This window comes from Mustela nivalis (assembly GCF_964662115.1).
Source record: "Mustela nivalis genome assembly, chromosome: 1".
NCBI lineage: Eukaryota > Metazoa > Chordata > Mammalia > Carnivora > Mustelidae > Mustela > Mustela nivalis.
In genome coordinates, this window is record NC_139020.1 from 20,547,322 (window position 1) to 20,691,500 (window position 144,179).

Sequence of the window (144,179 nt, forward strand, 5' to 3'; positions counted from 1 at the left end):
AGAAAACATGAAGTCTAAATCAACTGCATCACTTATCACTATTATTCTTGGTCAATGGTCAACAAATAAGTTTCTTGGAGCATTAGTCCTACAGTTTGTCCTTATCTTTTGGTAATCCACTAAATTTCCATTTCCCTGATAGAGCTTATTCTTCTTCATTCCTACACTCCTCTAACACTGTTGCTCTGATGTCAAAATCTTCAACTGTGCTCTTAACTTTTTTGTCCAAAAGTTTTCTTTAACTTTATTTCTTAACCAAGCAAACTGCTTCCTTTTCAGTCCACTCAAATAGAGGCCCTTTATTTTCTCATGTTCCATAAACCTCACGTTGGGATATAGGATCACTTTGTCTCTTATTCTTAAACTATTTCTTCATCCTTTTGCAAAATTCACTGTTCTTTGATCATTGTGCCATCTTGATATACTTCTTTTTATAGTTCTCCTGGTTTTATTTTATGGATATTATTTTTTTATATTTTATATTTATATTTTATATTTTATATTTATATTTTATATTTTATATTTATTATATTATTTTTTAAAAGATTTTATTTATTTATTTGATAGAGGTCACAGGTAGGCAGAGAAGCAGGCAGAGAGAGACAGAGGAGGAAGCAGGCTCCCTGCTGAGCAGAGAGCCCTATGTGGGGCTCCATCCCAGGACCCTGAGATCATGATCTGAGCCAAAGGCAGAGGCTTTAACCTACTGAGCCACCCAGGCGCCCCTATGGATATTATTTTTATGCATCTACCAGTTTCATACTTGATCTACAGAATCCCACTCTAATCCATCAGAATGTTTTCATATACTTGATAAAAATTATCATCTTCTAGAAATAACTTTCTCTCCTACATTTTTTGTCATTCATCCTATAGTCACATGCTGGATCATGTGGAACTAAAACATCCTTGATGTTAGTGTTTAAATATCTTAATCTCTAACCATGGCCTTTTATCATCACATGCTAAGCCTTTCTTTATGTACAAGTGAAACTCATGAACCATTTCTTTTTCATTATTTTAATTTCCTTGCCCTTCTTTCATTTTTAACTTTCCAAGAAATACCAATTTACATTTAAAATAACTCTACTTAACTTCTCTAAACCTGTCATTGTACAATCAAATGCTAATGGAAAAAGCCAAATAGGTAGTACTATACTATACATTCGTAAACACTAATAACAACTAGCTCTTAATCACTTTTTTATGATCCTCAAGATACTTTTATTTTGTCTACTGTTCATAACGACTTCAAGTCATGTCAAACTAGATCCTTTTTCTTTCCTTTCCTCCCTATAAATTTGTGTACTTCATATGTAAAAGAACCAATAAAATGAATAATAAAGGAATTCCCCAAAGTTCTCATACTCTTATTGATAACTTCAGTTCTCCTCCCTTCCCTCTGCAACAAGGAAGTGTTTATCCCTTTGATTAAAGCACAGTACTTGTACCTGCACTATGATTTATTCTACCCATCACCTTTTAAGAACCTGCCATTGGTCCCTGCTTTCCTATAACACAAAATCTTTTATTTCTACTATACTCAAAACAAATTATTTTAAAAAGCCCTTCTGATTTTCAAATTCAATAGCATAGTGGGATACAAAATAGGGTATCCTCGGGGCACCTGGGTGGCTCAGTGGATTAAGCCTCTGCCTTCGGCTCAGGTCATGATCTTGGAGTCCTGGATCAGGGCAAGCACTGGGCTCTCTGCTCTGCGGGGAGCCTGCTTCCCCCTCTCTCTCTGCCTGTCTACTTGTGATCACTCTCTGTCAAATAAATAAACAAAATCTTAAAAGAAAAAAAGTAGGGTAACCTCCAGTGTTACATTTAATTAAAAAACTATACACACACACGCATATATATACACACAGTTTTATGTATATTTATGTATTTTATTTACATATATATTATATACTTCATACACATATGTGTATATATATGAATTCCTAAATCATAAATCTCATAAATAATTGCAAAATAATACATACATGAATATACTGCCAGTTTTCCATTATTCTGCAGCTATTTTTAAAGTTTATTGAGAGTCTACTATATACCAGTAACTCTGAAAATTGATGATAATTCAAAGATAAGAAAATTGACAAAAGCATGGAGTCATTTGGGGCAGAAATTTTTATTTTTATCTCCATACCAGCATTCTCCCTAAAATTCATGATATTTCTTTATGGATCCTACTTTCTTCTCTCTTCTAGGGTCAGACACCACCTACTTTATCATTTTAAAGACAATCTCCTCTATGCAATTCCCTTTGCCGTTGCTAGTCCATACAGTACATTCATTACCTGAAAATGTCATTAATTTATTAATGAACAATATATTAGTTGCAAATTTCTGCATAATGAATTACCACAAATTTCATGGTTTAAATAAACACACATTTTGGTACTCTGCTTTTGTATCTCTGATGTCTATAATCAAGGTATCAGCCAGAGCTGGGAGCTCCCTTAAGGCTAGTCTAAAGAAAGATCAGCTTCCAACCTAACATGGTGAACTGGCAGGATTCAGTTGTTTGAAGTCTTTAGGAGTGCAAGACTCATTATTTTGCTAGCTATCAGCAGGACCTTCTCCCCACTTCTTAGCTGGCTGTTGGGCAGAGGTAGCTTCAATTCCTTATCACATGGACCTCTCAACCATGGCCATTTGCATTCTAAAAACATGAAAAACAAAAAAGATAATAAAGCAAGTCACTAGCAAGTTGCAAATTATGTAATACAATGTTGAAGGAAATATGACAACACCTTTGTCATTGTCTACTGGTTAGACTAAGCAACAGGTGCTGCCAGTACTCAGAGAGAGGAAATGCAACAAGGTCATGGATAGTAGAATTTGGGGTAACTGGAGAGGAAAACCTTTTACAGACTGGCACACATACTACTATGCATTCATTTATTCTTTTATAAAAATAATGTTGGTTAAAAAACTTGGATGCAAGTTATTGGAGGGCATATATGTTTTGTATGTCTTATAATATTTTTGAAAATCCACTTGAAATTGGATGACTTAATATATACCATTGTAGATTAGTAGTATTTTAATTTAGCTTATATAGTGCAGAAAAATGGCTGAAACAATGCTCTATAGATCTTTCACAGGATCTTTAATGTGCTGATTTTCTAAAATTAATAAATAATAAGCCAGGCCAGTTTAGTGGAACCTTGAGAGCGGTTTAAGAATAAAAATACCAGACCAAGAATCCTATTTTAAAAGAATATATTACATGTAATTTACCCACAACTCCCTCTCATTTTATGTGACATTTAAGCCTTTTGGGTTTTTTGGCTATCAAAGTTAATCGTTTTACTTATTCCAGATTCAGGGCATCTGCTATGCCACTGAGTTCTGTTGATTGTAATATAACATTCTCAGCCTGAGTTATCTAAGTAGTTGTATAAGAGAGTAAGGAAGAAGATAATTAATAGAATATGAGAACTAGACAGCTAACCCTCTTAATATTATTTGTGGAAGCTCTGGACAGACTGCTGTTTGACCTTCTTAAATGAGCAGCTTGCTTTCAACACCCACAACTGATGTACATACATGATCACTTGGCTGTCAATACCCATAACCATCTGTTGTGATGGCAACAGTCCTGCTCTCAAAATGGTGTTCCAGTTTAGACAGCAGGTGCCAACTAAGTATATTGGCAGCCTGAAATTCTGAAAATGCTTCCTCTTGTTCTACAGAAAGCAATACCACATTAACACCCACATGGCTTCTTACCTCCACACCACCTGTTCATTATTTTTAGGCCAAAAATATCCATGAGAAAGGCCAATAGTGAACAGTTGACGAAACAACTGTGGGCACCAATGGGATATTACAAAGCACAGCATGCTGTTCTGTTTTTACAAGAGACAGTATGTATGGAAAAAGCACAGAAACATGGGCATGAAAAGTTGCAGCACCTAGTGATCATTTTAAGAATAAAAAAAAAAAAAAGAATAATGAATCCAAGAGTATAAGATATTCAATATAACATTATCCTTATTATTGCTTCTATTGGTGAGCAATAACTGTCAGCAAAAATCACTAGTCTTATGGAAATTCTCTTCCTTATATGCAGTGGTCCTACTGTGTATGTGGGGGGGGGGTGGATGGGTGCGCACGCATGCACGCACACACACATAGCGCCCAAGTGCACTTTTTTTGCAACAAAGTTACAAAGGAAGTGAAAAAAAAGGTAAAATAAGATAAAAACAATTACAATGAAGTTCACTAATTCTGCTATTACTTGGTTTTGCAAAGGAAAGTACATATCTAAAGTTGTTCCCAATATTCTCTTCTATTCTCTTCTCTTTATTCACAATTTTCAAGGCCATAACAATTGTGGGCAGCTGTTATTGTCTGAAATGTAAAAGTCTCCCATTTAGTACAGCTAAAGGGAGGGGAAAAAAAAAACTACTCTTTGCAGTTATTTCATAATTTCTTTACAAAAATTGCCAAACTTGCTTTGTCGTGACCTTGCCTCACATTTGTACAGTAAAAGCCATTCATCAAACAGTCCTCACTACTTAATCCATTACCAAGTCTACAAATTTGCCTTAATTACCCACTTCTTTTCTCCTATTATACAAGATAAAACCCTCCATTTGTGTTCTTTCCACCATTTTATGAATGACTTTCATTAATTATTCACCCCTGCTCTTGTACCTTCAACCTTCCTTTCTATGGGGTCAGTCTATCAGCTTTGTAAATGCGCAATGATATACCTCCTTGTAAAGCAAGCTAAAACTGTCCTGACCCAATATCTGGTTCCTGACCATCAGTTTACTCTCCCAGCACAGAAACTGTCTGAAAGAGTGTTGTCCACAATATCTCTACTTCACCCCCTTGCTTCTAACACTCAGTCTATCCCAATCATAATTTGGCATATATCATTGAAAAAAGCTGTTCTCACTAACATTTTCTAACATTCCAAGTTCCTAAGTCTAATGTGTGTTTTTCTCTCCTCATTTCACAACCTTCTACAGAGTTGATTACTCCTACTTTTTTAAAATGCATTTTTCTTTTTTTCCCCCATTCAATTTATTACTACAGACCATGCCTCAGAAATTCCTTCCCTAATGGCTTTATGGGCACCTTTATTTTTCCCCATAAATCTCTTAAGTTTCAGATAAGTATGTTTATTTGTAGTTGTCATTTCCAAGTGAATGCCCATTTTTCCTGGGAGAAGAGTGGTGCTCTTCATGACCGAGTAGTTAATTCTTCTGTAGATGTACATTTGGAGAAAGTCACCACCTGGAATGTATTTGTCTCCACTCTTCACCTGATTAGTTCATACTCATTTTTCAGGTCTCAGCTTTCTGTTCTTCCATTCAAAAGTATAATTTGGTCATTTGCTTTTATTCTAATTTTCTGTGTGTTTCCTTCATGAAATATATCATCAAGAGTGTTCTGTGAGATTTGCTCTTTTCTCTATGTCTGAACCCAGTGAATGCCATGGTATATATTAGAATCTCAATAAGTAAAGTTTTTCTTTCTTTCTTTTTTTTTTTTTTTAGATTTTGTACTTATTTATTTGATCAGAGAGCAGAAACACAGAGAGAAACAGGAAGAACAGGCAGAGCAGGTAGAGGGAGAAGCAGGCTCCCTGCTGAGCAAGGACCCTGATATGGGTCTCTATCCCAGGACCCTGGGATCATAATCTGAGCCAAAGGCAGATATTTAATTGACTGACCCACCCAGGCATCCCACAATAAGTAAAGTTGAAAATAAATATAAATTGTTTAAATAGTTTAAAATATGGTTAATATATTTTACTTCAAACTCAGTTCTGGTGCCCAGATGAAGGAAGAACAGAAGAAAATTTAGCCATACAAGAAAAAGAGAATCAGTGAGGAGAAAATGCCTTACCCTTCTTAATAAGGTATTACAAACTACAAGCTCAAAATCTTTTTCTCCACTATTTCAGTGTTATTTATTTGATATCTAGTAGTTAGTATGATTTTAATATGTTCTTTTGCACATTGTCATATTTAGAATTTCCTCTTTCTCTTTATTATTTTCAGTCTTAACATATTTTAAAATATTTGTCAGGATATATTCTGATTTTAAGATATGAATAAATTTTTGAAATCAAGTTTAATTTACACAAAATTGTCTTTTCCTTGGCTGTAATTCTGATAGAAGAACTAAGTGAATATATCTTATTATTAATTTAAAAAGAATAAACTTTGGCAAAAAAGCAATTATTTGATACATTTTTAAAACATGTAACAAGGGATCCTTGAGTGGATCAATTGGTTTAGTGTCTGCCTCCATCTAAGGTCATGACCCCAGGGTGCTGGGATCCAGTCCCCCATTGAGTTCCTTGCTCAGTTCCTTGCTTGATTCTCCTTCTGTGTGCCACTTCCCCTGCTTGTGCTCTCACTCTCTCACTCTGACAAAGAAATAAATAAAATATTTCGTAAAATGTAACAATAGGCCGTTGTGGTGTGCCTGATTTAAAATATGGGACCATTTTCAGGACAATACATCAGTGGCTATTCTCATAGCATCAATGAAGAAAACGTGTGTGTTAATCATGACTAGCACCAAATATCATCCAAATTGATAGAATCAAATGGTTATGGTTAATAAATAATAAACAAACAATTTCAGTCTATATTTAATATGTAAGTTTGGTAGATGAAGAAATTTTCTTAAAAATATAGAGTGGAGAAGAGAACATTTTACTCTGCTTCCTAAATATTCAGAATAATATAGGGAGAAATTATGACTGTAATTTTCATGATATTACTTTATCATTGTTTGTGACCTATAAAATGTAATCAAGATGAGGAACGCTAGGTCAAGGAGTTAGAAGAATGAGCTACTGAGATTGACTTTGATTCTGACCAATCATAGATTCCAAACCAAATCCCTTAAACATTTGTAATCTTAATAGCCTCATTTGTAAAATAAACCTGATGATGAAACTAATGATTACTGACACAATTGATGGCTAAAATCCCTTATGAGGTGAAAATCATAAACCTACAGATTCACAAGCTAAACAAATGCTAACACAGATAAAACTAATCTAGACTGACAAAAAACAGATACTAAATAAATGTTAAAACAGCCCCAGGCAAGGCATGGTTATGCTTTTGGTTATGACATTGACTACAAATAGAGCAGGAGGGAATTTTCAAGTCTATGGAAATATTCTGAAACCTATAAGAATACTAATCTTTCTTTCTTTCTCTCTCTTTTTTTTTTAAGATTTATTTATTTATTTACTTGACAGACAGCCATCACAAGCAGGCAGAGAGAGAAAGGAGGAAGCAGGCTCCCTGCTGAGCAGAAAGCCCGATGCCGATGCCGGGCTAGATCCCAGGACCCTGAGATCATGACCTGAGCTGAAGGCAGAGGCTTTAACCCACTGAGACACTCAGGCGCCCCAGAATACTAATCTTTCAAGTGAGTATTTTTGTCAAAACTTACTCCCCACTTAATATAGATATTGTATTATATATGTATTATATCCTGATAAAGCAGAAGTTAAAGAGGGCTGTCTATGTGAGTGAATCATTTAAGTAGTAAGTGTACAGGATACCAAGAATTTCCTTAATAGGAATTTTATGTAGTTCAGGCTTGGTAATTTTATATATTTCCTTAAATTCTCAAATTGTACCCATAGTTTACGAATAACTGAACTCAGCTTTTAATCCAGAATTACTACCGATACTGTCATTCTCTCATAAATCTAAATTGTGCAATGGTCAATTTTCAAATGCCAAACAATTGTAATTGACAACTAGTGAGTGTTTTGCCCAGCAAGGAATTTTTCCCTATATTGGCTAGCACTTTTTTTTTTTCAAAATTAACAAATTCCTCTAAACCATAATATTCCTTTATAATCAAATGGAATCAAATGGATGCTTAAAATATTTAGTGTAAGGCCTATGGTGTAGAATTATAAAGAAAACATACATGGGAAAGTTGACAAAATAACATATTGGTTAAGTAAAAACAGCCTTTTAGGAATACTGGATGCCGAATGTGGCTATATGAGTGTGAATTCAATACAACTGCTCTAAGATGTAATTTCTTCAAGACCTACACACCTGAGAGCAAAATCTAAATCTTTCTGAACTCAGTGTGTTTGCTATGATCAGATATAAACCAGCGTGTTTGTGATCTAGTATAAATGAAGGCAAGATCTTAGCTATTACTGGGAAAAGATAAGACAGGTATGATCTTAAATCAGACTTTTGAAGAAAACATTGAGGAACTGTGCATTTAATGATCTGTCTTCAAAGACATAGCATTCTATTGGATATATGTAAAATAGAGTTTAAAAACACAAGGAAAAATGAGTAAACACCACATATAATTGAGTATTGCTACTAGATTTTATAATTAATGATCAACTTGTACAGAAAATAAATTTTATTAAAATCAAAATAGATGTTTTTTGCCTAAGACTGCATCCACAGTTGGCATTCAATCTGACATGATTTGACTTGTACTTTATGTGTACTACTGTTTGAGGTTCAAAGTATAAACTGGATACTGTGTCATGTTCTCTTTAGATCATATATTCTGAGGATCTTTAATTTTCCTTGTGCATTACACTATATTGTGATGACATGTTTATCACAGTGCCTAGGTACAACAGAGATCTCTTCTATAAAAATACAGACATAGATTAACTTGCCAGGGTCACAAAGCAGCTTTGTGACAGAACAAGGATTAAAATTTCCAGAGTTCTTGTCCAGTTACAGCAATCTCATTGTAACATTTTTGTAACTTTGTAGCCCAAATGTATAAGGTAATTTATATTTGAGCTCAGAAGCTCATAATCCGTGTGACCCAAGGTCATTTTAAACCTGACAAGAAAAGACATTTTTCCTTTCTGTGAAGAATGCAACTTATTTTTTATTTAAATTTAATTAGCCAACAGATAGTATATCATTAGTTTTTGATGCAGTGTTCAATGATTCATCAGTTGTGTATAACATCCATTTCCCATCACCACACATGCCCTTCTTAATGCCCATCACCCAGTTCCCCCACTCCCCCAGCACACCTCCCTTTCCACAACCCTGTTTGTTTCCCAGGGTCAAGAATATCTCATGGTTTGTCTCCTTCTCTGATTTCTACCCATTCAGTTTTCCCTCGTGTGCCCTGTGATCTCTGGGCTATTCTTTATATTCCATATATGAGTGAAACTGTATGATAATTGTCTTTCTCTGATTGATTGATTTCATTTAGTATAGTACCCTCCATTTAAAAACCTCAGATGTGATGTGATGTGATGTTTTTAAGTGAGTAAAATCCACTAAAATATCAAATTATGAAGGAAAACTAATTTTAGAAATTTTAATTTAACCTTTATAATGTGCCATATGAAAACTTGACAATTTGCCTAATTATAAGAAAGTGTGAAATGTTTTCTTAGTTTGTTCAGGCTGCTATGACAGAATGCCATGCAATGGGTGGCTTATAAACAATAGAAATGTATTTCTCACATTTGTGGAGTCTAGAGGAAATTTGAGATCAAGGCACCAGCAGATTTAGTGTCTAAAGGGCCTGCTTCCCGATTTATAGATGTTTGTCTTCTTGCTGTGTCTTCCCATGGTGAAAGGAATGACAAAAATCTCTGGGGTCTCTTTTATGAGGGCACTAATCCTTTCTATGAAGGCTCCACCTTCATGACCTTATCAATTCCCAAAACTTCCATCTTCAAATACCATCACAATGCAGATTATGTTGTAATACTCGAAGACATGCAGTTTGGGGAGAAATGAATAGTTAGTGCATAACCTATGAGAAAAGCAATATTTACTTTAAATAAATAAATAGTTTTACATGGTTTAGATTCTAAAAATGTGAAAAGTAAAAGGAACATGCATTTGTAAGCTATTGAGGAATATATTTCACATATAGGAAGTAGCAATTTGGCCTGATAGTGAAAGGATTGTTTTAGAAATGTAGGCTGTATTCCATAGGCAATAGAGATTTCAAATATGCAAGTGGGCTAATTGGATTTTGCCAGCGGTATTAAAAATGAACTAGCAAGGCTAATTTTCAAGGCTGTAGAGGAAGAGTTAGGACATTAGCAATTATCCAAGTGAAGAATACTGAAGAGATATATAGAATGTGCAACATTTGCAATAAAGGCAGTAAGGAGCTTGAAATTAAGTGTGACACTTCAGAGACAGAATAAGATATCACTGTGATTGAGAAAATAAGAATATGGAAGAGGAGGGTGACTGAAAAATGATAACAAGCTTTTTGGCTTGAACACTTTGAAAAATGATGACATGATGAACCATTGAATTGCTTATTGGAAAATGAAAGACATTAAAAAATGAAAGAAAACATTTATTTAGAAAAGAAGGCAATTCATTTAGTTTTTAACAGGTTGAATTATAGTCTAGCAGGATAAATACACTTATTATTGGCAAGCAGTTTCAGACATGCATTTGCATGTTCAGAATTTTTGGGGGTAAAGTAGGAGTCATCCATGTAGAGATTTTAAGCAAATGTAATAGAATAAATTATGTAACAAAAATTGTACATTATAAAAATTGTTTTGAGAGAGGGACATATGTAGAGCAAGCAGAAAACTGAATCATGAAGAAAACTAGATTTAAAAAATATATATATCCTAAATAATTAATGAAGAGAGTTATTATTGACATGTTTGTTTGGATATGGATAGCATATATATATGATGGTTGGCAAAACTTGTAACTTTGCTTTTTTCCAAAAGTGCAGAATATAGCATATTTTTCCTAATAATATCCCCAGTTAGTTGAATACTGAATGCATACTGCAGTAAAGGCAAGAAGTAGTGAAAATTAGGAGAAATAAGTGTTCACTATTTACAGTGATTCCTTCTTTGGGAAAAGCCCTCCATTAGCAAAAAGCTTCTATTTTCTTTCCATCCCTCATTTATCCCTTCCATAGTAAGATGTAGTGCTCAATCTAATTAATACATTTCTTTTCTTTTTTATCATATACTGTACTATTTGCTTCAGGGGTGCAGATCTGTGAATCATCAGTCTTACACAATTCACAGTGCTTACCATAGCACACACTCTCCCCAGTGTCCATCACCCAGCCACCCCATTTCTCCCACCCATCTCCACTCCAATAACCCTCAGTTTGTTTCCTGAGATTTAGAATCTCTTATAGTTTGTCTCCCTCTCTGGTCCCATCTTGTTTCATTTTTCCCTCCCTTCCCCTATGATCTTCTGCCTTGTTTCTCAAATTCCACATGTCAGTGAGATCATGTGATAATTGCCTTTCTCTGATTGATTTCTCTTAGCATAACACCCTCTAGTTACATCCACATCGTTGCACATAACAAGATACCTCTTTTTGATGTCTGCATAATATTCATATATATATATATATATATATATATATATAGTCTCACGTCTTCTTTATCCATTCATCTGTTGATGGACATCTAGGCTCTTTCTATAGTTTGGCTACTGTGGACATTGCTGCTATAAACATCTGGTTGCACGTGCCCCTTTGGATCCCTACATTTGTATCTTAGGGCTTGGTATCCAGTAGTGGAATTGCTGGGTCATAGGGTAGCTCTATTTTCAAGTTTTTAAGGAACCTCCATGCTGTTTTCCAGAGTGGCTGCACCAACTTGCATTCTCACCAAGAGTGTAGGAGGGCTCCCCTTTCTCCACATCCTCACCAACATCTGTCATTTCCTTACTTGTTAATTTTAGCAACCCTGACTGGTGTGTGGTAATACCTCACTGAGGTTTGGATTTGTATTTCCCTGATGCCAAGTGATGTTGAGCACTTTTTCATGTGTCTGTTGGCCCTTTGGATGCTTTGCAGAAATGTCTGTTCATGTCCTCTGCCCATTTCTTGATTAGATTATTAGTGCTTTGGGTGTTGAGTTTAATTAAGTTCTGTATAAAATTTGGATACTAGCCCTTTATCTGATATGTTATTTGAAAATATCTTCTCCCATTCTGTCAGCTGTCTTTTGGTTTTGTCAACTGTTTCCTTTGCTGTGCAAAAGTTTTTGATCTTGATGAAGTCCCAATAGTTCTTTTTTCCCCTTGCTTCCCTTGCCTTTGGTGATATGTCTAGGAAGAACTTGCTTTGACTGAGATTGGCGAGGTTGCTGCCTGTGTTCTCCCCAGGATTTTGATAGATTCCTGTCTCACATTGAAGTCTTTCATCCATTTTGAGTCTATTTTTTTTGTGTGGTGTAAGGAAATGGTCCAGTTTCATTCTTCTGCATGTGGCTGTCCAATTTTCCCAACACTATTTGTTCAAGAGCCAGTCTTTTTGTCCATTGGACATTCTTTCCTGCTTTGTCAAAGATTGATTGACTATAAAGTTGAGGGTCCATTTCTGCACTCTCTATTCTGTTCTTTCGTCTGTTCTTGTGCCAGTACCATACTTCCTTGATGATTGCAGCTTTGTCACAGATCTTGAAGCCCAGAATTGTGATGCTGCCATCTTTGCTTTTCTTTTTCAACATTCTTCTGGCTATTCAGTGTCTTTTCTGGTTCCATACAAATTTTAGGATTATTTGTTCCATTTCTGTGAAACAAGTTGATTGTATTTTCATAGGGATTGCATTAAATGTCTAGATAGCTCTAGACATTGCTCATGGATATTTTCACAATATTGTTCTTCCAATCTATGAGCATGAAATATTTTTCCGTTTCTTTGTGTCTTCCTCAATTACTTTCATGAGTATTCTATGGTTTTCTGAATACAGATTATTTGCCTCTTTGGTTAGATTTGTTCCTAGGTATCATATGGTTTTGGGTGCAATTGCAAATGGGATTGACTCCTTAATTTCTCTTTCTTCTGTCTTATTGTTTGTGTATAGAAATGTAACTGATTTATGTGCATTGATTTTATATTGTGAAACTTTACAGAATTCCTGTATGAGTTCTAGAAGTTTTGGGGTGGAGTCTTTTGGATTTTCCACATAAGGTATCATATAATCTGCGAAGAGTGAGAGTTTGACTTCTTCTTTGCCAATTCAGATGCCTTTATTTATTTTTGTTGTCTGATTGCTGAGACTAGGACTTCTAGTATAATGTTGAATAACAGTGGTGATAGTGGATATCCCTGTGTTCCTGACCTTAGAGGAAAAGCTCTCAGTATTTCCCCATTGAGAATGATATTTGCAGTGTTTTTTTTATAGATGGCTTTGATGATATAGAGGTATGTACCCTCTATTCCTACACTTTGCAGAGTTTTGATCAGGAAAGGATGCTGTACTTTGTCAAATGCTTTTTCAGCATCTATTCAGAGTATCATATGGTTCTTGTTCTTTCTTTATTAATGTATTGTATCACATTGGTTTGCAGATGCTGAACCAACCTTGCAGCCCTGGAATAAATCCCACTTGGTGGTGGTGAATAATCCTTTTAATGTACTGTTGGATCCTAGTATTTTGGTGAGAATTTTTGCATCCATGTTCATCAGGGATATTGGTCTACAATTCTTATTTTTGATAGGATCTTTTTCTGGTTTCGGGGTCCAGGTAATGCTGGCCTCATAAAATTGGTTTGGAAGTTTTCCTTCCATTTCTATTTTTTGGAGAAGTTTCAGAAGTTAAGGTACTAATTCTTTAAATGTTTGATAAAATTTCCCTGGGAAGCAATCTGGCTCTGAGCTCTTGTTTGTTGGGAGAATTTTGAATACTTCTTCATTTTCTTTGGTGGTTATGGGTCTGTTCATGTTTTCTATTTCTTCCTGGTTCAGTTTTGGTAGTTTATTCATATCTAGGAATGCATCAGTTTCGTCCAATTTGTCTAATTTGCAGGAGAAAAGTTGCTCATAATATGTTCTTATAATTGTTTGCATTTCTTTGGTATTAGTTTTGATCTCTCCTCTTTCCCCTATGATTTTATTTATTTGGGTCCTTTCTCTTTTCTTTTTGATAAGTCTGGCCAGGGTTTTTATCAATCATTAATTCTTTCAAAGTACTGGCTCCTAGTTTCATTGATCTGCCCTACTGTTCTTTTGGTTTTTATTTTGTTGATTTCTGCTCTGATCTTTACTGTTTCTCTTCTCCTGCTGGGTTTAGACTTTCTTTGTTGCTCTTTCTCCAATTCCTTTAGCTGTAGGGTTAGGTTGTATACTTGAGATCTTTCATGTTTCTTGAGAAAGTCTTGTATTGCTCTGTACTTTCCTCTCAGGACTGTCTTTGCTACATCTCAAAGATTTTGAACAGTTATGTTTACATTTTCATTTGTTTCCATAATTTTTTTCAATTCTTCTTTAATTTCCTGGTTGACATTCATTCTTTAGTAGGATGCTTTTAGCCTCCATGTATTTGGGTTCTTTCCAAATTTCCTCTTGTGATTGAGTTCTAGTTTCAAAGCACTGTGGTTTAGAAAGTATGCAGGGAATGATCCCAATCTTTCGGTACCAGTTGAAGGCTGATTTGTGACCTAGGATGTGATCTATTCTGGAGAATGTTCCATGTGCACTAGAGAAGAATGTGTATTCTGTTGCTTTGGGATGGAATGTTCTGAATATATCTGTAGTACTCATCTGGTCCAGTGTGTTATTTAAAACCTTTATTTCCTTGTGGACTTTTGCTTGGATGATTTCTCCATTTCAGCAAGAAGGAAGTTAAAGTCCCCTACTATTATTGCATTACTATCAATGTGTTTCTTTGACTTTGTTTTTGATTGGCTTATATAGTTGGCTGGTCCCATGTTAGGAGCTTAAGTATTTAAAATTGTTAGATCTTGTTGTTGGATAGACCCTTTAAGTATAATATAGTGTCCTTCATCCTGTCTTTGGTTTAAAATCTAATTTGTCTGATATAAGAATTGCCACCCCAGCTTTCTTTTAATGTTGATTAGCAGGGTAAGTAGATTTTGACCCCCTCACTTTAAATCTAGAGGTTTCTAAAATCTGGAGGTGTCTGGAGACTGAAAAGAGTCTCTTGTTGACAGCATATGGATAGGACATTTTTTTTTAACTAATCTGATACACTGTGTCTTTTGATTGTGGCATTTAGCCCATTTACATTCACAGTAACTATTGAAAGATATAAATTTAGTGTCATTGTATTGCCTGTAAGGTGACACTTATTGTATATTGCTCTGTTCTCTTTCTGGTCTAGGTTACTTTTAGGCTCACTCTTTACTTAGAGGACCCTTTCAATATTTCTTGTGGGGCTGGTTTGGTGATCACAAATTCTTTTAGTTTTTATTCATCCTGGAAGCTTTTTTATCTCCCCTTCTATTTTCAATGACAGCCTAGCTGGGTATACTATTCTTAGCTATATATTTTTCTTATTTAGTTCTCTGAATATATCATGTCAGACCTGACCTGGCAGGTCTCTGTGGATTGGTCTGGTGCCAATATAATGTTTCTACCATTGTAGGTTACAAACTTCTTGCTCCAAGCTATTTCAGGATTTTCTCTTTGTCTCTGAGTTTTGTGAGTTTTACCATTAGCTGCCAGGGTATTGACCAAATTTAATTGATTTTGAGGGGGGGTTCTCTGGGCCTCCTGGATTGTGATGGCTGTTTACTTCCCCAAATTAGGGAAATTCTCAACTATAATTATCTCCAACATACCTTCTGCCCCTCTCTCTTTCTTCTTCTTCTGGGATCCCAATTATTCTAATATTGGTTCACCTTATGGTATCACTTATCTCTCAAATTCTCCCCTTATGATCCAGTAGTTATCTATCTCTCTTTTCTCAGCTTCTTTATTCTCTATCATTTGGTCTTCTATATCACTAATTCTCTTCTGCCTCACTTATTCTAGCAGCTAGAGCCTTCATTTTTTATTGCATCTCATTAAAAGCCTTTTGACTTTGAGTTGGTTAGATTTTATTTCTCCAGAAAAGGATTCTTTAGGATCTTATATGCTTTTTTCAAACCCAACTAGTATCTTTTTTTTTAAAGATTGTATTTATTTATTTAACAGAAAGAGATCACAAGTAGGCAGAGAGGCAGGCAGAGAGAGAGAGGAGGAAGAAGGCTCCCTGCTGAGCAGAGAGCCTGATGTGGGGCTTGATCCCAGGACCCTGGGATCATGACCCAAGCCGAAGGCAGAGGCTTTAATCCACTGAGCCACCTAGGCGCCCCTCAACTAGTATCTTTTTAATTATCATTTTGTACTCTAGTTGTGACATCTTACTATTGTCCATATGGACTAGGCTCCTGGCAGCTGGCACTATCATTTGCTTTTTTTTTTTTTTTTTTTGAGGTGAGTTTTTTCTGTCTTGTCATTTTTTTCTAGAGAAGGAGAGATGAATGAAAGGACAAAATGCTAAAAGTGTAACAACAATCCCAGAGAAATATACACTAATCAGAAGAGACCTGAAACCAGTAGGAAAAGAAAAAAAAAAGAAAAGAAAAGAATATAATCAGACTGCTGAATAGAACAGAGCCACACACTAGATTTTGGGTGTATTTTGGTGTGTTAGAAGAAACTGCTTCCCCAAATTTTAGGGAAAGAAAAACATAAATATACCAAAATAAGGGTAACTATGATGAAAGGATGGAATATGACTCTAAAAATGAAAATTAAAAAAAGATTTTCAAAAAAGAATTGATAAGAAGTTGGTTTAAAAAAGAAAGAAGAGGGGTACCTGGGTGGCTCAGTGGGTTAAGCCTCTGCCTTTGGCTCAGGTCATGATCCCAGGGTCCTGGGATTGAGCCCCACATCAGGCTCTCTGCTCTGCGGGGAGCCTGCTTCCTCCTCTCTCTCTCTGCCTGCCTCTCTGCTTACTTGTGATCTCTGTCTGCCAAATAAATAAATGAAATCTTAAAAAAAAAAAGAAAGAAGAAAAATTAAGAGAGGGAGAGAGAGAGAGAGTGTGTGTGGTCAGATGGGAGAATAGAACAAAGCTATACACTGTTATAAGAAACTGTATCTCAAAATTTTAAAGAAAGAAAGAAGGAAAGGTACATACCTTTCTATTCATATCTATTTTATATATATATATAAAATAGATAGATATAGGTAGATATATATATATATATAAAATAGATAGAAATAGGTAGATATATATATATAAAATAGATAGATATAGGTAGATACAGATATAGATGTAGATGATATAGATAAATACAATGAAGGGATAGAATATGACTGTAAAGATGAAAATTAAAAAAATATATTTTAAAAAATGAATTGATAAGATGTTGGTTGAAAAAGGAAAGAAGAATGGATATTCTTAGTGATCTTCTTGGGAAGGGGCCTATTGCAGTGATTCTCAAATGTCTTTGCCTGAGGAAGAATTGTACCACCCTTGCCAGGGTCCAGACTAAGCAATCTGCTTTGGTTTGCTCTCTGTAACTTTTGTTTCCTGAAGGCTTTCCATACAGCTTTAGAGGATGAGAATGAAATTGGTGGCCTCCTAATCTCTGGCCCTGGAAGATAAGAGACCCCAAGGCCCCACTCCCCTCATGTAAAGCAGTCCATCACTCCTGTTTCCCTGGTCTCTGGCCGCATTCTGTTCTCACTCGGCCTGTGAGATAGCATTTCTATCTCTGGCATAGGCCCTGTTTGGAGTTTCTAAATTCAGCAGATTCCTGCAGTGTGCTACCATGCCACCCCTCCCAAGGGAGAAAGAACAGTGTCCCCGTATCTGTCACTTTCTTGGTCTCTGCTTAAAGAGTAGTGGCCTGACTGTCCCCAGGATCATGGTTTATGGTAACCACAAGCTGAGAGCCAACTCCTTGGTTCAGTCTTTGCAACCAGCTTCCCTACTTCAAAACCTGGGAGCTCTGTCACACTCAGGAATCCCCAGTCTTTCTGTGACCCCGAGGGTCACAGAGGGTCACTGGGACCACAGTGTTCCAGTGAAGGTTCCTCCCCCTGCTTAGCCACTGGAGCGACATCTCTCAGCAGAGCCGACTTCTAAAAGTTCTGATTTTGTGCTCCCTGGCTCTATCACTTCCTCATAGCTGGCTGATGGAGGCTCTCTGCCCCTGTGGTCTATGTTCCTAAATTTCACCTTGGATTCACTTCTCTGCATGCCCCACCTTCCAGAAAGTGGGTGCTTTTCTGTTCATAGAGTTGCCGCTATTTTTTTCTTAACTGCCTGTTGAGTTCATATGTGTTCAGAATGGTTTGATAATTTTCCTTTGCTATCCTCTCTCCATCTCAACCCCACTCACATGCATGTGGGGTCTTTCTTGATCTCAATCTCTCTCTAAAAGAAAGAAGGAAGGAAGGAAGGGAGGAAAGAAGGAGAACATTGGTAACTGATGCTTGGGAAAAATCAAGAGTTCCATGGAAAATAAATGTAATTAAAATAGTATTCCTTATTTATCATATAATAATATTTAAATAGTCATGACAGGTCTCTAATTGAAATATAATTTTATCACAGATGATAGCAACATATTAAAAGAACTTTGAGGGAAAATTGAGGGTGAATGAATGGAAATGTAAGTATAAATAGTCAATATATTTCATAGAAAATTAATAGATAGTAATAGTAAGTAAAATAAAAAATACATTGAAAGCATGCTACAAAGAAAGTAGAGGGAAATACAACTAAAATGTTGAAAAGTGGGCTCAACAGAGTAGTAAGTGTGTAAAGAAATTATGTGCAGGAGATAGCAAATTTTTGTTTTAATTCTAGGGTTTGCAGATCATATTATTTTATATCATGTGCAATTATCATTTTGATAAAGGAATTTTTAGAGAACCCAACCTTTTCAGTTAATAGATTACATGTAGTTTTCAACATTCTGAGTTATTTGAATGAAGAATATCCCAACCAGCTGCAATTGGTACAAAAAATAGTAAAATAAAGATAATTAGCTACAAATAAATGAAAGAGACAGCTACATATAAATTCTGAGAGTAAGGTACATTCATGATAAATTTTCTTCTTTGTCAAGGGAAGAAATATTTGAGCCAGAGGAGGAGAAATGTTAAAAGTAGAGAAGAGAAGCAAAGTAGTTTCTTGAATAATTGCTATGAAACCTAGACTACACCTGAAAGTGAATATATGTAATCAAATTTTTTATAGGCCAAAGATGACCATTAATGTGAAAAGTTGTGCTTGAGTGATATTAACTTCATAGATCAGGCTGAAGATCAAGGGAAGGAAGAGGGAATGAGGACAGGCATTGTTTAGTGCCAGTGAGAAGAAGAAGGATGTTTTATGTACCTACTGTAGAATGGAAGATAATTTCTGCCACAGAACAAAGAACATTTATCTGGATATATTTAATAATCAGTAGATTTCAGAAAGTAAAATCAGTTCATCTTAAAATAGAACTTTCTTAGCAGTAAAGATCTTTCAGTGCCAAAAATCACTTATTCATTCAATCTTGGTCCGAGATCAGATGCTCTAATATTATAGGCTTTTAAGATAAACCAGTGGTTGTAGTGGGAAAATAATTTGGAAGCTCAAGTAAACTAGAACACTTATTTATTTTTTTAATTTAATTTCTGCATGTTTATGCTCCTCCCTCGGCCCTCTCTCAAACATGGCAGCCCAGGGTACTATGTATAGAGCACAATAATACCCAGTCTTCTTGAATGATAGGTCCCTTGTCACCACTACTATGTTATATTGGCCAAAGCAGCACTGATTCAATGTGGTGGAGGGTTAGACTTCACCTCTTGGTAGGCAGTATGGCACTTTTAGAAAGAAGAGAAGAATTTATAGAGGATCATCTTTTTAGATAAATCAATGTTGCCTTGTTGAACTTCTTTTTTTTTTTTTTTTAAGAGCTGTTTTAAATTACTAATAATATTACAAATAATTGATTTAAAATTCATATTTTCTAATGAACTTTGAAAATTTCATGAGTGGTGATTAAGAATAGTCTGCAAACTATAATATGGTTCAAATTATAGAAATTTTTTATAAAATAATTTTAAAAAGGACATACAGAGAGAGATATTTGAACAGGGACATTACAAGTAGAAAAATGGCCAAAACTAAAGTGAGACTATTTTTGATCAGTTCCTAAAATAGAAAGTGAGAAAATAACCCAAAGGTGAAAATGTAAATAAATGTGTAAAAACTGGCTGCCTGGGGAAGAAAACTAGCATCTTGATTTGTAGAATTCACATATTTCTATGTGTATGTATCATAGTCCACCCATGACAGACTTCAAGCTAGTAACTAATTTATGAAATTTTGCAAAAATTGAGTTATGAGATTTCACAAGGTGTCATGAGCTAGCACTAGCATATAGCTATAGTGACACCCACAGTCGGTATTAAGCTTGTGGTATAAATGGTTGACCTGTAATAAAATAACTTCTATTAATATCTATAAGCATATAAATATGTTTCATCTTTCAGTACATTATATTTCAATACATATAGTCATCAAAAAAAAAATATCTACACCTTTCATGAGTACCTAGGAGAATATTCTAAGAAATTTTATATGGAGTGCTATGGATTGTGTACAATACAATAAAAATAATGCTCATCTGACCAGTAAGTTTACACTTAACATAGGCAGTTTTAAACATTTGCAATAATTCACATGGATCAATTTGTTTTAAATATTAAGAGAAATTTGTTAAGTTGTTAGTTATTCAGAAATGTGTTAAGTTGTTAGTTATTCAATATGTTATTGCATTGCTTTGTGGAACATTCTTTCATGTAACTGAAAAAAATGCAAAATCCATGGAAAGCATTGACTAATTAATTGAAATTCAAATATATGCAATCATATGTATTTGAGTGACATAATATTTAATTGGTGAGAAAAGGCTAAATGCCAAGTCCTGCAGTTTTCCAGAGTACAGAAATTACTTTGATTAATCCAAAGTACTACTTTTGAAGACCTTACAACAAGGGGAAAATTTCATTAACCCCTAGTGGCTAATATACAATTAATATCTATTATATCATTTAAAGTATTTTTTTCCCTAAACACCTATAACATAAATATTTATGTTAAGGAGCTGTATGTCCACCTTGAATACAACACAATTAACACTGGCAAAATAATATATGTTCATATATCTCTCCATGTAATACCTTTCAAACATTTGGTAACTTCTTCAAATTGCCTTTTGAATTTTAGTGGTACCTCTTTCAATTGACAAACTATGCCCTTTTTAATCCAGATATTTTTAATCATATGTGTCCCTGATGTTCGGGTTATCCAGAGCAATTCTAATTTTTTTTAATATAATTTTTTATTTTTTTTAATTTTTATTTATTTATTTATTTATTTATTTATTTATGAATATTGAATATTTTTCTTTTTTTTAATTAATTTTTTTATTTTTTATAAACATATATTTTTATCCCCAGGGGTACAGGTCTGTGAATCACCAGGTTTACACACTTCACAGCACTCACCAAAGCACATACCCTCCCCAATGTCCATAATCCCACCCCCTTCTCCCAAACCCCCTCCCCCAAGCAACCCTCAGTTTGTTTTGTGAGATTAAGAGTCACTTATGGTTTGTCTCCCTCCCAATCCCATCTTGTTTCATTTATTCTTCTCCTACCCCCTTAACCCCCCATATTGCATCTCCACTTCCTCATATCAGATTGGATTTCATCAAGATCAAAAGCTTTTGCACAGCAAAGGAAACAGTTAACAAAATCAAAAGACAACTGACAGAATGGGAGAAGATATTTGCAAACGACATATCAGATAAAGGACTAGTGTCCAGAATCTATAAAGAACATAGCAAACTCAACACCCAAAGAACAAATAATCCAATCAAGAAATGGGCAGAGGACATGAACAGACATTTCTGCAATTCTAATTTTTTTAAAGGTTATATTTATTTGACACAGTGAAAGAGAGTACAAGCAGGGGGGAGCTGCAGGGAGAGGGAGAAGCAGACTCCAGCTGAGCAGAGAGAGCCCAATGCGGGGGCCGGGGGGGGGGTTCATCCCAGGACTCTGGGATCATGACCTGAACTGAAAACAGATACTTAACCGACTGAGGCACCCAAGCATCCCCAGAGAAATTCTTTCTTCTTCTCCATTTTCTTCATCTATCTATCTATCTATCTATCTATCTATATTTTTTTTTAAGTGGCAGTTTGTTGGGGAGAACATCTTAAGCAGGCTTCATGTCCATCACAGAGCCTCATGTCCAGCACAGAGGGCTCAATTGTACAACCCTGAATGACCTGAGCTGAAATCAAGAGTCAGATGTTTAACCAATGGAGATACCCAGGCATCCCTATCCAGAGCAATTCTTAGATAAAACTGAAGAGTAATGTCTTTATCCCAGGCTGAGGAAATGGACATAAATAAAATGTGATAAAGTTTTGTTATAACTAAGGTAAAATAGTGTACTAAAAATTTTGTATTTGGTTGTTACAATAGGGCAAATTTGCATAAAACTACAATGGAATTGCTTGTGCAATTAAAAATTGTCAGAGACATTATTTCTTATTTACTCATTTCAAACTGAAAAGCCTGTATAAAAGGAATCACACTTGGTTCCCTCTTCTCTGTTATAATAAGCCTTTTGGAAAAATTAAGAAGTTCCCAGTTCTAATAAATGTTTTCAATGTGTGTGTGAATGTAAATCTTATAGTCTGCTTGTGTGTCCCAGGATATGAAAACAAAGTTACCATGTACAAGGAATAAGAAAGAGAAGTCATTTATGCATATAGTTATCATTCATTGACAGGTATAATGATATTGCTCTTTGTTCTTTCATCCTTCAAACCACTCTTTTATGAACATCCATTGATATAATACCCAGTAGAATTGCAGTAGTTTTCAAAAAATAGATGCCATTTTATTGGAAAAAGGATCATTGCATTTAGAGCCTTTGAAAGCTAAGCCTGCCTTAAGTATAGCTATTAACATACCTAGGGCAGAGCCTACAGATTATTAAATGTATGATTATGAAAGAAAGAGTCTTTTCGTAGATCAAGTATGAATATTGCGTTGCAATAAAAATGTAAATCAAGTACAAGGGAGAATTCAACATAGACTTATTTTAGACTTAATATTTCCATTCAGTGAACCAAGATTCTATTAATGAACTGTTTTGCTGACTATATCTCTGAGACAGTAAACAAAAACAGTTTAAAATATTCATGCTTCCACTAAATAATCCACCCACTCACCAACCTTTCATAAATATTATTAATGAATATTTATTTAGACCCAATAATTGCAAAAATATGTCATGAAGCCAGGGGATCACACAGATAAAAAATGCCAATTTTGAGAGATGGCAGGTAGTTATACAATGGGATTTTTTAATATAAGGATCCTACATCAGTGGGTTTGCAATCTAATAATAGTTCTTGACAAATTCAAAAATTGAATTCATTAGATAGTTCTGAGGCACTCCAAAAGACATTCTATATTTTATTAATATAATAGTTGTTTTCCTAGGAATATATTTGATATCAACTTAAAGAGCCAGCCTCCTTCAACTCATAGCATAAACCTTTGCTAATTCAGTGGTATAAGTGTGATTAGACTGCACATAAAATAAATCCCCCTATTAGCTTTAAAAAGTGAGCTTTATGATTTCACAGAATAAAAGTTCAGAGAGGCAGCTGCTGATATTTGTTTCAAGACTCTGTAATACTAAGGCAAACAATTTTGTAATTCTGTCAGCTTTTTCGCTTCATGGTTCTTGTCTTATTGTGGCACCATGGCTCTCAAATATTCAAGCATTATGTTCAAGTTCCAGGTGTGAGGGGTTTTATTCTGGTACAGAAACTTCTACTGCAGAAACTCTTAATTGACATTCCTGAGTTGCCAGCAGGCCTGAGAAGTACATTTTCTCCCCAAGGTAAGTGAGAAGAAAGTGACTAAGAATAGATAATAAATAAAGCAACCAACAGACTCAGCCATGTCAGGCATTCATGTGTGTACAGTCACCTCCAGCTTAATGCCAGTAACATGTTGGTTGAAACTGGACGTATTATGGAGAAGCAATTTCACAATTTTTATAAATTCATTGTAATTCATGAACTATTTACTCATCCTCCTCCACTGTGTGTGGATAGATTGATACCTAGATAGGCATTTACTATGTACTATGTACTATTTACTATTTTTAGTATCATGTTAGGATACAAAATGCTGGAAATATTGTGCACTCATATTTGCACACTATTCAGTAACATAATCTCACTTAGTACCAGTAATAACCCATATACACATCCCCTTTGTAGAAGATTAGCCCTTTAAAATGATTCTGATGTTCTCCCAATTGCATTAGAGTTTGTTTTCTCTCTTATTTTTTTAAGATTTCATTTATGTATTTGAGACAGAGAGAGAGAGAGAATAGGTGGTGGGGAGGGGCATAGGGAGAGAGAGAGAAGCAGAATCTCTGCTGAGCAGGAAGCTCCACGTGGGGCCCATGCAGGGCTCAATCCCAGGACCTGGAGATCATGACCTGAGCTAAAGGCCCACGCCTAACGAACTAAGCCACCCAGGTGCCCCATATTATTTTCTCTTATACATCATTTGATTAAAATGTTTAAAACTAAAAAGTTTAATATGTGAATATTTCTGCAATAAAAATTTAGCAAAAACTAAAGTTTTCAGCAACATATATAGATCTTATCTATATCCATATCTATACTTACCGTATAATTTATATGTAGTGTATATACTTAGATGTATCTGATATGTATTTATAAATAAAGAATTCTACTAAGAAAACATTCATCTGTGAGAGTTTGCTAGTATTCTTTAAAATATATTTATAAAAATATCTAATTGAGGGCACCTGGGTGGCTCAGTGGGTTAAGCTGCTGCCTTCGGCTCAGGTCATGATATCAGGGTCCTGGGATCGAGTCCCGCATCGGGCTCTCTGCTCAGCAGGGAGCCTGCTTCCTCCTCTCTCTCTCTCTGCCTGCCTCTCTGCCTACTTGTGATCTCTCTCTGTCAAATAAATAAATAAAATCTTTTAAAAAAAATCTAATTGATAAACCAATACAAACAATATAGCCTCAATTGTTATAAAATAATTATAAATAATTACTAATAATTATGTTAACTGGCTTGAATTACTAAAATTGAATAAGACATTAGCATAAAATTCCCAAAATACATAAAACTCAGAACATTTTTAAAATTAAAATATCCCAAGGAAGTAGAATATAGGAAATTATACTCATCTTAACACCCTACATCTTTCAGCTAGTTAGTGTGTTATGGTTGTAGATGGTTTTCAGCATTTGGACTCATGTAGACCCTGAAATCAGTCTGGAGTCTTCTGGAAAGGAAGACTCAAAGAAAGAGCAAAGACATACTTTAAAGAACAGGTGTATTAAGCATTCAAGTAAAAATGATGTTTGCCACAATAAGAATAGCAGTAACCCTGATATTTATCAAAACTTATTACTTATGACACTGAGTCAAATTGAAATATTTATCAACATAGCAAAATAAATTTACCTAAATTTTTGTATCCATTATTTAAAATTCAGTGAAATAGAAATTAAATGACATTTATGTTAAGATATAGTGCTCTTAAGAAAAATAAATGATAATAATTTTCAACATTTCCTACACTTCTATAGAATCAAACTTTAATTTTACTCCTATACTAGGCAGAAATACAATTTTCTTTGACATGAGACTTTTTCTTGTTATGATGATATTCCAAAATGAGATTTCTTTGCATAAACAAATTTTAATTCCTCAGAAGACTAACTGTGACATTATTGGCAAGTGGAAGATAGACATATGACCCACATAAATATAATCAGACACATTTTATCACATTTTCTCTTCCTTAAAATTAATTGGTGTCATGTTTATTCTATTTTTATGAAATATTTATAATAATTCTATAAAATATGTCTTAAATTGGGATATATAATATTAAATGAAAATGTAGGTGAGAAACCATTAAAGGGAAAGCTTCAGAAATCCACAAAATGCAAAAATATTCACTTGGTGAATGAACTACTAAAACTCTATTTTTGTTCCAACACAACAAGAAGATAGAAGCTCTGGGAACCAGGAACTGAGGATATATTTATTAATATGTGTGAAGCCTCATCATTTGAAAAAAACAGATTTTCCATTTATATATATATTTTTTTCTCATATCTTCTTTATCCATTCATCAGTCTTTCTACAATTTAGCTACTGTTGATAGTGCTGGTATAAACATTGGGGATCATGGGCCCCTTTGAATCATATTTTTGTAGGCTTTGGATAAATACCTAGTAGAGCAGTATTACTCAGTCATCAAGAGGAATGAAATATTGCCATTTGCAATGATGTAGATGAAGTTAGAGTGTATTATGCTAAGAAAAATAAGTTAAAGACAAATACTATGTGATCTCACTCATATGTGGAATTTAAGGGAAAAAAAAAAGTGAGTTGGGGGAAATTGGAGAGGGAGACAAACCATGAGAGACTGTGGACTCTTACAAACAAACGGGATTTTGGAGGGGAGGGGAGTAGGAGGTTGGGTGAGTCTGGTGGTGGGTATTATGGAGGGCATCTATTGCATGGAGCACTGGGTGTGATGCATAAACAATAAATTCTGGAATACTGAAAAGAAATTAAAGGAAAAGAAAAAAGGGAAAAAAATGAACATGGGGGAAAGAAAGAGATGGAAACAAGCCATAAGAGACTCTCAACTATAGAGAACAAACTGAGGATTGCTGGAGAGGAGGTGTGTGGGGAGATGGGCTAAATGGGTGATGGTTATTAAGGAGAGCACTTGTGATTAGCATTGGGTGTTGTATGAAAGTGATGGTTCACTAAATTGTACACTTGAAACCAATATTACACTATATGTTAACTAACTGGAATTTAAATAAGAACAGAACAAAACAAATAAACAAGTAAATAAGTAAACATTTATAATAGAAAGAAGATAGATTTAAAATAATGACAAATGTTAAGAGAGCAGATGACCTCCTAAAACACTGGTAAAATCTACTACACTTTAAGGACTGTATTAGGATGGAGCATCTGATATAAAAATTCTGGGAACTTCTCTTTTGGATAATATTCAGAGACCTTGATTCTCATCAACATTGTTTTTTTTTATTATTATTTTATTTATTTATTTGAGAGAGAGACAGTGAAAGAGAGCATGAGCGAGGATAAGGTCAGAGGGAGAAGCAGACTCCCCATGGAGGTGGGAGCCCGATGCGGGACTTGATCACGGGACTCCGGGATCATGACCTGAGTCGAAGGCAGTCATCCCACCAACTGAGCAATCCAGGTGTCCCTCATCAACATTTTTTAAAAATTGTCTTTGATTTGGGTCACTTCTCTATTTTTAAGCACTGCACTTTCTATCAGTTCATCATGAAGTAAGTATCAACATTTGGAGCTGGGCAGTTGACATTAAGTATATCCTTGATGAGAAACGGGGTAAATATTTCTGACATTTTTATCTTTGGCATATTTTTTTCCTAAGATAATTTTCCAGCTCAAGGAATATTGACTTTTCTAAGGTTCATTTTTGACATTTTATTCTCTGATTAAAAATCAATGCATATCAATTTTAGAAACTTTGGGAAATTTCAGAAAACTAATATTACCTGTAAATTCAGCAAACACTAATCTCATGATTATCTGTGGTATTTTAATACTTCTGGTTGATTAAGCAATCTCTTACAATACAAAATTTAAAAAATATAAATTTTACTCTTTTTTGACTAAACAAATAAGCCACAAGAAATTTTGCAAGAGAAACATTACATTAAAGATGAAAGTTGTTTCTGTTTCCATACCAAAATGAATAGAAAAGTCAAGTGTCCAGATTCCTAAAGAAGGTAGAAATTTCCAAAGCAAGAGGAGAGAAAACAGAAAGAGAAATAAGACAGAAAGTATAATTGATGAACAAAAGTGAAAGATTTAGGCGGGTAGAGAAATGTGAAGCTTCCTGTAACTATGGCATGTGAACAATGGGAACAGTAAGTTTTTTGAATAAGTCAGTGCATCTAGTTTATTTGAAAATCGTTTACAATTTTTGAAAAATACAAACATTAACTTTCCAATGTGCTCTGTGCCTCATTAAATTAGATACTTTTGTCTCTCAATTGCATGGGGACACAAGACTGGAAAGACGGTAGTAGCGATTTTAATGAGGGTTATTTTTAGTGGAGAGATTAGTGTTCTTTATTTTTAAACATTTCTAATTTCCAAATCTCTAAGTTATCTGTTGAGTTTTTAAAGTTTGCTTAAAAATATAAACATATTTGGAAATTCATAAATTCCGTGGGGAGTTTTATACCATAAAGGCACATTTGTAATAATCATGATTGTACAGAGGAGGCCTTTGATTTAAAAAAGATACATGCATGCCTAACATGCATACTTCCCATCAGATTCTACAAAACTCCTCTAAGTCTGATCTTAAATATACTTATGGAATGAAAGAATTTGGCAAGCTTGTGATTTTGTGCATATCATTTTTTTTCTTTCTCTCTCACTGTTTCCGTCTCTCTCATCTATATCTACTTTTATATCTATATCTATCTATATTTATGTAGTGAAAAAGTGGTGCACATTATTTCAAACAGGTTGGGTCTCATTTACCATTATCTCTGTGATACTTAAAGGACATTACACATTAAAAGTAAACAAAGTAATTTTTGCTATGCTGAAAGCTTTTAGAGAAAATAAAGCATGAAAACAATGAATTCTTTCTGATGCAGTAATTCTTAATTTTTAATAAGAAACTACACAGCAAATAAGCATCTATTTCTGGGCATAATTAGCATTAATCTGACTGTTAAGCAGTGTGACAAATTTTACTTTAATTGACATTGATAGTGGAGTTTTATTGGAAGTTCTGGCAAGCTCATTCCAAATAACCTTCAGTATAAAGGAGAGGTTCTGGAAATATGATGAGAATTTATTATAGTCTTCAACATTTACTCAGAGAGATATACTGAACAATGAAACAAAAAGAAATAAGACCATCCATCACCTCCCCACAAAAGGACCTAAGCTCCTATGTCCATTAATACTGTTATGTTCTGTCACCAGTCAATGAGAAGACATTAGAGAAAAATTCTTGCAAAAGTGTTAAATTATAAATATGTCCATAGCAAAGCCACTTCTTGGGTTCTGGTTGAACTTAGTTCAATACTATTCTATGTTTTACTGAAGAAATTCAACTTAAGTATTAATGATTATTGCTGTCTGGTCATTTAACTGTATTCTACTGTAAGATGAAAAAGGAATTAATGACCTATTTTTACACACTTAATGAAGTGGAGATTCTTTGACTCTTAATTTTGAGAATCTGAAATAACAATTCCAAGTGTCTTCCCATATCATGTTGAAGGAAGAAGAGATTGTTTGAAACGAGTGATATCTGTGACATAATGAAAAGCACATTTCCCAGGAAATACTGTATTCTCATGGCATTATCAGTGCTTTTTATAAATGTTTGCATGAATAAACACTGCCTTATACAAATCAAACTTTGTCCTTTTAGCCTTATGGAAAGCCACAGAACATATCAAAAACACCCAAATCTAATAGAAGCATAATTAAAATCAGAAAATGTCCCTATCTTTTTGATATCTTAGCCAGTACCCAGAGTAATAGCTGCAGGAACTACTCATTCATCCAGTTCCTAAATCAGGTGGATGGCTACCCATGACAATCCAGAATTTTAATTGGTATTGTTTATACTGATAAGTAATATCCAATGTATCCCTGAGCTGTGTAGTTTCAGAAACACTTACAGGTTTAGACAAAGGCTGAACAATAACAGAACTATCAGAAGATCTAGATTCAGGATGAAAATTTACTGGCGACGCAACCACTAGATTTGATGTTGGGTTGGTGTAGTGTTTTCTTGTAGGCTTGAATGCAGCAGTAATACCTGCATTTAAAATTATACAATACATTAAATATATTTTCATATAACTAATGATGTCATACTTCACTTTAAAAGTAAAAAAGTAAAGTAATACTGTACCTCGAAAAAAAAACCAAACACCCAAATCTCTGGACTGTTTTCTACCATATTCTTTAAAGTTATAGTAGAGTGAGTCTGAATTCTAAGTACAGACTGTTGAATAATTAAAACAAAAAAAAAAAGTTTTGGTTCCATATGACAAGATTCTAATTTTCTCCTCTGGAAATGGAAGGAGGCAGCGTCCAGTCCATGTTCTTGAACCCCCTTTAACACAGCTAATTCTCTATTTTAAGGTTTATCACTTGCAAAATCCTCTTTTATCAAAATCTGTATTACTTTTTTCTCTTTGCGTTGCAAACAATGTACACGTAACTCAAACTGCAAAGCAAATTAGATAAATCTTTAATAAATTTACATTTGTAAATGCAAGAAAAAATGCCATGTATCTGCCCCTTTGCCTCACCCCCCAGAGCCATGGAATATAAGTAGGCCTCTTTCTCATCATTGGTCTCTTAATGTTAACTCTGCCATCCCTTGCCTCACTTTACCTTGTATTCCACTACTATCCAATGCTGATGTGTGAACAAAGCTAGTACTGGATTTTGTGCATATCATATTCTTATGTAGCACTATCAGAGAAAAGGGGATTTTATTTTTGGTAGATTCAGGGGAGAGACTAATGAAGATTCTGATTTTCTAACAGTTCCCATAAAGGATTTATTTGTCCAAATTTTGGAACCGAAGAAACTAGCTTCACCCAGGGCATATGAAATGGTGTGATATTTGGGTTTGTAGTATCTCTTTACATATTTGTGCCCATTTATATAAATTATGGGCATTGTGGGATACTTTAAAATTCATAATTTTTCTCATATCACGAAGACTACAGTGTGGTTGCACCAAACCCATTTCCTGGGTTCTGGTTGAACTTAGTTCAATACTATTCTATGTTTTACTGAAGATATTCAACTTTTCAGAAACAGGGGCCACCTTCTCTCCTTACCACTGTAAGACAAAAAGCAGGAGGATCACCTCAGGCTTTCCAAGTAGAAAAATAATCATAGTTTAAATATAAATAATTATTATTTTATAAGGTAAAACATGTTTACTTTCTTAAGTAATCTCTACACCCAGTGTGGGACTTGAATTCATGATCTGAGATCAAGAGGCACATGCTCTTCTGCATGAGCCAGCTAGGATCCCTTAGAATAGGTAGAAATTTTAACTGAAATTGGTTTTCTTATTTTTTTTCCTAAATGCCTGCTTAAGGTAAGACCATTGCCAGGGAAGAACCAGCTAGCTTAATTATGTAAAGCTTTAGTTATCTAAAGCATACTGAATTATTTTTATTGATCATACCTCTAGCGGAAAAAAAAAGAAATCATAATCATTATTGCAACTTCCATGTAAATAAAGATAAGAAGAAATTCTGCTGAAATTTAAAAATTTTGCTAAATGACAATATATAACTACATCCATCATAAGAAAAGGCATCTATACTTGTGTCTGTGCTTTCATAAATTATTTGGCCTAGTTTTCGATTTAATTCAGCATTTCAGTATATACTCAGCACTTTATATTTGCCTTTATTTTATTAAAAAAAACTGATTTTAGAAGGAATAAAATAAATGGAGCTTCAGACCAGTGTGTTCTAATATGTTTTCTCTATATGTCAAAACGTTAAAGTGCATTCAGATCAATGAAAAATAGATTGGGATGTATATACTTCTAAAGAAACACTGAGTAAATCCTGGCTCAAAGTAGCTTAAACGAGATAAACCAAGCTCAAAACTATTTGTAAGTTTGGTGAATATCTTTCATGGTATAAAGACATACTGAGGTTAAAATGACTAATTTTTTCACCCACTCTGGAATTTTGAGAATTTCAGGTGACACTATATTCAGGTAAGAATGGTTTTAGAGGTATGATCATTTAAACAGTAGGTTTCAGCTGAAAAAGTTTATTACATACCAAAGGGTAATAGGACACAGCATTGAGGTTACAGTTAATGGCATTTGACAAGATGTTTTTCTCACTCAGGTTATTAATGTGAGAGGAGAAACCATTGCATTACCAGACATTATATTTAAAGACAGGTCATTGCCTCTTGGAAAGGATATATATTTTGTCTCAAGCCATGGGCTAAAGGAGAAAACAGTGATATGTATGATGGGTGGTTGTAATAAATAAAACACATTTCTGTAGGAGATTTTGATTGTTGGCCTGCTGGGACTGTTGGTGTGGACAAATCAAATATGTAGGACAATGGGACAAAAGATGAGACTAGTCATGTACTTAGACTATCATTCCTTTTATATTATTCTAAATACGAAAATACTTAATATTTAAAATATTAATAAAAGTTAATAAAAAGTAGGATCACATTTTAAGACTATAATATGAATAGTTTAATTTTTAAATTTTAATTCCTATATAGTTGGCATATAGTGTTGTATTAGTATTAGCTTTACACTATAGTCACTCAACAATTCCATGCATCCTCCAGTGCTCATCATGTAAGTATATTCTTAATCTACATCACTTATTTCATCCATCTCTCCACTCACCTGCTCTCTGGCAACTGTCAATGTGTTCTCTGTAGTTAAGAGTGTATTTTTCAACTTGTCTCTTTTTTTGTTTGTTCATTTCTTTTGTTTCTTAAATTCCACACAGGAGCAAAATCACATGATATTTGTCTTTCTCTGACCTACTTAGATCCCTCTATGTTGTGGCAAATGCTAAGCTTTCATTCTTTTTATGGCTGAATAATATTCCATATATCTATATCCCAGTTCTTACTTATCCATTCATCTATCAGTGGACATGGGCTGCTTCCATTGTTTGGTTATTGTAAATAGTACTGCCATAAACATAAGGATGCATATATCTTTTTGATTTAGTGTTTTTAGAGTCTTTGGGTAAATACTTAGTATTTAGCATTCACCATAGCACATACCCTCCCCAATGTCCATAACCCAGCCACCCTATCCCTCCCCCTCACCACCCAGCAACTCTCAGGTTGTTTTCTGAGATTAAGAGTCTATTATGGTTTATCTCCCTCCCCAGTCCCATCTTGTTTTATTTTTCCCTCCCTTCCCTCCACAACCCCCCACGCCGCCTCTCAAATTCCTCATATCAGAGAGATCATATGATAATTGTCTTTCTCTGATTGACTTATTTAGCTTAGCATAAACCCTCTAGTTCCATCAATGTCATTGCAAATAGCAAGATTTTGTTTTTTGATGGCTGTATAGTATTCCATTGCATGCATATATATATGCATGCAATGGAATACTATATATATATATATACTATATATAGTATATATATATATATACACACACACACACACATCTCACATCTTCTTTATCCATTCATCTATTGATGGACATTTAAGTTCTTTCCATAGTTTGGCTATTGTGGACATTGCTGCTATAAACATTTCGGTGCATGTGCCCCTTCAGACCACTACATTTGTATCTTTATGGTAAATACCCAGTAGTGCAATTGCTGGGTAATAGGACAGCTCTATTTTTAACATTATGAGGAACCTCCATGCTGTTTTCCAGAGTGGCTGCACCAGCTTGCATTCCCACCAACAGTGTAGGAGGGTTCCCCTTTCTCCGCACCCTCGCCAGCATCTATCATTTCTTGACTTGTTAATTTTAGCCATTCTGACTGGTGTGAGGTGGTATCTCACTGTGGTTTTGATTTGTATTTCCCTGATGGCAAGTAATGTTAATCACTTTTTCATATGTCTGTTGGCCGTTTGGATGTCTTCTTTGTAGAAATCTGTTCATATCTTCTGCCCATTTCTTGATTGGAGTATTTGTTCTGTGGGTGTTGAGTATGATATCTATAAAGAACTTACCAAACAGAAATCTCTCTATCTCTCTCTCTCTCTTTTTTTTTTTTTTTTTTTAGTTTTTCCCTCCTTCCACTCCTCTGTCTTTCTTTCCCTCTAAGCTCACACACACACACACATACATATTAAAAAGCAAAATGTTGGGACACCTGGGTGGTTCAGTGGCTTAAAGCCTCTGCCTTTGGCTCAGGGCATGATCTCAAGATCCTGGGATTGAGCCTTGCATCGGGCTCTCTGCTCAATGGGGAGGCTGCTTCTTCCTCTCTCTCTGCCTGCCTCTCTGCCTACTTGTGATCTCTGTCTGTCAAATAAATAAATAAATAACTCTTTAAAAAACAAAAATGTCTAATCTAGAGAGGTATATTATTTTTTTTAATTTTTATAAACATATAATATATTTTTATCCCCAGGGGTACAGGTCTGTGAATCGCAGGTTTACACACTTCACAGCACTCACCATAGCACATACCCTCCCCAATGTCCATAACCCCACTCCCCTTCTCCCAACCCCCCTCCCCCCAGCAACCCTCAGTTTGTTTTGTGAGATTAAGAGTCACTTATGGTTTGTCTCCCTCCCAATCCCATCTTGTTTTATTTATTCTTCTCCTACCCCCTTGACCCCCCATGTTGCATCTCTACTTCCTTATATCAGGGAGATTGTATGATAGTTGTCTTTCTCCTATAGACTTATTTCACTAAGCATGATAGGAATATTCTTACAATTATTGTGTTATATATGAGATAACAGTTACTTTTTTTTTTTTTTTTAAGTAGACTCCCCAATGTGGAACCCAACACAGGGCATGAATTCAGAGCCATGAGACCAAGACTAAAACTTAGATCAAGAGTCAGCTGCTGGGGCGCCTGGGTGGCTCAGTGGATTAAGCCGCTGCCTTCGGCTCAGGTCATGATCTCGGTGTTCTGGGATCGAGCCCCGCATCGGGCTCTTTGCTCAGCAAGAGCCTGCTTCTCTCTCTCTCTCTCTCTGCCTGACTCTCTGCCTACTTGTGATTTCTTTCTCTGTCAAATAAATAAATAAAATCTTTAAAAAAAAAAAAAAAAAAAAAGAGTCAGCTGCTTAAACCTCCCAGGCACCACTAACTGAGTTACATTTGATAAAGGGAATATCCAATTTAAATTGAGATAAATGCTGAGGCTTAGTGTCAAACACTGATATATTTAAAAAAAAAAAAAAAACTTCCTTTTCAGATGCCCTTGACACATTGGCACTTTATTGTCTCTCAGTCCTTCATTATACCAGAGTCCCTTCTAATTTTCTTTGTTTTATTTATGGTGTTCTTGTGTATGAACTACTGCAATTGCCCATCAGCAAGCATAATTCCTTGGTTTGTTTAAATTTTTATTTTTTTTATCATTTTAAAGATTTTATTTATTTATTTGAGAGAGAGAGAGATAACAAGAAAGAACATGAATGGGGGAAAGGGGAGCGGGAAAGGGAAAAGATGACTCCCTGTTAAACAGGAAACCTGATGCCTGTGGGGCTCTGCCCCAGGATCCTGGGATCATGACCTGAAACAAAGGCAACATTTCACCAGATGAGGCACCCAGGTGCCCCTAATTTTTTTTTATTTCAATAAAAGTAATATAATCTAACCTGCTGTATATTTATAAAAATAAAATAAATTTGTGAGGTCAAAATATGAATCAAATATCCGATGTTTAGAAGACATCTAAAATGTGAAACTGCAAGGTGCCATGATCCCAGGGTCCTGGATGGAACCCCACATTAGGCTTCCTGCTCAGAAGGGGGAGCCCACTTCTCCCTCTCCCTCTGCATGCAGCCCTCCTTGCCTGTGCTCTCTCACTCTCTATCAAGTAAATAAAATCTTTAAAAATATATGTTAAACTGTATTTTAAAAATTATTATGTTTATTTACCAATCTCTTATTTGTTAGAAAGCATAGTACTAGTTTCAGAAAAGGACATCCATCACTTGATTCTATTTTTTTTTTTAATTTGAAGTATCACATGAAAATAATATAAATCTTTTTATTTGTGAAAATAAGAGCAGCTTAAAATTTAGTGGCTAAATCCTAGATGAGCCTGATGAAAGTAAATAAAAAGATGAAGAACTTGTCTTACCAAATATTAGCATGCATTGTAAAGCTCTTGATACAGTACAATATTGGCACAGGATAGACAAACTGACCAATTAAACAGAATGGAGTGTTTAAAAATAGATCTAAATAGACATGACCACATGATTTGTGAAAATGATAAAGAAGTCCCATGGAAAAGTGTTGTCTTTGCAATGATAGGTGGTGGGTCAATTGGAAATCCATGAGGAAAAAAAGTTCAACAGCTTCACTTAACTGCACACAGCTGTGCACGTGCATACACTTGTGTATACACAAACACACAAACTCATGATTTCAGAAAAATTATATATCTAAATGTTTAAAGTAAAACAATAAATCTTTTAGTGAGAACTGTAGAACAACTTCTTGACTTTAGTCAAACATTTCTTATAAGAAGTAAGAATTATCAGTCATAAAAAGACAGTAATTAATTAATTGTATTAAAAATCATAGCTTGCATGCATTGAAGCATAAGAACGAGAGAGTAAAAGATAATTGAAAGATTGGAGAAGACATATAGCTGTAGATAGATGATAGCTCATGATGATAGATGATAGATACATAGATACAGTTAAAATTTTTGTAAGTATCATATCATAAAACAAATTCATATCCTTTATAGGGAATGCCAACCAATCAATTAGAAAATGACACATATATGGGCACAAATCTTGAATAGTTTCTCACCAAGAAAAAAAATGTACTCTAATTACCAATTAGTAATTAAAATTTTAAAACATTGGTCATCAGCAATTTAATCAAATGAAGGAGATGCTGAAATAAGCATACACTCTTTCTGGTTTTGTTTAAGTCATAAGATCCTTACTTGAGTAAAATTATGAAAAGGTAACATAAAATATATTATGGCAGGGAAGCAAACGTGGTTTAAGGTATGTCTGCAATAGTTTCTAGGAAAAATCTAAACAGAAGTTTTAGTATAGAAGACAGATTACGCTAGAGACAAAGGGCAAGTTAAAAATTTTGATGGAGTTGAAATTGGTCTGTGTGTTTGAAAATTTCCATGCTTGAGTAGTTCTTCCTACCTAATGTGATTATAGCAAAGTAGATAATAATGCATATAAATGAATCCCTAGGTCCTTTTATTTTTCAATGTATTGACCTCTCAGCCTAGAAGCTACATTTATCATAGACACATATGTACAGGGAAAATATACTATACATAATGTTCTTCAATACTATCTGTGGTTTCAGGCATTCACTGGGGGTCTTGGAACATATCCCATTTGAAAAAGTCAAACTACTATATACTAATAACCTCAATATTACCAGTTAGAAAGATCCTTATATTCTATGGCAGCTAGAAAAATATTGTTAGAAATCAAACCCCGAAATTAATTGTTACAATGGCAAAAGCAAACAGGAGACTTAATTTATAACTGTAAGACATCTCCTATTATGAAGCATCTCCTAGTCTAGAGTCAATACACTGATGTGGAAAGAATGGAAACCAAATGGAATGCAAAATCTGTATGGATGCCTTAAACGATCTTATAGTCCCCAACTCTGAAACTTCTGGCCCAGCAAAAACAGTTCTGTCCTTCTTATAAGATGAAGTAGCCTCTACTTACCCAGAGACAAGACAGAACCTCCCTGGGATGGGTGCCTGTAGATAACGGTTGCACTTCTCAAGATCTTCCTCAGCTTATTTTCATTGTATCTAGACCAATAACTATGGTCAGGTCTCAGTATGAGAGAAGTATATTCTGCTCCAGGAGAAAATAACTTACACCTGAAATATTGGTAGACCAAGTAAAATATGTACTGATAAGAACAATGAAAAGTATGTCAGAATGTATATTAAGTATGCTGAGGCAGAGGGAACAGACTCTAAAGCTACACAAGGAAAAACTGAACTGGCATGTGGTCATGGAGCTATTTCCTTATGTTTCAGGATTTAATTTTTCATCAGTGGTACATACAACCAGTTTTCAGATACATTTTTGGGACACTCCCTTGAAAGTTTCACTATATAATGACAAAATGTCACAAAATGGATATAAAAGAACTTGTTCATATAAGGATTCAGGAGGCTCAGAGAATCGTGCATGTTACGTTTACCAGAAAAACACAGAGGTTACACATTTCACCACAACAATTAAAAAAAAAAAAAAAAAAAAAGAACCTGCACCATTGGGCAAGCACATGGTGAGTGTCCTCTTTATGTCAGGTTTGATGGTGAGCGATATCTCCATAGACTAGGCTCTGTAGAGTGGAGTGATAATATGATGTAATTTTTGAACAGCAGAAATTCAGTGTTGATCCATAACCATTAGAGGCACTGTACATAAACATCAGAATGGGCAGCAAAGCTACTGTAGTAACTCAGAAACAAGTCCATGGCATTGGTTAATAAAATGTGTATTTTTTTTTCTTTCCAAATGGGGTTTTAAACATGATTTATTAAATACAACTTGTAAGAAAAGTTGAAAAAAATGTGTATATATATCTATATGTAGATATACACACACAAAAACACACACACATATGCATCACAGAATAGGTACACATTCCAATCCCTGTAATTACAAGGTAGTCAATGTGTTTTTCAAGTGGCTTCATTGATACATATTATAAGATGCATTCTTTTGGGGCACCTGGGTGGCTCAGCCAGTTAAGTGCCTGACTTTTTGATTTTGGCTCAGGTCATGGCCTCATGGATGATGAGATGGAGTCCCATGTTGGGCTCTGAGCTCAGCAGGGAGTCTGCTCAGGAATCTCTCCCTCTGCTCCTCCCCCACATGACCTCTCTCTTTCCCAAATAAATAAATCTTCAATTTTTTAAAATGCATTGATACACAAAGTTACATTAGTTTGAAGTGTACAGCACTGTGATTCAATGCTTTTTTTTTCATTTATTTATTTTCAGCATAACAGTATCATTATTTTTTCACCACACCCAGTGCTCCATGCAATCCGTGCCCTCTATAATACCCATCACCTGGTACCCCGACCTCCCACCCCCCCTCCACTTCAGACCCCTCAGATTGTTTTTCAGAGTCCATAGTCTCTCATGATTCACCTCCCCTTCCAATTTACCCCAACCCCCTTCTCTCTAACTCCCCATGTCTTCCATGCTTTTTGTTATGCTCCACAAATAAGTGAAACCATATGATAATTGACTCTCTCTGCTTGACTTATTTCACTCAGCATAATCTCTTCCAGTCCCGTCCATGTTGCTACAAAAGTTGGGTATTCAATGCTTTTGCACAGTGAAGGAAACTATGAACAAAACAAAAGGCAATCAGCTAAATGGGAGAAGATATTCGCAAATGATATATCCAACAATGGGTTAATATCCATAGTATATAAAGAAGTTCTACAACTCAACACCAAGGGGAAGGGGAGAGAAAAATAAGCCGGAGGACCTGAATAGACATTATTCCAAAGAAGACACAAATGGCTAACAGAAACCTGAAAAAATATGCTCAGCATCACTCATCATCAGGGAAATACAAATCAAAAGTACAATAAGATATCACATCACACCTGTCAGAATGGCTACCCTCAAAAAGACAAGAAAAAAATAAGTGAGGATATAGAGAAAAGGGAATCCTGTACACCATTGTTGTGAATGTAAATTGGTGCAGAAAACAATGTAGAGGTTTCTCAAAAAATAAAAAAAAAAAAAATAGAAATAGCATATGATCTGGAAATTACACTGATGGATATTTAGCCAAAGAAAATAAAAATACTAATTTGAAAAGATATGAGCACTCCTAACCATGAGATATTAACCATGAAAAATGAGTGGGCAACTAGGCAATGGTCTTACTTTTATAAACCAAAATAGAAGAGTTGGTGAGAAACAGACCGACTTTAGATACGACAATGGGAAATTATAAGTCCCCGCTCATTTCCAGGTCTGAGCCTATCTTAAGGTCTAGAGCCCATAAAATGAAAGCAAGATATAGTCTCCTTGTAAAAACACCCAGAAGTCCTACTATGCCACTATTCTATAAATATTCTCCCACTCTTTTCTCAAAGATATCTGCAACCAGTTATCTGAGCAACTGTATACTGGAGAAAAATGAATACTTAAGGCATTTGACGGCTATTAGTCCTGATAGAAAGGAACCTGAAAGTTGTCATCCATGGTCTTATGGATGCAAAACACGAATGTAATCCTAGCCCGAGTCTCTTACGGTTTATCCAATATTTCTGAATATCTAAGTGCTGTTCATTTTCTCAGGTCTTAAATGGTCAATTGATGCAGTTATATTGAGCCACAAATAGAACCTTCATATGTATTTCCTGATGTGAGGAAGTATCACCAGGAAAATAAACCATAATTCATCATATCCTAGGGTCACTCTCAATGACAGAAAGGGTGGAGGGATGGTGACCCCAACAAACCTCAATCAAAACCAGGTAGATGAAGCTGAAAGATATGGACTACCCTAAATGCAACAAATAGTTAGGCCTCAAACTCCATTTTCTCCCAGTTGTGAGGTTTTTATGAGCACTAACCAACAGAGCAGCTGGCACTCAATGTGCTACAACTGGTCTGGCGATTTTTTTTTTTTTTTTCTGTACTTATCAGTAAAAAGGATCAAACACATGAAAGAAAAGCAGGACACTTTACTCTCTTCCCCAGGGCTATGCTCATTTTCCTTCTGTCTGTTACTATATAGTCCACTGGGACTCTTCTCATCCAGACCAGGGGTTGGTTCAGGAGCCAAATCTAGCCTGCATTTTTATGTTTATGAGCTAAGAATGGCTTTTGTTTTTTGTTTGTTTGTTTGTTTGTTTGTTTGTTTTTGTTTTATTTGTTTGTTACATTTTAAAGAAACATAAAAAAAGACAAAGTAAACAAAATATGACAGAGATATTTGTGACCTGCAAAACCTAAATATGTACTGTCTGGTCCTTAAGACAAAGTTTGTCAAATTCCAACCTGGAAGCTCATATAACATCTTTCTTTGCTGCTTTATTTACTAATAAACATACATACAGTTTTCTCTGTATTAGTCGGTGGTGCCTTTTAAAAAAATCTCTAAAAATTTAACCCAATTCCCACAACAATCTATGAAGATGAGTCCTGTTAATATCTTTATTTTACAGATGATAGAATTGATAAGTCTCAGAAGGATTATATGACTTGCCAACTCATATAGCTAGTAAGGGCTGGAGTCAGGATTAAAACCTAGGTTTATGGCTTCAAATTTTCATTCTCTAATGCTCATTCCATAATTGAAAACATGTATTAGGTTCTTAACATTCTTATGATCAAGTTGATAATTTGAGAGCAAATAAAATTTAAAAAAAAAACTTAATGAAAAATAATTCAAACAAGTAAATGGATACATGATGCTTTCAAGTGAGGCAGCATCATAGTGAACTTCTGTCAGATTAGTATTTCTAATATGAAAATAAGCATTAGAATTCATGAAACATAGTATTGGAATAGATGAGAGGATGGAATTCTTATTACTCACCCAGCATTACCATAATCTATTGTTTTATTTGGTGAGATGAATTGAATGATGAATTGGGTTAATCTCTGTAGTGACATTTCTCTTTGTTACTTATCTGTAGATGAAGAACATACAGGGGCACCTGACTGGCTCAGTTGGTGAAGCGTGAGACTCTTGGTCTCGGGATTGTCAATTCAAGCCACATGTTGGATGAAGAGAACACTTAAAAATAAAAACTTTAGAACAAAAAAAGAAGTCTGATGTCCAGATCATATGTACATTAATATTACTCTATTTTGGTAATGGGGAAAAGGAGGATTTTAGCAAAAGAAGTTTGGACTTCTTGGGTTCACAGGTATAATCTGTATTGGAAAGTCAACAATTTATTAAAATATCTAATAGCATTGCTAACTGGAAATTTCTGTCATCTCATAAGTGGGAAAATAATGTCTAGGGCTCTCTTATTTCTCAATTTGCCACAATTTTTAAAATTATATATATATTTTTTCTATTAGAAACTATCAAATGGCAAAATCCCCATTCAAAGTAACATAGAGTGTCTTCCCTTTGCTTCTTATAACCAATTTGTCCTCTTGAGGAGAGAATGTTCTATTCAATAGAACTATTGATATAAACTGCCTTATTTAGAGTTGTCTAATAAACATGTAACTTCGGGCAGCAGTGCTGAAACCTGACAAACACTTGTTCATTAAAATCATGATGGTGCTTTATTGGAGGTTAAGGCATCTCCATTTTGTGCTGGTGCCATGAAAGCAAATCAGCTTGTTTGTTGCCCCTCAATTCCTCAATCTCTTTCATATAAGGGTTTTTACCCATCTCATGGTAGTCAGAGTACATATATGGCAAAATAATTCTTAAAATATGACACTGAGTCTATTTTATTATTTTTCTTAAAGTAGGTCTTTTCCTAAAGATTTTATTTATTTAATTTAATTTATAAATTAATTTTTTAAGATTTTATTAATTTAATTTAATTTATTTATTTTATTTATAAATCACAAAAAGGCAGAGAGGCAGGCAGAGAGAGAGGAGAGAGCAGGCTCCTCGACGAACAGAGAGCCTGATACAGGGCTCAGTCCCAGGACCCTGAGATCATGACCTGAGCCAAACGCAAAGGCTTAACCCACTGACCCACTGGCCCAGCCAGGTGCCCCAAAGTAGTTATTTCTCTAACCCCCCAAAGATGTTTTAAGATACAGTATTGTTCTTCACATTATAATTTTTTAAAGATTTTATTTATTTATTTGAGAGAGAGAGAACATGGGGGGTAGGGTCAGAGGAAGAGAGAAAAGCAGATTCCCTGCTGAGCAGGGAGCCCTACATGTAGCTCGATGTCAGGCCCTGAGATCATGATCTGAGTCAAAGGCAGACACTTAAATGACTGAACCACCTAGGCACTCAAAGTCCTATCATTTTCAAGACAGAAAGACTCAGTATCATTAAGATGTAACTTGTTCCCAAACTGACCAACAGATTCAATACGATTCCAGTAAAAACAAAAACAAAAAAACTAAAAAGGGCTTTTGTGAGCCTTGAAAAATTTACACTAAAATTTATTTTTTTAAATTTTTAAATATATTTTATTTAAGCCAATGTAGCTAAGTATTATCATCCATCATGTAACCAAAATAAATATATTGAGATATTTTACATTATTTTTTTCTCTTTTATTACCTTCAATGAGCCATCTTACAGTACATCATTAGTTTCTGATGTAGTGTGTAACTATTAGTTGCATATAACACCTAGTGCTCATCACCACATGTGCCTCCTTAATACCCATCACCTGGTTATCCCATCCCCCCACTTCTTCCTTCTGTAACCTTCAGTTTGGTTCCTGAAGTCCAGAGTATTTCATAGTGTATCTCCCTCTCTGATTCCTTCCCATTTTGTTTTCCCTCCCTTCTCCATGCTATTCCTTATGTTTCACATTTGAGTGAAACCATACAATAATTATCTTCTGCTTGACTTGTTTCACTTAGCATATTCCCCTCCAGTTCCACTCATGTTGATGCAATTGATGTGTTTTCATTCTTTCTGATGGCTGAGTAATATTCTATTTTATATACGAACCACATCTTCTTTATCCATGCATCCATTGAAGGGCATCTCATCTCCTTTCACAGTTGGGCTACTGTAGGCACTGCTGCTATAAACATTGGAGTGCATGTTCCTCTTCTCTTCACTATATCTGTATCTTTGGGATAAATACCAAGTAGTGCAATTGCTGGATCATAAGGTAGCTCTCTTTTTAGTGCCTTTAGGAACCTCTATACTACTTTCCAGAAAGAGAAATTAAGGAATTGATTCCAGTTCCAATAGCACCAAAAGTCATAAGATACATGGGCATAAACCTAACCCAAGAGGTAAAGGATCTATACTCTAGAAACTATAGAGCATTTATGAAAGAAATTGAGGAAGACACAAGAGATGGAAAAACATTCCGTGCTCACGGACTGGTAGAATAAAGATTATGAAAATGTCTATGCTGCCCAGAGCAATCTACACTTTCAATGCAATCCTTATCAAAATGCCATCGACATTTTCACATTATCATTTTTATTTGTATTTGCCTTAGAAAATACTTTTCCTCGACTATCTTTTACAACAGCTTAGACTCATCAGAGAGTTTATTCTAAAACATAATTAAGAAAAGCCAATAAAATATGATTATAGTTGGGGGGAAATTTTTTTCATGAGCCATTGAGGAGAATTCTAATGGGTCTTTCCAATTCCAACGAAACACTATTTTCTTTAAAGGTAAGAATGTTCAAGAAAAGAAAAAAAAAAGTGCCTTAGGGAAGAGCAAGATTGACTAGGTAGGTGCCCAGCCCTAGAAAGCTTTCTCTTTTGCAAGTGTGAAATTATGAGAAGACTCAACAAATTTCAAACCAAGAGTTATTAAAAAAAAAAAAAAAGTGATTAACAGACTATTGAGATGACAGAAAACCAGTGAGTTTTCACACATTAGAAAATCTTGAGACATGCTCCTAATTCTAGAATGGGAAAGTAGAAACTCAGAGTCAAATGTTATCTAACCTAGATTAATCAAATAAAACTAACTCAAAAGAATTAGGTTGCATGCTTATTGGGCTATGCTTATTTTACTTTATCAACAAATGAATGCCTATTTTTCACCTAAAATTTCTCTATACAATTGGTTGGTGTCAGTGTTCTGTCTCTCTCTGGTGTCTGAAATACACCTGCACAATTAAACAATGTGTCTAGCATTCAACATATTTGTAGCTATTATTATTAAATTATTTTTGCATTAAATGTTTCTGTGAACAGTTCAGAATTTAAAACAAAACAAAACAAAAGCATGAAATTGGTTGTGCTTTTCCTGTAGACTTACAGTTGCATAAACTTGGAAACATCTTATTAAAAGCAGGCCAATAAGTGAGAATTACTGATCTACATTTTTCTGGCATTGCAGAAAACAGGACCAGGTACTAATAATGTAGCAACTTAAGTGCTATGTGCCAATTATAATATAAATCTTCAGTTGTTACTTTTTATTTTATTGAAAATCCATTGTGTGTGATAATCATGCAAAATTTTGTTCATAAGGAAACAATTTAGTTCTCATCTTCTATTTTTTTCTCGTGTTTTTTCTCTTCTTGTTATTGCAGCTCTTATGCTCAACTGTTTTGAATTTGTTTTCCTTCCTGCCTGAAATCCTGAAGCCAATTCACTGACCTACAAACCTTGTTAAATTGCATATATCTTTTCATCATAAACCTAACAATTTTGCTGACACACTATCTTCTCAAGGGCATAAATTATTCCTAGATGGCTTAAAAAAATAGCTTTCACTAAAGTGTTTGCTTTTGTATTTTTTTAATGCAAAACATAGATAGCTGATAAATGTCACAACAGAACCCAGCATCATCAACATAAGCTTTTAATGCTCTTTTTCAAAAAAAGCCAAAGGAGAGAGCAAGGAGAAATATCCTAGTTCTACTTCTCTTCTGCTGTTAAATTACTTATGTTCAAATAAGCAACTTCTGTTGTTTTAAGTATTTGACACCTGCCATTATAAACATTGGAGATATCATCCAAATTCTAATATTAAACTCTCTTCTGGGAGTTTAGAGGAGTTTCAAATGATTTCTTGGGGATTCACATTAAGGTAGTGTCACCCAAAGATGAAAATTGAGTAGTCCAATTTTTGAAATGCCAAAACCCTGCAGCATGGTAAAGTGACAGTGATTTCTCACTCTAAGGTTGGTGCCAACACACAGCGTCTGCTGTTGTTTGAACTTCTGATTTAACTAAACAGTGTTCAACCTCATTTCTCATTATGGTCTCATATCTGTTTTTCTAGCATATGCATGACATCTAAGTGTACATGAAGTTGATTGTTCAAGGAGTGAATAAGCATTCTATAAACTATTCCTGCCCTTTCTCATTTTTCATTGCTCACCTTGTTGTGGGGGGGGGGGGAGAAAGAATAAAGAAAACAACAACAAAACATTGTTGTATCCATTAGCAGATGAGTAGGAATTTAAGGGAGAAGGTTACTAGGTAGATTTTCCTTATATAATAGTTCTGACAGGAGATTTGGAGGCTCAAAACACTGACTAAAATGAACTGAGTAGGCTTTACTTCCATATGTGCTAGGGGTATTGAACACTATCACAAGCTATGCTAACTCTGAAAGTTTACAGAAGTGGGATTAAATATTTATGTGCTGACTGTATTACATTAGGGGCATTAATTCTAAGCTGTTAAATATTTAAGTACCTGGAGTCTTTAGCATGAGGACACTTAATTATGTTTTTCATTACGTTTTAGTAATACAGATATTCTTTGAAAAATTGAGAAAGCTTTGAGAAAATTCCATGTGAGTGTACAAAGTACTTTACACATATAAATATAGTGTTAATCTCTTTTTTCTACATATTATGATATTTGAATTATGAAAAACTTGGTGTACTTATACCATGTACAACATTTCTAAATTGGGGTAAAACTACCACTTCTAGGCCCTAGAAAGAAGTACAATATGCCTACCTAGCCCAGTGCTCACTTACCCACACCCCACATGTACACATATACCATTTGTGTGGAGTGCCTCTTTGAGTCCTATTCTAGAACAGTTTCAGTATATTTCTTGATATGTCCATGGACTTACATCCAGGAAATCAGGTTGTTATGTTAACCAGGACTCTTTCTTCCCCAGTCTTTGAATCACATTGGAAAAGAACTGCTTTGGTGTTATCTAGGTTTCTTTTTTAATCCTTCTCTGTCATATTTGGGAAAATTTCCTGAACTATTCTGATTCTTAGTTCTGTTATCTGAAAATTACAATAACAATGGCACTCTCAAAATTAGAGTTAAACATCCTCATCTGTAGATCCACTGCTGGCTCTGGTGACAAACAAATACCAGTTCCCACTTCTGTCTTTAAAACCAGTTACCAGAGGTAAAGTGGGTAGGGAATAGGGGAAACAAGTGATGGAGATTAGGGAGTGCACCTGTTATGATGAGCACCAGGTATTGTATGGAATTGTGGAATCACTATATTCTACACCTGAAACTAATATTACACTGCATGTTAACTAACTGGAATTTAAATAAAAACTTTTTAGAGTTAAAAGTAATATATCTGATAAATTAAGGACAGGAGAAAAATGTGTTTCCCAATATATTTCTCAATACTTTAATACTGTTTTATGTATAATAATGATGTGAGATTAAATGCAGAGTGTTTTTGTCCTACCCTGACTGCTTCTTAAAACACTGACACCAGCCCTGCCAACCACACAGCAACTAGAAAGGTTTGGTTAAACAGACTAACTGATGAAATCTTATTAGTTAAAACCTGTCCAGAAACTTTAATATTCAATGGGGGTCATTCTTCTCGATATATACTTTAAGGAATATCCAAGACTATCAGTGTGGTCCTGCTCATTTACTCTCAGGATGGCACCCTCTTTTAATGCAACTGTTTTGTATTATTTTCATGAATACTGTTATAGTCATGGTAGCTTCTCTATGGATACATTAAAAGTGTGAGCACTTTAGTATTTTGGGTTTTTTTTCTTAATTATTAAAAAGTTGAATTGTAATGAGCAATGCTACCTCTTCCTACTAACAAATGTTGACAGCTCTGCTAATATCATATCAAATTTTGTTCAAGTAAGAGTAGAAAAAAATAGGAAGAAATTAAATCTAATTACATCTTTACCTTATAAATGTAACTGAATAATGCTTATTTTATTTAAAAGTGATAATATGATGCTACAAAATGGAAATGTAGAAAACAGAAATATACTTATGAATGAAACATATTCTGAAAAAATAAATATGCCAATTAATGTATACATTTTATATTAAAATTAAATAGGGAGGCCATAAATACATTCAGTGATTTAAACTACTTTAGAGGACCTAAGATGGCAATGGAGTAGGAGGACCCTAAACTCCTCTCATTCCACAAACACAAGTAGATAACTATCAAATCATTCTAAATACCCCAGAAATCAATGTGAAGACTGACAGAACAAACTTCACAAGTAAAGATAGAGAAGAAAGCACACTGAAGAAGGTAGGAAGTACAGAGACATGGTTTGGGAAGAAGCTAATCACATCACTTGTGCTGCTGAACGGAGGGAGACCTGGTCACAGAGAAAATAAAACAGCATGTGCACAAGCACCAGAGAGAGCAGCCCACAGAGAAATGCACAAGGCAAACACTTCCCCAAAGCGATTAGTTGGGAAAATGAGAGAGACTAATATTTGAGAGTCCTTGCAATCGGCAGAGCTTAAAGCTAGGAGTTTTGAACATCAGCAGTCCTAGCTGGGATAGAGCCATGGGGACACTGCCCCACCTGGATATAAAAGGCAGAGAAACAACTTGGAGACAGACAGCATGGAAACAGTGATATGAAAAATGCTTGGGACCCACAAGTCAGATTAGTTGCTCTCCTTGGAGTGCTTCCAGGGAGGTGGTGTGCGTGTGTGGAGGGGTCCTTTCTGGGACAAAGGAGCTGGATGAGCCATTTCCCTACCGTGCCTCTCAACATAAATGTAGTCACCTGTGGTAAGCCACACACTGCTAACACTGAATGAGTAACTTTTAAAAACCAGTCCCATAACCCTGTGCTCTGACAGGACTGCTCTTCTTGGTCAACCTGGTCTCAGTCTTAGCATGGTGGGCCCCTTCCCCAGAAGACCAGCAGAAACCCTTGTGGAGGCCAAGAAAAACAGGGCTGTACCCACCTCGTGTCTAGCCCTGACATAAGTACAGCCATCTTGGCAAAGCAAAAGCTGGCACTTTGCACCCCCTCTCGACCTGCTCCTCTCCCCTCGGTAGTATGTATGACATTCCTCAGGCACCTCTAACTGCCCTAAAAGGAAAACAAATAGTTAACTTGCAGAGATCACAATCCTGCAAAACAGGAGTCTCTCTAGGTTTACAAATGTCCTAGAGATCTACAAACAAAGAAGCTATCTAACAATAGCACAGTTTCCAGAGGCAAATAACTCAGCTCCTCAGGCCCTAAATAAAGTTAAATTTCTTCTAAATCCAAATCTCACTTAACAAGGACGCTTGATAACAAGAATGTGATATTCCACCAGGAAACTCCCAATTGTCTTCATGCTAGTGCTTCATTAAAGGGAAAACCAGCCTTGGCTTGATAGTAACCAGGCCTTCAATATCCTGACAGTCTTCTTTACCCTGATATCCCTTCTGAACACCTCCTTTGTCCTCACCCACCGCCGAGTCCACCCCTACTCTGCCCTTAAAACTCTGACTATAATCTGGCTCAGGGTCCAAGTCCCTACTCCGCTGTGTCGGGTATACTTGGGCCCAAGCTTAAGCTTGTCAAATAAACCCTCATGTGATTGCATCAGTGCTTGGCTCCTTGGTGGTCTCTCGGACACGAAAACTCGGGCACAACACCCTTGCCCACACCACATCTCCTGACCAGAGATTTCTGCAGGGGTTCAATTGTCATGGTAGTATCTGGCTCCAATTAACAAGTAGACCAGAGCACATCTAGTTAAAAGTTGCTACATTCTGGGGGCACCTGGGTGGCTCAGTGGGTTAAAGCCTGCTTTCTACTCAGGTCATGATCCAAGGGCCCTGGGATCGAGCCCTGCATTGGGCTCTTTGCTTAGCAGGTAGCCTGCTTCCCTTCCTCTCTCTCTCTGCCCGCCTCTCTGTCTACTTGTGATCTCTGTCTGTCAAATAAATAAATAAATAAATACTTGCTACATTCTGGCCAAGGATCAAATACTGCCCACTGTAGGCAAGGAGAGCCTCTACAGATGACTGGCCTGATGATAGAGCAACCTAAACCCAATAGTAGAGTACACATGGGGCACACCAGAGACAATGTATAATCTCTTCTTCATAAAGCTATTACTCTCAGGAGTAAGACACATAATGGTCTTTTCTCCCTCTGCAGAGAAGAAGGCAGAGACTTGGACAGAATTCCAAAAGGGAGGAATTCATCCCAAATGAAAGAACAATATAAGGTCCTGGCTAGAGATCTAAGCGCAGCAGATACAAGTAACATTCATGATAGAGAATTTAAAGCAACAATCATAAGAATACTCACTAGGCTTGAAGAAAGAATGGAATACTTCAGAGATAAAAGAGTTAAAAAGCAATTAGAAATGAAAAATACAATAACAGATTCAAAACAGATTTGTGTAATGAGTACAAGGATGGAAGAAGTAGAGGAATGAATAAGGGATATAGGAAATAAAATAATGGAAAATAATGAAGCTGAACAAAAGAGAGAATTATGGAACATGAGAATAGATTTAGGGAATTCAGTGACTCCACCAAACATAGTAACATCGGTATTATAGGAGTCCCAGAAGAAGAAGAGAGAGAAAAGGCAGCAGAAAATTTACCTAAGGAAATGATAGCTGAGAACTTCCCTCATCTGGGAAAGAAATCAGACATCCAAATCCAGGAGGCACGAAGAACTTCCATCAAAATCAATAAAAGCAAGCCAACACCAAGACACAGAAATAAAGAAATCCTAAAACCAGCAAGACAAGGAAGTCCCTAACTTACAAGAGATCCATAACGATAGCTGCAAACCTCGCAACGGAAACTTGGCAAGCCAGAAGAGATTGACATGATATATTCAAAATGCTGAAAGGGAAAAATCTGCAGCCAGGAATACTCTATCCAGCAAGGCTAGCATTCAGAATAAAAGGGAAGCTAAAGCATTTCCCAGACAAACAAAAACTAAAGGGGAGTTCATGACCACTAAACCATCCCTGTAGGAAATATAAAAGGAACTCTGAGTGGAAAGGAAAGACCAAAAGTGACATAGATAAGAAGGGGACAGAGAAAACCTCCAAAAACACTTAGCTTAATATCCTCTAGGTCCATTCATGTTGTTTCAGATAGCAAGATTCTATTTTTCTACGGCTGAGTAATATATATGAAATATACACCACATTGTTTTTATCCTTTCATTTGTGAATGGACAAGGATTTCACTTATATGTAGAATTCAAGATATGAAACAAACAAAAATAAAGAAGAGGCACGAAAACACACTCAAATAACAGAGAACAAACTGGTGGTTGCCAGAGGAGAGCTGCTTGGGAGGGATGGATGAAGTAGACAAAGGTGATTTGTTGGAGGCCATTGCACAGTTGGAGTTGAGGACCAAACCAGGCCCCGACTTGTGTCTCCTTCAAAGTCCGGACACCTTGACAAGGTTAAGGATGGGAAAGTTGAGTGCACTGAGAAAGGGTCTGTGCTCTGTGTCCTGTGCTCACCTACGTGACTTCCCACACCCTCTCCCTGCAGTAGGGAACAATGTGGCCAGAGTCCTGAGTTCTTAGTTAATCCTTGTTGTTCTGTACCTACCATGATCCACTCCCTGGTTGATTGTCTTGCTAATGGCTTTAGTTGAAACTCCCTGATGTCAGGAGATTTGCTTGTAGTTAATGTAAACTTATAGGAACTTGCGGTCATCTGACTAGGTACTGATGTAATGCTCCTCCTATTCTGGTCTACCTTATAAATGCTTGTAAGATGTGGAATGAATTTGGCACTGTTGGACATCATCTTCAGTGTCCCCCCCCGCCCCTATTTCTTTTTCTCTTAATTTCTTTTCATCATCCTCTTAGCCCTCACGGTTACCCGATTTGTTGCACTGGCTGCGACAGTGATTAGGAGTACATATATCATGATAAACACTAAAAAAAACAAAAAAAAAGATGTGTTGAGTCATTATATTCTACACCTGAAACTGATAAAGCCCTGTATAAAGCATTGCTTAAAAAAAAAAAAAAAAAAAATCACACAAATAGAATACAGACTTGAAATTCTTTGAGCAGACAAAACTAGTTTAGTCATACAAGTAAAACTTAGTTTATTTTCTAAGACAAGTGAGGCTAATCTGATCTGGTTACTTCTTGCTTATGTCTCAAAACATCATAAGTGAAACTTAAATTATTTCCCCAAATCAATATGAAGTAATCACTAACTAACTCCCTTAAACTTAAGAAAATACAAATATTGCAACCAATCACAGTGAAGAGTCAGAAGTCACAGCCTCTATACTATATAAGCTGCTTTATAACAATATATAAATCTGGGGCACCCTGAACATGGCATTGGCAAGAACAAGCACCTAGGAAAGGAGGCAAAAAGGGAATCAAGAAGAAAATGGTTGGTCCATTCTCTAAGAAAGATTGGTATGATGTGGAAGCACCAGTTTTGTTTGATATAAGAGATATTGGGGGGAAAACAGAAATATCGGAAAAACACTAGTCACAAGAACGCAAGGAATCCAAATCACATCTGATGGGTTCAAGGGTCCTGTTTTTGACGTAAGCCTTGATAATCCGCAGAATGATGAAAAATCATTTAGAAATTAAAGTTAATTACTGAGGACATTTAGGGTAAAAACTACCTAATTTCCATGGCATGGATCTTACCTGGACCAAAATATGCTCCATTGTCAAAAAAAGGCAGCCCGTGACCAAAGCTCATGTTGATGCCAAGATTACTGATGGTGATTTGCTCTGTTTACTTTGCGTTGATTTTACTAAAATAAATAAATAAGTAATACATACATGCATACATACATATATATGAAATAATCAGAGTCAGAAGGCCTCTCAGCATCAACAAGTCTGCCAATTTTGGGAAAAGATGCCAGAAATCATGACTCAAGAGGTGTAGATAAATTATTTGAAAAAAAAAAAAAAAGAAAGAAAGAAAAGTGGTCAATAAATTGATTCCAGCAAGCATGAAGAAAAGACATAGAAAAGGATTGCCAGTCTATTTCCACTTCACGATAACTTTGTTAGAAAAGTAGAAATGCTGAAGAAGCCTAAGTTTGAATTGGGAAAGCTCATGAGGCTTCATGGTGAAGCTAGTAGTTCTAAAAATATGTGGCAGGTGAGACACATGTTAAAGCTCAATGAGCTGATATAAGAATATGAGCCGTCAGTTCAAGAATCTAATTAAATTCAGACCTTTAATGGTGACAAATAAAAAAATCTTATTCGTGATGCTTAAAATATATCTATAACTCTGAACCTAATTCCATGTTTGCTCCTGGTTTGCAACTATCTTTTTGGCATGTACGCAATAAACATTTTCTAATTACTACTTTAATAATTTGTTGGTTTTATTTCTCCATTTTGTTTCCCTCCAAACTTTTGACAGTCATGCAGAGACTTCATGGATAGGATAAGTTCCCTTATAAATATCAAGACAGCTCCCCTGTCCTTTCTGCCATTTGAGGTGACAGCAAAAAGTCAACTGTCTAGGAAGCAGTTTCTACCCAGACAACCGAATTCCAGGCAATATGATCCTGGTTTTCCCAGAATCCAGAACATCATGCCTCTAAACTACATTGCCTGCCCTACCTGATACAGACTGCTGGGTCAGACACATTCCCTTATAGTTTTAATGCCCCCATAAAAGCTATCAGAGGGATGCCTGGGTGGCTTAGTTGGTTAAGTGCCTGAAACTCCATTTTGGTTCAGGTCATGATCTCATTGTCTTGAGATCAGCACCCGTCAGTCTCCATATTCAGCGTGGAGTCTGCTTGAGATTCTCTCTCACCTCTGCCCCTGCCCCTCCCCCTGCTCATGCTTTCCATCTCTCCTTAAAATAAATAAATAAAATATTTTTTTTAAAAGCTCTCAGAAGATATGTTACAGTCCTGTTGAGTCTGATTTGCATAAAGAAGTCTCTAACCCGTTAAAGAGAATTTTGGTGGTATTTATGCTTTCATTGATTTAACATGCTTCATCTGCTCTATGCCAATAATTGGAATAACTCTGCATGCATGTTTAAGTCCTTAAAGAAATAGAATAAATTAGGTATCTATATCATCTCTATTTACATTTAGGCAGAGAGACTTAGACAAAATTATTTTCTGTAGTGACCCTACAGCATTTGTTCTTTATAGTATAACACACATTTCTCTGTCCTACTCCATCAGATTATTAAATTATTTAATTAAAAGGAGTAATGGTTTAATTTGCAGGATTTCAGAAAAATATATTTATAAACTGGAATGTTTTCATGGGTTATAATGGCTTTGAGAACAGGATGCTCCATCAACGTATAAGTATTTTCTAGAAATACTGAATAACACAATTATCTGAAAGTGGTAGATGTATTCATGAACTGTACAAATTGAGTGATCATCTACTTAGGACTTTTCCCACCAAAGCAATTTTCTGGGAGGAATAAATGGAAAACTGCCCCACCACCTTTTCAGTGCATCTCACATCTTGGTAGTCATTACTTTTTCATAAGCAACTTAAGGAACTGCCTAGGACATTTCTCTCAAATATTCATAGATGATTTTAAGTGTATTTTATTTATTTTTTCCAAGTTTTTATTAAAATTCCATTTAGTTAACATAGAATGCAATATTAGTTTCAGGTGTAGAATTCAGTGATTCATCACTTACATACAACACCCAATGCTCATCACAAAAATTTTAATTTTAAATAAAGATAACCTGAAATTATCACTTAAAAGGGAGGTAGTAATTGTTACTTAGATATGTGTCAAAAAAGTTAATAGAATTCTCATATTAAAAAAAGGCAATGCTTCATAAATACATTTTACATATTCATTTATATATTATTTATGTATTTTATATATATTATACTTTATATATATATATATGTGTGTGTGTGTGTATATATATACATAAATTCAGAGACAATATTTAAATATTTTCAACCCCAGTGCTTGTTTTTCAAATTTTAAGATACATAAAATACATTGAAGATAATAAAGATCACTTCAAAATCCAACACTTTGAATGTAAACATGTTAACTTTTTAAACTATTTATTATAGATCATGTTATATACACAAGTGGGATTATATAACTATGTGTTATTTTTATTATTTTGTTAATTAATTTATTTAATTAATAGTTTAGTTTTATTAACTTATTATTTTATTGATTTATTGATATACCATATTATATATATATATATTGCATTTCTTGCCCTTAACTTTGTCTTCAACCCATTATAATCACTATCTACAATCATCCATGTTAATAAGTGGTATGAGTCCTTTCATAAAATCTTCTAAATGTGTACATACATATACATATATGCACTCATATCTATAATTTTATCCTAGAGATTGTTATTCTTATAAAGCAGGATACTAGTATCACATCTTTCTGCATCTTACTTTTCCTATTTGACAATATTTTATTAAAAATCTCTCCAAATGATTAAATGTTATTCTAATGTTTCTATTTTAGTAAGTATATTACTTAACACTTTTATCCTAACATTTTCCTACGAATGGGCATTTGTATTGTTTCTTGTTCTTGACCACTATGAAAATACTTTAAGAAGTATCTTTAGACATGTTTGTACATTGTGGCTATGTAGAAAAGATTCCAAAGCTCAAACAACGTATTTATTGATGTTAATGTATGTTGCTAGATTGCCTGCATTAAACTCAATTAATATTTTATGCCAGCAATGTAAGATAACACAGGTTCCCTAAATACCTGCCAGAAATAAATTGTAACTTTTATGTTTTGCTTGTCTTTTAATTGTAGGGTGACATATTCATCATATTAACATCCTTTTCTGACAACCAAATATTTGAACATATTTCATTTGCTTTTTGGCCTTTTCTACTCATTTCCTTTAACCATTTTTGTTTTGAAGTGCTTATATTTTCTTTCCAATTTAAAAATGTACATATTAAAGAAATTTGTTACACATTTTTTTTCTCAGAATTAGTATTTATCTACTGACTTGCATGTTATCTTTCCTAGAAAAAAGTTTTATTCTTTTTTTTTAACTTTATTGATTTCTCTTTAGGAGCTTTCCCCTAGCCCCATTAACACCTGCAATGGAATAGAATGTCTAAATATTTGTAATATTTTTTCTCTGTATTTTTATATGTAAATAAAACATTTGAAAAGAATTTTAATATAGATATCCATATTGTACTTTTTGTTTTTCTCCAAATAAACACTTAATTAATTAATCTACCCTTTTAGACCTTAATGGAATTATCAACATATATATATATATTTAAAATTACATCTGATATATACTTAATCTAGTTCTAGATTCTCTATGCTTTTTTATCTTTCCATGGTTATTCCTAATATATTATTAATTTTATTAGAATATTCAGCTATTCTAGTGATGCTTTTTTAATACTATGTACAAATTTTATATACATATACATATGTAAAATTGATCTATACTTTCTTTTTATGAACTACTTTTATTTGATTTTTGTATTAAATTTTCATATACTAATAAAAGCACATCAAAAATATTTCTGTATTAAAACCTCTCATGCAAGATATGCCATGCCAGAAACCACATCATTGAGCAAATGAATAAACAAACAAACAAAAAAATATGGATACCCATTACACTGTTCTTTCTATATATGTATCTATAGGCTTAAAAATATTTTAGTGGGGGATGTTAAATGGGTAAAATGATTGAAAGATATAAACTAAGGCATGGAAATATGATGTATACATTGTAACTAGTTAACAATAATGTATTGCATATTGAAAGTAGCTAGCAGAATATATCTTGATTTTCCATCACAAGAAAAAAAAACTTCTATAACTGTATGGTGATTAATATTTACTAGATGTATTAGAGTGATCATTTTATAAATATCAAATTTCTACATTGCATACCTAAGATTAATGTATGTCAATTATACCTAAAATTTTAAATAAATGAATGAATAAATAAGTAAAACTTTTGAAAAATTCCATGATTTTCAATATCCAGAAATGTAAATTCATTTATCATGTTTTATTAAGATAAGGTAAAACTCAGCTAGGTAGTTCATTTTCAGTGATCTAAACATATTTCCACTTTTGCAGTAATTAGTCTATTCAAGTTTTCCATTTTCTCTTAGGTTCAATTTTGGTAGTTTTAAATTACCCATATGCAATACTTTTCTCAAGATATTTTTTCAAGGTATTTGAATAATGCTGCCAAGAGTTGCTAGTATTAATATTTTATTATTCTATTGACCTGTACGTGTGATTATGTTTCCTTTAACATTTTTTCTATTTTTACTCTTTTCATTTTCCTTGACCAAGAAAGTCTACTCTACAGACTTTCATACACATTCACTTCCTACGATTTTCATTTTTTTGATTTCTGGCTCCTAATTTCTAATGTTGTAATAAATGTCTTCTTACTTTATATTGATATCCTCCTAAATTCTTAAAGTAAATACTTTTTTTTAAAAAGGTCCTCATTAACAAACTGATGGTTACCAAGCTGGAGGTGGGTGGGGGGTGGGTGAAAGAGGTAATGGGGATTAAGGAGGGCACATGTGGTGAGAGGGGACATGTGATGAGCACCAGGTGTTGTATGGAAATGCCGAATTGCTTTACTGTACACCTGCTATTGATATTGCGCTGTATGTTAACTACCTGGAATTTGAATAAAGTCTTTAAAAAGAAGTTCTCATTGCTTTGAATAACTTAGGAATGCTATAAGGCAGGGACATCATGAATTTTAAATTTACACTGAAATACAAGTTGTGTCATTCCCTATAAGTAAAACGTATTATTATAAAGTATTCTTTTTCTCGTTATTTAACAAGATACTTTTATTGCCATGCGGAAATCATCATTACATCATTAACACTTAACATTACATAAAGTTATCCTTTATTTAATTTCTTTAATCTTTCAACCAATTTAATCTACTCTTAATGTTTGCGCTCCTTCTTTTATAATTTCTGATAATGTATGTCTCACTCCTTACTTTTCAGACTTAGGTATTTTGTTTTCAATTTATTTATTTTTAAATTACAACCTTCTCCATTTTAAGCTGATTTTATAACTTTCCTTTTAATAAATCCAGTCATTTGACATTAAATGCAATAACTGTTAACATTAAATTTTTTTTTCCTTTGTATTATTATACACCTTCTACTTGAGTTTCACCCCCACCCCTAAAGTAACCAAATTTTAGGAGTCATAGTAACCTCACCAAATGGGCATTTACTTCAATTTTCCTTGGATGATTTGAAGAGTTTGTTCCATTTCTCCTTCTTTCATTAGTCATATTTCCTGATACACATAGGTTTATACTATCTTTTTTTTAATTAAAGATTCCATTTTATAAAGTTTTTATTTAAATTCCAGTTAGTTAACATACAATATTATATTAGTGTCAGATGTACAATACAGTGACTCAACAGTTCCATACAAGACCCAGTGCTCATCACAAGGGCCCCCTTTAATCCCCATCACCTATTTCACCCACCTACCTCACCCACCTCCCCTCTGTTAATCATCAGTACTAAGAGATGTGTCTTGGTTTGCCTCCCTTTCCTTTTTTTCACCTTTGCTCTTTGTTTTGTTACTTAAATCCCACATATAAGTGAAATTGTATAGTATTTTTCTTTCTCTGACTGACTTATTTCACTTAGCATAATACTCTCTAGCTCCATCATGTCACTGCAAATGATAAAATTTCATTCTTTTTTATGGCTGATTAATATTCCATTAAATTTATTTAAATAGATACACTCACAAGCACACACACAGATACACACACATACATCATCATATATGATGATGTATATATTAGATATATATATACCTATATGTATACACTTCTCTTCTGCTGTACATAATGATATATATATATATATGATAATGTGTATATATTATATCTATTTATCTATCTGTATGTCATGTATATTTTTGATGTTCTGTGAGGTGCACCCAAATTAAGAATTATGTCTCCTCAAAGAATTGACCCCTTTATTATTATGTAATGTCTTTCTTTATCCCTGGTAACATTTGATAATTCCAATTTCCCTGACATCTGGTTCTGATGCTTGCTCTGTCTTTTCAAGTTGTGTGGGTGTGTGTGTGTGTGCGTGTTTCCTTCTAGTATGCCTTGTAATTTTTTTTTTCCTTAATAGAGAAACATGATTTATTGGCTGAAATCGATTGCTGCAATAGGCCCTTGGTAATGCGTTGGTAATCTATGGGGTGAGTGAAAGCATTCTATGGTCTTAAGATCAGGCCTAGGTGTTTTGGTGAGCCTATTTCTATTTCTCTGGGAGATGAACTACATAGGTTCTCAGCTCTGTTTTTGTTTTCGTTTTTCTTCCCCTTGATTTGGATAGGATGGCTCAAGTGTGTTACAGTTGGGCATTTTCCTTCCTCTAGATTAGTTAGTCTGTGATAAAACCCCAGCAGGTTAAGTTCTGGCTAAACAGTTTCTCCCAAAGGCAAGTCTTGTTAAGAAAAACAGAGTGCTCTGGTATATTTCAAAATGGTTCTTTTTCCCTATCCCCTGCTAGAAACAGCAGATGTTTCTCTGGTATTTACTTTGGGAACCTGGTTAAAATCCTAAGGCAAATTGCACAGGAAAGTGGAAGTCCTCCTACCCCATACTTGGGTTCTCCTGAAGTTTTTAACTCTTAGAACTATCCACACTGAGCCTCCAGCAATTTATCAATTCCAGTTCAGTGCTTCCTACTCACCACTGGTTCCACAGAAGTTTCTGGTCCTGAACGTCAGCTCTGGTAAGTTCCTATTTCCTATATTTGCCTTTCTGTCTCTCCAATCCTGAACACAGTAGTTTGTCTAGTTTGTCATTTGTCCTCCCTTCTCTTAAGGATCCAAGAACAATTGTTGACTTTTTTCAGTTTGTTCAGCTTTTAACTTGTCAGCGTGGAATGGCAAATTGCAAGCTATTAAAATGCAGAACCAGAAACCAACTCTAATTAATGTAATTTTATATTTCAAAGTAATTTTGTTAAGAACCAAACAAAAATTTAATTTTGTGTTCCATTCAACTCTCTAATCTTTTAATAATTCTATTCCTCTAGCACTCCTACTTTATGATTCTCTCGAAAGTCAGCTGGAGCCCTTCAGATTAAGAGCTATTAAAAAAAAAAAAAAGCTGTTCTGATAATTAAAACTCTTGTTGGGTGTTTGAAAACATCCTTTGTATCTGGGATCTCAAAATGATAAACAGCAAACATGCTTTGTCCTGTCTGTGATTCAAATACAGCCATCAACCCCCTTCTAGAAATTTGGGAAGACTATTCTTTCATGTTCTATCCCATTTTCACTGGCTCAGTGTGGATTAGACTATCAAATAAATACTCAACTTTTTCTTAGCCTTTTGAGGGTCAAAAATACCTAGCTCAGTAACTGCAAGGTCATTATGGTTGTTTTTCCCCAAAGTCCAGAGGCTTTGTGTATGTGTAAGTAGGAAGAGAATTTTCTTTGGCAAGTTTTGTTTTGGGTTCAGAATTCATTCTTCATTTGAGTATCTCTCCTGTAAAAAACAACAAACAAACAAACAAACAAAAACAGTGAATACCTGAACTTTAAAAGAGTTTAATTCCTCACTTGCAGGCAGTTGCTTTGGCTCAAAAAAGCTTAAAATTAAGAAAAAAAAAAAACCTGTATATTTTTTTCTATTTTTTTTTCTCCAGAAAACAGCTTGCTGTGGGGAGTGCTAAATAAATGATTAATGGGTGATAATATTTAGTCTAAGCAGGGGGTGAAGGAAGAAGGAACTAGAACAATCCATAAGACTACTTTTAGGAGAATCAAAGGTGTTAGCTTCAAAAACAGGAAAAGTTGTGCATACTTGGCTTAATTAATTTTAGTAACATAATTTTTTCTCAGTTCTTCAAACTTTCATGAAAATGATAAAGAGGACAATATAAAAAGGGAAAACTACCTCAAGTCTATGTTCTAAAAAGACAGGGCTGTTATTATAAACAGTATAGTATAAGGTTGGTCTTTACGTATGTGTGCTTTACATATGTGTGCTTCCATCAACAAGCAGAGTTATTTTGTATATAATATTTGAAGCTAGCCTATGAAAAAACCCAGATATCAATCTTAAAAGGGCCTAAAATTTCGAACTATTTATGCATCTCTCCTGTAGTCTGAGTCTCAATAAGAAAATTATTTAGTCCAATTGGATAAGAGCATAATTTCTTCTGGAAATCCTCTATGACTATTCATTTCACAGCCAATTTTTAACATGAGTTGGGTTATATTGATTGAAGTTTATATTTTATGAAACTAACAAAGACTGAAATATTACAAGGTAGCGTAGAAGTTTCACTAATCATTTGTCAAGCAGGAAGTTCAGCTGGTGTTGTTTAATGAACATTGTGGCATTTAACGAGGCTGATCATACTATGGAACCACAAAAGAAGACTAAGAAAGGACTTACCAATACAACTATTCTTTTTAATCCTTCATTTTTTTTTTTTTTTCTTTCGCTTTGGATTTAACATAGCTCTCTAGCATCCAGGTAGGAAATACTATTTCCTGTTGTTTTAGGATTTTTTTTTTATTTCTTTCCTTTTTTTTTTTTTAAAGAAGATTTTGTTTATATATTTGACAGAGAGAGAGAGCAGCAGGGGGAACAGCAAGCAGAGGAAGAGGAAGAAGCAGATTCCCCACCTAGCAGGGAACTCAATTCAGGACTGGATCTTAGGATGCTGGGATCATGACCTGAGCTGAAGGCAGACACTTAATGAGAGTCACCCAGGCACCCCTAGGACTTTTCTTCATATAAATTTTCAATGTATGTCTTCATTTGTTGCATAGCAAATGAGGCATGAGGACATAGCAGCAAGGCAATGTTAAAAGACATGCTATGGAATTGTAGAAAAAATGTTAATTATCAAGACATTATTCTTTCAAAAGGTGGTCCTGTTGGAAAGGAGTTAATGGGTTTCTTGGTAGAGACAGTAAAGTTGGTAAAGTTCAGAGAAATGATAGTCAATAACATAAGGTTTGTGTGGCTTCAAGAAACAATGGTATTTTTTAAAGATTGTATTTCTTTATTTGGTAGAGAGAAAGAGATCACAAGTAGGCAGAGAGGCAGACAGAGAGAGAGGGGGAAGCAGACTCCATTCTGAGCAGAGAGCCCAATGAGGGGCTCAATCCCAGGACCCTGAAATCATGACCTGAGCCGAAGACAGAGGCTTAACCCACTGAGCCACCCAGGCACCCCCAGTGGTATATATATATTTTTTAATAATTTATGTAGAAGCCACTGTTAGGCACACAGGCTTTAGTGATGGAATATAGAAAGGGCCCATAGTGGTCACCTGGCTGAGTACAGACAGGCCCATCAGGAGACTCACCTCAAGGTATCCATGGGCCCTAACTAAACAATGGGCTACTTACAACCAGGCATGGTTACCAAAAACGGGAACATTCCATATGCTACCATAAGTCTTCACATTCCCCCTTTAAAAACAGCCCCCACCCACCATGTTGCAGACAGCTTCCCTTTTGGTATCCCGCCTGCCACTCCCTTGCAGTGTATTTAATAAACTTCTATTTCCTTTGTTCCATCTCAGATGAATTATTTTCATGGCCCTGGCCATTGGCTTCCACCTTACCATTCCCCCCACATTTGGGGGCCTCCGTTTGATCAAGAGAGGTGCCACACTGAGTCTCCACAATTAATATCGGTGTTGTATTCTAAAGGAAAAAAAAAAATAGATTGAAGGATAGGACATGTTTTAGTGTTATTATATAAACTGTAATACTTAAATAATGATAACTAATTCCACAATCTGGACACAGAGTGCAATCCTCTTTGCAGTCATGCTTAATAGTCAGTTGAATTAAATGTCAACCTTGTACAGAGACAAGCATCCTCCAGGATTGCTACCATTCATCCTCAAGTCAATTAATACAATTGCCACAGAGAAAGAAATGTTAACTTGCATTGTACTTAAAGGGAATCTGAACACGACTTGTAATTAAAACCAAATCACCCATACACATACATATTCTTAAGCTTAGCTCCTTCTATCTAATCTCTAATTCTTACTAATAACGACGATGTTCTTTTTCCATGTGGAGCTGGAATTATAAATTTTTCCTATTAAAGTGGTAGGGCTTCAGTTTATACACAGCTTCATTGTCTGATCAGCAGAAATGTACCTGCATTTTTCTGCACAAAGACTTGTATATATCCCTCTATGATCTTAGAACCCTGCAATTATTAACTATATCTTGTCAATATGTTTTCATCAGACCAGGGTAAACATAAATTTGAAGGAGATGAGTTTATCTTCAACATCTACCTAATCCTTAAGTCTTCTTCCAATTCAAATCTCCTATTTATGGGGGCAAACTTTGACAAGGACCCTTGCAATATGAATGGAAAGTAAATGGCATAGGATAGAAAGGAAATGGAAAAGAATGGAGAGAAAGAAAGATAGAATTAATTAAGCTAAAATATTATGAGCATCAGATTATTAAAATCTATATTATAATATTCTTCAAAAAGAAATTTAGTTCACATGTACTACTGTGCTCAATAAATAAATTTTAAGGTAATATAAAATCATAATGTTCTAGTTAATATTATTCTAACCTAAAAACTGATACTTATGATTTAATTTCTCTTTTCAACAAACATATAGTTCATTCTCTCTCTCTGTCTTTCTACACATTCTCATTATGCTGAAATTTCAGTTAAGAGTTGTAACCTCTATTGTAGAAAACAGACATAATGACAATTATACTGTGTTATAAAAAATGCCTTAGAAGTAATAAAGGAAGTCATAACAAATCCATCCTGAGAAACTGGGAAATAATATTTGAGCTAGCTCCTTTAAGACTATAACGATGGGTTGTATTTTATTAGAAAAATAAGAAAGAGCATGAAAGATAAAGCCCAGATACTTGTAACATAATCTCTTATTTGGAATAAAGAGATACCTTTAAAGGGCCTATTAACATGTTCATGGTATGGGATAGTAACAACCTGATAAAAGTCACTGGAAGTAGGAAGTAAGAAAAAGAATAATCAAGTGATACTTGCTAGAAATTTTGGACTGAACATGGTGCTTTATTCCATTAGATCAATGTTCTGACCATTAATAAGAAGCAAATGCATACAAAAGTATAGCATACTAAAATATTACTAGTATGTGGAATTCACAAACCTATTTTATAAAATTCAAATGAATTTTTAGGTATCTTTTCTTGAATCTACCTCAAATAATATATCATTTTATTATTATAATAGCACTATAAAGCAAGCAATATTACCCATCTGAGATGGGTAATTAAAGTAGTTCCAGGTCACATCTTAGATTGAAGATTTAAACCAGCTTAGCTGTTGCCACAGAGTCCAAGTCTTTTTGATTCAGTGCAACAGTTCAACATCACTTCAAATATTTCTATGTATTTCCTATATGGTAAGTGATTGGCAAGAATATGGAGGTAGTGAAGTAATGGGATGGTTAAGAGAAAAGAGGAGAATATTGGGGTCAGAGAACAAATTCTGAATATGGGTAAAGATAAACATATTTGGCTTTAAAAGAATAATGCAAATGGACTTCATATATCCGTACCCAGTGTTGTGCATAAATATTTATACTCTTGTCATATATAAAACATTATCCCAGAACATTTACAAAGAGAAAAAAAAGGTGATTATATAAATGCTTACTTTTACTTGTCATTTTAAGATCATAGGAAATACTGTGAAGGAAGAAAAATCCTCTTGTGTCACCTTATACCACTCACAACATCTAGAATGCTAGCATTATTGTTTAAGCTTGTTAGATCTGAAAGACAGTCAAGAATGCAAAATCAGTGACGTAAAAAATAAAACTATGCGTATGTCATAGAATATATTCATCATGCCTTTAATTACTGATATAAAGAAATATGTTTTGCTTCCAACATGGACCTACCAATTGCACTTGGCAAGGGAGTAAACCATAAATGGAATCACAGACATGTCAGAATTAACAAGTTTCTAAAAGACATTTATTCATGCTTCTTCCTAATTCATTTAAGAAATGAAAGCCTGGAAACATAAGTGGCTTATTCTTTTTTTTTTTTTAATATTTTATTTATTTATTTGACAGAGGGAGAGATCACAAGTAGGCAGAGCAGCAGGCAGAGGGAGAGGGCAAGCAGGCTCCCTGCTGAGCTGAGAGCCTGATGTGGGGCTCAATCCCAGGACCCTGAGATCATGACCTGGGCTGAAGGCAGAGGCTTAACCCACTGAGCCACCCAGATGCCCCATAAGTGGGCTATCCTATTTAAACTTTTAATGATATCCAGGGTTAAAATGTAGGATTAAATGTGAGATTTCTGGCCTGGGTGGCTCAGTTGGTTAAGCAGCTGCCTTCGGCTCAGGTCATGATCCCAGCGTCCTGGGATCGAGTCCCACATTGGGCTCCTTGCCCCGCAGGGAGCCTGCCTCTCCCTCTGACTCTGCCTGCCACTCTGCCTGTGCTCTCTCTCTCTGACAAATAAATAAATAAAATCTTTTAAAAAAAATGTGAGATTTCTGGTGTTATAATCTTGTTATAATATTTTAAGATATTATTAGTATTCAGTAAAATAATTACTTGGTCTTTTGGAAAGAGGATGAAATAAATAAGCAAAATTAAGTGATATCCTAAAGAAAACAAATTTATATATTTAAAGAGATGCTGGAACTAATGTAACATCATGTGTTGACTATACTCAAAAAAATTCAATTAATTAATTAATGCATGTTAAAACTTTCATTTTTCCTTTTTTTAAAAGATTTTATTTATTTGACAGAGAGAGGTAGAGCAGAAGTAGGGGATGAGCAGAGAGAGGGAGAAACAGGCTACCTGCTCAGCAGGGATCCTGATATTGGGCTGGATCCCAAGACCCCAGGATCATGATCTGAGCTTAAGGCAGGCATTTAACTGGCTTAGCCACCCAGGCAACCCCCATTTTTTTTTTTTTTTAATAAAGAGCTTTAGCATTAGCCATGATGGAGACAGGAAAGTACATTTATCTTCATTTATCTCTCCCTCTTATAAGTTTATTTTCTCCAAATATCAAAAAATGGCAGCAAAGAATTAAGTGAGAAATTTATTGAAGTCAATGTATATAACAGAATATAACATGTAACTCAAAGGCAATTGACAAATGCATTTTCATAATTATTTCCACTTGTTCTTTATGGACAGTAGAGAGGATTGGGCATTTTCACTTGCTTTCTTGGGCATTTTCACTTGCTTTCTCGAGCAGAATCTCAGCTAGATTGTAGACTGTAATTAGAATACTCCTGCACAAAAAGATCATTGCACTCCCAGGATCCTGAGATAGTACTCAATATGCAGCAGGTGGACAAGAAACACTACAACATGCCAGCAAGTGACTACAGGAGCATACAGAAAGTAAGTGAAAAAGACAAGTACAGTAAGAGCATGGGCGGAGCAGCTTCCATCCTGTTCATTAGACTGCATTCACGCTTCAGTGATGCAACAATTACACTGCTCCTTCCTCCTTTAGCCTGCTGTTCAGCTGCTGCCATGATGTTCCAGGTAGATATAAAATGTGGCGTGATAAGTGCATCGACCCAGATATCACTTACTGTCCACTTGATGATAAAACTTTTAAATGTTATATTTATTTGCCTTTAGATAAAAATGTGCTAGTAAAATTATTAATCTTTCAAAGTTTACCTTAGTGATTTTAAAATTAGTTCTGTTACTGAGGCTCATGGACCAGAAATCATCTAGCAATAATGTTTTATTTTCCTTTTATTAAAAGCACAGATTTTCAGAACGCTGAAAAGAAATAAAATAAAATGGGGGGGGGAGCACAGAATTTCTAACTACAGTGACACTTTTGACTTTGATCCTGGTTTCTTCTATATTGGTGGTAATTCAAATGAATTTATCCCCAAGGAATCATAATATTCTTTACCTTACCCAAAAGGAAGATAATATAACAAATGTATCAGAGTTAGCTAGTATATTTCATATTGTGCACACACGTAATTCCTGATCTTTTATTGACTCCTTCAACGTGGTGATGAGCATTTGGTTTAATGTCCCTGTGTGTATAGATATACACAAATAAGCATGTGATAGATCTGTTCATCTGCACCAGTATAAAACACAGTTTATATATCAGCTACATTGCATTGTTTTTAGGCATCTAAAAAGTACTCTGTATTGCTATTGAACTATTCAAACAAAAATTTAAACAAAAATAGAATTAAAATCATGCCATCCTATTTTAAATCCAAGCCAAGACGAGCTTCTTGTTTGATGTTTGATTTTCCTTACTATTATCATTAATAACAGTTCATCCACAACAAAAGGTGTGCTATTAGTCACCTCCGAAAATTGGACACTTGTGCAGTCTAACATTTTTACAGAATTGTGAAGGCACATTAGTTTCTTCCTGCCTTTGATTAAGCTAAGCATTTTCTCAAATCTAAATGCCCACCATTTAGCCAAAACAACAGTAGCTAAGAGCATAGCATTTGCATGTTTCACTTTCATTTGGAATTGAAGGTTTTAAATTAGTTCTTTTGATTATTTATGGGGTTGTTTTGTTTGGTTTGGTTTGGTTTTGCTCTTTTTCTTGCTTGCTTTCCCTAAGAGCCCAGAATGAATGATCAATGTATCTCTTGTTTGGAAGATGAAACAGCCTCTTTCCCCTTCTTCTATGATCTCAAAAAACTCTCTTGGGCTGAATGGGCAGTGACAGTCCATGATTTTTCATACTTCAGTCAGGGAGTATGTTGATTAAACACACTGCACAAAATTTTACTACAACCTATTTTTCTCCTCTCCTAGCACAAGGCTCGGGGACAGACTCAGAAGTTGATTAGGTATAAAGGGACTGAGCTTTCTGAGTGTTTCCATGTTATAATGTGGTTAGCTTAGATCCCAAGCTCCTGATTAATCTGGTCTTGTAAAGGAAAATAGCCAACATCTTAGAATAAAAAACTGTAGTCATATATGTATTTGGAAGTGCTCAGACTCCACACTTCCATAGTGTTCTAGAAAATGGCATAGGATTGTGCAGGTAAAATACGGTGAGCAGAAAAGAGACCATCGATTTTCTTTTCTGATCCTAGTCAGAGTCACTTTGACATGAAGGGAGAACAAATAGCCTGAGGACTTCTGTGATCCTAGAATATTCTTAGAATGTGAAACTAAATTGAAGATTTATTAAATGAGGATCTGTTTTAGTTTGCTTTGAGATACAGATCTTCCAAACTTTTGGAAGGCCAAAAGTATTTGAAACCTTCCCATGAAATTTAAAAACAAATAAAAATTACCAGACATCAATAGAATATAAAACAAAATGCATTTTGTTTGTCTTTTGTTTGTTTTGGACCATAAAGGAGTAGTGTTTTCCATTTGGAAGTTGAGAGCACATATAACATGGTACTGCTCTTTCAAAACAAAGTAGGGGAAAAAATAAAAGACACCCATCGTTCACAGTGTAAGAGTAAATTTGAAATCAGTGTCCTTTCCTCTATCTGAAAAGTTGTTGCAACTTCTGCATCTATGTGGCAAGAGTGTCACAAAGAATGTGTAAGATGTTGCATTGTCTACAAATGCCACACTTGTTTAGCATGAATCTATGCAGATCTGTGAATAATTTATCTTAGGAACAGTTTGAAATGCTAAAAATCACTTGTGACAGAAATAGTATCCTTCCATATGTCCATTACTGTATTGATGTGGCACAGATGAGGTGAAGAAGTTGAATGTAAATAGAAGACAATTTCATTATTCATTTATGCATATTATTGATATCTTTTAAAGGAATACACAGTTGGGAAATAAAAGTTATAGAATTAAAAACAAATAATTTGAACCACAGACTTAAGAATAAGATACATGTATATATGTATATGCTAAAAGAAAAAAAATTGTAGATAAAGGACAACACTCAATATATAAAACACTATATAAAGAACACTTAAAAATTGATGTTTAGCAGAAACTAGTTTAATTTTTTTCTTGAATAAATTTGATATGTAATATTAAATAAGTTTAAGGTATATAGTATGTCACTTTATATACTTATATATTGTAATATAATTGCAATTGCAGTGATATTTATCACATTACATAATTATAGTGAAATATTATTATCTGTATTTATTGCACTGTGCCATAAGTCCCTAAGGCTTTTCTACAACGCATTACAAGTTTATACACTTAAACACCATCTATAATCCCCCCACCCCACACCCATCCTCTGGTAACTACCATTTTACTCTTTGTTTTGACAGTTTTAACTGTTTTAGATTCTACATAGAAGTGATACAACAATTGTTCTTCTACTTACTTTGTTTACTAGAATGTCCTCAAGGTCCAGCCATGTTGTTCTAAATGGGGGGCTATCTTTTTTTCTCATGGCTAAATACTATTCCATTGTGTAATATGCCATACCTTTTTTATCCATTCATCTGTTGATACGCATTTGGGCTAATTCCATATCTTGGTTATTTTGAGTATTTCCATGATAGATATGGGAGTGTAAATACCTTGCTGAAATCCTGCTTTCCTTTCCTTTGTGTATTATTTATTCAGAGGTGGAATTGATGGATCATATGTAAATCTTTTTTTTTTTTTTTTTTTAATTTATTTGACAGACAGAGATCACAAGTAGGCAGAGAGGCAGGCAGAGAGAGAGTAAGGGAAGCAGACTCCCTGCTGAGCAGAGAGCCCAATGAGGGGCTTGATCCCAGGACTTTGAGATCATGACCTGAGCTGAAGGCAGAGGCTTTAACCCACTGAGCCACCCAGGTGCCCCTGTAAATCTATTTTTTATTTTTTAAGGAAACTCTGTTGTTTTCCATACTGGTTGTATGAATTTACATTCCCACAAAAATTGTATAAAGGTTTTCTTTTCATTATATCCTCACTAGGACCTACTGTCTCTTATTTTCTTAATGATAGCCATTCTAACAGCTGTGAGGTGATCTCTCACTGTAGTTTTGATTTTCATTTCCCTGACGTTTGTTGGCCATTTTGAAATCCTTCTTGAAGAAATGTCTATTTATATCTTCTACCCATTTTAAATTGATTTTTTTTTGTTTTTGTTCTTGTTGTTGCTATTAAGTTGACTGAGTTTTTTATATATTTTGTGTTTAACCCCTTATCCAATATATGGTTTACAAAATTTTTCTCCCATTCTTTAGGTTGTCTTTTCATTTTATTGTTTCTTTTGCTGTACAGAAGCTCTTGAATTTGATGTAGTTCCATCTGTTGATTTTGCTTTCATTGTTTGTGTTTTTGACATCATGTCCAAAAAATCACTGCCAAGATCAATATTGTTAAGCTTCTTTGCTACATTTTCTTCTAGGAGTTTTATGGTGTCAAGAATTATGTTTAAAGCTGTCTTTCTAAATGAGTTTGGAAGTGTTCCCTTCTCCATTACACTTTGGTAGGCTTTAAGGAAGATTGATGCTAATTCTTTAAATGCTTGGTAAAATTTTGTAGGGAAGTCTTCTGGTCCTAGAGTTTTCCGTGTTGGGAGTTTTGTGGTTACCATTTCAGTCTCTTTACTTACAATTTGTCTGTTCAGATTTTCTTTTTCTTTTCTTTTTTTTTTTTAAGATTTTATTTATTTATTTGACAGAGATCACAAGTAGGCAGAATGGTAGACAGAGAGAGAGAAAGGAGGAAGCAGGCTCTCTGCTGAGCAGAGAGCCCAATGCAGGACTCAATCCCAGGACCCTGAGATCATGACCTGAGCTGAAGGCAGAGGCTTAACCCAGTGAGCCACCCGGGCTCCCTATTCAGATTTTCTATGTCTTCCTGATTCAGTCTTGATAGGCTGTATGTTTCTAGAAATGTATCCATCTCTTCTAGATTATGTAATGTGTTGGCATATGAATGTTCATAGTGTTCTCAAGCATCTATGTACTTTTGTAGTATCAGTTGTAATGTTTTCTCTTTAATTTTGAGTCTTCCTCTTTTATTCTTAGCCTAGTTAAAGGTTTTTCAATTTTGTTTATAATTTTGAAAAGACAGCTTTTAGATTCATTGATCCTTTCTATTGTTTTTTCTAGTCTCTAACTTATTTCCATTCTGATTTTTATTATTTCTTCCCTTCTACTAAATTGGGGCTCAATTTGTTCTTTTTCTAGTTCCTTGAGTTGTAAAGTTAAGTCATTTATTTTAGATCTTTGCAATTTCTTAATATGTGCATTTTTTGCTATAAACATTGCTCTGAGAACTGCTTTTGCTGAAATCCATATTTGATGTGTTACATATCTATTTTCATTTGCTTTGATATTTTTAAAAAAATTTTCATTTTGATTTGTTCTTTGACCCAATGGTTGTTTAGAAATGTGTTATTTGGTTTTCACATATTTGTAGATCTTCTCACTTTCTTCTTGTTATCGATATTCAGTTTCATATTATTGTGGTCAGAGAAGATGGAGTGATTTTCATCTTAAATACACTAAGACTGATTTTGGAGAGTGTTCCATGTGCACTTGATGTTGTTGGAGGGAATGTTCTGTATATGTCTAGTATATCTATTTGTTTTAAAGTTTAAAGTTTAATTTGTTCAGTTCCAACGTTTTCTTGTTGATTTTCTGTCTGGACAATTTATCCACTGATAACAAGGGGGTATTGAAATCCTTTATAATTATTGTGTTGTTATTTCTCCCTAAGTATCTGTTATTATTTCCTTAATATGTTTTGGTGTTCAGGTATTGGAAGTGCATATATTTATAATTGTTATATCTTCTTGATACACAGATTGCTTTTGTTATATAATAACCTTTTTTTGTCTCTCATTAATTTTTTTGACTTGATGTCTATTTTGTCCAATATAGATATGGCCATACCCACCATCTTTTGGTTTCTATTTGCTTGAAATATCATTTTCCTTCTTTTCACTTTGAGCCTATATATGTCTTCAGAGCTGAAAGAAGTTTCCTTTAAGCAGCATGTAGTTGGGTCTTGGTTTTTTTTTTTTTTTTTTTTAATACATCCAGGCACTCTGTGCCTTTAGATTGTTGAGTTCAATCCTTTACATTTAGGGTGATTATTGATATGTACGGATTTACTACTGTCATGTTAGTTTTTGCCTTATGGTTATTTTATTTCTGTATTGTTTCTTTTTCCTTCTGTTTTTGTCTTTGTAAGCTCATGGTTTTCCATGGTGATTTTTTTCAGTTTCCTCTTTTCATGTTTTGTGTCTCTACCCTGGATTTTTACTTTGTGGTTACCATGAGGTTTACAAAAAACACTTTTCGGGGCTGATAGCAATTGATTTTCATTTGCCTATGAAGTTTCCATCCTTTTACTCTTCTCCTTTAATATTTTTAATGTCACAAATTATCTTTTTATGCTTTGATTTTTTTATCAAGTTGGAGTAGCTATACTATTTTTAATGTTCCTTTCCCTTAGCCTTTATGATATAATTAGGAGTTTAATATACTATTCTAAAAATCAGTCACAGTTTTCTAATTCTGAATGCTTATCACATTAGTCATAGTTTTTTGTACTTCCTTTTTTTTTTTTTTTTTAAATCTTGAAGAGCTCCTTTTCAATGCCTCTTAAAAGGCAGGTCTAGTGATAGTGAACTCCCTCAAGTTTTGTGTTTATCTGAACAAAATTTCTCCTTCATATCTGAAGGATAACTTTACCAAATGGAATATTCTTGGTTGGCAGTTCTTTTTTTTTTTTTTTTTTTTTAAGATTTATTTATTTGACAGATAGAGATCACAAGTAGGCAGACAGGCAGGAAGAGAGAGAGGAGGAAGCAGGCTCCATGCTGACCAGAGAGCCCAATGCGGGGCTCGATCCCAGAACCCTGAGATCAGGACATGAGCTGAAGGCAAAGGCTTAACCCACTGAGCCACCCAGGTGCCCCTGGTTGGCAGTTCTTATTCAAAAATATTTTGACTATATCATTCTATTCTTTCCTGGCCACAGAGTTTCCACTGAGAAATGATTATAGGTTACCTTTTTTTTTTTTTTTTTTTTTTTAACAGTTCTAATATAATGTGACTTGGAGATCTTTCTGTGTTGGGACAATAAGGTGTTCTAAAACTTCATAGAATTCTTTATCCAGTTCCTTCCATGGGTTTGGGAAGTTTCAGTATCACTTCTTAAATGAGCCTTCTGCCCCCTTTCTCTCTCCTCTCCCAGAATCCCAGTTAATCTTAGGATGATTCTCCTAAAGCAATCTAATATTTCCTCTAGGGCTTCTTTACTTTTTAAAATCCTAGCTCTCTCTCCTCTTCCACCTGAATCATTTCTATATTCCCATCTTTGAAATAATTTATCTTCTTTCCCATCTGATCTGCTCTATTTCCAATGCTTCTTAATGCATTTGTCATCTCATTTATTAGCTTCTTCAGCTCTGGAATCTGTTTGGTTCTTTTTTAACAATCTCAAGATCTTTGGTAAAGTATTCCTTCTGTTCATATTTTATTCCCGAGATCCTTGTATTACCATTCTGAGTTTGCTTGCACTTGCTGAATCTCTTCATTAAAGTTATTTTGAATTATGTTTAGGTGTGTTCACAATATTACATGCATCTAGGTTTGGTTGCTGGAAAACTGTCATTTTTTTTAATACTTCATTACCATGATCTTTTAAAAATATTTATTTATTTATTTATTTGAGAGAGAGAGAGAGTGCAGGTAAAAGGGCAGAGGGCAAGGAAGAGAACCCTCAAGTACATTCTCCACTGAGCGAAAAGCAGAAGGGGTGAAGGGGTCAGTCTCATGATTCTGAGATGGTGACCTGAGCTGAAATGAAGAGTCCAATAATTAAGGGACTGAGCCACCCAGGCACCCCTCATTACCATGGCTTTTAGTAGTGTCTGATGAACTCTACCTGCTGTATTTGAAGTAGCAAACACATTTCCTAGTGGATCCAAGTTTTGTTTACTTTTTGATAGGAACTGTTCAATAGTTTGGTAATTAAGAACTTTTCTTTTGTTTTTCAGAAGGTGGCACTATAGCACAAGTTTTTGGTTACTCTTAGGGAGCCAACTCCCTGGCAAGGCAGGGAATCTAAAATAAAATGAAACTAACAGAGGGGAGGAAATGAATGGGGGAGGTCGTGGGGGAGGATATGGGGGTGTTGGGGGGCAGCAGAGTTAGGAAAGGTGAGTGGTTTGCACTGGGTTTGGGGTGTGCCCACTACAGTGATTATCTCATTTGGGGGTTTCAGAGGTCCCTGGGTTGTTCTGCGAGAATCCCAAAGCAGACAACAGGAAGTGCTTTCCTTCATTTTTTAAAAAAAATTTAGCCTCCTACTTTTTATTATTTTCCCTCCCTCCAACCACTGCAGTTTCAGTAAGAGCAAGGGTCCCCCTCTAGCTGTAGCACTTGCAGCTGGGCAGAAATGCACTCACTGCCTTCACCCTGCACCTTCGCTGTCAGAAAGGTCCTGCTGGTCCACTGTCAAACCTGCTGCCACCATTCTCTGCCATGACAGCCTCCAGCTCTTTCTTCTCCCCTCTTCCTCTGAGTTCCAAACCACCCATTTTCCAGTGCACAGATGGACAGATTTTTTGGGTGTGCTAGTATGCTATGCGGAGACTTGATTCTGGAATTTACTGCCCAAATGATATCATGACTATTTCCATTCTTTGTGCAAATCTCTTTCTTATGTCTCCCCTTCCATATCAGACTGCAACATCATTGTACACAACAAGAATCTAAGTGGCGGTCAAGAGGAAGATATTTATGGGCTTGTAGATGTGGTTGCAGTGAAGTCTAGGTGAATTAAATGTTTGGGTCCACATTGACTGAACTAATTTACCTTATACTAATAATGAATACATCCATCTACTACTCATCATGTGGCTTTTGTGATTTATTGTGATTAACAGCATATTCTTCAGTCCTCTGACACTGTGTAGGGCTATCTCCCCTGCTACTACCTTTTCAGAGACATAGCAAGGGATATCAAGTCAACATAAACTATTGTGGAATTTAAGACTGTGTCCTATTGAAATTAAGAGTTATGTAAGTACAGCCACCTCGATTCTGCAAACTCCCACCCATTCCAGCTGAGATCAGAGAGTCCATTTCATTTACAATAACTTTAACTTGGTTTCCTGGTTTAAATTGACTTCTAAGGATAAAAAGGATTGAGACACAAGGAAGAATGTGTGTGATACGAGAAGAATAGAACTTAGAAGAATGTTACCACTGTCTTACTAACCAGGAAAAGGGAGAGGAATTGAGCACCAAGAACCAGAAGTTGATGATTATACGATTCAAGTAAAATCTGTTAGAGGAGAAGTTAAGATGGTGGAGAAGTAGCAGGCTAAGATGACATCAAATAGCAGGATATCAGCTAGATAGCTTATCAAACCATTCCAAACACCTACAAATCCAACAGGAGATTGAAGAGAAGAACAGCAATTCTAGAAATGGAAAATCAACCACTTTCTGAAAGGTAGCACTGGTGGAGAAGAGAATCCAAAGAGATGGGGAGATAGACCACGGGGGGAGGGGCCAGCTCCCGGCAAGTGGTAGAACAATGGAGCACAAAATCAGAACTTTAAAAATCTGCTCCACTGAGGAACATCACTTCAGAGGCTAAGCTGGGGTGAAGCCTACATGGGGATGGTGTGGTCTCAGGTCCCACAGGGTGACAGAAGGATTGGGGGTGTCTGAGTGTCACAGAGCTCACAGGTAGTAGAGCAGGGAAGCTGGCTACAGAGACAGAGCTGAGGAGTGAGCTCTCAACTTGGGGTTACCTTAAATTGTGATCCGTGGCACAGACCACTGCTCTGTGAGGAGAGACCCCACAAGTTCTGGGGAGATGCCTGGCCAGAAGAGCACAGGGATCTGCAGGGTTTGGAGACTCCAGGCAGGACTATGTGCCAAAGACAGAGATGCTTGGTCACAGGCAGCGTGAGCTTGGAGCACAGCTAGAGGCCAGGAAGATGGGAGTGATTGAGTACTTTTCTCTGAGGGTGCACTGAAGAGTGGGGCACCAAGTTCTTGGCTCCTCTCCGACAGAGATTGGGAGGCCACCATTTTCATTCCTGTCCTCATGAACTCTACAGAAAGTGTTCAGGGAACAAAAGCTCCCAAAAGCATTAGCTTGAGCCCTGGTAAGGGTGGTGCAATTCTGCCTCTGGCAAGCACACTTAAGAATCACTACAACAGGCCCCTCCCCAGAACATCAGCAAGAAATCCAGCCAAGACCAAGTTCACTTACCAAGGAGAACAGCAGAATTCCAGAGGAGGAGAAAGCAAAACATAGAATTCATGGCTTTTTCCCCATGATTCTTTAGTCTTGCAAAGTTAATTTAAACAAATTAACTTTTGAATGCTAATTCAAAAAAATTAGCATTTTTTGAATGCTAATTTTTTTTAACTTTTACCCTTTCCTCTTTTAACATTTTTAACTAGTTTATCTTAACAATGCCTTTCATTAAAAAAAAAAAAGTCATTTTGAACCTTCATTATTAGTCATACTTTATCCTTCATTGTTTCTAACTGTATTTTTTGTATACACATAAGGTTTTTTCTTCTAAAAAATTTGAGATACAGCATTTTCTAATAGATCAAAATAGACCCAAAATCTAGCACAGGACTTTGTTCTAGTCTCTAGCCTGAGCAAAAACTCCACTTTCTTTCTGTTTATTCTCCCAAACAACATGTCTTATCAATTCCTTTTTTAGAAATTTATTTTTTTTTCAATTTATGGTCATATTCCATCCCTTCATTGTGTTTATCCTTATATATGCTTTTCATTCTTTAAAATTTTGGGAGGCAGTAACTTCCAAGAAATACTCCCAAATTAAGTGGGTGACCCTGTTCTATTCAACAATCTAATATATATATATTTCTATTTTATATTTTTTCTTTATTTTTATTTATTTACTTATTTATTTCCCTGAACTTCTTTTTACCCCCTCTCTTCCCCTTCTGATTTGATTCAAACACATTTTCCTGGGGTCTTTGCCACCCTTTTAGTATTTTATTCACTCCTTTATATATTCTTATCTGGACAAAATAACAAGGCAGAAAAATGCACCACAAAAAAAAACAAAACAAAACACAAAAAAAACACCACCACCACCACCAACAACAACAACAACAAAACACAAAAAATTAAAAACAAGAGACAGTACCAAAGGCTAGGGACCTAATCAATATGGACATTGGTAATATGTTAGATCTAGAGTTCAGAATGATGATTCTTATGGTTCTAACTGGGCTCGAAAAAGGCATGAAAGATATTAGAGAAACACTCTCCAGAGAAATAAAAGCCCTTCCTGGAGAAATAAGAAAACTAAAATCTAACAAAGTTGAAATAAAAAAAGCTATTAATGAGGTGCAATCAAAACTGGAGGCTCCTACTGCTCAGATAAATGAGACAAAAGAAAGAATTAGTGATATAGAAGACCAAATGATAGAGAATAAAGAAGCTGAGCAAAAGAGAGATAACTACTGAAACATGGGAGGAGAATTTGAGAGATAAGTGATAACATAAATGAAAGAACATTAGAATAATTGGGATTCCAGAAGAAGAAGAAAGAGAGAGGGGAGCAGATGGTATATTGGAGAGAATTATTATAGAGAATTTCCCTAATATGGCAAAGGGAACAAACATCAAAATCCAGGAGGTGCAGAGAACACCCCTCAAAGTCAATAAGAACAGGTCCACACCTCATCATCTAATAGCAAAATTTACAAGTCTTAGCAACAAAGAGAAAATCCTGAAAGCAGCCCAGGACAAGAAGTCTGTAACATACGATGGTAAAAATATTAGAATGGTAGCAGACTTATCCACAGAGACCTGGCAGGCCATAAAGAACTGGCAAGATATATTCAGAGCACTAAACGAGAAAAACATGCAGCCAAAAATACTATATCCCAGCTAGGCTATCATTGAAAATGGAAGGAGAGATAAAAAGCTTCCAAGACAAACAAAAACTAAAATAATTTGCAAACACCAAACCAGCTCTATAGGAAATATTGAAAGGGGTCCTCTAAGCAAAGAGGGACCCTAAAAAGTAGTAGACCAGAAAGGAACAGAGACAATATACAGTAATAGTCACCTTACAGACAATACAATGGCACTAAATTCATATCTCTCAATAGTTACCTTGAATATAAATGGGTTAAATGCCCCAATCAAAAGATACAGGTTATCAGAATGAATTAAAAAAAAAATCAATATGCTGTCTGTAAGAAACTCATTTTAAACCCAAAGACACCTCCAAATTTAAAGTGAGGGGATGGAAAACAATGTGCCATGCTAATGGAAATCAAAAGAAAGCCAAGGTGGCAATCCTTATATCAGATCAATTAGATTTTAAGCCAAAGGCTATAATAAGAGATGAGGAAGGACACTATATCATACTCTAAGGGTCTGTACAACAAGAAGATCTAGCAATTTTCAATATCTATTCCCCTAACGTGGGAGCAGCCAAATATATAAACCAATTAGTAACAAAATCCGCGAAATACATTGACAATAATACAGTAATAGTCAGGGACTTCAACACTCCCCTCACTGAAATGGAAAGATCATCCAAGCAAAAGATCAATAAGGAAATAAAGGCCTTAAATAACAAACTGGACCAGATGGACATCACAAATATATACAGAACTTCCATCCCAAAGTAACAGAATACACAGAATATGTATATCTTTGCTTAGAGGACCCTTTTCAATATTTCCTATAGAGCTGGTTTCATGTTTGCAAATTATTTTAGTTTTTGTTTGTCTTGGAAGCTTTTTATCTCTCCTATTTTCAATGATAGCCTAGCTGGATATAGTATTCTTGGCTGCATGTTTTTCTCATGTAGTGCTCTGAATATATACATTCTTCTTTAGTGCACATGGAGCATTCTCTAGAATAGATCACATCCTGGGTCATAAATTAGGTCTCAACCAGTATCAAAAGATTGGGATCATTCCCTGCATATTTTCAGACCACAGTGCTCTGAAGCTAAAACTCAATCACAAGAGGAAATTTGGAAAGAACCCAAATACATGAAGACTGAAGAGCATCCTTCTAAGAATGAATGGGTCAACCAGGAAATTAAAGAAGAATTGAAAAAATTCATGAAAACAAATGATAATGAAAACACAATGGTTCAAAATCTGTGGGACACAGCAAAAGCAGTCAAAGAGGAAAATATACTGTGGTACAAGCCTTTCTCAAGAAACAAGAAAGGTCTCAAGTACACAACCTAACCCTATGCCTAAAGGAGCTGGAGAAAGAACAACAAAGAAAGTCTAAACCCAGCAGGAGAAGAGAAATCATAAAGATCAGAGCAGAAATCAATGAAATAGAAAGAAAGAAAGAAACAAACAAACAAACAAAAAACAATAGAACAAAACAAGGAAAGTAGGAGCTGGTTCTTTGAAAGAATTAATAAGATTGATAAGCCCCTGGACAGACTTATCAATAAGAAAAGAGGAAGGACCCAAATAAATAAAATCATGAATGAAAGAGGAGAGACCATAACCAACACCAAAGAAATAAAAACAATTATAAGAATATATTATGAGCAACTCTACACCGGCAAATTTCACAATTGGAAGAAATGGATGCATTCTAGAGACATATAAACTACCACAACTGAAGAAATAGAAAACCTGAATAGACCCATAACCAGTAAGGGGATTTAAATAGTCATCAAAAATCTCCCAACAAACAAGAGGCCAGGGCCAGACGGCTTCCCAGGGGAATTCTACCAAACATTTAAAGAAGACTTAATTCCTATTCTCCTGAAACTGTCCCAAAAAAATAGAAATGGAAGGAAAACTTCCAAACTCATTTCATGAAGCCAGCATTACCTTGATCCCCAAACCAGACAAGGGTCACATAAAAAAAGAGCATTACACACTGATATCCTTGATGAACACAGATGTGAAAATTATCACCAAAATACTAGCCAATAGGATCAAACAGTACATTAAAAGGATTATTCACCATGACCAAGTGGGATTTACTCCAGGGCTGCAAGGTTGATTCAGCATCCACGAATCAATCAATGTGATACAATACATTAATAAAAGAAAGAACAAGAACCATGATACTCTCATGTATCTCATGATACTCTCAATAGATGTTGAAAAAGCATTTGACAAAGTACAACATCCTTTCCTAATCAAAACTCTGCAAAATGTAGGGATAGAGGGCACATACATCAATATCATCAAAGCCATCTATGAAGAACCGACTGCAAATATCATTCTCAATGGAGAAAAACTGAAAGCTTTTCCACTAAGGTCAGAATCATGGCAGGGATGTCCATTATCACCACTGCTATTCAACATAGTTCTAGAAGTCCTAGCCTCAGCAATCAGACAACAAAAAGAAATTAAACACATCAAAATCGGCAAAGAAGAAGTCAAACTATCACTCTTTGCAGATGATATGATACTATATGTGGAAAACCCGAAGGACTCCACTCCAAAACTACTAGAACTTGTACAGAAATTCAGTAAAGTGTCAGGATTAAAATTAATGCACAGAAATCAGTTGCATTACTATACAACAACAACAAGACAGAAGAAAGAGACATTAAGGAGTCAGTCCCATTTGCAATTGCACCCAAAACTATAAGATACCTAGGAATAAACCTAACAAAAGAGGTAAAGAATCTATACTCAGAAAACTATAAAGTACTCATGAAAGAAATTGAGGAAGACACAAAGAAATGGAAAAATGTTCCATGATCATTGATTGGAAGAACAAATATTCTGAAAATGTTTATGCTACTTAAAGTGATCTACACATTTAATGCAATCCTTCTCAACACATTTAATGCAATCCTTCTCAAAGCCCCATCCATTTTTTTTCCCAAAGAAATGGAACAAATAGTCTTAAAATTTATATAAAACCAGAAAAGACCTCAGATATCCAGAGTAATATTGAAAAAGAAAGCCAAAGTTGGTGGCATCACAATTCCAGACTTCAAGCTCTATTACAAAGCTGTCATCATCCAGACAGTATGGTACTGACACAAAAACAGACACACAGATCAGTGGAACAGAATAAAGAGCCCAGAAATAGACCCTCCACTCTATGGTCAACTAATCTTCGACAAAGTAGGAAAGAATGTTCAATGGAAAAAAGAAAGTCTCTTCCAAAAATGGTATTGGGAAAATTGGTCAGTCACATGCAGAAAAATGAAATTGGACTATTTCCTTACACCACACATGAAAGTAGACTCAAAATGGATGAAGGAACTCAATGTGAGAAAGAAATCCATCAAAATCCTTGAGAACACAGGCAGCAACCTCTTTGACCTCAGCCACAGCAACTTTTTCCTAGGAGCATCGCCAAAGGCAAGGGAAGGAAGGGCAAAAATGAACTATTGGGACTTCATCAAGATCAAAACCTTTTGCACAGCAAAGGAAACAGTTAACAAAACCAAAAGACAACTGACAGAATGGGAGAAGATACTTGCAAACAATGTATCACATAAAGGGCTAGTATCCAAAATCTATAAAGAGCATAGCAAACTCAATATCTGATCAAGAAATGGGCAGAGGACATGAACAGACATTTCTGCATAGAAGACATCCAGATGGCCAACAGACACATGAAAAAGTGCTCCACATCACTCAGCATCAGGGAAATACAAATCAAAACAACAATGAGATACCACTTCACACCAGTCAGAATAGCTAAAATTAACAAGTCAGGAAAGGACAGATGCTGGCGAGGATGTGGAGAAAAGGGAACCCTCCTACACTGTGAGTGGGAATGCAAACTGGTGCAGCCACTCTGGAAAACAGCATGGAGGTTCCTTAAAAAGTTGAGAATAGAACTGCCCTATGACCCAGCAATTGCACTACTGGGTATTAACCCTAAAGATACAAACATAGTGATCTGAAGGGGCACGTGTACCCTAATTTTATAGCAACAATGTCCACAATAGCAAAACTATGGAGAGAACCTAGATGTCCATCAACAAATGAATGGATAAAGAAGATGTGGTATATATACACAATGCAATACTATGCAGCCATCAAAATAAATGAAATCTGAGGAAGGGGAGATGCAATGTGGGGGGTTTGGGGTAGGAAAAGAATAAATAAAACAAGATGGAATCTGGAGGGAGACAAACCATAAGAGACTCTTAATGTCACAGAACAAACTGAGGGTTGCCAGGGGGAGGGGTAGGATGAGGGTGGTGGGATTATGGACATTGTGGAGGGTATGAGCTATGGTGAGTGCTGTGAGTGTGTAAAACTGGTGATTCACAGGTATGTACCCCTGGGGCTAATAGTACATTATAGGGTAATAAAAATATTTTTAAAAATTTAAAAAAATCTGTCATAAATACTCAAGAATTTAGAGTGGCAAGAAACATATAAATCAAATTAAAAATAAGGATGGCTGTGTGGCTTAGTTGGTTAAGCTGCTGCCTTTAGCTCAGGTCATGATCCCTGGGTCCTGCATCGGGCTCCTTGCTCAGCAGGGAGCCTATTTCTCTCTCAGCCTCTTCCTGCCACTCTGCTTGCTTGTGCTCACTCTCTGTCTCATTGATAAATAAATAAATAAAATCTTTAAAAATTAATAAAAATAATAATAGAAGGAAGACATAGTGGAAGAAACATCTGTCAACACTAAAACATACTGAAAACGAAAGATTAAAAAAAAAACAACTATGAAATGCTTTAATTAATTTAACAATTTAGTTAGATTAACATGATTGTTTAAAAATGAGACCTAAGAAAGAAAAAAAATAACAAAAAGTCTGAATGTGAGATTTCATGTGATTTCAACAAATACAGTACATAAAACAAGAAAAGAGAAAATAAATACCCCATAAATTCATGATTTTTTTTTTTTAATGGTGTAGGAGGAAGGGGCCAAACTTACTTTCTGTGCAGCCACAGTTGAAAATTAATGAAAGAGGATATAGAAGGAACAGGATTTGGAAGGAGAGAAGGGATAGTGATAGAATCTAAATAAGACTATAATCACTTTAAAGATTTCTTTTCTATATACTCCTTAGTTTCTCTCTGAATGGACATTTTACTTTTCTAAGGTTAGCTGTTCCCATAAAAATGAAACTATAAATTTAATAATTCTGTTCACAATCACCCATCTTCAAATGGGAAATAGTGTGAAAGTGTCCCTTTAAGGACTATAATGAAAATGACCAGATTCATACCTTAGGAGCCAAAAATCTTTTAAGGTAAAGAGATTATGACATCATGATCTGACCAGCTTGATTTGTGCACTTAATCTTGTTTAGTGACAAAGAAATGATACTGAAAAAAAGGATATTTAACATGATGACCAAACTATAAAAACACAAAATTAGAATTTGGTCAGAAGGCCAGATATATGCTATTACAATAAATATTAATGGTAGTATTTAGATAATAAAGAAAACAAAAATGTTATATAGTTATATAGTTATATAAAAGTTATATAGTTATTATAAGGGATAAAATTTAAAAATGACACAAAATTGGAGCATCTGATGCTTAACCGACATCAGACTCTTGGTTTTGGCTCATGTTAAGATCTCAGGGTCATGAGATAGAGCCCTGCCTATGACTCCACAATCAGCAGGGAGTTTTCTTGGGATTTTCTCTCTACCTCTGCCCCTCTCCCTATTTACATGTGGTATCTCTCACAATGAATAAATGAAATCTTTAAAAAAAAAAAAAAGACATGAAATTAAGGGGTGCCTTGGTGGCTCAGTTGGTTGAGCGACTGTCTTTGGCTCAGGTCATGATCCTATGGTCCAGAATGGAGGCCCACATCAGGATCCCTGGTTGGTGGGGGAACCTGCTTCTTCCTCTCCCTTTCGGTCTCTGTGTCAAATAAATAAAATCTTTAAAAAAATGAAATTAAAAGATAAGGAGATAGAAAAAAATGAAAAGTAAATACTAACATATTCAAAGTAGCAGCATAAAATTTTAATGTTTGATTGCTTAAAATAGAACAATGGTAAAGGTCCCCTTTCACTAATAACTGTCAAGTATTTGCATGCATAAGACAAAATAGCATCACAATAGTTTTGAAAAGACAGATGAATCAAAAAAAAAAGGAAAATCTAAAAAAAGCTGGCAGCATACCTATCTCAGGAATAATCTTTTAGAAAAGAATGTTCTAAAATAAATATATATGTATAAGTTATACAAGACATTTGCGGGTTATCGTGTTTGGCCATATAATGCTTTCTTTAAGCTGCTATGGACTTAGCTAAGTTCTGACTGGCAGAATACTGTGTTAATAAATTTGAGAGCACCAGCTGGAGAGGTTGAGAGTTCTAGGGAATATTGCCTTTTAAATGTGTACAGTATTAGTATCTGAGGAAAAATCACTCTGATAAATTACAGAGTCCAAGGTGTAGGTAAGGAAAGATGCAATCATGTTCTGATTACAATTTGAGGAATGTATGATTAAGATGCTGCTCTAAAATTTTTAGAGCAGTTGTAATATTGTTCTGTAATAAGAATTTTAGAATGATTTAAAGAGAACACAATAGATAGTCATTCAAATGTAGCAAGGGTTGGCATTTTGAAGAATACACAGGATAGTTATTTTGCTTTCAGTACAATCAATACCCAAACATTGACTTAAGAATTGCCATCGTTCAGCAGAAGAAAAATTTGTGGCTTTGATATTTTGTAGAGTTTATTATGAAGAATTAAATAAAAACAATTATCATTTCCTTTTATAGCATTATGGAAAGACTATAAATTGACTTCTTTTTGCAAATACCTGAACATTTAGAAAGACACCTGAGAAGTAAGAGGATGTTAAGTGGTAACACTTTTCAAGTGTTGCTTGAAAGAAAATTAATTATGCAGGCTGCAGGAGAGAAAATCATCACTGGGTTTAGTTTGTAGCATAGAAGGATCAATAGAGATTCATAAGACATTGTAGAAAGAGTCCAATCTTGAAGTAAGAAGAGTGCCAGATGAAGAAAAAATAAAAACACTGTGGAATGGCTTCCTTATTTTAAAAGGATAATTATCATTTTATAGTGACATTAATTTACTGAAATTAAGGACATCCAATACTGGTGATGTAAGCAGTAATGAAAGTGGGGAAATGATCTAAGAAGTGTTATGTGAGTAGACACACACACACACACACACACACACACAACTGTATGAAACAGAAAAGTGTTCAGCTAATTGTTGTGAATGCAAGTAAGCAATTTTTTCTTCTCCATGAGTATAATATGTCTTTGCTAGATCTTTGGCAATGGCCAATATTTAGATATTAGTGAAGGTTGGCTATCTGTTACAACTTGCTACTAAGTTAAAATAACTCCAAATATGCCATGTTTATACATCTTTATTAAACATGGAGACCCCAAACTATCCTGCAGTCTCCTCTGTATGCTTGATGAATACCCATCTCTATATCTTTTAGAACATTCTGGATAATAAAAACAAAACTCTGAGCTGTTTTACTCGAAGTGAATGTAACCATACTGATTGTAGGCATAGGGTTTGATTTACTGTCTTTTAGAAATCTGACTATATAAGGACAAAACTGAAAGTACCACATTTTAAGGCTAACCATGGAAGCTCTCCCTGGTCATTACCCTCTTCACATAAGGACACTAAATGTGCCAAAAATATTTATTTCAGTCACTTCACTTATCTTTGTCACCACCAATTCCACTAATGAAAACCCATATCTAAATTTCATTTTACAAATTTGCAAAGCAATGGAGTTAATCATAGAAAAAAAAAAAAAAGATAGATGAAGTTATCCTGTAGCCACCTCCCAGAAAGTGACTTTTTTTTTTTTTTAAGATTTTATTTATTCATTTGAGAGAGAGAGAGAGGGAGAGAGAGAGAGAGACACTACAAGAGGGAGAGAAGCATAGGGAGAGGGAGAAGCAGATTCCCCCCTGAACAGGGAGCTTGACAGGACCCCAGGATCATGACCTGAGCATAAGGCAGATGTTCAACCAACTGAGCCACCGAGGCACCCCAAAAGTGACTTTATAATTAAATGCTAGCTGATTCCCCATTGGAGTATGAATTCTGGAATAAGGCAAGTCATGTGCATCTAGATAATAGATCAGATTAACAAACAGTGCCACAATGTCTGAGCTGAAGAAGTCTAGCTTACATCCTACCATTGAGCCTGTGGGTTCTGGAGCGCTATTGGCTACTACTGACTTGTTGCTTCTCCTATTGACCATTCAAATTAATACCTGTAATAAATCATGACATGTCTTATTCACACATTTTTTTTTTCTTTTCAAGTGTACCTGCATAATGTGCTGCTTAAAAAAAAGCTTCAATATTCAGGAAACCTGTATTAGAAAAAAAATGAATGTTTGTTCATCAAGTGCTCTGTTTAATCTCCCATGCAATCCAGATGACCTGAATTTTAGGGTGCTCTCCCTCCTCTTACCACCACTCCAGGTGCTTAGGCCTATAAATAATGCAATTCAAAAATTTACTCTTGAATATCACATAGAATGTGATAACCACTACAATTACAACAACCGTCTTTTCAAGTCCTTTCCTTTCTGTGATGCACTATTAGTCATAAAGTTCTCTGCTTATGATTAGTTCCAAAATTTAAACTATGTATTTAAGACTTCTTGTTTTTCAGTTCTAAAAGCTACATGCTTGATATATAAGATATTTTCTTTGATCACAAAAATGTGAAATATACAGAAGATTGATTTAAAATCAAAGTTTCAACATTTTATTAAGATTTTAAATTTTATTTACTTATAGTTGTCATTAAATTTACTCCACCAAAAGTATTTATACTTTTCTGTGTTCTGTCTATAGTATTTGCATGACTTGTAATTTGAAGCAGAATTGTCCCTATTTTTAGTGGGCTTAAAGGAAATTTGATAGAAGAAGCTTAAGGAAATTTATTTATTATCTGCCATTAGAGATTGAATAATATTTTAAAAACTTATCTAACTTTATTTTACTTAAAATGTTTATTTTACTCATATTTACTAAAGAGTATTAATTTTCTTCCCAGAGTACTCTCATCACTGAACTATTTAAGATTTAACACATAAATCAAAATCCATCTACTTCTCTTTATAAATGTATTTCAAGGATGTATAAATTATTCAGAAATATATATCAATCAAAGTACACATATATACATATCACATCAGATATTTTAATAGATATCTGACATATGCATACACCTGTGTCTATGTATGTACAAACAGCTATACACAGAATTACATTGGTAAAAGTTGAGGAATATGTTTTTCTTAAATGCACTTTTATTAGGTTAAACATAATGACAACCTTTGCTTATAGTAGATTTAGATTCAACTAAATCTCAGTGGTCTGCAATTGCCATCATAAGAGAATTAATTAAAATATTCCACTGAGAGAAGAAATAATTTTTGAGAGAATAATTTCCAATTTCATATTACTTTTAAAAAGGCAGCTGAGCTCCATTTCCACTGGTATCATGAACTTTATAATTAAGATTTAAGCATTAAAATTACTAAAATATTTTTTAACAAATACTTACCATGGCATAAAATAATAGACTCTAACTTGGTAAGATATGACTTGTCAATGTTATGGTTAACACTTTTTTGACCCCCAGAAGAAATCTTAAAGTGATCACTTGATTATACCTCTTTTTTTTTAAAGTTATCCCTGAGTGTTTGCAAATAAATATTCTGTTCACCTTTTGAACTCTCTCATAATATATGCTGATAAAAATAACGCTGTATCATGGTTGGTTTCCTTAAAATATTCACATAAACCTATCAAATATGAAAGAAATAATTTTTAAGCCACATGCATAATTAGATGAAAAATTATTCTCTTTAGTGTTGCTTGTTGTATCTTTACATCAGTGATTGCCACAAGGCTTAGCATTAGTCATGCAATATCTTCTTTTCTAAACAAATTTCAGTTTAAATAAGTGTTAATTACAATGTACTTCTTAAAAGGATATATTGCCATTTTGACATAATTCAGAGATAAACTATAATTTATTGAAATCTTAGTCATGCTGAATACTTTGTCCTAAATTTTATAAATTATTCCAAGTATTTATTATATTAATACTACTAAGACTTGATAATATTATTCCTATTTACAATTACAGAATTTCAAACTTGAAAATGTCTAATTAGGTGGCTCAGTGGGTTAAAGCCTCTGCCTTTGGCTCAGGTCATGATCTCAGGGTCCTTGGATTGAGCCCCGCGTTGGGCTCTCTGCTCAGCAGGGAGCCTGCTTTCCCCTTTCTCTGCCTGCCTCTCTGCCTACTTGTGATCTCTGTCTGTCAAATAAATAAATAAATAAAATCTTTAAAAAAAATGTCTAATTAGTTTGAAGATATGAGTTTCATCCCATATAGATGTGGACCCACATCTATATGGGATGTATCAGTGCTGTATTAAGATCATTGACTTTATAGATAATAAATTTCTTACCTTATATTCCTACATTTGTAAATGTAAATAATTTTCACCATATAGATAGTGTGAAACAGCATACTCAGAAATCTGTAACTGCTTTATGCTTGGTCTATTATGTTATTGACATAAGTACCATGTTTGTAAACCTAGAAATCTCAACGTATGTGCTGTGATGAGATGTTTATGTGGGAGGGAGGCACTGGAAAGGTTGAAGGGTAGACAGTTTCTTGTTGTTTATTGTTTTGTTGTGTTATAAAGTGGTCCAGGAGTTGAGAATTATCTGCTATATATCTGTCTTTATAAGACAAATTATATCATATTATGTGGAGATCAAAATAAAGCACAAGTCCATAGGTGAAAAGAGAGTTTGTAACTGAGAAAAAACTTTAAGGGAAAATTTGTTTCTATCTCATTTAAATCATAGTTGTGTGCCTATGACTCACATCTGTAGGCTTACTCAACGTTACACTAAATTTGGCCCTGTAGTTTTCAAGAGATATTAATAATAAACCTTGCAATTGTGTTGTTCAGGGGCTTCATTTTGAGCCTTACAAAGTAGTTGTAATAATAGCAACATCCTAGGCAATAATAAAAAAATTTAATGTAAAAATAATAATTACAACAATATCAACTAAGTTTTATATATTTCTAGCTTTTTATTTAAGATTTATTTATTTGAGAGACAGAGAGCATGAGTGGGAGAGAGCGAAGCTCAAGCAGATTACATGCTGAACATGGACCTTCTGTGGGGCACAGTCCCATGACCCTGAGATCATGACCTGAGCTGAAACCAAGAGTCAGATGCTTAACCAACTGCACCATGCAGGCATCCCTTTTCTAGCTTTTTTACTATCTGATTCTCAAAATGAAAGTATGAAAAAAGCAGATGAAACTATTAGTTCTGGCCATAGTTGTTTTTAATAAAGGTTTTATATTTATTTTTACCATATTAAAATTTCAAAAATTATACATATACATATGAATGGCAAAGTTAACATGCATACACAGAAAGAACACCTGTGTCAAAAAATATAACATTTCCTGTACCCCAAAGGCTCATGGATGTCCTTGTCAAATTGTTACTCCTTTCCTATCTATCTCTCAAAGGTAAACAAATCCTAATTTCTGTTTTTCTTAGCTTTATAATATTTTGATATTTATTTTCACTTGTTGATTAACAATTTTGGTTGTCTCTAATTTGAGCTGCCATTTCTAAAAGCTATGAACATTTTTCTTGCCTTTCATATAGATCTGTGTGCATTTCCACTGGATTCTTAGCTCATGTTGAAAATCTAAAGCATAGAGTGTGCATACATTGAGCTTCAATAGAAATTCTTTGTAGTTATAAAATAATTATAGCAGTATGTACTACTATCCTTTGTGGTAAAGAGTTGCAGTTGCTTAACATCCTTGTCAATAATTAACAGGATCAGTTATTCTCCCATTTATGTGAGGCATCTCATTACAATATTTTTAAATTTATTATTGAAATATAGTTGACATACGATGTTATATTAATTTCAGGTGTAGAACCTACTGATTTGATAATTCTATACTTAATGCTCACCACAATAAGTGTATTCACCATCTGTCAACATATCACATTACTACAATATTACTGACTGTATTCCTTATGTTGTACTTATCATGACAATATTTTTTAAAAAACTTCTAATTTTTTAATACTTTTAGATTTGCTGAAAGTTTAAAAGATAGCGTGTAGATAGTGTGCTACTCAAGTTTTCCTAACATTAATTGTGATCTATTTGTTAAAACTGGGATAGCACTGATACAATGATATGAACAACAGAGTCTGTTCATATTTCACCAGTTTTTCCATGCATGCATTTTCTTGATTTAGGGTTCTAATTTACAATACTATACTGCATTGGCTCTTCATGCTTCCTCAGTTTCCTTTACATTTTGTGGATTCACACTTGCCTTATTTTTTATGACTTTGAGAGAATAGAAGAGCATTAGTGATGAAACTTTGGGTGCATGTGCTGTTTTCTTATGATTCTCCTGGAACTATGGGGAACAATAAACAAACTTTGTTCTCAGACCTCCAGCTTCCAGAAGTGTAAGAAAATACATTTCTATTGTTTAAACCAGCCAGTCTGTGGTAGTTTGTGAAGGAAGTCCTAGCAAATGAATACAAATTTCATCTAGAAAGAGATGCCTTTTCTTCCCAATTCTTTATTCATTTACTTATGTCAAAATAGAGTAATATATATTTATTGTATTCTTGGGGTTAAAAACTAATATTTTCATTAATATTGTCTCACCAATTATTCTCATTTTGGCCTTTGGTAACTCTACAGGTTTTATCCCTATGTCCCTCTGGTGTGTTCCTTTATCTTTATATTTTGAGAGCATTTTTTTTTTTTGGTACTATAAAATGATTGAAACTCACCTTGTATGCCCAATCTCTACAAATAGAGTCTTGGTTGCTTTTATTGTAGAATGGTATTTAGAAACCAAGCTATAAGATTTGAGTGTGTTCATTTCTACTGAGTCATTATTGTTTCTAGATGTACTTAGTGAACAAAGATAGGAAATCCATATTTACAAAATAAACCACATATACTGAAATATGTATCATTAGTTCTTTATCTCTCTGTATGTTTGTGTGTTTAAACATAATGTATGTGTGTATAAATATCTATACACACTTTTGAATATATAGACTGTTGTAATAACTAATGTTTTTGAAAATTATAGCATATGTTCATTCTAGATATATTTTCATTGATTAAAAATTCTCATCTCCCTGATTCTTTGTTTATCTGATAATCTTTGGATTCAAGACATTGTGAATTTTACCTTTATTGGTGCTGGTTATTTTTATATATCTCAAAAACTTTTGAGTTTCTAGAAGAAATAATATACTCAGTTAATATACTCAGAATTTATTCATCCTTTCTGATATACTTTTGTTATTGTTTTTGTTGGTATTGGTGTTTTAAGGAACAGTCAGTGCAATTCTCATTCTAAGGTTTAGTAGTCCTTGCTACCTAGATAAGACCTACTTAAGTATTCCACCTAATGCCCCATGAATTATGAGATTTTCCAGCCTGGATGGAGAGAGCAAACACAACACTGCTAAAGCACTGGGCATTGTTTGTTTTAATGCTTTCAGTGGTCATTTGCAAAACTATCCAAATGAACAATTAAGAAAAAATGTATGCATTAATGGTTGTAACATAATAGCATGGATAAATTACTTCCAGAAGATAGAAACAGCTGCAGCATAAACAACTTATTTGTTCCCAGTCAATGACCTTTTCCTTTGTATTTAATATAGTCAACTTTAGCATTGCCTTGACACCCTGGATCCCCACTGAGCTGCATCATGTTGGCAATTCTACCCCCTGCAACCAAACTCAAGAGGAACAACACAAGCTTTCAATAGGCTAATCAAAGCCACTTCCATGCTCTCTAGGAGGGCAAATTAAGTTGATTATTTTTATTGCTCAAATGCAAATGCTGTTGCACTAAAAATTTAAGATATAAAATGCATAGGTTGTATTCAGTCTCAGCATTTTAATATATTTTTGTAGAAAAACCCACACAGTGCTTTTAAATTTACACACAATTATAGAGAATTATATCATTAAATAGTAGTGCTATTATGCAAAAGAAATATGTTAAGTGACTATGGACAGCTTTTTTTTTTCCCATTTTTTAGAATGCTATTAGATATTGTTTTAACAGTTTATATTATTTCTCATGGAGTTTTAAAAACATAGAGTGGAAGTGTCAGTAGAAAAACACATGATTTAAAATGGATATAGTACCATTTCAGTTATTTCAGTGAATTTTTCTTTAGTAATCAAGTAAACACACTCATTCATGTGCTAGAAAGCTAATATTCAAATAATGCACATCGACATTACAGTTGTACTTCACAGAACCTTTTTTTTTTTATTTTAATTTTGGTATAGCTAACATACAGTGTTATATTAGCTTCAGGTGTATGATATAGTGATTCAACAATTCTAAGCATCATTACTCAGTTCTCATCATAATAATTGTGCTCCTGATCCTTTTCATATATTCCACCCATCCTCCTACATACCCATCCTCTGATATGCTTGATTTTAAAGGAGTACCTTCAGTTAAAGGTTTTTTTTTGTTGTTGTTGTTGTTGTTTTCCCAACAAGAACACCTTTTTACTTGAAGCATACTTCAGAATACATAGTTAGTTCTAAAAGATATATCTAAAACATTCTGTCCAAGAAAAATAGAATCCACATTTTTTTTAAGTATCCACTGAAGAATCTCCTGGTCAAATCACATAAAAAAAAAAAAAAAAGACATAACAAATAATACAACTTTAAGAATTCTAAAAACCTTATTCTAAAAGTAGAACCCCCTTGAATGAAGGCGATTTAAACATGCACATAAACATGGTGTAAAGCTTGTGAAGGGAAAGGAAACATCACAATTAAAGGTTTTACTTAGAGTATCCCAACATGAGAAAAAAGGATAGAAGAATAGTTACTTCATTTTAAATTACAATCTGATGAGGTAGTTGGGGGGTCCCGTACAAAAGAGGCAATGTTGAAATATGAACTCGATTACTAGTTGTTTGCTTGATATACTATAAATTGTACTTTCTGCCTGCAATATGGACTCTTAGAGTTTTACAAGGAAAGTTTCAGGAGTACCTGCAAAAGAGCAGGCAGAGAGTGCATGGTCATGGGTGGGGGTGGCAGGCAATCACAGACACAGAGAGGACACATGGGGTGTGGTCTTCCAGGTATTTCACTGTTTTAGAGCTCTTCAGGTCTGGTGGGTGGAATGTTCCAGTAATTGTTAATGCCTCAAGAAAATGCAATAAGAAATCATTTTGGGGGTCTATAGTTCAACAAGACCACTCACTGACAACTTCCTAGCTAATTACACCCTGTTTTATTTTGTCTCTTCTAACACCTTATAAAACTCATTCTTGTGCAAAATCCTTTGGGAAGAGTGCCCTACTAATGTTAGGCACTATACTCCCCCAATCCAAGAACTATTTTTCCTTGAATAAATAATATCAAACTTCATTAAATAACAATTATACTCTATTTTCCTTTTTTTTTTTTTAAGATTTTATTTATTTATTTGACAGACAGAGATCACAAGCAGGCAGAGAGACAGGCAGAGAGAGAGGGGGAAGCAAGCTCCCTGCCAAGCAGAGGGCCTGATGTTGGACTCAATCCCAGGACCCTGAGACCATGACCTGAGCTGAATGCAGAGGCTTAACCCACTGAGCCACCAAGGTGCCCCTATACTCTATTTTCCAAAAGAAACACCACCACATAAATAACCATTTAGTATAGATACATATATGGAACATATGGTGTGATTAATTTTCATAAAAATGTTATTTTATGTATTTAAAAAATAGATGTGGAATAAGAATTTATTCAGAAATTAGAATTTTTACTTTATAAAGTTTAGAAATTCTTCATAGATGGATTTCTAATTGTTGCTATGAAAAAGACAATCATAATGTCTATACCTATAGATTTATCTACAAATAAAAAAGACCATTATTACAATATTATAGGAGACCAGAATACATACATACCTTGTTTTATTGCAATTTGCTTTGCTGAGCTTCAAAGATAATATATTTTTAACAAATTGAGTTTGTTGCAACTTTGCATCTAGGGAAGTCAATTGGTGCCATTTTTCTAACAGCATTTGCTCACAACATGTCTCTGTATCACATTTTGGTAATTGTCACAATATTTCAAACTCTTCCATTATTATTATATTTGTTATGGTGATCTGTGATCAGTAATGTTTGATCTTACTCTTATAAATGTTTTGAGGGTCCATGAACCACACCCATATAAGACAGCAAAATTAATTGATAAATGTGTGTGTTCCAGCTGCTCCACTAACTGGCCCCTCTCAGGCTTCCCTACTTCCTGAAACAAAATAATATGGAAATTTGGCCAATTAATAACATTATACTGTCCCCTACATGTTCAAGTGAAAGGAATTGTCTCTCAGGACTCAATTTAAATCAAAAGCTAGAAATGATTAAGCTTAGTGAGGAAGGTATGTTGAAAGTTCAGACAGGCCAAAAGCTAAGCCTCCTGAGCCAGTTAGCCAATATATGAATGCAAAGGAAAAGGTCTTGAAGGAAATGAAAAGTGCTACTTCAGTGAACATGTGAATGGTAAGAAAGCAAAACAGCCTTATTGCTGAAATGGGGAAAGTTTTAGTAGTCTGGATAGAAGATAAAATCAGTCACAATGGGGCACCTAGGTGGCTCAGTGGGTTAAGCCTCTGCCTTCGGCTCAGGTCATGATCTCAGGGTCCTGGGATCGAGCCCCACATCGGGTTCTCTGCTCAGTGGAGAGCCTGCTTCCCCCTCTCTCTCTGTCTGCCTCTCTGCCTGCTGGTGATCTCTGTCTGTCAATTAAATAAATAAAATCTTAAAAAAAAATCAGTCACAATAATCCTTAATATTCCTTACCCAAAGCCTAATCCAGAGCAGGACCCTAGAACTCTTGAATTCTATGAGGGATGAGAGGGGAAAGAGATGCAAAAGAGATGTTGAAGCTAGCAGAGATTGTTTCACTATGTTCAAGGAAAGAAGCATCTCCACAACATAAAAATGCAAGGTGAAGTAGCAAGTGCAGAATCTGGGAAAGTACAAAAAGGCAAAGTACATTTAAAACCTTGTGGAAAGGATTCACCATTAAAATGTCATGTGGTTCATGTGCAGAGATGTAAATATCAACATTAACAAGAGCTTGGAAAAAGTTGATTCCCAACTACATGGGTGGCTTTGAGTGGTTCAAGACTTGCATAGAGGAAGTAACCACTGATGTAATGGAAATAGCAAGAAGCTAGAATTAGAAGTGGAGCATAAAGATGAAATTGCTGCAATTTCATGATAAACCTTGAAAAAATTAGGAGTTAATTCTTATGGATGAACAAAGAAAGCAGTTTCTTGTGATAGAATCTATACCTAATGAAGATGCAGTGAAGAATGTTGAAATGTTGTCAAGGATTTAGAATACTTCATAAACTTAATTGATAAAGCAGTGGCAGGTTTTGAGAGGAAGGATTCTAGTTTAAAAAAAAAAAAAGATCTGTTGTAGATAAATTGCTATCAAACAGTACTATATGCTACAGAGAATTGTTTGTAAAATAATCAATGGATGTGGCAAACTTCATTGTTGTCTTAAGGAATTGCTTCATCTATCCCCAAGTTCAGCAGTCACTGTCACCATCACCATCAGGGCAAGACCTTCCACTATCAAAAAGTCTATGACCCTGGGCACCTGGATGGTTCAGTCAGTTAAGCGTCTGCCTTCAGCTCCAGTCATGATTCTGGGGTCCTGGGATCAAACCCCACACTGGGTTCCCTGCTCAGCCCGCATTGGATTCCCTGCTCAGTGGGGAGCCTGCTTCTCCCTCTGCCTTTACTGTTCCCACCTCTCATTTTATCAAATAAATAGATAAAATCTTAAAAAAATAGATTATGACTCAATGAAAGCTCATGTGATGGTTAGCACTTTTAATAAGAAATTATTTTAATTAAGAAATGCATATTATTTATTTAGACATAATGCTATACATGCTGAATAGATTACAGTACTATATAAACATAACTTTTATATGTGCAGGGAAACCAAAAAATATTTTTTTTTTCATTTGACTCACTTTCTTATATTTGCTTTATTAGAGTGGTCAGGAACTAATCCCACAATATCTCCAAAGTATGTGTGTATGTCACTCAAAAATATGTCCTTTTGGCATAAAGATTATGCTGAATAGATTATTTTAAGAAAGAGCAGACACACAAAAAATTCTGAAGATAACCCATGATTTCTTTATTTGAGGGAAATTTTTATTTATAAGGGAAATCTCCACTTGTGAAGGTGTCTCTCTCGGTACCAGGTGGATGAGAATGACTTAATCATAAGAAATTTATCAATGGAGAAGACACTTGACAAATCTATCAAATTGTTTACCACACTTTGCCCTATCACCTTCCCACAAATAGCCTAACCCACCCAGGAGCCCCAAATCTCTTTTCTTTAGTTGACAATAATATATAAGCCTAAGATCTAAACACCCTTTATAATTACAAATCTCTGAGTTTCTCTCATGCATGTATAAGATATACATGTTAACTCACTTGTTTGTTTTTCTCTTTTAATCTCTTGTAGCAGAGACCCAGTTAAGAACCTAGAAGGATAAAAGCAAAATTTTCTTTTTTTTTTTTTTTCTTTTTTCCCTTTACAACATCCAATTACTTCGAGAAAGGTCTGTTTTCTTTCACATTGTTAAACAAAATTCAACTGAGTAAATTTGAAGATTTAATTGACTATATTCAACAATTCACAAATAAAAGAGTATCCAGTCTAGGAAGTAGAAAGAAGCTCCAAGAACCTGTACAAAATATGTTTTTAAAGCAGAAGGTGGGTGGGGCAGGGAGTCATAAAGAAAGGATTATATCAAGTAAGGTCAACTTCTTTGGGGGAAGGGATGTCTATCAGACAGATTACCCCACCAATGCAGATCAGATAATTTCAGAAAAAAGCCAAATCCTTAGGAATGGCTGAAATTGGGCACATGGGTGGTTCAACTGTTAAGCAGCTGCCTTCAGCTCAACTCATGATCCCAGGGTCCTGGGATAGAGTCCTGCATTGGGCTTCCTGCTTAGAGGGAAGCCTGCTTCTCCCTCTCTCACTCCCCCTGCTTGTGTTCCCCGTCCCCTTGTGTTTGTATCTGTAAAATAAATAAATAAAATCTTAAAAAAAAAAAAAAAAAAAAAAACGGAATGGCTGACATTGCAGCCAAGCCTTGGTTTGCTGAGGTCAGGGCAAGAGGTTCTATTCTCAACCTGTTGTTTCTTTTTTGACGAGGTACTCCGAGTTGCTTCCTTTCTTTCCAAAGTTTTATTTTTTATGTCTTCCTAAGTTGCTCAAATAGCAACGATTGACTAATTTCAATAGAACAATGTACACATTATTTACAAAGAGAAAGGCACCTCATATGAACAGACTCATGGACCTTAACAATTTTATGTCATTCTTAATTGACTGGTAGGAAAGCCACACATTCTTCAAAGTTCTCTTGCTATGACATCTTTCCTTAATTTCTAATAAACATTTTTTGTTAATTTATTAGAGTTCTTGATAAGCATTTCAGAATTTTATAAGCTAGTTATGATTTACTTCTCTAGAACACATTTATTGGGTGGGAATGAGAGAATACAATGTTTTTTACTTTCTAAAATTCAAAAAGGCAAAACTACAAGGTGTGCTTTCTCAGGATCTTGACAGTTCTTGTAAACTGTAGAAACTGTTTTTTTTTTCTTTTGTTACTTACTTCATAAGAACTCAAATACTTAGATTGTCAATAACAGTCTTAAATAAAAGAAAAAGCAATAGACTGATGCTAACATTAAGTGGAAATGATGACATATATTTGAAATATGTCATAAATAAATCAATCTTTCCCACACATAGAATAAACAAAGATGAATGAAGGAGCAGAAATTATGGAGAATTATCAGAGATTACTATAAATAAGAAAAACGGTAAAGTGGGCATTTGATGACCGCATTACACAGTAAGAGAGAAAATATTCCTCTCTTCTGGAGTTTTACTGGGAAATTTATCAGTGACCTTCAAAAATCCTTTCAGATATCATGTAGGTTGAATTTATATGAATGCCAAGAACTACAGATTTTATGGCCATCTAAGAATGTCACTTCTGATTCTCTCTTTCCTAAGAAGGGCACATGAAGAGATGAGCACTGGGTGTTATATGCAACTGATGAATTACTGAACTCTACATCTGAAACAAATGATGTTTTATATTTTGGCTAATTGAATTAATTTTAAAAAAGAAAAGAGAAAGATTCTCTCATTCTCCCTCTAATCTGCTTCTACTCTCCTTCTCTCTCCAAGAAAAATAAAATTAAATAGCAATTACCTATTATAAATAAATAAATAATGAATAAATGGTATACGTATTCTTCACTAAATTCCAACTTAGAAAAATATTTTTATTTTATGTAATAATGGTGAATTAAAACTCAGTAAATCTGTTTCCTTGACTATTAAAATTAGTTGATAATACTAGAATTAGAATGCAAACTAAAAATTAACAGTATATTTAAAAGAACACTGTAAATTAAAAAGCATGTTACTGCTTAGTTATTTAATAATTTAGGAGAGGAAAGTAATTTTCTCTCTATCCTTCTGAATGCTTGGCTGAGATTCTTGTAATAAAAGATTAGCAAGAGAAAGAGAGGTTTGTTAACATGTATATCTCATGTATACATGGTAATTACCCACAGAAAAATGTGTAACTCTCTGAGATTTTCTAAACCTCCAGCTTAAATTCCATATTCAAGAGAGCAAGTGGTGGCTCAGGTGGGACAGTTGCCAGGGATTCTGGGGCATGAGGATGGAGCAGGTATCCTGGCTGTTCTCCTGGACCCTGAGCAGAGTCCCCTGGCTTTTCTACCTCTTTAAGTGGAGAGATGTCTGACAGACCCAGATAATGGAAGAGAAAGTGCTAGAGATTATGATTTGATTAAATCTAGGACCCAGAGAAGCCTAATACTTTAGAAGAACTCTAAATGGTATTGGAAAGAAGTATGGAGTTTCAGGAATTGACTATTTGGCTATTACCAGGTTCAGGTCAATAGTACCTCATGCAATTGGCAACCCTTAGTAGACTGTGCTTAAGAGTAAAACCTCAGTGGTTTTTACCATTTAAAGATAAGTTTGGGGGGCACCTGGGTGGCTCAATTGGTTAAACCACTGCCTTCGGCTCAGGTCATGATCCTGGAGTCTTGGGATCAAGCACACATCAGGCTCCCTGCTAAGTAGGGAGTCTGCTTCTCTCTCTGACTCTCCCCTCTCATGTTCTCTCTCATTCTCTCTCTCTCTCAAATAAATAAATAAAAATATTTTTTAAAAAGTTTAAAAAGAAGCTAAGTTGGAAATCTGCATTTCTGAAAGAATCCACTTAGCAGAGGAAGACATCAACAGGTAGATAAATGACAGGAGTGGCACTGCAATGGAAAACCCCAGTATATGAGAAATCATGGACTAGTGTATCCTTGAACCTAATAGCTCTATTAAGAGCCACTTAACTTTAATTGTTTGATATATTTGTTTAAATTCTTTGTAAAATATAAGACTCATGTTTAATACATAGGTGATTTGTATCTCAAAGCATTTTCTTAACAGATGATTTCCAAGCAAGATTTAATTATAGGTATTACCTGTTTGGTTCCGTTATAACATTCTCAGGATTTGTAACACTTAAATTACCAGACAGAAAAATATTTTCTAGTTATTATGTGTCAGATGAGTTGTTATTTTTCTGACACATCTTCTGATACAATTACTTTCCATGTCAAATATTTACTGTGCTCAAATGTATTCAGTTTAAATCATTACTCTGTAAGCAAGAGATGATTCCTATAATAAATGCATACATACATACCATATTCAGCTAAAGACAAAAGAGAAAAGGATGTCCTTATCAGAAAATGTAAGGTAAAAAACAGCAAGTTTTGCTATGCAGACTTTTCTATGCCTTTTCTATTGATAATGGTCTCATGTGATTTAGAACCATCTTTCCCCTCCTGTTACAGATAGGAAGACATGTTTACAAAGACACATCCTCTATAAATATAAGTTTTCTGTATACAAGGGATGATGATGTCTACTCTTGTTTCAGAGCTTCTCCTGTGTCTACTGTTTCTCAGATCAGTTCAAAATAACCCTTATACCAAAGAGGTATATTTTGGAATGAAACATTCTACTACCCTTCCTAATATTAACATTTAGGTAAAGAAAAATATAGCTATTCTTTTCGAAATATTGGAAAGAATTAATTATCAAAATATGCTCACAGAGCAAGGAGATAGCAACCTCTGTGCATAACCCTTAAGAAAATCCACACAACTTTAAAAACCACTGTACAATTTTGCAAAATAAGAAATGACATAAGCAACATGAATTAGGAAAATTCAAAAGTGATTTTTATTAAAAAATATTTTCTCAATTGAATGTAAATTGAGATCTGCAAAATCATGAAAATAAAGCTGTTATCAAATTTCAAAGGTTTTATTAAAAAATTCAAAGATTTCATAAAATTGTATTTGTTTATCCAGGCTCTAACTAGAAGCGGCATTTGACAACTGCTTATTGTAGATTTTCCTGTTTAATCTAATCAAACAGCATGTCTTGAATTCGAAATTTTAACTTTCCATAAAGTTCTCTATTCTTTTTTCAGGTTAGAATACTACTTATAGGAACATAATGTTCTTCCCCTGGGAAATTAGATATATATCTTCTCTAAAAATTTAGTAGGGAGCAGTGTTCTATTAGGATGGTACATCTTCTTGCTGTATTATTCTATTTCTCGCTGAGATAGTGGCATGTGTCTGAATGGCCACACTTGGGTTCCCTGCTGCCATTACAAATGAGTATGAAGCCATTTCCCTGGCGGAAATAGCTCTAAGACTGACATTTCATTATAACGGAAGAGACTTGGTATTCCTCCAAATACAATGCCACTAAATGCTTCCCTACATCCCCACTTTTCCGATTAAGAATCTCAAGGAGGATAAGAACTGAAATGCAGGGGTGCCTGGGTGGCTCAGTGGGTTAAAGCCTCTGCTTTCGGCTCAGTTCATGGTCCCAGGACCCTGGGATTGAGCCCCACATTGGGCTCTCTGCTCAGCGGGGATCCTGCTTCCTCCTCTCTCTCTGCCTGCCTCTCTGCCTACTTGTGATCTCTGTCTGTCAAATAAATAAATAAAATCTTAAAAAAAAAAAAAGAACTGAAATGCAGCTTACACTAATGTAGGACCATCCCATTTGTAATTGTAACTTTTTATATAATTACATCTAAACCCTAATGGCCTTCATACCTAATATTCATCAACCTTACAATATTTGTCAAAGATCCAAAATAGTGCAGGATTTTTAAATTAAAAATTTAATTCAAACTAATATTTTTTTCTTAGTTATAATTTATTCACCTCTGGCTGACATTAGATGAGAGTACATTTTTTGGATAATGAAAATTAATTTGCTAATTTAAGAAAAAAAAATTCTGCAACCATTTGACCTCACAAGCTTGTCTTTCTAAATTAATTCTTCTATTATTTGTTTGTTTGTTTGTTTGTTTTTAATTAGGCTCCATGCCCAGCATGGAGCTCAACACAGGGCTTGAACTCAGGACCTTGAGTTCAAGACCTGGGGTGATCAAGAGTGGGACACTTAACCCACTGAGCCACCTCTTTTAATCAAGTACTCATATATTCTACTAAGAATGAATGACTCTGTCTTTGACTTTTGTAGATGCATATGTTGTTTTAATAAATGTAGTTTCATTTGTAATAGTACAATGAGAAAGTAGATACTGTATTTTTTTCCAATTGCCAGAAATTGGAAGTCTCACAGTATGGAAAACTAAAATTATTTTCTTGATCCTGTTTAGCAGACACATCATGAAACAAAATACTTTTCCTTCATAATTTTTCTAGTGGAACTTATTGTCCCCCCACCCACTTTCTTTCTTTCTTTTTTTTATTTTGATGGTTTTGGCAATGTAAAATTTATTTATTCTTTCCTCTATTTGGTCAGTAATTCTTACATGCTTATCTGACTAGCTACTACACAAAATAATTTTAAAAAAAGCCGTGAGTCCTAAAAATTCTACCATCAGTTAATATTTGTCAATTCTATTCTAATAATGAATAACAAGGAGTATATTTGAAAATAACCAAATGAGTGTCGAAGGTAGGTATCTAAACATTTGACAAAGTTTATCTGTTAAAACATTTCATCAAGGGGTGCCTGGGTGGCCTCAGTCTGTTGAGCATCTGCCTTCCGCTCAGGTCATGGTCTCAAGGGTTCTGGGATATAGCACCATGTCTGGCTCCCTGCTCACCAGGGAGTCTACTTCTCCCTCTCCTCCCCACTAATGCTCTTTCTTTCAACCTATGTCTCACTTTCAAATCAATAAATAAAATCTTTTAAAAAAAAACCCACATTTCATCAAACTCATCATATGTCTACTTTTAAATTGTTATTTATAAAACCAAGGTATAATTGAAAAAAATAAATCTGTATAATGAATATAACTCATTTTCAATCCTCTCTTATTTTAAGTCTGTATGCTTTAAAACAGAAGTGACAATATTCACAGAATTTTAGAAAAAAAACAAATAAACAACCATTAAATTACATTCTTGGTTAAACAGAATTTCTTCAGAGAGCTTTAAAAAATTATAAAATTTAAAATTGATAATTTAATGGTTTTGAAAATTATTTTACCTAAACAGCTATGTGCAGCTTAGCCATGAAATTATATTAAATTTGGCTTAGTGTCTGACTCTGGTTTTACTTGATTCTCAATTACTTATCCTGCTTGTGCATCAAGGGTTGATGCAAGATCAAGGTTTGTTTCTGTTTCACAGATTTGGTGAAAATTTTCTATTTATTATCTTAGATTAAATTCCATAAAAACATTGAGAATTAAAACATTTTATTTCTTTGCTAAATATATATCTACATATTAAGAAATAGAGATAAAAAGAAGTAATTTGAACAGTCTTGCCTTCCTCTTCTCACTGGATAACTTACATAGTAGAATGAGCATTTTTTTCTAAGCCTCAGTGAATTGCCATAGGCTTTCTAAGTTGGGTCAACTTCTAATATGTTATTCTGTGAATTTTAATTGTCATGAAACATCTTTGAGAATTTCCTCCATGTTAAATTTGACTGACCTCACTTATCCTGAAACATCTTTATCCTTTTTGTCACAGTTTCCTCATTTTTTTAAAAAGATTTTATTTGTTTATTTGACAGAGATCACAAGTAGGCAAAGAGGCAGGCAGAGAGAGAGAGGAAGGGAAGCAGGCTCCCTGCTCGGGGCTTGATCCCAGGACCCTGTGATCAAGTGGGTTAAAACCCACTGAGCTGCCCAGGTGCCCCAAGAGTTTCTTCATTTTTTTTTTTTTTTTTTTTTTTATAAATTCACCTTTACTAAAATTCCCTGACTGCATATCTCAAGCCTCTGAAAGCATGGCAGTGTCAACATTCCCCTGGCTATCCATCTCTTCTAGAACTCCATTTATATTACGTTTGAACTGAACTCCCAGCATTGGCTTTTTACTTTACTGAACTTTTGTTGGTCAATTCCTTCTTTCTGTTGCCCATCTTGTAAAATGTCACTTGGCTTTATCACTAGGAGAAAGACAGCAACACAACTACATGCTTCTTGTCTGCATGGACTGAACAAAAGATGGGAAGTGACCACCGCCATCAGACTTCAAAGTATACAAATGTAACTGATTATGATGAATAGATCACTTATATGATGATTTGTGAACTGAAGAAATAGCTGTGAAGTTTGTACTTAATTGCAATCAATCACAGTTAATATACCTGAGTACCAAATGTGAATCAGATTTTTGGAAGGACTGATTTTAACTAACAAGGGTAAGTAGCATTTGTGAACCTCAGAACCATGCAAAACGAGGACAGCATCCATAGCTTCAGATAGAAACAATTTTAAAAATCTGAATATACATTTTCTTTGTGTTTTGTGTATCCTGAAAAATGATCCCCAGACAACAACTAAATATGTCATATTTCTTCCATTTAATCAAAAAGAGGTTTTTGGGACAATTAATATTTTTCTTCTTCTCTCTAATCCTCATCCCACGTATATTATTGTGTACATTTACAATGACATATACAAGGAGACTTAATTTTCAAGGCAAGTTTATTGTGTAGTAATCTTCTTAGTTATCCTTATGGATATTTGAAATCTGTACCTATACTTGTTTATTTCTTATAAACGCTCACAGATCCTGTATTTCCTTTTTGGTGTTCCACAAGCCAAACAACAAATGCATTTGATTCTGGAACACTTTGGGTAGACTTTTTTCAATGTCTAGATATTCGTCAATGCTTTACTTTTTTTTTTTAATTCTTTACGTTTTTTAACTGATGTGCATCTATCAGAGAGCCAAAATGGAAACAGGAGGTGAAAACTATTCTGCCATGCTCACACTACTGTGTGTTACTCTTAAATCATTGCAACCAATTACTGGAAAATGTAACTGATGAAGAAAATGATTCCTCCCAGTGGGGACAGTATTTTTGATATGCAGAGTCCTTTAGTCATGAATTAAAGTACTCCCTTAAGATTTGGTTCATTCACTTTCCTGGCAGGGTCCACTCATACAAAGTGTAAAATGGCAGGGGGTCATCAAGCAAATGTCTGGCTAGAAAACGTTTTACAGTAATCTAGTGGCATGCCAATGTCAAACAAAGGAACAAACAAGGCAGGGATTAAGGAGCATGGAAAGGTCAGGAAAGCAAATGTTCCCTCTCAAGTACAGGCAAGCTGGTGAACAAACATATTTGATGCAAGCAAACTTGACACTTCTTATTTTGGAAAGTCCTGCTTTCACTGTGTAATCTGTATTTGACTCAAATGCTATTCTTTCCTTCCCTAATATTTCTGTAAAAAATGTTGTCATTGCTAATACTTCTAATACTTCAGAAATAAAACATCTCCAAAGGAGGCAGGCGAGTGGCAAAGGCAGAGATTTCTTAAAACACACCCACACACAAAGTATCTTGACATACAATCAGATAATTTTTTCCTTTTATACCGCCTGTCCCGTTTCTGAAATTATAAATGAAATAAGTCATTACTATAAATTTAAAAAAAATATATATATACATATATATATGTGTGTGTGTGTGTGTGTGTGTGTGTGTGTGTACATAACTTGAGGGTATAATCCTCCTTCCCTTAGTAACTTCCTTATTTCATGTTATTTATCTTACTCTAAATGCATCCATAAATGATGGAGTATTAATTAAGTCCTTTCTTATTACTTGGAATTTGAGGAAGTTGAAGCAGAATTATTAATGAGAGACAAAAGCTGAAGAAAGCAGTTGTTAAGTGCTGTGCATTCTAAAGAGAACCACAAATCACTGGGGCAGGTATTAACTATAGGCTTACCAAAAGATGGAAAATAGTATTTACTGATTACTGCATCAATACCCTATTTCCCAAAATAGGACCTATAAAATGGATGTACTTTGCCTCCATTCATGGTTCAGCCAAAGGGAAATGAGTTCTGAATGCCGCCTAAAAATAAATGTGTTTAAGATGATGAGGCTGATACCTTGTTTCCTGGCTACTCTTCTAATGAACTTGACAATCTAAGGTACTACCATCCTTGGGACATCTTGACATGTGACCACTGAACTTGAGAAAAGGTTTTAAACTGAGACTGGTGCCTACTTTTTTCCAAGATGCAACTTTAAAGAAATAACACATTCACTCTTCTAGTTAGTGTCTAAAACCTTGAGTGGGTCAGCAATACTTGAAATACTTACCTCCCACACCTGGCCTTTCCTTGTGCATGGACACCCTTACCTCACTTGAGCTCTTACACCAAGGGCTAGCACTGGGATGCCCCCTCTCTGGGCAACCAAATCTTCTCAAACTAATTTATACTACCCTATAAGGCACAAAGGGTGCTACTTTCTGCCTACTTTGTCTGTACTGGATATTGATAATTTTTTTTTATAATGTATCAATATGATAAATGAATCCTGTTATCTGTTTATTTATTAGTTTGTATTCTTATTAAATAGTGTTCATGTATTGGATATTTGTATTTATTTTATATGAAATATCAGTTTGCCTTCTTTTGTTTGCCTTCTTTTTTGTAGAGATATTTATTCCTTTTTACTTTGTTGATTTCTGTCTTTCTAGTTTAATTAGCCTTTAGGCATGTGATGCGTTTTTTAAAGCGTGCCATTTTCTTGTTTACTTGATCATGAGCTCATGATCTGAGCCAAAATCAAGAGACTAAATGGCACTGACTGAGTCACGTAGGTGCCTTGAGTCATCATTTCTAAAAACAAACATAAGGCTCACTCATTTATTCAGGTCACTTATATTTCCATATCTTTTATATTTTTCCTTCATACTTTTCCTTTTTGTTTCTTAAGATAGACATAAATATTTGCAAAATATAGAGGAAGCTTGACTACTGATAGTCTTGTAAACTTGTATTTTTCTTCATTTTTTTCAGCTTTATTGAAGTATAAGTAAAAATTAAAATTTTATATAATTAAGATGTAGTACTTGAAGTTTTTGTATAAACATATATCATGAAATAATCACAACACTGAAACTAATTAACATATCTATCTCCTTACAGAGTTACCATTTCTTTCTTCTTTCCTTCCCTTTCCCTCTTGTTTCTTTTCTTTCTCTTACTTTTGCTACACTGAGAATGCTTAAGATCTAAAACCTCTTACGAATTTCAAGTAGACCATACAATACTGTGAATCATAGTCATTACACTGTACATTAGATCTCCAGAATTCATTCATCTTACATAGCTGAGAATTTGTATCCTTGACCAAAATATCTCCATTCTCTCTCCGCCTTACAACTACCATTCTACTCTCTGCTTCAATGAGTTTGATTATTTTATTTTTTTTATTTGTATATTTTTTAGATTTTTTAATTTATTTGACAGAGAGAGAGAGAGATCACAAGTAGGCAGAGAGGCAGGCAGAGGGGGAGAGGGGAGCTGGCACCCTGCTGAGCAGACAGCCCAATGTGGGGCTCCATCTCAGGACCCTGAGACCATGACCTGAGCTGAAGGTAGAGGCTTAACCCACTGAGCCACCCAGGCACCCTGAGTTTGATTATTTTAGATTTCACATATAAACCAGATCATGCAGTATTTGTCTTTTCATATCTTACTTATTTTACTTAGCATAATAGTGTCCAGCTTCATCCACGTAGTCACAAATGGCAGAATTTCCTTCCTTTTTTTTTTCTTTTTAAGATTTATTTATTATAAGTGAGTAGGGGCAGAAGGAGAGGATCTTTACGCAGACTCCCCACTGAGTATGGAGCTAGATGCCAGGCTCAATCTCAGAACACTGAGATCATTACTTGAGACAAAACCAAAAGTGAGTCTTAACCAACTGAGCCACCCAAGTGCCCTAGAATCTCCTTCCTTTTTAATGCTCATAATCCATTCATACATATATTACTTATTTATCCATTTGTTTTAAACAAAATAATTCAAACTTGTCTTTGAAAAGAAAGTGAAATCAGTGAGAGACTGTGTTCATGTACTTCAAGATGGGAAGAACTCAGATATGCAAGAAAGACAGATTAAGCTTACACAGGGAAATTTGAAAACTTGTGAATGTATTCACAGAAGAACAATAAAAATAACAAAATTTACCGATAAAGTTATTTAACAGTTTACCTTATGTGCAATTCAAGGATGCACATTATTAAAATTAAAAATAGTATATTCATCTTATTGAATTTGAACAGCTTAAAGAAACTATTAATATGATCTAATGATAAAATATTTAGAATTACTTACAATAACAATTTTGTTCTTAAAGAAAAGATATTACACGATTATAAAAGGTTAAATACATTGTAGCATAGGCTGACAATCAAATATTGGGTGGCTTTAAGCAAGCAGGGCTTTAACTGTACAGACTCACATTTCCTATTGTCTAGTTCAAATTCTCACCTTCACATTATTGTGAGTCCAGGGTTAAGCTCTTAATGTGTCTCTGACCTTCTGTTTGTCAGTAAAAGGCAATCAATGGTGGTAATAATCATGCCCGACTATCTCATAAAGAGCTATAAAGATGAAATGTGGTAACACAGCCCATCGCTAAGGAAGAGTTTTTGACTTATTCCTAACAACTAATATATATCTCTGTTGATGAAAATAATGCCACAGAAATTCCTGTATTAAAAAGAAAATACACTGTTTCTAATTCTTTAGTTAAAAATGTAAAAAACAGTGTTTTATAACTGTATATATATTTTTAATATGCTTGCCCCCTGTTGTGGGGCTCAAACTCATAACCCCGAGATCAATATTGGTAAGTTCTACTGAATGACCCAGCCAAGTGCCCCTTTTGTAACACTTTTTAATGACAGAAAAACAAAAATATTACAGACGGTTATCTCTAAGATGTGAAATTATGTCTATTTTTATTATTTCCCCATTATAAAGTAAATTTGCAATATTTACCGTACAGTAAAAAAACTAAATGAAGTTAAATTACTAATATGATCCAAACAAGAAAGTCCATTTCTTTAAAGTCACAATCCCAGTTACTATTGGTTTGATAAATGTAAGCAAATAAAGTCTAAATGTGAATTAAAAATTGAAGTTATAGTAAGACTCTTTTTAGAAATGTAGAATTACATGAATAAAATAACCAGATCTGTAATATTTTGATTCTATACTTCATGATATCAGAAATATTTGATATAATTATCAATAATAAATGTAGTGTGTTTTCTCCCTCAATCTTTGCAACCTAGATGGGAGGAAAATAAAAGAGAAACATTTTTTAAAGATCTGAAAAGGAGAAAAAAAAAATTGCTTGTTAGAAACTCAGAGCCTGAGTCTAAGGAGTTGCCAAGAATTGCAGAAAACACCTTTGTATGCTTCACATGCCCATTCCCTAATGCCTATTTCTTTTCAATAAATAATGACTGGAATTATTCACATTATAACAGGACAAAAATGGAAATTACTATCATGCTTGACAATTCTCAGGGCCATAGAGTGAGATGAAAATGTGTGTTATCTTATGTTTGCACTATTCTCTGTAGAATAACTCAAGTTAGCTCGCACATGAAAGACAGAAGGAGAAAAAAAATAATGCAATGGGCAGCAAATTTCTTGAGAGGTGATAATCAGCACTCAGCTAAATAGAGTGACGCTCAGTCAGGATGAAGAAAGTGAAAGACTATTCAAATACACTTCTGCTCACTTAAATGGTCAGCATAAAGAAAATATTAATAGGCAGGCGTGCTATGTACTATTATTGCCTTTCCAAAATTTGTTATAGCATTTAAAATGATTTTTAATTATTTCTCATGATGGCATTTAAATATGCTCTCTATTTAAAATGTACACCTTTAGAATGTTTCTTTTATTTTTCCCTCTATGGCTCTTCTCCATGGAGCTTTTTCATTTAAATTGCTGGCTGCCTATTATTTGTTTTTTCAACCATCCCTGTCTTCCTTACTTCTGTATATTATTTTGTTGCATGTCTCAGGAGAAACGAATTTTAATAACTTTTATTTTAACCATATTCTTCACTTTTATTTTTGTGCTGGGAACTTACATGCTTTTATATATTACCATAGTTTATGCTGGGAGATTTTAATTTTTAATAAGTATTTTTCTACAGCATAATCTGTTTTTCCAGAAGTTTGTGTTTAGAGATATCTTCCCCTTAAGTTGTCATGTTTTTAAAGATTAATTGACTTGTTTTAATCTTTCCATTGTACTGTACAGCAGAGTACAAAATCAAGGTTAGGTCAAAGTTTTATAAATATCTATGTTGTTTTTCTTTTCATTTCTTTTCCTTTTTTTTTTTTCTGTAAAAAAAAAAAAAAAAACATTTCCAGATGATTTTTTTTCCTGAGGAGGAAAAATAATTTAAAATTCATGAAAAGTATATAACTCTATATATACCCACATATACATACCCACATATTACTCTCTGACAATGCCAATGAATTATTTAAAATTTTTAAAGTGATGTTTTCCATTAAAAAATAGTATTATGGTATGCTAAAATGTTTACTCTAAACTCCTCTCTTAATGCTTTAAATATATTGCTAATATTTCACATGTTATTTACCCTATTTTACATAAAAGAAAGCTAAAACTAGACAGACTGAGTAACCAATGTAAGATCATACGGATACTAAGTAGCAGAGCACTTAGCTAACTCCAGAGCTCGTAACTTGTATTTGTTATTGTCATTGTTACATTCCTTACCAACTTAACGGGGAAATAAAATTCTTAGAACTGGGTATGTTTGAATGAGCTTTCTAAAGAGGTACTAAAAATAGCTAATAAATATTGAGAATTTTCAGTGTGAGAATTGTTTTAATTATATTACATTTAATAACATTACATGGATGAAATAATTTAAACCATAACATAGGTGTTATTGTATCCTGATTTTAGAGATAAGTCTTCTATAGCTTAAATGAGATTAATCAACCTAAGGTTACACTACTTGCAAGTGGTGATGCCAGGGAGGATTCTAACTCAGGAAATTTGGTTCCAGAAGGCATAGCTGTTAACAAGAGATCCCAGTTTAACCTTTATCACTTATATCAGTTGGTTGTTCACTGGTCCACATGTGAATGACTAATATCTAACAGTTTTCCCTTAGATTTAAATCACCATTTTAGGCTATGGAGGCTTTGTCCTTAAGACTTTCCGATAATGAGAGGTCTGATTTTTCCCCGGAATTCTTAAAGGTCCGATGTAAAATTAGTGGAAGCAATCCTTAAGAGAAAAGCAACAATGAACCAAATTCGAGATGACAGATGAAATAAACATTCGAAGTGGGGCCCTGCTAAGAAACACATGGCTATAAAAAAAATGACAGGTTTTGTAAACAAACGCAAACGCACAAAACATAACATTTCACAGATGGAATTTCTACTGTGTCTAGAAATTATGTACATACTTGAGAATGTCATTTTCTGAGTAGGAAATACGAAGAGCATGGTATTTCAACTGTTGGTATAGGTACATTTGCCAGCATTATCCCCTGCTTTGGACTAAGTGATAGAAGGAACAAAAAGTCCTTGAAATCAAAGTGACATATTTCCTCTGGTAGTAAGTAAAGATCCTACAAAAATCATTTCATAATTTAGCTAAAACCACAGAGGATTATGCTGAAGGTTATCAGAGTGGAGGTCATGAAAATCAGTCTTAACTGGTATCAGTTGCATAAGTACATGAAGACTGTAGCCACTACCTGCATTCCCCTTTTCATTGTGGATGTGTATGTCTAAGCATGTTCATAAGTTGTCTATCTTTTTGTTTTTATTTTCACCCTCCACCATTTTGTAGAGGGGTCCCTATGAGTGAATACATTTTCCATTTAGTTTATCTTAATAAAAACAAAAAGACATATTTGAGAGAGGAAAAACACTATTCACATATCCTAGAATGCACTAAATAGAACATATGGAATTATATCTCTGTGGGTAGGAGCAGTATGTGGATTCAATGAAACACACTGTTGTTTGGCAAGTGGAATTTTAAAAAACAAATCTCAATAATGGTGTCTGGATGTTAGACCACCAAATGATGCCGTATAATGAACATTATATGTTTTGTGTCCTTCATATCTTCTTTCTATTTTTCTTCTGATAAGAGAAACCTAAGTTCTCTGTGAGAACAATCTCTTTGCACAATAGATAATATTAATGGGAGTGTCACTCATGGTCATTGGCACAAGACCCACTCCAGGGCTGATAAATGTCCTTTTGCTGCCTCTGTGGGACACAGCATTAGAATTAAAAATGGTTAGACTTATCCCACTGTGGCACTGTCTTGGTAAGAAAAGGTCTATTTACTTTGGGCAGACAGATTCCCTGAACTTCTCCAGTCAATATCCTTTCTTTTCACCCTGGTAAGCTATGACCCCATAAGTTCCAGAAATTTTTTCTTACCTTCACTATTCAGAAAAAAAAAATGTAATTTATACAACCAAAGAAATAAAGAAATATTTGTGGTTTTCTTTTCCATCATGCTCACACTTGTTTCTTAAGACAACAGATTCATCAAAGTAATAACTTTCTAGGGGAAAAAAAGTGCCCTATTGCTTTTAACATGAGCAAAAGCAGTTATTCCCTTTTTTCCCCCTTTATAATTCTTCACCATATAGTTTTTGCTTTCATATTTTCAAGTTTTAGTGTGATTTCAATTTAAAGGGTATATTTACTTTCTTCCAGAAAGTTTATTTTAATAAGTTCCTTAAAAACCTTTTATGCATTTAAGGCATTTTTAGATTTTCTTTAATATAATATTTCTTTAAAATGCATCTAATATTGTACAAAAACTTTAAATTAGTATTAGAGATGATATCGTTTATTTGTATGTGGAAATGGAAATGGCAGAGACTTGTAGATTCCCATCATTCCATCATTTTTAGTTTTCAGAACTCTTGTTTTTTACACTGAAGAGGCTGCTATGACATATCACTATAATTACATCCCCTTCTGTTAATCATTGATCCAGAGAAGGTGTATGAACACTTCTGGTCAGTGAGAAGTAAGTGGAACTTTGTAGGTATGCTTCAGCCCAGAAAGATGAGAATGGCTTGAGCTTGCCCTGTTGTTATTGAGCTGTTGGAAACTTCCATCTGCCTCCTCCTAAACTGGTAAGAATTCTGTTTGCGTAGCTTGGCACTGACCTAATCTAGAAGGTATATTCTTGGTAAGTTTATATGTGACTACTGTCAACCAAGATGGGAATATGTTCCTGGTACTGTGCAAGGTACAACATGTGCTTTTGGCAGGTGTATGTAAGGACCCAAAAAAGAGATAATAAATATCTTAATTGTATAAATCACTCCTATTGGATATCATATTTTCAGCAAAAAAATATACTGATATAAAAAATCTGAAGAATATGGGACGCCTAGGTGGCTCAGTTGGTTGGACAGCTGCCTTCAGCTCAGGTCATGGTCTTGGAGTCCCGGGATCGAATCCCACATTGGGCTCCCAGCTCCATGGGGAGTCTGCTTCTTCCTCTGACCTTCTCCTCGCTCATGCTCTCTCACTGTCTCTCTCTCAAATAAATAAATAAAGTATTTAAAAAAAAATCTGAAAAATAAATGTGGTTACCTGTTTCTCTTGCAACAAACTGCTGTAAATGAATGACATAAATTAGTAATATTTAAAATAAGAATTATCATGAAGAATTTTTATCATCTATGATTAAAGAAGTAACATTAAAATACACTGTAAACTTATTTATTTTGATTACAATATTACACATTTTAATAATTACTTAGTATCCTGATAATACCTAACTTTATAACTAGTTTAATTGAATTTTTTATTATTATTTTATACTGATATTAAATAACTTATAATATTATTCTATATATTAAGAAATAACTAATTGGCTAATCTATAGTTGACCCAAAATAATGAGAGTTTTTGTAAAAAATTTTGTTTACAGTCTTTTTATAAAAGAATATGAGGACTTATAACAAAAGAATTCGGGGTATTAAATGAAAATAAATATTAAAATGCATTTAGGAATATACATTTCCACATAACATGCAATAAAATATGATGAAAGTCTCATTTCCTAGTTTATTAGAAATATACATATATAAACATGCAGAAATTTTTATATAGTTATTTAAGAATTTATAAAATTAAGTATTATAAATACTTATATTACAGTATGAATATAAAGAAATATAAAAGTTTACATTTATAAACATAAATTATAAATATTTATGTTGTTTATATTATAAATATAAATAAGTTGATTAAACACTATCAACTTTATTTATCAAATTTATTATTAAATTTAATATTTAAAAATAGTCACATAAAATTTAAATTGGTAAATTTATATATATATTTATATATTATTTTTTTATTTTTAACTTGGAAAATGTAACCTTTCAGGGTGTTTTAATTTGAATGCCAACGTATTCTTCAATTTAGTTTCATAAAGAAATTTCTATTTGGAGTACTTCTGAAGAAAGATAACCTGATGATTCCTGAAAACACAGCCATGCTTTTAAAGGGCTGATGAAATGTTTTATATTAAAATCCTTAAGGATTTTACTCCAAAACATACTGGTGTTAATTATCCCAGGTTTTTTTTGAAAATAATGTAGAACAGAGTAGGTAAAATAATAATAATAATAATAATAATAACAATAATAAAAAAAGAATAAAAGAAGGGCCACTGTCTTTTAAAAAGGTGCTTCGGCTCAGTCTGCCATAATTAAACAGGAACAAGTTTGCAAGTCTCGGTAATCAAGATATACTATATTTAAAAAGATGGATCATTGTTTTATTTGGGTTCTACTTTTTACCCCCTAGAGAAATTAAATACTGACATGATTGTCTTCATTAGAACACTTTTAATTTCTCTCAAAATGTTTCATCTCTTCTAAAGCTGTAATAAATAGGGTGCAGTGCAAAGGTAATTAATCCATTGTGCAATGAAAGAGAAATATAATGTGCTTACTTTGACTTCTTTTATTATGAATTAATTCACAATCAAAGCTACTGAAAACAACAATTAGTTTTACACATTAATCTCAGGGAATATATGTTCCTATACTAACATTCTTGGATGCATAGTGAACATATATATTCAAAAAATGTATAACAGGGTTCCCTGGGTGGCTCAGTGGGTTAAGCCTCTGCCTTCGGCTCAGGTCATGATCCCAGGGTCCTGGGATCGAGTCCTGCATTGGGCTCTCTGCTCAGTAGGGAGCCTGCTTCCTCCTATCTCTCTCTGCCTGCTTCTCTGCCTACTTGTGGTCTCTCTCTGTCAGATAAAATAAAATAAAATCTTAAAAAAAATGTACAACAGATAAGAGATATATTTCTGAAGAGAGTTTGTTAGATGTGCTCCTTTAGGCAACATTTGTGTTGTCACTCATGACTTCACACTGTTCACAGATATAATATAATTATGCAGTTGATCATGAGAAGTTTATTTCGTATAAGTTTAAGATGACTATAAAATTTTTGCTTGCAATATAACTTCATAGTATGAGAAGAGTCAGTTATTATTTTTTTTAACATATAATGTATTATTAGCCCCACGGGTACAGGTCTGGGAATTGCCAGGTTTACACATTCACAGCATTCACACTAGCACATACCCTCCCCAATGTCCATAACCTAACCACCCTCTCCTATCCCCCTCTCCCCAGCAAGAATCAGTTATTTTTTTAAGAGAGAGAGAGATAAATAGAGTGTGGGCACAAGTGGGAGGGAGGGGTAGAGGGAGATAGAGAATCCTAAACAGGCTCCATGCCCAGGGTGGAGTCAGATTCAAGGGTTGGTTTCACAACCCTATGATTATGACCTGAGCCAAAATCAAGAGTCAGAATCTTAACTGTCTGAGCCACCAAGGAGCCTCAAGAATCAAACATTTTTAACAATATATTTGCTAACAAATATAAGCAGGTATTCTTTCTCCTAAATATTTAAATATTAAAATATTACCCTCATATAAAAATCATCTTTTTTTTTTTAAAGATTTTCTTTCTTTATTTGACAGAGATCACAAGTAGGCAGAGAAGCAGGCAGAGGGGGGAGGAAAGTAGGCTCTCTGCTTTGCAGAGAGCCCGATGTGGGGCTCAAACCCAGGACCCCGGGATCATGACCCGAGCCGAAGGCAGAGGCCTTAGCCCACTGAACCACACAGGTGCCCCTCTATTTTCAACTTTTTAAGGGAACTCCATACTATTTTCTAGAGTGGCTGCACCAGCTTGCATTCCCACCAACAGTGTAGGAGCATTCCCGATTCTCCATGTCCTTGCCAACACCTGTCATTTCCTGACTTGTTAATTTTAGCCTCTCTGACTGATATGAGGTAGTATCTCATTAAGATTTAGATTTGTATTTCCCTGATGCAAAATAATGTTGAGCACTTTTTCTTGTGTCTATGTTGGCCATTTGTAAGGCAGCTATGCTCACCACTATACCACCAACGCTATGTTGGCCATTTGGATGTCTTCCTTGCTGAAATGTCTGTTCATGTCATCTGCCCAATTTTTGATTGGATTATTTGTTCCTTGGGTGTTGAGTTTGATAAGTTCTATATGATTTTGGATACTAGCCCTTTATCTGATATGTCATTTACAAACATCTCCCATTCTGACAGTTGTCTTTTGGTTTTGTTGACTGTTTCCTTTGCTGTTGAAAAGCTTTTGATCTTGGTGAAATTCCAATAGTTAATTTTTCCTCTTGCTTCTCTTGTTTGTGGTGATGTTTCTAGGAAGAAGTTGCCATAGCTGAGGTCAAAGAAGTTGCTGCCTGTGTTATCCTTAAGGATTTTGATGGATTTGTGTCTCATATTGAGGTCTTTCATTCATTTTGAGTCTATTTTTGTGTGTGGTATAAGGAAATGGCCCAGTTTCATTCTTCTGCATATGGCTGTCCAATTTTCCCAACACCATTTGTTGAAGAGGCTGTCTCTGTTTCCATTGGATATTCTTTCCTGCTTTGTCAAAGATTAATTAATCATAGAGTTGAGGGTCCAGGGTGGCTTCCAGGGTCCTGGGATCAAGTCCTGCATTGGGGGACCTTGCTCAGAAGGAAGTCTGCTTCTCCTTCTGCCCACCAGGCTCTCTTTCAAATAAGTAAATAAATAAATCTTAAAAAAAAAAAAGATGAGGACTAAAAATGAATTAACAACATGGTAGTCATTGATACACAGGTATCTCTCTTCCTGGACTGTTGTAATAGACTCATAGCTAGCTAGTCTGTCTGCTTCAACTCTTATTTTCTCATATTTCTACTCAAACATCAGCCAGCATAATCCTATTACTATATAAATCTGACCATGTTGAAAATTCTCTATTTCTTCCTAACTTAATCAGTGCTAACAAATGTCTTAATAAAGCTGAGAGTGAACCATACTATTTGGACTCATATTACCCATCTGATCTCATCTCCTACCACTCTCCCTTTTGCTCCTCCCTTTGAAGTTCTTCTTGCAATACCTGGACAAGACCCCACCTCAGGAAGCATTTTGTGCTTTTCCTCTTGAGCCTGAGATTCTTTTTCCAGATGACCATGTGGCTTCCATCATTTTCTTCCAGTTTTTGATCAAATGACAGCTTCTCTGAAAGTTTTCACTTACAATTATTGTTTAAAATTGCAAATACTCTTCCAATTGGCTACCTGAAGCATTTACCCTGTTTTGTTTTTTTTGTTGGTTTGTTTGTTTTATCATAATAGCACTTGGCACCTTCTGCCATATTCCTTATTTTTAGAGTCTGCCCATATCCATTAAAAATTAGTTTAATATCAGCAATGTTTTTTGTGTGCTTGTTTTACTGCTTTATTTTCAGAAATGGAACATGCTGGGCAAATATTAGGGAATCAGTAAATATATGTTGAATAAATTAATGAAATAATGAGTTAAAATGTTTTTTTCCTCCACAGTAAATGTGCAAAATCCACAAATAGAAAGTAAAATTAGGGAACAGTAGGGCATTTGGGTTGAAAATAAGGTAAGTTACCATTAATAATTTATAACCATGTATTTCAACAAGTTATTACATCACGTATTTGAAGTTTTCTGCAGAAAAAAAAAAATGACATACAAAAATCTGTACTTAAGGGTACCTGGGTGGTTCAGTGGGTTAAGGCCTCTGCCTTCAGCTCTGTCTTGATCTGAGAAGTGTAGATATTAAGTCGTCTTTAAATATTTGGTGTATTCCCCTAGGAAGTCGTCTGGTCCTGAATTTTAGTTTGTTGGGAATTTTTTTAAATTATTAATTCAATTTCATTGCTGATAATAAGTCTGTTCAAATTTTCTATATTTTTCTGATCCAGTTTTGGGAGATTATATGTTTCCAGGAAGTTATCCATTTCTTCTAGGTTGTACAATTTGTTAACATATGATTTTCGATAGATTTTTATGATGGTATGTATTTCTGAGGTAACTGTTTTATTTTTCCTCTTCCATTACTGATTTGAGATATTTCTCTCTCTTCTGTCTATTTTATTTATTTTTGTGTTTGTTGGGCATGAGTCTGGCAAGAGGTTTATCAATTTTGTAAATCTTGTCAAAGATCTAACTCTTGGCTTCATTGATCTGTTCTTTTGGTTTTCTAAGTTTCTATTTCATTTATTTCTGCTCTAATCTAAACTTTCTTCTGTTGGGTTTGGGCTGCATTTATTGTTCTTATTCTAGCTCCTTTAGGTGTAAGGTTAATTGTTTATTAGAGATTTTTCTTGTTTTCTGAAGTAGGACTGTATTCCCATAAAGTTCCCTTAGAACAGCTTTTATTTCTTCCCAAAGATTTTGAACTATTGCATTTTTATTATCTTTTATCTTCATGTATTTTTTTTTATTTCCTCTATTATTTCTTGGTTGTCCCTTTCGTCCTTTAGTAACATGTTACTTAACCCATGTATTTGTGTCCTTTCCAGATTTTTTTCTTGTGGTTGATTTCCAGTTTCATAGAATTATGGATGAAAAAATGTATATGGTATAACTTCAGTCTTTTTAAATTTATTGAGACTTATGTTGCCTAATATGTGATCTATTTTGGAGTATGTCCAATATACACATGAAAAGAATGTATATTCTGTTGTTTTAGGATGGAATGTTCTGAATATATCTGTTAGATCCATTTGGCCCAACATGTCATTCAAAGCCAAATTCTCCTTGTTGATTTTCTATTTAGATGACCTATCTACTGGTGAAAGAGGGATGTCAAAATTCCCTACTCTTATTGCATTACTATCAATTACTTCCATTTGTTGGTTAATAGGTACTTTATGTATTTGGGTGCTCCCATGTTGGCTGCATAATTACTGTTTTCTTTTTTTCTTTTTTTGCCATTTTAAGTACTATGTTTCCTTGTTTGGAGTTCCTTGGGTTGATTTTGTTGGCAGTTCTCCGTGCTTCTTGCATCTGGACTTCTCTTTCCTTCCCCAGATTAGGGAATTTTTTCATTATTATTTCTTCAAATAAGTTTTCTCTCTTTTCTCTCTTTTCTCCTTTTGGGGTCCCTATAATGTGAATATTGTTATACTTGATGGTGTCACTGGGTTCCCTTAATCTATTTTCATTTTTTTAATAATCTTTTTCTTTCTTCCTGTTCCACTTGATTGTTTCCCATTACTCTGTCTTCCAGGCCACTGATCCATTCTTCTATTTCCTCCAGTCTACAGTTCACTTCTCAGGTGCTTTTAATTTTACTTACTGAATTCTTCATTTCTGGTTGGTTCTTTTTTTTTGTTTTCTATCTCTGTCAGGGATCATACTGAGGTCTTCCATTTTTTTTTTTTCAAGTCCTGTGGGTATCTTTATAACCATTACTTTAAATTCTTTATCATGCCTATTACTTATCCCTGTTGTATTTACCTCTCTTGCTGTAATTTTGTGACATTCTTTCATTTGGGGCATAGTCCTCTGTCTCCTCATTTTGTCTAACTTCGTGTCTATGTGTGAAGAAAGTCAGCTACATCTCCTGATCCTGCCAGTGTAGGCTTATGAGACAGAGGTCCTGTGGTACACTGTAGTGCAATATTCCCTAGCACTTCAGGGGTATTTCTTAAGTGTGTTGCATGCACCCTACAGTTGTGACTGTGTGGCAACCCGTTGCCGCCATTACAAGATGGCGCCGGAGAGCCTCGTAAACAAGTGGTTGGACGCGTGGCCTTAAGCTTATTCTGCCCAGCAACAAGGCTGACCTACCATAGTGAGCCACGTACCCCAGAATGAGACACGCCCCAGCTAGCCTGTATATATGTGCAGCCCTGGCTCTACCCAGGCGCTTCCTGCTTCCATCACCCTACAAACCTCAACCAAGTGCACTTCAATAAAGCGTGATAGAGAAGAATCCTGTGTCGGTGGTCTTCCTTCCTCGCGGGCGAGCGTTGGCGGGCCACATGACTGGGCTTCTTTTACCTTTAGTCCAGTCACCTGCAATGGCTTTCTCTGTATGTTGTGAGCAGGGATTGGTCCTTGCATTGTTAGTGGGCAATCTGAGCTTGAGTTGAATAAGAGCAGACATTTGCTAGGGCTGTGGTAGCAATGAACAACAAGATGTTCTCCCTGTGTTGTCACCAGGAAGGCCTTCACTGGGGAGCAAGGTCACAGTCAGATCATATATCTGCTCCCTGTCCCCTGCTCCCTTCCCAGTGCTGTGGTTTCAGTTGAACTGGTGTGTGTGGTTATTTTCCCCTCTCCCTTGGGCAAGAGTCACTTGGAGTAGTGGTGGCCCCTGTCTAGGCTGTTTGCTCAATGCCATGCTTGTGGTACTGATTTAGATATACTCCTCCTAAGAGTAAGTTGGAGGGGAGGAGATCCAAGAAGAGTGTGGGTATAGAACAAAGTTTGCAAGGTCTGTTGTGGGATGAGACCTAGCACCAATTTTGAGAGCACCAAGGGTCAGTTGAAGAGGACAAGTCTGTAGACCAGGAATGAAAAGCTTTCTTAGCAAGATGGGGACCCTTTCTGCTGTTCTGGTTCTCATTGGTATCCTTCTGCTTAGGCTGGGAGGTGGGGGAAGAAAATGATGTGCCAGCTCTTTTGTTCTTAGAAAAGTGACATGAAAATCCCTACACCTCCAGCACACACTCTGATATTAATAAACAAGTTTCTCTCCCATACACCCCAGGTGTTTTTCAAACTGCTGCTTCTATAGTGTATTTGTGTGGGTTTTCGTGCTGTCTCTTTAAAAGTAGTTTCAGTTTAAGAGTAGTCTCAGTTTCCTCTAGCTCTCTAGAGCCAAGGTCCTTCTTTTTTGAAGTTCCAGGTATTAAGTCTTACTGGTGTAAGAATTCTAGAAGTTAAGTGTCTCTGGTTTTCAAAGCCAAACATTAAGGAGAATTGTCTTTTAAGAGAGAGTCCCTTGCTTGGGGAGCCTGTGGCCTGGGGTATCTGGGCTGCCTGGGGTAGCGTTTTTTCTCCCTTCTCTCTGCTTGTGAAGGCCCTCCCTTGAGTGGACAGTCTTGTGGGTCAATATGGTTGTTGACCATGCCTCTGTCCTCCTTATAATTTTTTTTATGTGAACTCTTCTCTATGTTTAACTGTAGAGAGTCTGTTCTGCCAGTCTTTGAGTCATTTTCTATATTTCTACAGATGTAGGTAATATCTTGGCATATCCATGGGTCAAGATGAATTTAGAATTTTCTTCCTCCATCATCTTTCTCAAAGGTCCATTTAATAACCTTTTAATCTAACATTTAAACCATTAGATATTATTGTATCTAATGGTATTGTATAATTGTATCTAGATAATATGCTGTATGTATTAGATAATATGCTGAATACCTCCATCTATTGCCTTATCTAATTCTTGTGACAACCTTATAAAATAAGTGATTTTCTGAAATTCACATAACTATTGAATACCCTGAACATATTTAAGCTTACAGCTCTTCCAAACCTAACTTGACTTACACTTTATGTTACATTGTTCTCTTTAAAGTTTTTTGAAGAAACATAGAACCAATATTAATATTACTATTAAAATTACCAACTTTAATTCATTCTGGTACACAGTTTTGCATGCTTTAACAATGCTGAAATAGGAAGGAATCTTAGTCTTACAATGGGTGATGCTTATAACTGCTGTCAGCCAGGCGGTACTCACTACTGAATTTTGTTCAATGCTTCTCTTGACACTTGCAAGTAAGGAAAAAATCATTAGCACTGGAGCCTTAGCAAAAATGAAATAGATGAAAGCAATGTTAGTGTTAAAACAACAACATTAAATGTTTTCTGCCAAGCATTTTTCTAGTTTATATGCGTTCATACTTATAATCAAGGCAAGATTTTCCATCCCTGTTTCACAGATGTGTATTACTTATATATAAGTTCTTTTTATTTTAAGATTTTATTTATTTATTTGACAGACAGATCACAAGTAAGCAGAGAGGCCGGCAGAGAGAGAGAGGAGGAGGAAGCAGGCCTCCCACTGAGCAGAGAGGCTGATGGACTCAATCCCAGGACCCTGGAATCATGACCTGAGCTGAAGGCAGTCTTTAACCCACTGAGCCACCCCGGTGTCCCAATTCTTTTATCACAGTGATGGAAACAAGAATTGAACTTAAGTATCAGAGATACAATAGGTGGGAGAGGTGGAAATTTAACTAAGTGTTACTGATATTTCACTGTTATGGACTGAATGCTTCTGTCCTCTCCCAATTCATATGTTGAATTCTCTTAATGTCCAATATGATGACATTGGAAGGTAAGGTTTTTGAGATGTAAATAGGTCATGAGGGTGGACCCCCTTTTTATTGACCTTGTAAAGTGATGAAAAGATCCAAGTTTGTTTCTCTGCTGCATAAACACACAATGAGAAGGCTGTGATTTATGAACCAGAAAGAGGGCTCTAACCAGACACTAGATCTGATGGCATCTTGACCTAGGACTTCCAAGATTCCAGAACTGTGAGAAATAAATGTCTGTTGTTTACCCCACCGGTTTATATAGTATTTTGTTACAACAGCCTGTGCGAACTACGATAGTTGTGAGCTAAGTAATTTGGTTTCTAATCTGAGTTTATTGCTGCATTTATGTTTTACAAGCATAGTACTTGTATGTAGTTGGTGTTAAACATAAATTTAATTATTTTAATTGCCATTTATTAATACACATCAGCATGGCATTGATCAAGTGCCAGATTCTCCCCCAAATTCTGTCTACATCTCTTCCATCTTTGCTCCCAAAGATCTTTGCATATAATTTTAGAATTGTTCTTACTATTCCCTGTCTCTCTGGTTATTAAGAGACAGTTTTCCCCAAATAAGGAAAATTTCTAATTCATCTTTGCACTCCCAAACAACTGAGCATTTCCAAATATCTGAAATTCCACTGAACTTGGTTTTTAAAGCTTACATCTTACAAAATCTCAGTATATAAAACAGATGTTCTGGTAATGTTAGGCAGATAATTATGAATTCTTACCTCTTTTGCTGATCCCACTTCACAATGACCTGTTCATACTACTTGCTTCTTAAGATAGAACTTAGCACAGAAATTCTGATCTAAATAACTTATATTTATTTTTCAGTAAGAATTTCAAACAGTTTTGATGCCACTTCAATATCAAGCTGTTAGATTAAGAACTATTTTTCATTCTAAATTCTATAATTCTGAAGAATTTTTATCTGCTTTTTCTGTATATATTGGTATCTATACTTATCCTTGCACTCTTTCTCTCTCCTTTTCTTTCTTTCCTTTTTTTTAACTGAATATGTTTTGTTTTGTTTTGTTTTTAAGTAGGCTCCATGCCCAGCATAGAGTGCAAGGTGGGTCTTGAATTCACAACTGTGAGATCAAGACCTGGTTAGAGATCAAGAGTCAGAAACTTAACCAACTGAGCCACCCATGTGCCACCTGAATGTGTTGTTGTTTTAAAGTTTTATTTACTTGACAAAGATCACAAGTAGGCAGAGAGGCAGGCAGAGGGAGATAGAGGAGGAAGCAGGCTCAATCCCAGGACCCTGAGATCATGACCTGAGAAGAAGGCAGAGGCTTAACCCACCTAGGTGTCCCTGAATGAAAAATTTCTGACACACACACACACACACACACACACACACACACACACACTTATTTATTTATTTATTTCATATCCCAATAAACAGAAATCAATCCAAATTTTTTTTAATCACATTTGGAAAAAAATAGTACAATAAATTAAAATATGTTTGAAACTTATCTTACTTAGATAATTATTTTGAATAATGCTACAAATTTATTAATAAGAAAATATACAGAGATTGGTAAAATCCAATATAATTAAAACATGTTTTTTGTTAGCCTTTATTCTAATAATGTAGATACAATTGTTTTAGCTTGAATTATCTAGATTTTCACCATTCCACTTTGGGTGTTCATAGATTAGGAAAAGCAAACTAGGTATTTTAGAAGAAAATCACTTACTATTAATATGTTTGCTTACAATGTGATTTAATTTGATTGTCTTATGATCTGAAATGTAACAGTTTTGGTTAAATGTGTGTGAAGAGCAAATTTAAGCATGTCTAAATTCATAAGCATGATGAATTAACAAGGTATGAGATAGCTCACTCGTCACTCTCCTTTGAACACCTTACCAACCTAGCATCATCATTGATGTTTCCTATTGAACTATTTTTGTTTCAGATGACAGTATATCCTATAAGACTAAATTATATATTTGCATAAAATTGTATGCATTACACATCAGAGTAATCTTTCAAATTTGTCACCTTCCAAAAGAGTAATGATTCAGAGGATATATGTAATTTTGCTCCATTATTCAAACATAATATAAGCACTGGAATATGTTAAATACATTTAGGTGAAACATGATTTATAACCCCTGAGTAAAAACTACTGATAATGCCATCTCAATATTATACTTCTTCATTTGTGTTATTTATTTTAAAATGTATTTCATATTTCAAAAAGATGTAGCATATACTAACTTCAGTGATAGAACATTAATAGTACATTCATGCATGAAATATGGCCTCACCAAATATCACCTGCAGAATTTCAGGTGTACATTTGTTTTCTCGATATGAATAGTGATCCTTAATTAGATAGTATGAAATCTTTTCTCTGGTAAAATTAAAGTGTATGAATATCACAGAAGAATTTTTCTTATATTTTATATACAGAAAGATACTTTTAAAAATTAAGAAGCTTAGTAAAAGTAATTTTAGCAAAGAGAAATTGGATATTGGACATTTTTCACAAATGTATGAATTGTTAGAGAAGAGAAGTTCCACTTTCTGAGTATGTCCCTTGCTCCACAGGATCCCAGTATCTCTTATATCCCCTTTACATTACTTCCATTTCTTTAAGGCCATGCAGCTCCAAGAATATAAACTTCAAAGTAACTATGAACATTATTTCTCACACACACTAATTAAGAGACAAGGAGAAAATAAAACAGTTGCTAAATATCTCTGGAGATTTTGTTGTTTGGAATAAATAGTGCTTACTCAAAACCATTTACTCTTGAGACAAAGTGTGTAGCTTGAGATTTGGCTCCAGATCGCACTATGCAACTGGCCCCTCTTTTTCTTTATATATATACACACACACACACACATACACACAAATCATAGATTCTAATGTGTATTTAGTTGCAGTTTTGTCCTCTGATAAAATAGTTAATCATATATTCGTTCTGGTGAAACTTTTATTAATTGCCATTATTTTCTCCAGTAGAAATGTGATCATTGAAGTGGTCAAGAGAAAACTTACCCAGCTTCATTAACTCTCAGGAAAGAGAATCATAAATCAAGGAAAAAGAAAGTAAGTGAAGAATATTGGCACATTATCCCTTAATGCTAAGTAATGGGAAAATATAATTTTCTCAACAAAACAAAAATCTAAAGTTAAAACTAGTCACCTTTACCACCAAATTATCTTTCCCTCCCTACCTGAAATACTTAATATTTATTTTTATTATATTTATTTTTATATATTTATATATATTTATTTTTATATATTACATATTAAAAGAAAAATGGACAAAGGTTCAGGACAAAATGAACTCTGATTTCCTCAAGTTTTAATTTAATAACATCTAATAATTAACTCATTACATGTACAATACATTACATGTACAATACATTTTAATCCCTAAAATATTAAATATTTTATTATTATTATTAATCCCAGACGGATTAAGGAAATTAGTGCTTTGTTTATGTTATGTAGGTGTTTCTTTTTTTAAATTTGATTTTTAAATTTTTATATTTTTTACTGTGAATATAAAAACATATTATCTAGTTGAAATGCTATTTCCTGGAAGGCTTTTGGACTCTACATTGTGCTAGAATATCTCTGTCATTAAAAGTTCACACATTTTAAAACTACTACTTTGTTTTTTAACCGTGTTTTCAAATTTACCCAAAGCAAATGAGAATTTCTTGGACATTCATCATGTAATAGGAAATATCACTTTCTTTTTCTTTGAATCAGTTGAATTTTGCTTTCAATTCCCACTCAGACAAACCCTCCAATTATCAGATGCAATTACTTGCTACAGTGTATCACATTGTCCCAGTGGAAAGAATCTTTCACCATTGAACTAAGGTCTAAGGTCTAAGTTCAAATTCTGAAGCAAAGAGACGCCATGTAGCCCTCACTATTGTCATCTCTCTGGGTGCTGCCACGCAGCCATCTTCCTAGGAGATGCCAACCTCACTTTCCCACTTCTGGCTGTTTGTATTTTCACGCTTCCCTTACACATCGTAATTTTCTCTAGGTGACCAGTATTTAGAACAAAAGCCAGGGGCAGAGGTATCTGTAGACAAATCCTGTATTTACTTCTGCAACATTGTTCTCCTTTGAAGAAATGGGGCATGTATATGACTGACCACATTGGTGTGAGGTTCCTGCTTCATTCCTAATGTGTGTTCTTGACAGAGTTTACTTGGTCAGTGCTTACTGACACATTTTATACCCTAGAATGGATTTTTAAAATAATCCCGTTATAAGTCACAGCTGTCAATCTAGGACAAAATGAATATTATCTGTGGATTAAAATTATTTTAGTATTTGCTGTCTGTTTCAGCTTTCACATACAATTATCCTACTAACTAAAGAAAAAATGACCAGTTTCTGGCATTGATGGGAAAGACTAAAAATAACAGGCAGAATGTTAGTGAATAACACAGCTGAGGGCCAGAAAGAAAGAAAGATCATTGGCATGCCAATTACTCTGTGTTGATCAACCAAATGCATGTGACTGGACTGATCACATTATGCATCTGGATAGGCCCAGGCATTACCCATTGAAGGTAGAGCTGCCAGCATGGAGAGAAAATAAGGACTTTCAAATGTGAAAATGATTAAGGCATCTTTCCAATTCATCTTCAACGTTGGTAGAAAGAGAGGCTGCTACCATTCCAAACTGCAATGGTAATGAGAAAGATAATTATCCTCTTTGCATAACCTATACATAATTTAATTGAGCCTAATTCTCCTCTTAAATTCCCAAAGGGAGATTATTCTTGATGTCAGAAAATATACCCTTGGGAACCTTTCTTTCTCACTCTACATATTCCCTTGATGGTGGAAATTACACTGATGGCACAAATCCTGTTTATTTTCCAAACATCATTTTAAAATGTTCAATCAAAAATTGTTCTACCAGTTCCAGCTTGAGTTTGTTATTTTATCAAAATTGAGATCTAGACATTCAAAATTTCATTTCCAATTCTTTGCATCTTAAATAATAAAAGAGAGTAAAGCATATGTGTGGACACATGCGCGCAAACACACACACAAACAAGGAAAACAAATAAGCAAAAAAAAAAAAAAAAAAATTACCACTAGCCATTTTAAAGAACTCTAGGGAAAATAATCAACTTCGTATTTCCTATTTCCTTAATATATATTTAAAAAAGACATATCTAGCTATATGTATCTGTTCCAATTTTTTTATGTTACAATATATGCAAAAATAAAACCTTATCAATTAGTTACAGATGCATTTTACAGGTATTTATTTTTATGGGAACTAAATAGTAATATTCTTTGGTTGCCAAAAACTTTATGTTTAAAAGTGAATTTAAGGTCATTGTTTGGAGAATGCAAATAATTGGCAATTAGGGAATGCTTCAAATAAAATCTGCCCAGCCTACAGTGTTAAAATGTTCATTGGCTATAAAAACAGCCTTTTTTCTCCAACCTTTTTTCCTTGTGAATTTCACTATGATACCTGTATATGCTCAGCATATAAAATTTGAAATGTGTAATATAGGATAAGGAACCATCTTATAACAACTCATTATTCCAAAGCCTGTTCAATGTCCTTTCATTTCTCAATATTTGCTATTTGTCTATATATGGTTCTGTTTTCCAACATAACTGTAAGGGCCTATTTAGCCAGAGTGATTCCATCTGGTTAGTGATTTTGTTGTATATACAGTAAAACTTAAACTGACCCTGCCCCCCAACCCCCTTAGGGAACTTACTTAAAAGCAAGTCCAGGAAACCAGTCCCAGGTAACAAAGCCAAATACAAGGGTGGGTCAGGCCAGGTGGAGACATCCAATCAGTTGGGCATGCATACTCTCTCTCTAGCTACCAAGGAGTGTGGGCCCTGCCTCTTGGGCACCAATTCTGACCAAGGTGATAGGGTAGTTCAAATATCTACTAGGGTAAATTGTAATTCAATTGCTACCTGTGTGTGACCTAGCATGACTATGCAGCTTTCTCTGTGACCTCAATGACTTCATTGGCCACCTGTGTGTGGCCTTTGCTCTATAAAAGTTAGTCTGTAAGGCAGGGAGGGGTCCCCTCTTTGTAAGAGACAGCCCTGACCGGTCGGTTTGCTTCTCGATGCTTGGAGTAGAATAAAGCTTTGCCTGACCTTCACTTTGTATCAGTCTCACTCCTTTGATTATGGACCTAACAATAATTACAAATGAAATACATTTCTAGGGAAAATAATGGTGATGATTTGGCCCTATCTGTAACAAGGAGAATTACTTGCCAAATCTTCAACACGTTGAGGGACATGCTTACTAGAGAATGTCAGCTCTTTTCTTCACCTTTTTTTCTCTACCTTAAGGAAAGTGAATGATTTGACAGAGGAGAGGGCAGTAAGAGTCTGGTGTTCACTGGCAGCATATCTTCTTGAGCAGGAAGGTGACAAAGACAGACCTATCATTGGCTCTACTATTTATGTGATTTTGAAATATAGGTGAGGTTGGGTGGGGTGAAGTCTAGAGCTGAGGGCCAAGAAAGAATTCTTGTGATGTCGTTAGTGCCGAGTGGTGGTTTATTAAGCCTCATGGATGAGACCCATGGGAGAAAGAGCTGCTGCTTTGGGTTCTTAAAGGGTGGCTGATTATATACTATGGGATTGAGGGAGGTAAGGAAAAAAGGGAGGTTACAAAAGGATTTTCATATGTTAAAGAGCAGTCGCAGGATATGGAGGCCCTGCCATTGTCAAGGTAAGGTTGAGAAGTAAAGCTATAACATGAAGATAGTTAGGAGCTTCCTGGAGGAACATTACACTGTTGCCTGCTTCAAGCATCTGTCAATGGGCTACAGATTATAAGGACATTTAATTGTATCTACATTTCCTTCTGGAAGCTATTGTTAAGGCTTTTGTATGTAAACTGAAGGAGACTCAGGTCTTGCAGGATTGTAGTCTCTACAAGTTAACTATTTGTTTTCCCTTTAGGGCTGCCAGGAGTGCCTGAGGAATGTCACATATAGCGCATGGGTGGTGGGGAAGGGTTGTGGGATATCAGCTTCTGCTTTGTCTTCAACTTGCCTTCTGTTCCCTCATCACTATGTTGAGGCACAATGGATATTTTTACTCATTATTTCCATGGAAAAAGTAAATAAAAAAGCAGATTTGTTTATCCAAGTCCATCATTTTCCAATTTGTGTCATAACTTGGTGACTGTCAATTACTAGAAGGTCCAGGTAGTAGCTGTTGTTAGTGGAAGAAGAAAGAGATCTGAATTTATTAGGGATAGTTAGATAATTGCTTTCCCACATAGAGAAAATATATTACTTTATTATTTATCTACTGGAATTCCTTATGAAAATTCTATAGGAAAACATCCTGTGACGATAGGAAGGTGAATTAGTTACAAGTCCCAAAACATCATTTAAAATGAACTTCAAGTAGAATGTGCTTCCTGTGTGGGTAGCATCTCATAGTGTACCATTAGCAATTATCCATGTTATAAGAGACTCTTAATCTCACAAAACAAACTCAGGGTTGCTGGGGGGTGGAGGGCTAGGGATACAGTGGTTGGGTTATGGACGTTGGGGAGGGTATGTGCCATGGTGAGTGCTATGAAATGTGTAAGCCTGATGATTCACAGACCTGTATCCCTGGGGAAAATAATACATTTTATGTTAATATAAATAATTTAAAAAGCACAAAAAGCAATTATCCATGCTATTGAATTATATTCAAGAATTTTGTTTATTGTTTACTTAACACAGCCTCTTGGACTAACCTTATCTCTATTTTCTGCTCTATTATTAAATACTCTATAATAAATTGTTTGTATTCAAGTTGTCTCAGTGACCCAGTCCTATCTATGGTGTATGTTAAAGAATATGATAGGACTGTATAGTCTCAACAACACATTGCTTTTCAAAATGTGTATTAATTTGCACCACATTCGTAAAGCTATCAGTTATTTAAGACTGTCTATTTCCAAACATTCTTACCAGCACTGAGAATTCCATATTAATATTTTTAAAATTTTTTTTTCCTAACTTGAGACTCATGGAGTATTAATTCTTTAAAAATTTACCTGCAATTATGTGCATTTCCTTTTTTGTGAACATGAGACTTAAGCCTTTGCATATTATTTTTTTGAGGAAAAAAAAGAAAAGGAGGACAGGAGGAAAGAAAGATGATTTGGTAGGCTAATTACATTGAGGTGATGAGTTCAAGCATACAGTATCCCCACTTTCCAAAATTTTGTTTTGTCACTTTGTTTTATGAAAAATCTACCTTCAGACCTGGGTTCTGTAATGGAAAAAAATACAGAGAAGAGTTTTGCTTTTACAAAAAAAAAAAAAAAAAAAAAAAAAAGCAAAAAGCAAAAATAGTACTCAGCATTTGTTTTGCTTCAAGCCATTATAGGAGGTACGGTGCACCCCAGTAGCAAGTGGTGCCACCCACCTCCTTCCCTAGAACTATGCTTGGCATGACAGCATTAAACCTAGTTTTGAACTGTGACTGCAAGCATCTGTGTTTTATCTCGATTTATCCCATGCATCCTATGCAAGAGGGAGAAAAGCCTAAGAAAAACCTAAGAAAGGTTATTTTTTTGGGTCTGGGAATGCTGAAAATGTGTTTTCATGTAAATTAATGATAATTGCTTTTCTCTTTACCTTGATTAAACTCACAAAAGGTTTGATAGAAGCACTGGGCTTTGGGATAGAAGGGGAAATCTGTTCCAGACTGTGCTGGTCAGGCTGTGCATTTAGATGGACACAAGCCCTGTACGGCTGATTAAGTTTTAGAATATAAGTAAGGTTCAGTGGGGTGAAGTGCAGAGCCAATGATCAAGAAAGAATTCTTGAAACATCTTTGGTGCAAAATGGTGATTTATTAAAACATGAGGACAGGACCCATGGGCAGAAAGAGCTTCTGCCATGGGTTGTAATGGGGTGGCAGGTTATGTATGATGGGGTTGGGGGAGGTAAAGAAAAAGGGAGGTTTCAATAGAACTTTCATGTGCTAAAGAGGACCTTGAAGATACCAGATACCAGAGGCCTTGCCATTGTCAAGTTCATTTTTCCCTTCTTAGCAAGGTATTAACATTAAGATAGTTGGGAGATTCCTAAAGAATGTCACACATGTCCCACCCAGGAGTGGTGGTGGGGGAAGGTTGCAGGTGCCAGTTTCTGCTTTGTCCTTAGCCAGCTTTCTGTTCCCTCATCATGGCTAAGGCTGGACTGCCAACAAGGTATGATTCCATGAATGTTTCCATGAATGCTGAAGAGGCATAACAAAACTTTGTTTTTCCAAACATGTTACAAATATAGATTTTCTCTCAATAAGTGTATCTTCCTTCACATACAAATCATATATTGGCCATCATTGATGCTGAATTTCTTAACGCTTTTGAGTGCAATTTTCTTTATTGTACTTTATAAGTGTTTATTGCCACTCTAAAAGAGTGTTATTGATTTTTGTTTTTTCATTCTGTTACTACTTGCTTAGTGACTTGTAACTCATTTCAAGATTTTTCCACTTGATGAGAATGGATGTTCAAATGCCCCTTCTCATTGAAATAAACAGTATAAATCCCTTTCCCATGTATAAAGTATTTATTAGAAGCAGTATTATTCCACTATTTATTTTTAGATATTTATATATCCTCTGTGTGTGTGTGTATGTGTGTGTATATATATTTAATTTATTATTTTTTTTACATAAGTGCTATGTTTCTATAGTTTCTTTAATTTTTATGGAAACTGAACTAGATCAGAATGGAAGAATCAAGAGGTACTCAGAGACTTTGGAGGATCAAAGGTTTATTTAACACTGGCAGGCTCAGAGGGAAATGGGTAGGAAAGAACCCAGAAGGGCTTTGAGACAAGGATAGGATCTCCCTTGCTGGTTTGGCTGGCCATCTCCGAGTAGAGTTTTTTGCTTACCATAATACGAATACAAGGATTAGAAAGGACAAAATGCAACAAAAACATTCTAGCAATTCATGTACCTTGAGATACAATCCATTTTTTAAACCAAAAGTAAAGAATTTTCATGCCTTGGGTTAAATCAACTTTTATTTAATAGGGCAATGTAATCATATGTGGTGAAAATTGTGAAAAGAATATTATGTGCTTAGCAATTATTTATTGAACACCCACTATATAACTGGAAATGTCTCAGTGAGTAAGGAAAGGGTTAAGGTATAGACAAGGAAAAATAGGGGGAGCCCTGGCTAGGCTCCAAAACAATTTCCGGCATGCAGAAGCCCTAAGACAGACTGAACAAGAGAAAGAGACCACCTGGCCTCATAAGTTAAGGAGTATTTTTTCTTTGGCAGCTACAACATATCACAGAAAATGACCAGCTCTGGAAGAAGTAAGACATTAAAGGTGTTGTCAATAGTTTTTGTTCAAACCTAGTGGCACAAGAATCTCAAGGCCACAAGCTTCTTGGTCAAGTTTGCAATAAAAGACTGGCCCTAAAAATGCTGAGTGACAACCCTGTGGGGACCCCTTGCACTCCTGAGAACTTTCTCTGTATCCTTGCTTAACAAACTTCTATCACTTTACTCATTCCCTTTTGTCTGCAAGATTCATTCATTAATTGACTCCATGAGATAAGAACCTAGCTCTCCCACTTCACTAGCTTCTAGGATAGAAGATATTTAGATATATTAGACAGAATAGATATTTTTTTGAACAGAATATTTTTAAAAGCCATAACTGGGGTACCTGGTTGGCACAGATGATTCAGTGTCAGACAGTTTCAGGTCAGGTAGTGACCTCAGGATGATGAGATCTTGTCCCATGCTTTGCACTCAGCAGAGTCTGCTAGTTATTCTCTCCCTTTTCCTCTGCAGCAACCCTGCTTCTCTCTTTCAGAAATAAATAAATGAATATATCTTTAAAAATAAAAGAATGAAAAAAGACAAAGAGACAACTATCATGCAGTTTATAACCTAGGAGTTAATCTAAACTGATTGTTCAACCCTCTACCCAAAATTAGAAAGGCATTTCATATTAGAAATAGAAGTGTAAATTCTCAAATATTTGCCAGTTAGGCAGAAATTCAGAAATTAAAATACATTAAATAGATGCATTCTCAAATTGTATCGTTATATTCCTGGGTAGAATGGACTTATTTTTCCCAATTACATGAGTGTCATTTTGTAAATGAGTTAGGACTTTTATCTTTCAGGTAAAAGTAATTTTTGGTAAGTTGAAATGTTTTGCCTTTTTGTCTCTTTTCTTCCTGATTACTGATTACAAAACTAAAGTATAATTTTTATTGTTGCATTTTATTAGTTTTATTTTCCCTGACCTCATTAGCTTTGAGAGAATTAATGATATATTCTACAATCACCACCACCAACAACAAAAAACAAACTAAGTCAGTTTTTTTCTGTAATTGTGAGAGTCGATTATATTTTTAATTTAGTTTTACTTTCCTACAGATATTTGTGTAGTTAATTAAAAATGTTTATCTCTATTTTACAAACACAAAATCTAAGAGAAAAAAAAATATATATATTCCATGAAGGTCACATATACATGTGGAAAAATAATTGACCACTTTTTTTTAAGGTTTTATTTATTTACTTGTCAGAGAGAAAGGAAAGGAAGCAGCAGGCAGACACAGGCTCCCTGCTGAGCAAGGAGTCTGATGCAGCATCTTGATCCCAGGATCCTGGGATCATGACTTGAGCCCATGGCAGAAGGTTAACTGACTGAGCCACCCAGGTGTCCCCAAAATTAGTCAAGTCTTAAGTTATGACAATATAGTAAATTATATAGTAAAATCACTTCTACTCTGTTCGAGAAACATACTTGAAAAAAATTACATATTTTTGGTTGCCTCACATAATAAGTACTATATATATGTGTGTGTGTGTATATTTTAAATTTTATTTATTTATTTGACAAAGAGAGAAAGATCACAAGTAGGCAGAGAGGTAGGCAGAGAGAGAGAGGGAAACAGGCTCTCAACTGAACAGAAAGCCCCATGTGGGGCTGGATCTCAGGACCCTGCCATCATGACCTGAGCAGAGGACAGAGGCTTAACCCACTGAGCCACCCAGGTGCCCCAATACTATATTTTTTATTGCTGCCTCTGGAAACACAGAAAATATCATTCTGTCTCATACTGGATGGATGAGCAAAAATGAGGAAAAAGTATACCTCGTTGTGTTATTGTGAAGTGTAGCAAGAAGTATATGGTTGGTTTTGTCCTCTTTCTGTTACAGAGTTCCTCAAACCCTTGGGAATGCCTAAGAGAGAAGTAATGGTGTCTTTTTTTATGTTAATGAGGTGACTTTAGAACCCAAGGAAGTAAGAATGGGACCTGGTTATCAGTAGAACCAATCATGTGATCAGAGAGTTGGAATTTTCCTCCAGGGAGGAAAGATTAAAAGATTGAGTTCAGGGGTGCCTGGATGGCTCAGTGGGTTAAGCCGCTGCCTTCGGCTCAGGTCATGATCTCGGGGTCCTGGGATCGAGTCCCGCATTGGGCTCTGTGCTCAGTGGGGAGCCTGCTTCCCTCTCTCTCTCTGCCTGCCTCTCCATCTACTTGTGATCTCTCTCTGTCAAATAAATAAATAAAATCTTTAAAAAAAAAAAAAGATTGAGTTCAATTACGAATGGCCAATGATTTAATCAAAATGTTTCTAACATGAGGCCTCCATAAAAACCCAAAGGAGAGCTTCTTGGTTGGTGAGCACGTGAATATTTGGGGAAGGTGGTGGGCAAGAAAGTTCTGTGTCTTCCACCAAACTTTGACCTCTACATCTTTTCCATTTGCCAGTTCTTCAGTTATATCCCTTTTTAACAAACTGGTAATCTAGTATATAAAATGTTTCTTTCAGTTCCGTGAGCTGCTCTAGCCTCGGAACCTCTGATTTGCAGCCAATCTGTCAGAAGCACAGTTAACTACCTAGGCTTGCTATTGGTGTCTGCAATGGAATGGCACAGAGGACAGTCTTGTGGGACTAAGACCCTAACCTGTAACCTGTAGAATCTGAGGCTATCTCTGGGCAGATAGTATCAGAATTGAGCTGGATTGCTGGACATCCCCCTCGTGTCTCAGAATTGTTTGGTTTTGTTGGGGGACAAGGGGAGTGATAAAACCCATACTAGGAAATTGGTCCCAGAAACTTCCTAGAGTCAAATGTTAGAAAAGATAGCATGGGCAAGAGGGAAATGGGGACTCAAAGAAAAGAAACATATATTTGGAACCAGAAGTCTAACTAAATAAGGAAGCAGCTCTGTAAATAGATTTGCTATTCACATAACTCAACTGCTTTTTGTCTATTCTACGTATCAAATAATCACAGTGCCTTATGTGGAAAAAAAGCCATTTTCCCCATTAGGGCTGTGCCTTCACAGAAAGCCACCACAGACGGTGACTGGCTTGGTGCTGGCTGACCTAGTTTCAACTCTGCTTACCACTAACTTTGGAGCATGACTGGCATGATAAGGGCAACTATGAGAAAAACTTTATCTAGGTTAGTATTCTGCAAATGGTCCATCTGCAATAAGTTCATCTACAAACCATAGTGAAGAAACCTTTATTAAAAAAAAAAAAAAAGCTGTAGAGAAGCTATTAGCTGCTGGATAATCTCAGCTACATAACTACAAATCCAAATTACACAGTCCCCACTAGCATTTAATTTTCAGCACTTTTTAAAAAAAGACATTAATCTTGGTCTTTACAAAGTTTTAATTTACCTGTTTTTTCTCTAAATAGATTTTTATCTCATACAGATGTATTTCTTGTCATTTTAAAACTATTGAAGAAATAGTTGAATTATCTCAAAATAAACTCTCTATCAAAAAAGAACATTGATAAGCTATATAACTATAACTATATATATATATATATATACACACACATATATATTTTAAATATTTATTGAAGCAATCTCTATACCCAACATGTGGGTTGAACTCATGACCTGAGATCAAGAGCCACTTGCTCTTTTGACTGAGCCAGCCAGATGCCTCAACAATATATCTTTAAAATAGTAGGAAAATCAAACTTTGAAGATCCAAAGAGTGAGAAAATAGAGAAAAAACAAAAAACAAAACAGAAACAGAAAACAAACTTAAATTGACCAGATTCTAGTCTATTAGGTAGAACACGTTTTTATTTCTTTATTTTTTCAAAGTTTTGGTAATTATGAATAAAACTGCTAACAATATCCATGTAAAGATTTTTGTGCAGACATAAGCTTTCAACTCCTATAGGTATATATTAAGATCACAATTGCTGGATCTTCTTGCAAGAAAATGTTTAGTTTTTGTTTTTTTTTTTAAAGACTATTTATTTATTTATTTATTTATTTATTTGACAGAGAGAAATCACAAGTAGATGGAGAGGCAGGCAGAGAGAGAGGAGGAAGCAGGCTCCCTGCTGAGCAGAGAGCCCGATGCAGGACTTGATCCCAGGACCCTGAGATCATGACCTGAGCCGAAGGCATCGGCTTAACCCACTGAGCCACCCAGGTGCCCCAAAATGTTTAGTTTTTTAAGAAACTTCCATACTGTCTTCCATAGTGTTACACCATTTTGCATTCTCACCAGCCATAAATGAGATTTCTTGTTGCTCTATATCCTCACCAGCATTTGGTGTTGTCAGGTGTTCTGGATTTTGGCTATTCTAACAGGTGCGTACTAGTATCTCATTGCTTTAATGTGCATTTCTCTGACGACTTAAGATGCAGAACATATTTTCATGTGTTTATTTGCCATATGTATATCTTTCTTGGTGAGATGACTCTTAAGAACTTGGCCCATTTTTTAACTATATATTTTTTCTTATTTTTGAATTTTAAGAATTCTTTATATATTTTGGAAAACAGTTCTTTGCCAGATGCATCTTTTACCAATATTTTCTTCCAGTTTGTGACTTACCTTTTCATTCTCTTCAAATTGTCTTTCAGAGGGATGCCTGGGCGGCGGTCATGGTCCCAGGGTCTGGGATTGAGCCCCGAGTAGGGCTTTCTGCTCAGTGGGAAGTCAGCTTCCCCTTCCCTCTCTGCCTATGTCTCTGCCTACTTGTGATCTCTGTCGAATAAATAAATAAATAAATCTTTAGAAAAAATTGTCTTTCATAGAAAAAGTTTTTAATTTTAATGAGGTATAGCTTATCACTTCTTTCTTTCATGAATCATATCTTTGTTTTTGTAAAGTTATTGCCAAACCCAAAAGCATCTAGATTTTCTCTTCTGTTATCACCTAAGTGTTTTATACTTTTGCATTTCACATTGAAGTCTGTGATACATTTTACCTTTTGTGAGGAGTGTGAGATCTGGATCTAGATTGTTCTACATGTTGATGTACAGTTGTTCCAACATCATTTTTGAAAAGATAGTCTTTGCTGCATTGTATTGCCTATGCTTCTTTGTCAAAGATCATTTGGCTGTCTTTATGCGGTTTACTTCTGGGCTGTCTATTCCATTCCTTTGATCTGTTTGTCTATTCTTTTGCCAGTACCATGTTCTCTTGATTCACGTAGAGCTACTTATTTTCAGATTCTGTTGTCACCTTTCAAGGAAGACCAATTTGCTATTACCTTTAAAAAGATACATTTATCCCTATTTAGTCTTGATTTTCTCTATCTTAATCACTCTTAAAAGTGGTGCCTGTACTCTATATGGTTAAAATATCAACTTCCTGTACTCTCTTTTATTTTTCATTTGCAGCCTAAGCTTTTTAATAGTCTTAGGTAATATTTTAGTCCTGCCCACCTAATTGTAAACTTTCCTTGCTCTTGGGACATCGGACTTCACTGAATCTGCTCTTCCCTCTATTATTTCTCTCTCTCTCCCTCATTCTCTCTCTCTCTCTTCCTTCTTATTCTCTTCCCCTCGCTCATTCTCTGTCTCTGTCTCCATCTGTCTCTCTTTTCTTGGTTCTGTTTTTGTTGATCAAGCTGATAATGTCAGTGCTGATTAGAGTTCTACTCAGGACCTTGTGCTTTTCCTGCTCTTCTGAATTCATGACAATAGTGGCCAGCTAATTAATTAGGGAATATACTTGCTAGGGATTTTAACATGATGCTAAAAATTTGATACATATTATCTCACATAGCCCTCAAAATAGCCCAAGTAACCCAAGGTACTACTTATTTTTCATTGTGGTGATTACCTATTAATGTGAAAAAATACCAAAAATATAATAAACAAATATTTTTAAAAAAATATCTTGTAATTTTGTGGGTTAGGAATTTGGGCTGAGCAATACTTTTGCTCCACCTGACATTAACTTCTAGGTATTCAACTGGGAACCAATCTTATATGAGAGGCTTTATTCACATGTCTGATCTGTGATGGGAAGGTAGGAGGCCAGTGTCATCCAGACCACTATCCCTCTCCACGTATTTGCAGAGTTTCTCTGGCAAGAGAATTGAACTTCTTCATGGTGACGCGGTGGGGTAGTCACAGTTTATGTGTAGTGGCTCCTGGCCTTCAAGGATCAAGCTGCTGTTGCCAATCACCTCAAATACTAGATCCAAAACTGGCATGGCATCAATTCAGCTGCACTGATACAATGTGACAGAAATAGTCCCCTCTTGCCAAAGGGAGGACTCAATGTATTTTAGGCCTACTATTATCATCACTATTTTTAGTTTAAGGCATTGAGTCTTAGCTAAGTAAATGTTCTGCATAAATTCATAAAACTAACAAATCATGAGCTGAGGTTGTCATTTATGAACTTTCTTCTTCCAAAACCATGCTTCAGTTCAGACATGTGTCTGGAAATTTACTTTCTACATACTGACTGGGTATAATTTTGTGAATTATTCAGAATTCCTTCAACCTGAACACACTTTATAAGCAGGAAGTTAAAATAATCAAGTAAACACTCAACTTTTTCCTACTTTATGGTCTTACTGTCTTTTACAATATTATACTGTCTTCTATTACAGACAATGGAGAGGATTCCTAAATTTTAATGATCTCTGCAATATTCACTTATTTAAAAATTACTTGCTTTTAACTATCTTCTATCCTACATAATAAGCTAATTGAAAATAAGTACTTCATTGAAGTGTTGTTTGAGTCTCCAACTTGAAGCATATTGTTTAGAATATATATGTGGTCATATTTGTAGAAAGAATGAATTAATACCAATGGTCTTGGCTTACTTACATCAAGATAATGTGTCAAAATAGAGGTTATTTAATATTATTTAATGCATTCTTCTGTCTTTAGGAACTTGTAGTATAATGTAAAACACTTTATTGGAAATTCTTGGTTGCAAAACAATATTAAATTTCATATTCTATCAACTTTTGGGGATCACTGTGCTTTAACATTCTTACTATTACTTTTCTAGCAAGAACAACTTACTTTTGGAAGAATACCAATTCAGTCATACTTAGGGAATAAGGGAGAATGGTAAATGATAACTTGAAAAAACAAGAACAAAAGTGATACCTTTGTGTATCCAGACAAGGAAAAAAGAAAAAAAAAAGTTGACTTTCATTTATGTATATGCAGAACTTCAAAAATTATCCCTTTTAACTAACAAAATATCTATGAGGATTTTAGAACTAAGAGTACAATAAAAACTTACTGGGTTTTCAAGTATGTTTCCCTTCAGTATAATGATTCAATATTTGATATGCTATCCTGTGTTTTTGTAGACTCCTACAAAGGAAATTGTAAAGGGAATTGATTGAAACTATAAATAATGTTAGATAATTTTAAAGTAATAAAGTTGATGGGTTTCTGCCTTGGTTTCCAGTGTATTACTTTCTCATATAAGTGCCTTTGAAGTAAAAACAAAGTAACTGATCTCACTACAAATTCTTCTCAAGTTCCATAATTATGTCATTAGAGAAATTTACCTCATATTTGAACATGTTCAGTAACCCACCATATTGTCTAGCTTAATATTCTGAGAAGGAAAGGTTTGAAATGTTATATGAATTGTTGGCTGATTGCACTTGATCTGAAATTGCCTGCTCATTACCATCCAAATCATTGGCAGCTTATCAAGTCAACTCCAGTGATGAAAATGAAGCACATGTCACCATACCGTACATGTAGATGTGCTTGGACAAATTTAGCATTTTTACACATAAGATATTCAGGAAACATTTTTAAACAATAGTTTAGAAAATAAAATTCAAAGTGAATGTTCTATTATTTACTAAAGTTGGTTGTAAATTTTTGCACTCAAGATTTAAGTGTTTCTTCAAGGCATCTATGCATTTCTACTTTTCTAATTACTCCTATTTAATAAGTATTTGATAATAGTTCAGTTGTATTCCACAGTCTTATGACAGGGTAGCAGCAGATGCACATAAATATGCACAAAAATGCACATAAAATATAATGCACAATTGAATTAAAGTAGATAGGGTAAAGAAGTCTCACAAATTATTATAAAATTGATCAGAATATGATTTCCATTAAACATTACATTATAGCAATATAACAAAAGAAATAAAATAAATGATCCATGTTGTATTAAAGATAAAATAACAAAGTATATCAGATTAATTTATTTGTTTGGGTGTTATTTTGACATATGACATTGACATTAATAATGATGCTTCCTGGTTCTGTAGTCACGTTTTTCAGAGAACTCAGAATTCAGTAATTTGTTGTTTGACACACAAGAACTTCTGTGTCTCAATAAAAAATATGCTGAAGGAAGAAATCAGTGAATAACTAAAGCATAGAAACCACTGTTTTTTTTTTCTAAATCATTAATATATTCTGAATCTAAAAGCAGCCTTTATTTGAAAAAAATGACATAATTCGGAGTGCTTTGGTTTCCAGAAGTTTGTGTTCTTAGTACCATTCCAGAAGAAAAGGTGTGAATCTGAATGAAGGGCCTCTTCTCTAGACTCCTTTGTCTCTGAGTGTAGTGCAAAGAAAAAAAACAAAAGAGAGAAATGTATAAGACTCTTGAATTTTCCATAATGCTAAAGGGTCAGGATTGGAAGCATTCTGTGCTTTCACGCTGAGGTCAGAGATGTTTGACTGTGGCTGTTCACTGCAACATGCCACCTAGTGCAGACTATAATTTGAAGATGTGTATTTAAAAGAAATGCAGCTAGACTTTAGCAGTGTGTTCCAACAGAAGTGTATTACTTAATTTGTGAGCATATCCAAGTGAACTGCAATTATTAAAATTGAAAATACATCACAGAAAATACTTTCAGTGAAGATTCATGCTGGATCAAGGACTCAGTGAAGTGATTTAGACTGACTGGTATCACTACTTCTCAAGCATAGTCAAATTAATGATCTATATAAGTACATTTTACCATTTACAGATTTACAGATATGAAGCTGTGGCTACTCAGAAGGCATTAAGTCCAAAACCTTTATAACCAAGAATTTTTTAGATTGAAAAACCATAAATCTATACATTTTTTTAATCTATACATTTTTATATAGAAAAGTCCTTAGAGGAAACTGCCAGGCAATTATTTTTGTGACCATGAAATGGCACAAAATGCAAGCTATCTTGTTGTATATTTTACATAGAGGGAAAGGAATATTGTGCTTCAATTCTGGAATGATGAAAGACACTGCACTCATTTAAACAACTAGAAAATCATCAGGAGGATGATTAGGAGAATCTCTAAAGACTTTGCATTTTAATGAGACCATAATTATTCATCCAACTTTCTCCAAACAAAAGTTTTAGCCTATGATAGTCAGAGCTCATTAAAGAAACATGATATTTTGAGGAAAATGCAATGATATTTTAAATTAAAGGTTAACTGTTACAGTAAAAATAAGACATGAACTGAGAAAATCTCAAGTAGCTGATAGCAGTGGTAATAATCTTTGTTGTATAATTAGAAAAACATTATTCTGTAGTATATAAGGAATGATTATAAAATGGTGGTTCCAGAAGAAAAAAAAAACTCTACCATATAAACCAGTTAGTAAATGTAAAGATTATACTACACACTCTATTTTAACATAAGTAGACCTTAAAAATAATTATTTAGAAAATTATTGCTTAGCCACCAACTTCTGATACCCTCTTATCACAATGATGACAATAAATTTCAATTACTTTTTATAGAAATATATGTGGTAAAAATGCAGTATATTTTAAAGTAATTTATGCATTTTCAATAAGGTTCCATTCTATTATTTCTGAATAAGGAGTGTAAAAATTTGAACCAGCTGTGAAAATTAGCATATACATCTTCTCAGGATCAAAAAGAACTTGGGGCCTAAAGCGGAAAACCTAGGAGAAATTTCATATACTTCCCCATTTTTTCTTAGTTTAATGGGGGAAAATATCTTCAAGGGAACTCTGGCTTGAACTCCTATGTTTCCAGCAAAGTTTGAATTCTCAGTTTGAAAATTAAGGGAGTACCTAACAGAGGATTGTTTCTGTAGGGGGGGAAAAATGTTAAGACAGCTTTAAATGACAGAAAGAGATATTGGAATATCAATAAAATGTCATTAACTTCATATGTCATTTGATTAGAATCTTTGTTTGCTGTTCTCTTCTAGTATTTTTGAAGTCAATAGTAAAGCCTGCATGAAGAGTAGGAACAGGTGGCTGGGATTGATTGAGAACATCATTGGGCTACTCCTCACACACCCCTGTGTCTTGAGTTCTGTAGACACCAGGGAGTAAGAATGGAGAGGAGGTAAGATCCTTCCTATAAAAAACTTTTATTTTTGAGTAATCTCTACACCCAACTTGGGGCTTGAACTTACAACCCTGAAACCAAGAGTTGCATGTTCTCCTGGCTGAGCCAGATAAGTGCCCCATCCCTTTTTTCTTTTCTTTTCTTTTTCTTTTTTCAATTTCCTCTGAAAACTAAACATCAAATGCTTAATGCTTTGTCATATATTACCTTCAGGTGTACAATAGAGTGATTTAACAATTGTATACATTATTCAGTGCTCATTACAAGTGTACTCTTAATCCCCTTCAACTATTTCAACCATTCTTCCTTCCCCTCCACTCTGGTAGCCAACAATTTATTCTTTCTATTTGAGAGTCTGGTCTTTTGGTTTGTCTTTTTTTTTTTTTTCCTTGTTTGTTTTGTTTCTTACATTTTACATATGAGTGAGATCAAATGGTATTTGTCTTTGACTGACTTATTTCACTTAGCATTATACCCTCTAGATCCATTCGTGTGTGGCAAATGACAAGGGTTCATTTATATATTCCAATCTATATATCATGTTATCTATTCTAATACATCCATATATTGTATATTTCAATATATAGTATATATTCCATTATATAAATAAATAGATAGATATAAATATATATACACATACATATCACTTCTTCTTTATCCATTCATCTATTGATGGACACATGGGCTGCCTCAATAATTCATCTGTGCTAAATAATGCTGCAATAAACATAGAGATCTATAACTCTTTATGGATTTACATACCAGGCTCTTTAACTGTTTTTTTACATAATGCTTGTGAAGCTTATTTTGCTTTGCTATGTGTAAGAATCATGTCACAAATTATTGCTATGCAATAATTATGATCTATATCTATGTCATCTATATATCTATATCTATATCATCTATATCTATCTATATCTGTATTTAAACTCTGTCAAATAGACTTCAGTGCCTTTATTCTGTTAATACTTTTTGTTTTTGACTTTGCTTCCCAGATCTGGACATACTCAAAAAGTATTATATTGGCACATAGGATGGAAGATGATAGATCTACCGCACTCATGCATATGTAAATTCTCACTCCGCCCAGGAGCTAACAAGATAAATTTCACTGACTTAACTTTATTGTGGCTTATCATTAAGTTTAACTACAAAGGGCACCTGGGTGATTCAGTTGGCTAAGCACCAGCCTTCAGTTCAGATCATCATCTCAGAGTCCTGGGACTGAACTCTGCATTGAGCTCCCTGCCCAGCAGGGAGTCTGCTTAACTCTCTTCCCTGCTCATGCTCACTACATCTCTCTCAAATAAATAAACAATATATTTTTTAAAAAGTTTAACTGCAACATGGGTGTACTTTTCTCCTTCCTACTTCCTTCTCTTTTTGGTGACCAGTTGCCCATCAAAGTTTTCTTTAGGTTTTCTACACCATTATGTATAGATTAGTATCATTGACTACATGTCTCATACCAAATTCCACTCTGAAAAAATAGAAATTTTTGGAAAATGTTCAAGGAAAGGAATGTTTAAGGACAATATACTCTTTAATTATCAATTAATCTATGGCAACATGGCTAAGAAACAAAGGTTTCTTGGAATACTACTTTGTCACTATACTTTTGAGATTATAGTAAATAATTTATTCCTAATGATAAACAGATTAATGCAATTTATACAAAGCTTATTAATAAAATAGAACATACTAAAATTTTCTGAATAATACTATTCTTAATTGCATTCTGATGTATTTTATTAAATTGAAGAGTTGGTGCTCACTGTGAATTTGATGACAACCAGAATCTACCTTTTTGATATTATAGCTATACAAAGTGACAGCTCAAAAATATAGTAAATAGCTTCTTGTTCTATGAAATTCTACAGTGATTTATTTTCCTGAGATAATCTTACTTTGCACATGGGAATGAGTGTT

General features: G+C 34.7%; 1 pseudogene across 1 annotated transcript; it reads left to right on the forward strand.

Moving 5' to 3' along the window:
• The first annotated feature begins 23,532 nt into the window (after positions 1-23,532).
• Positions 23,533-66,843, forward strand: LOC309872069 (small ribosomal subunit protein eS1-like; annotated as a pseudogene). Its single transcript has 6 exons — positions 23,533-23,698; positions 51,298-51,335; positions 51,795-52,237; positions 52,286-52,576; positions 65,782-66,012; positions 66,781-66,843. The product of its transcript is annotated as a small ribosomal subunit protein eS1-like (transcript).
• The last annotated feature ends 77,336 nt before the right edge of the window (positions 66,844-144,179 follow it).